Source organism: Myotis daubentonii, chromosome 10 (genome assembly GCF_963259705.1).
Source record: "Myotis daubentonii chromosome 10, mMyoDau2.1, whole genome shotgun sequence".
Taxonomy (NCBI): domain Eukaryota; kingdom Metazoa; phylum Chordata; class Mammalia; order Chiroptera; family Vespertilionidae; genus Myotis; species Myotis daubentonii.
This window is the reverse complement of record NC_081849.1, coordinates 74,481,776-74,623,413: the sequence shown is the minus strand read 5'-3', so window position 1 is coordinate 74,623,413 and position 141,638 is coordinate 74,481,776. Positions and strand designations below refer to the sequence as shown.

The 141,638-nt window shown below is 43.3% G+C and overlaps 2 protein-coding genes and 1 non-coding gene across 36 annotated transcripts in view; 2 read left to right on the top strand and 1 right to left on the bottom strand.

Moving 5' to 3' along the window:
* NRCAM (neuronal cell adhesion molecule) overlaps positions 1-4,622 on the top strand; it is a 246,870-nt gene extending 242,248 nt beyond the window's left edge. For all 34 annotated transcript variants that reach the window (XM_059712821.1, XM_059655684.1, XM_059655682.1 and 31 more), the window contains one exon: positions 2,130-4,622. In XM_059712821.1, coding sequence (XP_059568804.1) covers positions 2,130-2,367 — 238 coding nt within the window. In that variant the 3' untranslated portion in view covers positions 2,368-4,622. The remainder of the gene's footprint in view (positions 1-2,129) is intronic.
* Positions 4,623-20,272: 15,650 nt separating this feature from the next.
* LOC132211597 (small nucleolar RNA SNORA3/SNORA45 family) lies at positions 20,273-20,404 on the bottom strand. Its single transcript, XR_009447505.1, has one exon. It is a non-coding gene; the product is annotated as a small nucleolar RNA SNORA3/SNORA45 family (small nucleolar RNA).
* A 7,552-nt stretch (positions 20,405-27,956) lies between these two features.
* Positions 27,957-134,152, top strand: LAMB4 (laminin subunit beta 4). The gene is made up of 35 exons (XM_059655716.1): positions 27,957-28,075; positions 39,840-39,903; positions 49,185-49,342; positions 52,852-52,987; positions 55,629-55,702; positions 56,788-56,976; positions 57,789-57,852; positions 58,035-58,249; positions 59,533-59,653; positions 62,121-62,309; positions 66,719-66,898; positions 70,794-70,903; positions 73,268-73,347; positions 73,922-74,072; positions 84,095-84,226; positions 88,640-88,825; positions 90,244-90,359; positions 90,905-91,025; positions 93,082-93,259; positions 94,578-94,721; positions 96,355-96,586; positions 97,245-97,402; positions 99,069-99,293; positions 100,340-100,560; positions 102,739-102,835; positions 106,717-107,092; positions 109,430-109,590; positions 112,037-112,242; positions 112,836-112,997; positions 115,864-116,008; positions 119,762-119,969; positions 122,090-122,228; positions 125,082-125,255; positions 126,527-126,680; positions 133,285-134,152. Exons 2-35 carry the CDS (start codon positions 39,870-39,872, stop codon positions 133,416-133,418), a joined length of 5,370 nt encoding a protein of 1,789 aa, XP_059511699.1. The 5' UTR covers positions 27,957-28,075; positions 39,840-39,869; the 3' UTR covers positions 133,419-134,152.
* Positions 134,153-141,638: the final 7,486 nt, after the last annotated feature.

The window sequence follows — 141,638 nt, the reverse complement described above, 5'->3', positions numbered from 1 at the left end:
GCTATCCACCTGGATAAGTCAACTCTTTTAAGTCTTTGATCAAGTGTCACTTCTTAATGAGGCCTTCCCTGGATATCCTAATCCTATTTACATGTCAGCCTTTAACACCCTCCCCTGGCACCTCCCATCCTCCCTGCTCAGCTCTCCGTTTTCCATGGCACTAATTACCTTCTGATATACTCTACAACTACTCTTTTAAATATGTTGATTGTTTATGTCTGTGTTTTCCCTACTAGAAGTAGCTCCGTGAGGTCAGGGCTTCAGTCTATTTTGTTTGCATCCCCACTGACTAGAACGTTATCTGTCCTACAATAGGCACTCAATAAACATTTATTAGCTAATGAATGGCGGCATGGATGATCAAAGAAATGCCATAGACTAGAATTCCCTGTATATTTCTTGGAACACTAGTTCCACAGAGCAGAATAAGATGAAGAGTAAGAATCCAGGTGACAGAATTCTGCTCCTTATTGAACTCTTCAGGGAAATTGTCTCATCAAGTCATGAGCAATACTTCACAGGAAATATTCAGGCAAAGCCTATAAGTTAATGACCAAAGATGTGCACGTTACTCTTGCAGCAGGTTGGAGAATGGATGATATGTCCCCTGAAGTGCCCCAAACACAGGCCACCGCAAGGTTCTGTGATACTTCCCCAGTTGTTTATTAGTAGTGGTGATAATATGGTTTATTCAGTTTATGACAGAAACTTGTGTTTTATTTGAAACAGGTAGTTTTCAATAGCACATGTGAACGTCTTATAAAGCTACTACTTTTTCCAATCTTAAGGTTTTATTCTTGGAGAAAAATTGAAAACACTAGTTAGGAACTATTGGCAAAAGAGCCAGAATATTTGTGCATCTTAAAATATTTGTATCTCAGCTAGAAGTGAAAGTCACTCTCAAAAACAGACGGAGCAATAAAGTCCCTGTACAAATTGGTGGGTGAGATACATCTAAGGCAACCTCTCTTTTTACATTAAGCCTTTTTATTTTTTACTAATTTTGTTTATGTTTTTTTAATCTGCCTGTATTTTTGTTCTTTGAAAGAAAGAAAAATGTTGTCGTTGCCTTTCTTTCTTTTTTTTTTTTTAAGCCAAATGTTACCAGTTAAAGAATAGGTCAGTGTGCATATGTAGTTACCTGACCATATGAGTGGATGTTCTAAAACATAATGATTACTCTTCCCCTTCCAGAGGTTCAACAGAGGAATAAAGGGTAAATGGGTCTTATAAAGATTTATTAAATTCCCCTCCCTAGATTCCCATCTGACTTGGATAGGCTGCGTGCCACACTTGGGAGGAGAGGAGAGGGGTAAAGAGGATACAAGAAATGCTTGCTTTTGCATTTTTGGAATCACTCACGCTCTAGAATATATTGACATGCCATTAGTAGCACTCACATAGTTCTCTTAAGTTAAATTGCATCTCTTTCAAAAATAATAAATCTTTGCCCATTAACTAAAATTCTTACAGAAAGAAATACTATATACTATCAGTATAAGAATTTTGCTTTTCTTCTTAGGCTATTTTCATTTGTTTCTTCTGCATCCTTTTAATGGAATTTGTAGGTCTCTTGAAAGGTAAGGTTGAAGTTTACAAGTCTGGCCTGCACTCAATAACAAAATTATTTGAAATGCAGGATTTTGCTGTTGCTTCTTGCTCAGAAAAAAAAAAAAATCCGTATTTCACACTTAACCAAAATCATTCTCCATTCATATCCAAGGAATCAGAGATACTACACTGTTTAACATACTAACTTCTCTACTTGCCATAATCTTTACCCCCTTCAGAATTCAAAATAGTGATGATTTTTATCTTTCTTCCGTTCTTCCTTTTTTAATGCTTGTGATTATTTCTGAACTGTTTCTAAATCAGGAGCCTGAATCTGACATTGATATTGACATGTACAATAAGAAGCCGTCCACCTACTGAAGATTTCATGATTAAGCCATTTCTGTGCCTGATTTTCATTCCAGCCACACCCCAGTCATTGGAGTCAGCCTGACGATTAGATTTGGGTAGAGAAGCTTGGGACTCCATCTGCTTTGTCATAATCGGCATGCTTGATCTTTCAGAACAAAGCATTTTATCAAAATACCAGTCTTGACGAAAATTTCTTTTTCTTCCAGTGATGCAGAGGACCACAAGCCTTTGAAAAAAGGCAGCCGAACACCTTCAGACAGGACCGTGAAGAAAGAAGACAGTGATGATAGCCTTGTTGACTATGGAGAGGGAGTGAATGGCCAGTTCAATGAGGATGGCTCCTTCATTGGACAATACAGTGGTAAGAAAGAGAAAGAGCCAGCCGAAGGAAACGAAAGCTCAGAGGCACCTTCTCCGGTCAACGCCATGAATTCCTTTGTTTAATTTGTAAGCTCTTTGCCAGTATCCCATTCCTCTTAGCAGGTTTATCTTAAGCACTTGTCAGTCAGCCTTCTCATACTGTGAACATAGAGGCAGGAAGGACACATGCTACTGTATGTTAGCATTATGAGAACAGTTAGAGCAAGAACATAACTCAGTCAAATGATACGTGAATGTGAACTGCAGTGCAAAGGGCATACATACTTTTTCATCCAAAATAGGCATTCTTGATTTTCTCAGAACTGAGAAAAAGAATACACAGATCATGTTGTTCCCTCTTCAGGATACAGTTCAATATGATGCATGGAAACTGCTGCACAGTTAAAGGACAGACCTGTGTGTGCTGTGAAAACCTGGTTTGATACTTTGTTTATACTGTTCTCAGCTGAACCCCCTAAATATGAATTCCGTTTTCATTGTCAAGAGTGTTACTGTAGTATTCTCTAGAACTTCAATGTCTTTGTGGACATTGTTGTGAAATTGGTGACTCCGTGTCTAGCTGTTAGTCTTTTCGGGAGACTGTTAGGAACAGGATGTACAGTGTATACTTGCTAAATGAGTTAATCACGACCGTCGCATTTGCTGATGCTTACTGAGACTCTGTTACCTGCTCTTTGCTCTTGTTACCTCGTAGCCTTCTTAATCTTCCGGGTACTACAGCAGTACAGTGTTCTACTTTTTACATCATCTCTACGTTCAGTTGTTTTTAGGCATAAACAAGGTGTATTGCAATGCATTTTGGCATTAGTGCCAGACAAAAAGAATCTCAGACGAATCACTCCCGTTCATTTTCAAAACGTATTCCAGAAAGCACAGGGCAAGACACATGCAGTGCCTTCAGACAAGCATTCCATAACACATGGCCTTCTGCGTCGAAGGTACAGTTGACTCAGAGTCCTAGATTACTGTCATGGTCTAAAAGTAACTTTTAAACAGCAGAGATCATGAAAACTTGCAATGCTGGAAAAAAAGGAAATGTGAAAAATAAAATTAGTAAGACACCTTATTTTAAGGAGCATTTCCCCATCACATTAAAAAGAGAAACGTTATCACCAACTGTATACATGATGATTTGGGGGGGAGAAGGGGTCTTTTATAGTTTCGACTAAAACAAGTCCCATTCAGTGAGAAAGATGTCAACTTGGTGTAAATTTTTAAAAACCACAAGTTATTCCAAAACTAAAAGCATACAACAGCATGCCACCAGGAATATATTCTTCTTTAAGTCTTCACCTATGTGGCAACTTTTGAAACTCTCTGCATTAAAAGACCTGTATGCAAACTGCTGTGGACACATTTCAGAATCTACAAAACCGGGGAAGTGCTCTGGGTAAGGCCCAGAGTCAAACGGATTACTATCTGCAGCTTCAAAGCACCCATATATATGCTACCGTATTTATGAACAATACCTATCAAATGGTTTGCCTCCACATAGGAAATTCTATAACAACCTATGGTTGAAGGAATGCTCAGTTTCATTTGCCAATAAATTGGTTTCTCATAACTTGCATCAAGTTTAATTTTAAGTAAAGCTTTTTATATGTAGATATTTTGTTGAATTTGTACATACACTTAAAATGTAGATGCTATATGCTTATAGGTGCCACATACAAATAAACATGCAAACAGTGTTTATGTTGTACTGTATAAGAAGTTAGCTAATTAATACAGTGCAAGGGATCGGAAAGCATTTCGGTACCTTTGGGTTTTTAGTTTCCTCTTTTGCTGTGAAGCTGACCTAGTGAACTATCCTACACATGGACAGCAAGTTTCTAGATGAACTCCTCCGAGCTTTGCCTGTGGGGCTCAGTAACCTAGTCACGTGGCATCTTTGATACGTGTGGGTAAAGCACAGTTTGAAGCAATCCCAGGTGAAGATGGCCCTAAATGCTTGTGTGTCTCCTCCTCTGCTTTTCACAGACCAGCCTTTCTAATGGAACCAGGCTTGCCTCGGTATCAGAGAGCACAAAGATAAAAGTTACTTTAAATTTGCTAGTGTTTGGGGGGAAACAGTGAGAATACAGGTTTTACTCTTCCCTAACGGTAGATGCTAAATTTATCTGTGCATGAAGGGGTCACTTCTGTAATAGTGCAACAGGTTTTGTATTAAAAGTTAAATGTGGTTTTAAAAGTCCCTCTCTTTTGTAATATTATCATGTTCCTAGTGGAGTATGAGTGTCCGATGGTATATGTAACGGTACAGGCAGGTACGGCTGGTTTTCCATCAAAAAGTAACTATTAAACAGTTTTGATCTCTTTGTGATTTTTTAACTTTTTCAAACATATATTTCCTAATGTTTTAAAAATAAGGAAAATTTTTATTTTTACTTTTTAAAGTGCACTATATGCAGAGAAAATCAAACACAAAACTGGACACATTATAACACAGAGGTAATAACATAGGGCTTATCAAAAAAATGTCGATGAAAAGCGGGAGTAGCTATTTCCAGCCTTTGAGACGCAGTCTGAGAAATCAGGGGCTGCTTCCTTTCCTGGAGTCTGCCCCCCACAGGCCTGGTTCCAGGCCTCGCCAGCCTGGCTTCCGCTGGCCGAGATCGCCACTCTCCAGCCACAGACACCTGCAATGCCTCACCCTTTCCTTCTCAATGAGACAGCTTGGGCATTTACAGATGTTACAGGTATGTCATCCACTTGCTTCTCCTCGGCCCTACTCCTTCCATCATCTCAAACCTGTCTAGCTCTGTGAACCGCCAACCTCCCGTTTGTCCCGCTGTTCCACCACCTGCCCTTATTCACCTGTGCCCTGGTCCCAGCTTTCCACCCACAAGACCTCCTGCTGGCACAGAGCTCCCCCTAACAGTTATTTGGATACCAGCATGGTACAGTAGTCACCCGCTTATCCACGCAGGATATGTCCAGGAACCCCAGTGGGTGCTTAAAACCTCGGATAGTACCAAACCTTATACATACTATGTTTTTTCATATACATACATATCTATGATAAAATTTAATTTATCATTAGGCACAGTAAGAAATGAATAACAATAACTAATGGTAAAATAAAACAATTATAGCAGTGATGGCGAACCTATGACACGCGTGTCAGAGGTGACATGCGAACTCATTTTTTTGGTTGATTTCTCTTTGTTAAGTGGCATTTAAATATATAAAATAAATATCAAAAATGTAAGTCTTTGTTTCACTATGGTTGCAAATATCAAAAAATTTCTGTATGTGACACGGCATCAGAATTAAGTTAGGGTTTTTCAAAATGCTGACACGCCGAGCTCAAAAGGTTCGCCATGACTGAATTACAGCAATAAACTATAATGAAAGTTATGTGCATGGCTTTGGGACCATTATGAAGTAAAATAATAACTAGAATACAAACACTGTGACACCAGACCGTCGATCTGATGACCACGACACCATTAAGTGACGAATGGGCGGGAGCATCTACAGCGTAGAGACGAGGGACAGAGGGATGATTCACACCTCATGCTGGACGGAGCAGGTTGACGCCTGGTGGTTTGCTGTTTAAAACTCATGACTTGTTTATTTCTGGAATTCTCCAATTAATAGTTTTGGACAACCATTGACCGTGGGTAACTGAAACAGCAAAAAGCAAAATTGCAGATAAGGGGGACTGTTGAATGTCAGGCGACGGTAAAATCCTCTACAAACCTTAGGATTTCTGGCACAGAGAGCATTCCCTTCAGAACAGAAGGTCGGGCCCTGCACTACACACTGTGGGCCCGACTCACAGTCGCCATTCTGAGGACGCTCATCAGGCACAGCTCTGCTTAGCCCAGGGGCTGGCAACCCGGAAGCCTGACCACAGAAAGCGTGGGTCCACTGACACCTCCTGGTTCAGGTGGTCTATAATGGGCCTGGCTTACTGTTAATGGCGGGTTTTAGAAATGGCCTGTGGAGGCAAGAGGCATACAAAGAACTGAATTCTCACCCACCCAAACTCGGCAAATCTCTCCCTCTCACAGATATTTCTACACGTGACCACCAGGGGGCTCCCGTGCTTCACTCAGTGCAAAAGAAACTGGGAAAGGGAAGGGTCTGGAGAAACTGTGCAAACTGCCTTTGATCATCAGACTGGTCTGACAGCAGAAAGTGATTGCCTGCTGCCACCCGGGGAAATGCGTTTGTCACTTCCCCTGATGGGTTCACAGCTCCCAGGGAGTAGCCGCTGTGAGCCTTGTTAATCCTCATGCTGACAGTGGTCAGGTGGCTGGGCTGGTCAGCAGGAGAGGGACGAGGAGAGTGCCTCCTGGCTCTCCCTAGGCACTCCTCACTGCTGCAAGTGGTGTGTGTGTGGTGGGGGGGGGGGGAGCGTGTCCTTAATATGTCCCCCCTTTCCCTAGAGCATGCCATTTTGACTGCCACCAGTGCTTTGATGTTGTGTGATTGATTGGCCAGCACAAAAAACACAGTTTGCACACACACCGCTTTTATTTCTACACTTTTTTTTAAAGCAGGAGAGGGTGAGAATACTACCACAGTGTTTACATTGAGAAAACAAATAGTTCCCAGGTTGAGATAGAAAGAGACCAGAACATACATTCCAACTCTGCCATCACCTAACTGTGTAACCATGTGTAAATGAAACCCCCCTTATCTCCCATCTCTAAGCCTCCATTTCTTCAGAAAACAGATGATTTCTAATACCCCTTTCTGCTTAAATCCCATGGTTCTAAACCGTACCCCCCCCCCCCAAACACACACACACACACACAAAAAAAAAAAACAACAACAAAAAACCCAAACTTATTTAGAGCGCCTATGACAGGTATTTGCTAAGTGGGGAGGACACAAGATGAGCTAAACCAGATGTGGTTTCTGCTCCCATGGTGCCTGGAGTCTGTTGTGAGAAGACAGACATTAATCAAATAACCACCTAAACGAATTTGTAAATGCAAACTGAGCTAAGCCCTATGAAGGGAAGGCACGCTGTTCTGTGAGAGCACAATGGAGGAGGCTGGCCTGTGCAGAGTGATCAGGAGCTCCCTGAGGAAGTGCGAGCTGAGAGCTGGGGGACAAGTGGGAGAAGAGAAGGAGAGACGAAGGCCCGTGTGCTGGGGGCAGACTCTGGGGCCAGGCCATGCTGGAACCTGAGGACCACAGGACAGGTTTTTCTACTTATTCAAGGAGCAGTGGAAAGTGGGGAGTAATTATAGCCGTTGAAGGGAGGAGTTCTACGATCAGATCTGTGTTTGGGGAGGAGGCAGGATTCCTGGGATTCAGTGTGGAGAACGGGTTGGAGGGGAGCCAGAAGACTGACAGGAGGGCACCAAGAAGCTTCGCAGCAATGTAGTCAAGAGATGGTACAGTTAGGATCTGGGTGGTAACGAGAGAGGAGGAGAGAAGTGGTAGATTCTAAAGATATTCAGGAAGCAAATTGATGGGAGTAAGAGATAGGCTATGGGGAGTTGAGGGTAAGGGAGGCTCTTAGATTTCTGATTTGTGTAACCAGATATGAGGTTCACTGAGGTAGGAACATCAGAAAAGAACCAGAATCGGGGTAAGTTATGAGTTCAAGTTATTAAGTGAGGAGTTTGAAAAGCCTCTGAGACAGCCAAGTAGAAATGACTAGTAGGAATTGGATATATGGGCTTAATGCTCAAAAGAAACATGTAAGCTGATGAGTGGTTATTGAAGCCATGAAGCACTGATGCAGTTTCCTAGAGAAAAAAAAATTATAGACAGGGCTGAGGCTTACACCCTATTAAGAAAAGCGTGTGTATAGATGGAACTCTAAAGGAGATGAATAAACGAGCCAGAGAAGTTGAAAAGAAATGACTTGTGTTGTCTTGGAAGCAAATGAAAGAGACCATTTCAAGAACAGAGAATGGTTTACAGTGTCACATGACGCTGAAAAATCAAGCAAAATAGGATTGGAAAATACTTTCTAGATTTGAAGACATGGAGGCCATCTGATACCTCAGTAAAAGCTGTTGGGTAGACTGTGGTCACATACTGCAGTGAGTTGAGGAGTGAGTAGAAGATGAGGAAATGGAGACGATGAGATTTGCCATTACCACATGGACAACCCATCTGTCCCTGGCTCAGTTCTTTGACATCTCTACCTCCATATTATAACCTAAACATCCCACTCTCCACCGACAATCTCTCCAACTTATGTCCCCTCCACTTTCTCTCAATCCTTTACCTTATTTCTTTTTTCCAGCATGGATTTTATGATTCATTATTTTTTTGTTTTATTTTTCAATTACAGTTTACATTCATATAGTTCATTATTTTTGAAACGCTCTTGCTTTACCCCAAAGTCTTTTGCCCTCTGTCTTTTCTAAATACCTGGGGAGGTATTGTGTTACTAGGGATGCTGTCTACTGTCTGCTTCTACTGCCTGCCCCTAGGAGCTGAAAGAGAGAACCGAGGTCAGCATCATTATAAAGTCATAAATATTTTCAAATGGTTCAACTCTTCACACTGCACAGTAGACCAACTAATTTTTCTCAGGTTAACTTACATTCTAACACTCAGTAATGACTTTTCTACTCTCCTCAAACATTCAACCCTGCCCCTTCTCCCAGCCAGCCTCACACATCACCCTCAAACAAAATGATTTTACATCATAATGAGCTAAAACAAGAAAAAGAAAGGCAGAGGTGGGAATTCCCTCACCTTCTACCAGCAAACAAAAATGCCTGCCTCAATATGCTTCCATCTTCGACTGCAACCAGAACCAAGGGTCAGCTTCCTGCTGCCATAAAAGCCAAACTCGTGAGGCAGGTGCTGGTGAAAAGGAAGGTGGTTTATTCAAGTGCCAGTCACCTAAAAAAGATGGGGGGCTCTTGTCCACATCTCTACATCTCAGTGCAGGAGAGGTTTTTATAAGGCGAGGGATGGAAAGCAGAACAAAGAGATCAAGGAGAGGGGGTTGGAAAATTCTGTACATGCAGGTCAGCATAGTCCAGTCTGATAACTGGGCAAGTGATGGTCTGGCGGGCATCATCCTGGTCTTCGTCGTCCTGGTTCTACATCATCCTTGTTCTACAGTTGAAGGTCAACCAATCTCCCAGAACTGAAATGACTGAAAGTCGGCATCTGCATCTTCTGAAGTTAATTTCTAGGATTCTTATGCAAACATGCTGTTTATTTACAAGCTGCATATTAGCCAGAGTCAGCATTTACAGAGACAGTATAAAGAGAATGGTGGGGTGGTTCCAGTTCTCCAGGATTACACTATCTCTTGTGAAAATGGAGGAGCTGTCCTTCCTCCTGTCATGGATCAGTCCTTCTTGGGTCTGAAAAACTTTCTCCCCCTGGGTGGATTCTCACCCATCAGTCACCCCTTCTTCTGTTCAACTGGGTTTTCTATTGACATTTAAACACACTTGAAGTTTCTCGATTCTAAAACAAAAAGACCCCTTTGAAACCTTTGATTCCCCACGAATACACTCCCTTCAGTCATCATGTTCTCTCCTCTACTTCGTGGTCAAAAATGTTGAAAAGTTGAAATAATAACCAGGAAAAATAAATGAGAATAAGCATAGAAGCTACTGTTTGCCAGACAGTGCATTCTTTGTTTCTTCTAAGGGCCTTAAAATGTCTCAAGTTTCACGTCACTTGTCCTATAGACACTGTCTTTCTTCAGCTGTAACCATGCAGCCATTATCTCAGTGAATGACTCAACCTTCTTTTTAAAAAGCCAGAGGTTCTCAGCCAGCACATTGAAATCACCTGGAGATCTTTAACGTCCTAATGCTTGCCCACGCACCCGTCAATTGTAATTGTCTGACACATGGCTTGGCATCGGCTCCCCAGAGGATTCTAATGTGCAGCCAAGACTGGAACCAATGTAAAGCTCTTGTGTGTGCACTTAAAGTAGCTAATAAACAAAATTTTTAATACATTTCTTTACACATATTAATCTCAAATTCTCTTGTATTGCCTCCTTAAAAAAAACCAAAAAACTAGGGGAAATAAATAGAGCATACATTGTTGGTGGGGGTATCAAATGGTATAGCACTTTGTAAAACAGTTTGGCAGTTTCTTAAAATGTTAAACATAAATTTACCATATGAGTCTGAAATTCCACTCCTAGGTATATATCCAAAAGATATGAAAAAATGTCTACATAAAGGCTTGTATGCAAATGTGCAAATGTTCATAGAAGCATTCATCATCATGGCCAAAAATATTATTCAAATATCCATGAACTGATGAATAAATTAACAAAATGTGGTCTATTCATACAACTAAATGGTAAATCCATGCAATTAAATGGAATACTATTTGGTAATGTTTTAAAGTACTAACACATGCTACAACATAGATGACCTTCAGTAACATTAAGCTAAATTAAAGGAGCCATACACAAATACCCTATTTCATGATTCCATCTACTTGAAATATCCGGAAAACCAAACCTATAAAGACTGAAAGTATCTTGTTGGTTGTCTGAGACTGGGAATGGGAACAAGGATTAACTGTAAATTAGTAGTTTGGTTGTTACCAGAGTGATAGAAATGTTCTAAAACTGGATTGTGGTGATGATTGCACATCTGGGTAAATTTACTAAAAATCATTGAATTGTATACCTACAACAAGTGATGTGATGTGTAAGTTATACCCCAATAAAGCTGTTAAGATCAACCATCCCTGGGCTTCTATGTGTCTGAGAAGTGCTCAAGGTTGTGTATAGATGAGGCTTATGAGTGCGGCAACATATAGGCCACTCCATGTCCCTGTCCTCTTGTTTCCTCAAGGACACGTCACAAGACCAGTGGTTCTCAAAGTATGGGCCCAAAACAGCAGCATCCACCCAATGTGTTAGAAATGCACGTTATCGGTTCATCCCACATCTCCTGAATCAGAAGCTCTGGGAATGGACCAGCATCTGTGTTTTACCTAGTGCTCCGGGCGATTCCAATGATGCTAATGGGTGAGAAACACTGCACACAATCTACATGCCAGGCTCTCTCCTCTCCCACCTGCGGGAATAGGAGTGATTTATCTGTTGAGGTTAAAAGAATAAACGAGGCTCTTTTCATAAGAGCAAAGAATTGAAATAACCCAAATGTCCATCAATAGGTAATGGATGAACAAACTGGTATATCACACCAGTATTTATACCAATGAAATACTAATCTGCATTTTTTTTAAATAAAGGAATAAACTACTGATAACGGTAAATCATTCTGCTGAGTGAAAGAAGCCAAACACAAAACTGTTATTTTTATGGGACAGGCAAAACTTAATTCATGACAGAAAGCACCAGCAGTTGCCCAGGGCCGAGGGAACTTTGGGGGCTGATGGAAATGGTCTATATTTTGATTATGGTGCTGTTTATAGGGTTGTATTCGTTGGTCAGAACTCAAAACTACATTCTTAAAATGGGTATGTTTTATTGTACATAGTTCTATCTCAATAAATTTGGTTTTAAAAGGAAGGAAAAAAAAGAAACTGGGTCTAAGTGACTCTCTCCGATCCTTCTCTCTGGTTTTCCAACCCAAAGAGGGGGCCCGGGCAGGGGACGTGGGGCAGGAGGCCCTTGGCTCTGCTCCTGTTTGCATGTGGTAAATGCAAGTAGTCTGGACCCAGACCTGCCTCCTGGAGAAAGATCTGCCAAAAGCCAGCTCTCCCCTGCCTCCCCCAGTGCTGGGTTCCATGGGGAGGCTCTCCGTGGGCATCTGAGTATGCATATCAGCTCTAATCCACACCCACAGCTCCCTGGGGAGGGCCTCCAGGTCTGGGAGACAGCCCCTTCCTAATTTATGTCTCCGTGCGACAAGGTGGCGATCCTGGGGCTTTTCTGAAGCCCTAGCTCGTTGCTGTCTCCAGCTTGGCGCTTCATGCCACTCCTTCTCTGTTCTTTATTTTTCTTTCTAGGTTTTTCCCTGTCTTCCTTCCTCCTTGCTGGTGCCTCTCTCAGTTTTGCTCTCCTGGGCCTAAACAGCCTCATATTTCCTAGCTTTCAATTCTCCATCCAAAGGAGGTCTAATTGTCATTTCAGAAGTAACCTATTCAAATATAAATATTCAGTTTCATACTCTGTAACTCTTCCCTTCCCTGATGCACCCAACTTAGTAAATGATACCACATTGGCTCAGGGTTCCAGTGACCCTAGGAGTCACTGTTTTTCCTCCCCCACCCCAACAAAGCCAACAGCCACTTCTCTATGTTTTTTCCAAAATGTATTGGATACATCCAGATAAAGATCTCCCATCTCCCAACTATCTCCTCTGGCCCACCTGCAAGCCAACACCACACAATAGAGCAGGGCTGGCAAACTTTTTCTTTAAAGGACCAGATAGCAAATAATTGAGGCTTTGCAGGCCATATGGTCTCTGTAGCAAGTACTCGGCTCAGCTGCTATAGAGCGTAAGCAGCCTCAGACTTAAGACTTATGGCATGTAAGATACCTAGACAAATGGGTGTGGCTGTTCCAATAAAACTTTATAGTAATAGCTGTGTTTTGTGCTGGTCTCAGCCTATCGATAGTGATGCTATCAGCTAGAAATGCCCGGGGCAAGAGTTCCATCCATTTCAGGAACTCTTGCCTGAAACTTACGGAGTGCCTCTTTAAGACAATCGTTAGGACGCTCAATGAGGCCAGCCAGCTGGGAACGTTTACCTGGGTGGAAGTTCCAAAGACTATGAAGTTGGAGAGTCTGCTGTTGAGTCTCCTCAGAGGTGAAGTGTTGCCCTGGTCAGAGTCAATGTCTGTCTACCCAAAGGGAACAAGAATCAATGCAGTAAGGAAAGAGATGGCCTGTTCTGAAGAGGAATTCCAGGAGGAGTCCCGTGTAAGTATCCATGATCCTGGGGCTCTATCTGGAAGACCAGCAGAGGGGACAGCTGGCCGATGAAATGGAAGAAATCCCTCTGCGGGAGAGAGTGTGGTGGGCCTTCCCGGGAGTGTGTCCCCTTCTGGATAGCCTCTGTCCTTTGGTTTGGGAGCAGAGAGTGCACTCGTCTACCAGAACCTTGGCTGCCAAAGAGGGATTCCCCTGGCGTGAGCCCAAGCTGTTCAGGGGTGAATTCCCTGGTGGCGAGAGGTTGCAGGGCCCATTTTTCAAGTTGGTGAAAAGGGTTTGTACTCTGAGGCGTCTGTACTTGGCTGCGTGTGGAGGGCTAAGCGAGGGAGTCCGCGATAGTGTTGAAAACAGCGTCTGGTGTGGAGCAGTTCGTGTGGACAGAAACATAAGCAGCAACGATAGAACTGGGGACCCTGCTCATGTCTTCCCTGACTGGCTGCCCCAGGTGGGTGTGCCTTGTATGAGGAAATTGTCCTCAGCCGTTGGCGAGAGCAAACCTCAAGGCCTAGCAATGGCCCAGGAGCTTGAAAATGTAGCTGCCTGAGAAAGTGTCCCTGAGGGCTAGGTGAACAGCTCTGCCACTAGCAAGGCGTCTGAGGCGGTGGGATGCCCGCCACCAGCGCTGCACCGCACACAGTGGTGGTCAGCCATCAGTGAGGAACCTGACTCCCTGTTCTATGCATACAGTGGTGGTCAGCCATCGATGAGGAACCTGACTCCCTGTTCTATGCATACAGTGGTGGTGCGGCCATCAGTGAGGAACCTGACTCCCTGTTCTATGCATACAGTGGTGGTGCGGCCATCAGTGAGGAACCTGACTCCCTGTTCTATGCATACAGTGGTGGTTCGGCCATCAGTGAGGAACCTGACTCCCTGTTCTATGCATACAGTGGTGGTGCGGCCATCAGTGAGGAACCTGACTCCCTGTTCTATGCATACAGTGGTGGTTCGGCCATCAGTGAGGAACCTGACTCCCTGTTCTATGCATACAGTGGTGGTGCGGCCATCGGTGAGGAACCTGACTCCCTGTTCTATCTTGGGCTGCTGCCCCGCCCCCGCGCCCTTGCCAGGGGCTTCCCAAGTGGCCAGAGGGGAGGGAGCAGGGAGCATTGCTGCATCCTTGCAGGCTCTCAGCGAGGGGCTGAGTTTGGGGGAAGCCACATTCTCCTGTAATTTGAAAGACCTTTGACATCAGAGTTACCCTCTCCTGAAGGTACCATTTCTACTTCACCATTTCTATTTCTCTATCCCAGCGCCTATAGGAACTTGGGTACAGAGTGGTACTGGGTGGGGGCTGATTATGGCCTCTATTTCTAAAAGAGCCTAACAGGATGCCAAAGCTGGCATTTAAGAGGAGAGTTTCAGGATGCTGCTGGGGCTGGGGGCAGAAGCTTAGTCCAAACCCACATAGGAAGTCAGACAGACTCATGTTTGGTCCAGAACTCCAGGAGGCACAGTCAGGTGTGGCCACGGACTCAACTCGGACTGTGGAGCCAGCGGGACAAAGGTAAGGCTCGTTGGGCTGCCTGTTGGGCAGTTTCTAAAGCCCACTCTCGGGCTTTATCCCAATGGGAGCTGGCAGACCTGCTTGTGGCTGCAGAAATAGGGCGCAGAATCAGTGAGAGGTGAGGAATGTGTTCCGGAAGGACATGAGAAGACCCTGGGATGTGATTGACAGTTGACTGTTGGGGGAATTTCCCGGCCCTGAGAAGATGCCCAGAAACTTGATGGTGGAGGCGGCGCCTTGAATCTTGTGGAGGGCAGTTGCCCAGCCGTGCTGGTGTGGGTGGTCTGTGAGGGTGAGCGCATCTGCCTGTACGGCCCCCTCAGAGGAACCCCTGCACGTAGGTCGTCAGTATAATGCAAGATGGCACTTTCCAGTTGGCGGCAGAGTTTATGTGCAATTGCAGGACTGTTTCAGTACCTCGTTGGGAGCCTCTAAATGAATATATACTGAGCCCCTTCCAGAGTGAAAGCAAGTGGGCCTGGGATTCCTCCATGATAAGCACAGACTAGAACATACGAGCTAATTCAAAAATTGGAAGGACGCTCCTCAGCCATTGTATGTCCTCAGTCAGTTGTGTATATAATTTAGGAATTAGAACCTTCATCACGGGAACCTGAGCACTGAGGTGTCAGTAAGCAGTGGCGGGTCTCCATCGATGGGTGGCTGGTTCAAGGACCAGCCAAACGGGATGTTGAAAGGGGAGGTTGTGGGCTCAATGACCCCATCTCAGGTTTGCTGTTAATGACGGGGCATGAGCCTTCAGTGCCCTGCTTCAATGAGTGTTTACCGTCCTGACCTCAGGAGGGAGACTCACCGCGGGTGTCCATTTGGTGAGTCTCACCAGGAAGACCAAGAAAATTGGGCTTGTAACACGGGGCACGGGCACGCCACCATGTCTCCATGTCTACAATAAAGAAGGAACCAGCGGGGCCACCAGATGAAGCTCTTTGGTGTGAATGGTCCCAATAGTTACATCCAAATGGGTTTGTAACCTTTGATGGTTTCACCAGCAATGCCCTGTAGGTAGAAGGGCTTCCTGTTTGGAAATCTAGAGGGATGGCCTGGAATCACAGTGCCTGAGCCCTGGGTCCAATAGGGCCGCAAAGAACTGTGCATGTTTATTTTCCCAGTGGACCACCAGCGTGGCGCAGGGTGATGGTCCCTGGAGGTGGGACAAGACCTGGGAGCTGCCAGCACCCTAAGGTGGGGACTTTGGTGGCTGCCAGTCCTGGAGGCGTGGGAAGGGGGTAGTGGGAGTAGCGGGGACTGGTTGGGCCTGAGGGTTACAGGGCAGCTGTGTGGTCAGAGGCTGGATGACAGAAGGATGCTGGTAGCTGGGACAATGCTGGTTTCAGGGCCTGGAGCTTAGAGTCTGTCGGCCCAGAGATTAAGTGGCCAAGAACCCTGAGTGGTTGTAACTCCCAGGAGAGGTTTGCCTGTGCATGCCAACTGGGGCAAAATTGGGTGGGGGTCTTATTGGGGAGGGAGTGGGTAGCCCTTTCCATTGAGGGAATTTTGGAGAGGATGAGACTGAAGCATCTGGGCATCTGGGAGGGACTCCCTCCCTGTCCCGCAGTCGTGTCAGCACCCTCCAGTGCCCTTCGGATGGTTTGTATCCCAATAAAGTGTGGCAGCTCTGTCTTGTAATTAAGGGGAGCTCCTATAAAAGGGATTCTCTGGATTCAGGGTCAAATGGAGTCTCTTCAGGGGTGGAAGTAAAGATGGAGTCTCTCTCTCTCCCTCCCTCCTTCCCTTCCACTCTCTCTAAAAACCAATGGGGAAAGTATCCTCGGGTAAGGATTAACAATGACAGAGAGAGAGAGAGAGAGAGAGAGAGAGAGAGAGAGAGAGAGAGAGAGAGATGCCAGAGAGCTTGCTCACCTGCGCCCCCCACCCACATGTGAGGACAGAGAAGGTGGCCATCTCCCAACCAGGAAGCAGGATCTCACCAGGAGCCGTAGGCTGGGGCCTGGATCCGGGCCTCTGGCCTCCTGGGGAGAATGTGTCTCTGTTGGTTAAGCTGCCCATTCTCTGGCCTTTCATTGTGGCAGCCTGAGCTGACTAAGGCATATCCTTTGCAAATTACTTTACATTCATTCACATTCTGTCCCCCAAATGCAAACAATCTTTGTGGTGTTTTTCTACTTCATATGTGTTTTCAGCATCTAATTCTCTGTAGTTAGCAAGAATTTGTGGTGTTACAATGAGGAGAGAGAAGAAAATAACTAAGCTGTCTTTAATGCTTACCAAATGCCAGGTACTATCCGAAGTATCGTATTGACACCATTCCCATTTCACAGTCTCGTCATTCCTGTGAGGCGGCGCCCCCTTTTTCTTCCAAATATCACACAGCCGTAGAACTCTGGCATGTGAACTCAACTGTGTCTGACTCCAAAACATGAGCTCTTTCCTCTGTGAAATTATTTACCCTTACACCTTAACTACACAAAATAAAACTCTGATGTTCAAATGGGGGGGAGTGGGCCTAGAGATAGAGGTATATCTTACAGTGAAAGATTAACATGCAAAAATGAAATCAAAGCCTGCCGTACAGTGTAAAGGTCAGTACGTTCTCAGTCCAAAAGCTGTCAGAGGAAAACACACAGCTATCTGCCCAGGACGCACGTTCATGCAAGAACAGAGGCCCACATCTTACTCTTCAGATTTTAGCCTGCAGAGCACAGCTTCGGGGCGCCAGTTTTCAAGACTCATCCTGCTCTGCTGGTTAAGAGGCTGCCAGATGCTCTGGAGGGCAGAACCCACACTTGCAAGTGCCTCATAAAGTCCCTGAGACATTGTTGGGACTCGTCTGAGGTTGTCAGGGGTGTGTGCTGATGGCTATTTTCCATAGAGATGGGAAGGACACCGTGAGAATATGAAAGTCACACCTAACTGCTTACCAGCTCTACTCCGGGTAGCAGGCTCATGGGCAGACACTGACGTTGGGATCTCAGCTCTCTACTCAGCCCACCTCAGTCCCACCTCTGACACAAGTAACCAAAGGGAGGAGGTGGAGGGCAAGTTTGGAGGTCTGGACCTGCTGCTTTGCGCATAGTTACTCCAAGTAATAATGGGTCATTCCATCTGTGGGTGCACGGGCAGTGTTTCAGGGGAGCCAGCGGAGTATAACAATAGTCCCGGTACTCAAAGCACCTTCAGATCAATTAGAGAAAAAGGTGCCCTCGTGTCCAACAACTAGGGATCTAGGGCCAGGCGCTGGGATAGTATGTCGTTACAAAGACAGATGTGGTTGTGGGCTGAGGTAAGGTGTCCCGGGGAGGACCTTGAGAGATGAATGGAACTGGGAAAGGATAAGGACGGCAGGAGGTGTGGTGCTCTGAGATGTCCATGTCCTCATCTCTGTAACCTGTGAATTTGTAAAATGGTAAAAATGGGACCAAATTGAGGATACCGAGATGGGGACATTTCCCTGGGTTATCTAAAGGTGCCCAATGTAATCACAGGGTCCTTATAAGAGGGAGGCAGGAGAATCGGCGAGAGGAGAGGAGATAGGACAACAGAAGCAAGAGATGGGAGTGGAGCAAGGAGGGGACAATGGAATGCAGGCAACCCTTTCCAAGCCGACAAAGGCAAGGAAATGGATTTTCCCCTCAGAGCCTCCCAAGAAGAAACCAGACCTGCTGACACCTTGACTTTAGCTAATGAGACTGATTTTGAACTTTGACCCCCATAACAGTGAGATAATAAGCTTGTGGTAATTTGTTACAACGGCAATAGGAGACTAATGGGGGGGAGGGGTGATTCAATTTGGAAAAGCAGCAAGATGAACAGCCAAAAAGGCAGTGACTCTGCGTGACAGTGAACCCCCAGTCCCAATACTGGAGAAGGATGAAAAGTGTGAGGCCATGACCTGTTAGTTTGCTAGGGCTGCCATACCAAAGCACTACAGATTGAACAGCTGCAACAACAGGAATGCACTGTCGTTCAGTCCGGGAGGCTACAAGTCCGATTTCAAGTTGGCAGGGCCGTGCCTCCTCTGAAGGCAGTGGAGAAGCAAGCCCCCAGTCCAGGATAAGTAGGTAAATGGAAAACTGAGAAAGGTACTCCCAGAGGTTGTGCCGACCCCTTAGCCCTGCCCAGATTGGGAGGTTAGTTAAAGCTGGCCAGCCCTCCAAAGACGTTAAGCCTGTGCTCTCATCCCCGCATTCCACCTTCGCAGAGCTCAGTCACCATGTGGGCCGAGGCAAGCTGGTTTTCCTACCTCTACCTCCACGGTGTCCTTGATCATTTCCTTTCAAGGGCACTAAAAGAATAGTGATTTATGTCATTTTATTTTTAAAAATAGGTTGCCTCGAGTTGTTGTTTTAACCCCCCAAAATAAAAATAAAATTGATAGTCAGTTACTAAATACTTATTCAGCGTGCTCTGATACTCAAATGCCCTTGTTATCCAGTAGAGGATAAGAGACTCATTCATTAAATAAAAACTGAGAGCGGGTTGTGTGCCAGGCACTGTATTAGGCACTGGGAACCCAGCAAAGATGAACTAGTCATAATCCATGCCCTCAAGGGATTTCCAGACTAGGTATGAAGGCATAAGAAGAGTCAACACTCACCACATAGATGGCAGATGCTACAGTGGACACACCTACAGGGGGTTTCATGTGTCCCCTGGGGGACCCAGCCTGGATGGAGCATTAGGAAGTGTCTTGGAGCAGATACTGGGACATTAGTGGCATTAAGCAGATTAAGGGAGTCTTAGTCCATTCAGACTGTCATAACAAAGTACCACAGACTGGGTGGCTTATAAACAACAGCACTTTATTTCTCACAATTCTGCAAGCTGGGAGTCCAAGAGCAGGGTGCCAGCATGGCTGGGTTCTGGTGAAAACGCTCCTTCCCGCTTCAGACTGGAGGGATCTCTGTGGGGGCTTTTATGAGGGCACTAATCCCATTCATGAAGGTCCCACCCTCTTGACCTGAGCACCTCCCAAAGGCCCCACCTCCTAATGCCATCATCTTTGGAGCTAGGATTTCAACGTATGAACTTGGAGATAACCCAGAAATTCAGATCACAGCGATGGGTTAACAGACTTCTCCCGAGAAGGGCCAGATGGTGACTGTTCTTGGCCTTGCAGGTGGCCTGTTCTCTTTCCCAGGTTCTCAGCTGTCATTGTAGTGTAGTCCTGGCAACTGTAGACGATATGCAAATGATCAATGTGGATATTTCAACTAAACATTATTCGTAAACACTGAAATGTACATTTTATATCATTGTCAGGTGTCACAAAATATTATTTTTTTAAAAAAATATTTTTTATATGTTTTAACTTTAAAAGCCAGTCTTAGCTGGTCGGCCATTACTAAAGCAGGTGGTGGAACAGACTGGGCCGGTGTCTTGGACATTGCTGAGCCCTGAGCTAGATGGGGAAGTGAGGAAAGCCAGAGTGAAGAGGAAACAGCTCGGGAGAGAGGCACATAGGCAAATTCAGGAACTACAAGCAGTTGTTAAAGATTAATTTTTTTTTTAAGTTGAAATCATGAGTCTTATGCAAATATAAGCAAACATGTGCCAAAGATTTAATTTTTTAAATAGGGTTATAACATATGATGGCAGGTACCAACTCCCTAATGGGTATAAGGAAAGATGCCATACAACCCATTCCATCTAGGAGCTGGGGAGGGTACGTATCTGACCTGGGCATTAGAGGGGCGGGGTGCACTCACTACCCTCAGCAGTGAATCAAGACCAGCAGCTTCTCTCTGAGAACTCTGCACCAGGAAGACAGCTGTCAGGCTGTATCTCTAGTCTCGGGCAAAGATTTTACTTAACTTATTAATGAATGAGAGAACCAGTAGAACATAACTCCTCTGAAGGAAATGTTTTAAGACACACACATATAAGCTATCAGAAATGCTGGGGTCAGTTGGTGGATGTCTGTAAGGCAATGGCCAATTGTGTCTCCACAGGACACAGCGTGCACTTCTGTGGACAAGAGTCATTTGCATTATCATCAGTGTTCTAAGACTTAGAGTGCGACATAGCTGAAAGAGCGAGATAACCAGGAAGATGCACTGCACAGGAAGCCAGTCTGTTTTTTCTCTCATTTCAAAGACTTTCACAGTTTTCCTGGCACAGTTCAGCTGATTGGAGGGGAGGGCTCTGGGAGGATTGTTGTATGGTAGGTATCAAAACCTGGCCTAATTTATTATTTCTGCTTCTTCCTTATGAAATCAGCTTATTTCAGGAAAATTAGAGGAACTACTAATGTCTGTGTAACCATGGGCAAGTTACTTAACTTCTCTGTGCCTTCGTTTCCTCAGCTGCAAGATGAGAATTAACTTGGCACCTACCTCACAAGGTGGATGTGGGAATTAAATGAGGGAGTATGCTCCGTTTGCTACAGAATACTTCCATTTCTCTGGACTCACTGACACCTCAAAGTGTGCTAGCGTGACAGTGCCACAAAAGTGCCACAGCAAAGAATGAAACACCAGAAACGTGGCCAGGCATCATGGGCTGTTAGAGTGGCAAAGAGGCAGGATGCTGTGGAGCCACGGGTGGTTTGAGCTGAATCATTTCACTGTAGGTTTTGGTTTCCTCAACTTGAGGGCAAAGAGAACTATAATTATCCATGACTCTTTGTTAACAGTTTTTACTTAGAAATGACACAGCTTGCCCAGCCGGTGTGGCTCAGTGGTTGAGCGCTGACCTCTAAACCAGGAGGTCATGGTTCGATTCCTGGTCAGGGCACATGCCTGGGTTGTGGGCTTGATCCCCAGTGTGGGGTGTGCCAGGAAGCCTCAGGCCCCAGTCCCTCTGGCTGTATGAATTGTTCCATCCTCCTCTGTAAGGAAAGGTACTAGGAAAGTTGGTTATAAAAGAAACTGAGGGGTAAATCGACCAGCGTTCTCTCCAGGTGCCAGTGGGCTCTGCCTGGGGTCACTCTGAGGTAACACAGGGCAGCTGACCCAGCCTGCAGGGAGGGCTTTGCAGGCAGGCCCACGCCCACCAGCCCTTGCAGCTTTGACAGCAGGTGTCAGCTCAGCGAGCACTGATCTTAGGTCACTCAGGTTCCCCGAATCTTATTAACGGCTGGTTGGCTGTGCTTAGTGACCCTCCGTGCACCCCGTCAGGACTTGCCAGCCCCCTGGTGCCCAGTGAAGACTGCTTAGCCCTCGTGAAATCTCCTGGAGTCCGGACAAGCCTCGGTGGGTGCTGCTTCCTCAGCCCGGCCGTTAGGTGGACCCCCGAGGGGGACGGGCCCGGGGTCACAGCTGGACAAGGGTCACCAAGGAACTCTGGTTGAGATAAGGCTGCCATCTCTTGTTTTCTTTTCCAAAAAGAAAATAGCTTGATTGCTTTTCCAGAACAATAATAAATGCTCATTTCTTCCCAGGCTGCCTACGTAGGGGTATGAAACATTCACTTCTCCCATATTTGAGTTCAACTAAATGCATGGAAGTGTGCACTTAAAACAAGTGGATTTTAAACTAATAATAATAATAGAAAGGAAGAAAAAGTGGACTTTGTGGTATGTAAATTACACCTAAAGGAATTTGCCAGTTTTGTGACTAAGAAGTGGAGCTGGGACTCCATACTGCTGACCTGGGGCCGGGGCCTGCCCTTCCTCTCTTCCTCAGATGAGGGAGCAAGCAAGAACAAGAGTGAGTTAAAGGAGAGATCGGGAAAGATGTCCACAGAAAGACTGTCTGTAGGCTTTCAGGTGATTTTTATTTTCTTCATGTAAATGAGCATTTATTATCGTTCAGGAAAAGCAATAAAGCTCTTTTCTTCTTGGAAAAGAAAACAAGTGATGCCAAGACCTCTGTTAAGAAGAGCTCGCCCTAGCTGGTTTGGCTCAGTGGACAGAGCGTCGGCCTGCGGACTGAAGGGTCCCGGGTCCGATTCCGGTCAAGAGCACGTACTCTCTAGCCCTGGTCCTGGTGTGTGCGGGAGGCAACCAATCGATGTGTCTCCCTCACACCAATGCTTCTCCCTTTCTGTCTCTCCTCCTCCCTTCCACTCTCTCTGCAAATCAATGGGAAAATATTCTACGGTGTGTTAGATTTCATCAAATAGTTGAATCGACACCCCTTCCCCTGGGAACTGAGCTTTAGGCCACTTCACAATGGACATTCCCTTTCGCTTAGAGTCTAAGCCAGTGATGGCGAACCTATGACACGCGTGTCAGAGGTGACACGCAAACTCATTTTTTTGGTTGATTTTTCTTTGTTAAATGGCATTTAAATATATAAAATAAATATCAAAAATATGTCTTTGTTTTACTATGGTTGCAAATATCAAAAAATTTCTATATGTGACACGGCACCAGAGTTAAGTTAGGGTTTTTCAAAATGCTGACACGCCGAGCTCAAAAGGTTCGCCATCACTGGTCTAAGCCTAAGACCATTATCTCTCCCTTGCGGACCTTTCCAGGGTCTGGACCTACACAGAGAATTCTCTGCCCAGAAAAAGCCCGCCTGGAGTCCTTTAAAAACCTCTGACTCCCCATCTTTGGGGGCTGGCGCCATTTGGGGGCTCAGCCCATCTGGTATCCAGATGACCTAATAAATTTATAATCCCTTACCACTTTGGCCTCCTGCGCTCCTCCTTTGGTGATCCTACCAGGGTGAGGATTAACAACAAAAAAGAGCTATACTGAGGGACTGCTTCAAATTAACTGGCAGACTAACTTTTTGATTTAATGGACAAATTATTGTTCTTAAAAAATACCTCCTCTCTGACAACACTCTAACCATAAACTTAATCCTAAGAGGTAAATAATTAAGCCATTCTGAGATGAAGGCATATATCCTAAGAATATGCCATCAATTAACAGGAAAATAGCCATAGTCACCTATACATGGTTATTTGAAGGCAAATTTCTGAAATTTGAACAGTGTTGTCACTTTAATTATAATTTTTATTCTAAAATTGGAGATACAGATATCAGGAAGAAACCCCTCAAGATATAATAAAAACCACTCAAAAAATACAGCAAGCCTTTTAAATGTATATATTTAAATAATGTCTTTTATGAAATTCCAATGTTTGAGATAACTTTAAATACATGCAGATATTTAGTGTGTAGGGTTTTATATTTTGCATCATAATTTAAAAGGCTTCAGGGGACATAGTATTCGATTAATAAAGCAGATCACAAACCGATCAAATAACAAACTGGAAAGTCCATTAAGTACCTCCATTTTGCTTAAGCTCCCCATTGGAATTGCTACCTAAAAACCAAATGCTACTCTTTGGTCTCCTGCCACCTGGTGCTGTATGGAAGCTGTTGGTTTGTAAAAAGAAATGAAACAAGTGAGTTCAGCTGATACTGACTGCAGCGTCCTCTCTGCTCAGCCCTGAAATGGGAAAGAGATGATGCCAGTCCTCTAGGAGTTTGCTGTCCAGTGCGCCTGCAGGGAACAAAATTAAAACCAACCGTGGCATCAATTTAAGATATAGCAATAAATAAAAACATGCAATTATATAACAAGTAAGAACCTTTGGAAAAAAACACGTCAGAAAGAGCTGAAAAGTCTATAAAATTAGTGTTTGGGGAACATTTGTTGAATCTATTCCCTAATCTGATACATACCTAGGTTGTGGGTTCAATTCCCAGCTAGGGCATGTAGGGGAGGCAACTGATCAGTCAGTCTCTCTCTCTCTCTCTCTCTCTCTCTCTCTCTCTCTCTCTCTCTCATCAATAAAAACATATCTTTGTGTGAGGATTAAAAAAGAGAGAGAGAGCCTGGCCAGCGTGGCTCAGTGGTTGAGCGTCCACCTATGAACCAAGAGATCACGGTTTGATTCCCAGTCAGGGCACATGCCTGGGTTTCTGGCTTGATCCTCAGTGTGGGGTGTGCAGGAGGCAGCCTATCAATTATTCTCTCCATCACTGATGTTTCTATCTCTCTCTCTTTCCCTCTCCGAAATCAATAAAAATATTTAAAAAAAAAAAAAAAGAGAGAGAGAATGGTGTATTCAGGGACTGAATATGTAGAGCATAGCTCTCTTGGAGAGAGTGTGGAAGAGATGTTGCAGCCAGATTATAAACAGGTTTTGTTATGCACACTAAGAAAATCAGGGCCTGTAAGTGAAAGGGAGCCAATGAGGGTTTGTAAGCAAAACAATTTCACAAGTGTGTTCCCTGGTGACAATGAGGAGAATAGCTCAGAAGAAACCAGGACAAGATTTAGGAGGCAGCTAGAGTCTTCCTTAGCACAGACAATAGAGTTGTGAAGGCCTGAGGCAGGGGGCGGGGACTACTAGAAGAGGTCCATGGGGGGTGGGTGTGGGAAAGTGGGTATATGTTATCTTTTCCACAATAAAGATTTTTAAAAAGTAAAAAAAAAGAAAAGAAATGATGGCAGCCCCAACAGACATGTTGATGTAAGGCTACAGAACACAGAGCAAGTGGAGTGAAAAGGCTGACTTAGGGTTCAGAAGCTGGGGGATTGCCTTCATAGCAGCATTTGATGATATCATCTTGGGAAAGCTAAGTTAAGAGTCAATCTGAAAATGTAATGACTTAAAACGTTCTGCTTTAAGTAATTGGGATAATACAACTTTTTGGTCATCAAGACCGGGCCACAAAATACTAAATTTGGTTTTTCTAAGCAAAATAAAACAGTTCAGTCAATACTTTTTAGCTTCTTTCTCCAACCTCCTCCCTTCCTCCACGCCAGCCCACCCCCTAATGTTCCTGAAAGGATCCTAAGCGTAAACAAGCCAGTGAAAGGCGAGACCTTCTGACGAACAAACAATCTTGAGTAGAAGCGGTGAGAATCAGGTGCTGTTTCCAACAGAAGGGAACAAAGAAGGAAGCACCAGGAGGACTGAGGCTTTTCCTCTCTCCGTTGGGTGACGCTCGGAGACCCCGGCTGAGCCCTGCAGCTTCTTTCTGAAAGGACACCATGGTCCTTTCGGTGGGGTACTCTCCGTGTGCCCCCTGCTGCTGGTGGAGGTGGCTTCCTGGGGTGCCGTTGGAATAAGAATTTCTGGAAGCCCCACGGGAGGGTGAGGTATCCTGGAAAGTTTAATTTCTGTGGAATTAAACCCATGAATTTCCAAGGTCACCTCCCCCTCCGCCCAGTCCAGGAAAAAGTCCCATTTTTGTCTTCAGCGCAGCTAGACACAAAGCCACTGCCCAGAGTCTCCACTCCATATTCGCACAGCTCAGCCCAGCATCTGGGTAGCTTAGCTTGTGTTCCCAGCGGCAGCCCATGTGTGTGGGGTCTGCATGGCCAAAGGCCATGTGGCTTCTAGGTCCGCATGGCTATGGAGGGAACACCTGAGTTCAAGGAGGGAGCAAAGCAAGAGAGGGGAGAGAGAGAGAGAGAGAGAGAGAGAGAGAGAGAGAGAGAGAGAGAGAGAGAGAGAGAATGAATATGCCTTTGTCTGGGGATTTTGTGTTTCCAAGTTTTCACAGGCTCGCATGGGCTCCAGGCCTCCGGCAATTATCTTTGTTCCCAGGTTAGACTGACAGGCAAGCGCCTTCTCTACGTCACCCCACCTTTACTGCATGTGTCCGTCTTCCCCTTTGTTGGGCCTCTACCCCCAGTGGTGTGCAGGAATTGCAGTGGTTCCCTGGGGAGTGAAAAGCTTCAGCTTCCTGGTGAAGCTGCCCAGATGACTATGCTTATAATGTCTGGCCTTCCCTTTGCTTTCTTCCTAACATTAATATTAAGAACTGGCTAATTACAATGTGACACAAGTTCCAGCAAGCCACGGTCAAAGGAAAGTCACTAATACCGCACCAAGCACCAGCCTATGCTGGGAAGAACACAGGGACTTCGGGGGAAGCAGCCGAAGAAATAGTCAAGGCCACTTCCCCCTTTGTCACTGAACCCCATCAATGGTTTAGGGAGGCCAGGCTCAGAGATTTTGATTGTGTGCCTCAGGGGAATGAGAGGGAAAGAGAGAGATTAAGAATAGCTGAGGTCCCTGACTTGAGCAAACGAGTGGGTAAAGATGTCATGAACTGAGATGGTATGGAAATGAGGGAGATGGACAGGTTGGAACGACTGTGAACAGTGTATGCTTGAGGTGCTGGTGAGTCATCCGGATAGAGATTCAATCAGCAGTTGAAACATGAAATCAAAGTTCAGGAAGCAGGTGGGGTTAGAGTTGGAGAAAGAAGTGGTTTAAGTTATTAAATAACCCAAATGAGTTGCCTGAGGAATACACACAGAAAGAGAAGGAGATGTTCAGGTGACAGCTGAGGAAACACCAATGCTCACGGGGAAGGTAGAAAAAGAGAGTACTTTCTGCTTCATCTCCTTGGTATCTGAAAATATAAACAGCTTTGTTTGGTGACTTTCTGATATATTCGAATCCAATTAAATAATGGAGAAATAAAACCTATCACCCCAATCTAGTAAGTACCTAATAGTATCGTTTCCAGAACTTCACATTGTAGCTTGCACTACCAAAGTATCCAGGTAATGGTGAAAATGGAGAGACGTTTTCCAAGACTGAGTGAATCCTGAAAGACTGGCCTTTTCCATCCTGAGGATGAGCCCATGTTGTGCTGCAGCAACAATTATAGGCAAGGACTGCAGCCTCTTTGGCCCAGCCACGATCTGGCCTCTGGAACTTCTCATTTCTTTCTTTTTTCGTCTTTTCTGTTTGGTATGAGCCATTTCTCCTTTCTTGACAGATGCCAATATAAATCAATGAAACAAGTTAGTAAATGTTGTCTTAATGTTGTCTCTGTAGAGATGTTTACCGCTCACATTCTAGAAGCCAACATATGCCATGGACTGTCTCGCTCTTCCTCTGTAAGTTTCATCAGACACAAGATGCCTTTCTGAAGGTAAAGCTGGATGATCAAGCAAAAGACTCTACAAGTTAGTGAATCGTGAAAATGCCTGCATTTATCACTCTTTTCCAGGTTGAGAGTGTGCTTTATAAAAATATTATTGCAAGTAGGAAGGAAAATGTGTTTGAATAGGCCCATAATTTTCACCCACGTGAACTTAGAGCATCTCCCCAAACAATTCATTCCTTGAGAGGGCGTTGCACCTCTGTGGCTTTTGTGAGCACAATGTAAGCTTTGATTCTCTGCGAGTCTTCCTCCTGAATTTCACACTGTAGAAGCAACAAATCACTTAAATCTTGGTTATATATTTGGCAGGAATGTTGCAATTTGGGGCTGTGGTCCCTGATTGCAACCCCCCGTAGTCATTTTCAGAAGTTTGGCACATAAATACCGTTTGCTGTAAAATCGAGCTCTCTTTACGTGTGTGTGTGTGTGTGTGTGTGTGTGTGTGTGTGTGTGTGTAAGTCAGTCAGTCAAAACCTAAGGCAAGCGACTTTACAAATCACCTTTTTTGGCAAGTTTTGGAATACCTCTCTCTTTTTTCCCTACCCTCAGATGCCTCAGGGAAAACATTTTCTACTTAAATTGACTCTCACTTTCAGGTGTGCCTTCACATGCCCTGCCTGCTGCCTGCGCCTCCCAACAGACTCTCAAATCCTGGTAAGTCTCACCTTCGATCTCACTGGCAAGTTGGCATTTTTTGGATTAAGTGAAGGTATCAGCAAGCTCAGAATTTGTATGTGGGGAAGCAGCATAGAATATAATGTATCAGAGCATAGAGTATAATCATTGTTTTTACAGAAGGATCAATAATCAGACATGCATATATCATACAATACCCAATGGGAAGAGTGGAAGCTTAGTGCACAGTGGGACGCAGCCAATGACCTGAAGTTCTCTGTTCCTTGAAGGAAGCACGAAATGAAATGTTGAGCTGCACCATTTAAAATTGTGTATTAGGTAAATGCTTATTTCACTATGGTGATACAGCTTGTGACAAGTTAGAAAAAAATTCAAATTCTATAGAACTGTACGTGTCTTCAAAATGTTTCTGTTAATATCCTAGGTGTGTGTAAATACTGTGTTAAAAAAAAACACACACGTACTTTCTGCTGCAATTGAAAGGAAATAAGCTTTATAGCTTCCAGTTCTGCATTCCTCTCTGTGATGCAATTTAGGCAACACAGCTGAAATATCTAATGATTCCTGATGCAAAGTGGAAAAAGATATTACACAAATAAGGAAAAGTTAAACACAACTTCGTTGACTGGGCACAGCCTGCAAGTGAGGGCAGATGAAGTAATGTTAGTGAACAGTCAGTAAATTAAAATCAATTAGCAACGCCAGAAAGTTAGATATTTTATTGTCTATTGCCACCCTTCATACATTCTGAGACCTTTATTGCAACACAATATATTTTAAGACCTGCGGCCTCCAGCACCATTCATTAAACCAAGGGTCCTCAAACTACGACCCGCGGGCCACATGCAAATACAAATATTGTATTCGTTCCCGTTTTGTTTTTTTACTTCAAAATAAGATATGTGCAGTGTGCATAGGAATTTGTTCATAGTTTTTTTTTAAAACTATAGTCCTGCCCTCCAATGGTCTGAGGGACAGTGAACTGGCCCCCTGTTTAAAAAGTTTGAGGACCCCTGCATTAAACAATGACCAAAGTACATCCACATGCTTCTCATCCAAAGAGAAGGTAATAGTATATTTATTCATCCCAATTACTTTCACAGGTGTCACTTAAATTCACCATACATTTAGCAAGAAAACATTTCACGCAGCCCCTGTGAGGCTTTGCAAATGTCAGCTCTGATAAACCAGCCTGAAACGCAGCACCAACTAAACGGGCAGCTCGAGGAAGGATGGTGTGGAGGGGATTACCACGGCACCTCGCCTGTGCGTTATGTGCCGCTGTGGGCTCCATAATGCCTGTGTAGGTGACTTCAGATAATAGAACTCCTAAAAGTTGCCAGACTTACCATAAGACTCATGTAGTTTGGGGCTCAGCTCACCTGAAATGGGAAACAGAAAACAGGGAGTGAGACCAGAGCTGAGCAATTTATAGAAACAAAGGGTGGGATACCAGGCCCTGGCTCAGGGCGCGGAAGCCACCTGCAGTTTCTCAGACTCAGCACGGTTGATATTTGGGGCGGGATAATCTGTGTCACAGGTCTGGGGTTGTCCTATGCATTGGAAGATATTGATTTCGGGGCATCCCTAGCCCCTGCCCACTAGGTGTCAACAGTATCCCTCTCCCCTGTTGTGACAGCCAGACGTGTCTGCAGGTGTTGCCAAATGTTCTCTGCAAGGCAAACCAACCCATTGAAAACCAGTGCACAACACTTTGCTGAGAAGCAGAAAAGCTGATCTGGGCCTTGGATTTGCAGCGTAATTGCAGGGATCAGCCATAATCCACATTCGCTGAGAAGGAAATCAAGGGTTTATTTGCAGTGGGACGTAGAGAAGTAAGAAAAGCGGGCATGAGTTAAATCGCCTTACCACATTTTACTGGATCATTTCAGGAAGAATACTTTTAGCAGCCTGAATTAACCAGAATTAACCCACCTCTTCAGCTGCTGTGCCTCAGGCTTTCAGAGATAGCTGGATTAAAGGATTTTAAATCCCAATGTTCTGTGGGGCCACTCGCATTCTTTGGGGGGAGGAAGAAAGCTAGGGACCCCAGCGCTTCCCACCTTCTTCTAAATGGGCCCTGCAGAAGTCCCTGGTGTGAACGCTTTGGACCACAGGCCAGTGCGTCTGACTTGGAAGCTGTGATTCCTTCACAGGATGTGGTTCAGGATCTTTGCAGAAAGCCTAGTTCTAAGTGGAGACAATACTGGGAATGAAGCCCACCATAGAATGTCTTCCAGCTATGATATAAAAAATTAGGACTATTGATGGGTGATTATCTCTATAACCCTCTTTGCCTCCCAAGCAATTTCTATTACAATATTTAAATTTTCAGATTTAAAGACAGCCCAGTTTCACACTGGGGCTCTGGAAAGCAAACATATATATACACACACACACACACACACACACACACACACACACACACACACACACACACTAGGGGCCCGGTGCACGAAATTCGTGCACTGGGTGTGTGTGTGGGGGAGTGTCCCTCAGCCTAGCCTGCCCCCTCTCACATACTGGGAGCCCTCAGGCGTTGACCCCCATCACCCTCCAATCGCAGGATCGGCCCCTTGCCCAGGCCTAATGCCTCTGGCTGAGGCGTCTGGCCTGGGCAGCGGGGACCCGCAGCTGCAGCGGCCCCACGATCGTGGGCTTCGCTTTAGGCCCAGGCAAGGGACCCCTAGCTCCTGGGACTGCCAGCTTCGACCGTGCCCAGCTCCCATCGCTGGCTCCACCCCTACTTCCTGCTATCACTGGCCAGGGTGGAAAAGGCGCCTGATTCTCCGATCATGGCTGGGGGGGCAGGGCAAAGGCGGCCCCAGGGCCGCCTTTGCCCTGCCCCCCAGCTCTTAGCTCCCCCCTGGGTTTCCGATCACTGTCAGTGGCAGGGGGCTTCTTCCTGCTTTCCCTTTCGCCTCCCTGCATTGTGCCTACATATGCAAATTAACCGCCATCTTGTTGGCAGTTAACTGCCAATCTTAGTTGGCACTTAACTGCCAATCTTAGTTGGCAGTTAACTGCCAATCTTAGTTGGCAGTTAATTTGCATATAGCCCTGATTAGCCAATGAAAAGGGTAGCTCGTATGCCAATTACCATTTTTCTCTTTTATTAGTGTTGATATATATATATATATATGTGTGTGTGTGTGTATATATATATATATATATATATATATATATATATATATATATATATACTAGAGGCCCGGTGCACAAAAATTTGTGCACTCGGGGAGGGGGGGGGCGGTCCTTCAGCCCGGCCTGTGCCCTCTCCCAGTCTGGGACCCCTCGGGAGATAACGACCTGCTGGCTTAGACCTGCTGCCGGGTGGCAGAGGGCAGGCCCAATCCCTAGGTGCAGCCCCTGGTCGGGCTCAGAGCAGGGCCATTTGGGGAGTTGGGGCACCGCCCCATGTCATGCACAGAGCAGAGAGGATCAGGAGGTTGCGATGCCACCCTCAGTCACGCTCAGGGTAGGGCCGATTGGGGGGTTGGGGCACCGCCCCCTGTCACACTCAAGGCAGGGTCGATGGGGAGGTTGCGGCGCAACCCCCTGTCACGCACAGAGCAGGGCCAATCAGGGGGTTGGGGCGCTGGCCCCTGTCACTCACAGAGCAGAGCCCATCAGAGGGGTTGGGGCGCCGCCACTCTCACACTCAGGGCATGGCCGAAGGGGAGGTTATGGCTCTACCCCGTCACACACAGAGCAGGACCCATTGGGGGGGCGGGGGGGGAGGGGGTTGGGGCACCACACCCTGTCACACACAGAGCAGGGCCGATCAGGGGGTTGGGGCACTGCACCCTGTCACACACAGAGCCGCAGAGCGATCAGGGGGTTGGGGAGCTCCCCCCTATCAGGCACAGAGCAGGTCTGATCAGGGGGTTGGGGCGCCTTCCCCTGTCCCGAACAGAGCAGGGCGGATAGGGAGGTTGTGGCCCCGCCCCCTGTCACACACAGAGCCGCAGGGCGATCAGGGGGTTCAGGGGGTTTGGGCACTGCCCCCTGTCACACTGATGCCGGTGCCGGGAGGCCTCGCGGCTCCGCTGATCCCCTTGCACTGGGTGTGTGTGGGGGGGGGGGAGTGTCCCTCAGCCCAGCCTGCCCCCTCTCACATACTGGGAGCCCTCAGGCGTTGACCCCCATCACCCTCCAATAGCAGGATCGGCCCCTTGCCCAGGCCTGATGCCTCTGGCCTAGGCGTCTGGCCTGGGCAGCGGGGACCCGCAGCTGCAGCGGCCCCACGATCGTGGGCTTCGCTTTAGGCCCAGGCAAGGGACCCCTAGCTCCTGGGACTGCCAGCTTCGACCGTGCCCAGCTCCCATCACTGGCTCCACCCCTACTTCCTGCTATCACTGGCCAGGGCGGAAAAGGCACCTGATTCTCTGATCATGGCTGGGGGGCAGGGCAAAGGCGGCCCCAGGGCGGCCTTTGCCCTGCCCCCCAGCTCTTAGCTCCCCCCTGGGTTTCCGATCACTGTCAGTGGCAGGGGGCTTCTTCCTGCTTTCCCTTTGGCCTCCCTGCATTGTGCCTACATATGCAAATTAACCGCCATCTTGTTGGCAGTTAACTGCCATCTCAGTTGGCAGTTAATTTGCATATAGCCCTGATTAGCCAATGAAAAGGGTAGCTCGTATGCCAATTACCATTTTTCTCTTTTATTAGTGTTGATATATATATATATATATATATATATATATATATATATGAATGAATGAAATAGGGAAAATGTTAAGGACTAAAAACCAGAGAGTAGGCCATGGGGGAAGAGGCAGGTAAAAGGTCAGCACCAGGGAACAACCAGGACTGGCAATTGATGCAGGGATCGCAAAATCAAGGTTACAACAACCCTAGCAGGAAAGGGAGCCTCCAGGGCATAGCTGAGACTTTCAAGTGGGGGTGGATGAAGTGAGGTTAGTGGAATAGCCAGTAAATAAAAGTCAGGCTAGAATGCTATGCTGCAATTAGTGTCAAGGTTAGACACTGGTGTATTTTAACACACACACACACACACAAATGCAAACTACAATTAATTCAAGTCAAATGTTTTTTTAAATATTTTTCTAAGTACTTATTTAAAAATATATTTATTGTTAAGAGTATTATGGATATCCCCCTTTTTCTCCCATTGCCCCCTCCATCTGGTTCCCACCCCACCCCAGGCCTTCACCACCCTATTGTTTATGTCCGTAGGTAATGCATATATGCATTTTTTTTTTTGTTAATCTCTTCCCACCCACCCTTCCCCTTTCCTTCTGAGATTTTTCAGTCTGTTCCATGTTTCCATGCCTCTGGTTCTATTTAATTCATCAGTTCATTTTATTCATTAGATTCCTTGTTCATTTATTTTGGTTTTTATATTCAATTGTCGATAGATATTTGTTATTGCCAATTTTTGTTCATATTTCTCCTCCTCCTCCTCCTCCTCCTCCTCCTCCTCCTCCTTCTTCTTCTTCTTCTTCTTCTTCTTTTTCAAGAATACCCTTCAACATTTCATGTAATACTAGTTTGGTGGTAATGAACTCCTTTAGCTTTTTGTTTGTTTGTTTGTTTGTTTTGTTTTGTTTTGTTAATACTCACCCAAGGTTATTTTTCCATTGATTTTTAGGGCAAGTGGAAGAGAGAGGGAAAGACAGAGAGAAACATAGATGTGAGAGAAACACATTGATTGGTTGCCGCCCACATAAGCCTGACCAGGGCCTGGGCCAGGGAGGAGCCTGCAATCAAGGCATGTGCCCTTAACTTGAATTGAACCCAGGGCCCTTTGCTCTGCAGTCCAATGCTCTACCCACTGAGCCAAACCAGCTAGGGCTCCCTTTAGCTTTTTCTTGTCTGTGAAGCTCTTTATCTGACCTTCAATTTTAAAAATAGCTTTGCTGGGTAGAGTAATCTTGGATGTAGGTCCTTGCTATTCATCACTTTGAATATTTCTTGCCACTCCCTCTGGCCTGCAAAGTTTCTGTTGAGAAATTGGCTGAGTGTTGTATGGGCTCTTCCTTAGAGGTAACTAACTGCTTCTCTCTTGCTGCTTTTAAGATTCTCTCTCTTTGTCTTTAACCCTTGGCATTTTCATTATGGTGCGCCTTGGTGTGGCCTCTTTGAATTCCTTTGTTTGGGACTCTCTATACTTCCTGGACTTGTAAACTATTTCTTTCACCAGGTAGGGGAAGTTTTCTGTCATTATTTCTTCAAATAGGTTTTCCATATCTTGCTCTCTCTCTTCTCCTCTGGTACCCATATAATGTGAAAGTAGGTTGGAAGAAGAGGAGGATCAAATCAGCAATTTAGAAAACAAGGTAGAAAAAAAAAACAACAACAATCAGAGCAGCAAAGAGAAAAAATAATTTTAAAAAATGAGGATAGTTTAAGGAAAATTTTGGATAACATGAAGTGTAATAACATCTGCATCATAGGGGTACCAGAAGGAGAAGAGAGAGAGCAAGGAATAGAGAACTTATTTGAAGAACTAGTGAGTAAAATCATCCTTAACCTGGTGAAAGATACAGAAGGTAAACGACACACAAGTCCATGAAGCACAGAGTCCCAAACAAGATGGACCCAAAGAGGCCCACGTCAAGACACATCATAATTAAAATATCCAAGGTTTTTTTTTTTTTTTTATCAAAAATAGACCCAGAGACATAGAAGCAGGAACAGATTGTTGAACCTCAGAGGGAAGGCAGGGCAGGGTGGGTGGGAAGAGGTCAACCAGTGAACCTGTATGCATATATGCATAACATGTGGACACAGTCAATGGGGTGGTGAGGGCTTGGGGGGTGGGGGGGTGATGGGAGCAGGCTGGAAGAGGTTAATAAGGGGGGAAAGGTGGACCTATGTAATGCTTCAACAATAAAGATATTTTTAAAAATTAAAATAAAAAATAAACATATTAAATGCCCAAGGTTAAAGACAAAGTGAGAATCTTAAAAGCAAGAGAAAGTCAGTTAGTTACTTACAAGAGAGCTTCCATAAGACTGTCACCTGACTTTTCAACAGAAACATTTCAGGCCAGAAGGGATTAGCATGAAATATTTAAAGTGATGAAAAGCAATGACCTATGACCAAGGCTATTTTACCCACCAAGGCTCTCATTTAAAATTGGAAGAGAAATAAAGAACTTTCCAGACAAGAAAAAATGATAGTTTGTTATCACCAAATCAGTATTATAAGAAATGTTAAAGGGCTTGGAAAAAGTGGAGGAGGAGGAGGAGGAGGAGGAAAAAGAAGGGGAGGAAAAGGAATAAAAAATGACCCTCAAGTTTCTGGCCTGAGCACATTGATCCATGGTAATGACAGTGGATTCCCAAACTTTGTTACAGATGGAATCACGTGCAATCTTTAGAACATATTGATGCCAGGACCTCACGTCCAGGTATTCTGATTTATTTATTTTTTTTTTAATTAAATCTTTATTGTTCAGATTATTACATTTGTTCCTTTTTTTTCCCCCCCCCATAACTCCCCTCCTCCCAGTTCCCGCCCCACCCTCCGCCCTCACTCCCCACCCACTGTCCTCATCCATAGGTGCACGATTTTTGTCCAGTCACTTCCCACATCTCCCACACCCCTTTCCCCCCCCAAGAATAGTCAGTCCATTCCCTTTCTATGTCCCTGATTCTATTATAATCAACAGTTCATTCTGTTCATCAGATTATTTATTCACTTGATTCTTAGATTCACTTGTTGATAGATGCATATTTGTTGTTCATAATTTGTATCTTTACCTTTTTCTTCCTCTTCCTCTTCTTAAAGGATTCCTTTCAGCATTTCATATAATCCTGGTTTGGTGGTGATGAACTCCTTTAGCTTTTCCTTATCTGTGAAGCTCTTTATCTGACCTTCAATTCTGAATGATAGCTTTGCTGGATAAAGTAATCTTGGTTGTAGGTTCTTGGTATTCATCACTTTGAATATTTCTTGCCACTCCCTTCTGGCCTGCAAAGTTTCTGTTGAGAAATCAGCTGACAGTCGTATGGGTATTCCCTTGTAGGTAACTGAGTTTCTTTCTCTTGCTGTTTTTAAGATTCTCTCTTTATCTTTTGCTCTTGGCATTTTAATTATGATGTGTCTTGGTGTGGTCCTCTTTGGATTCCTTTTGTTTGGGGTTCTCCGAGCTTCTTGGACCTGTAAGTCCATTTCTTTCACCAGGTGGGGGAAGTTTTCTGTCATTATTTCTTCAAATAGGTTTTCAATATCTTGGTCTCTCTCATCTTCTGGCACCCCTATAATTCTGATGTTGGTACGCTTGAAGCTGTCCCAGAGGCTCCTTACACTATCCTCGCATTTTTGGATTCTTTTTTCATTTTGCTTTTCCAGTTGGATGTTTTTTGCTTCCTCGCATTTCAAATCATTGACTTGATTCTTGCGCTCCTCTGGTCTGCTGTCGGGCGTCTGTATAATATTCGTTATTTCAGTCTGTGTGTGCTTAATTTCTAGTTGGTTCCCCAATATAAGATCGAGGGTCTTATTAGTTTTCGTGTAGATCTCATTAAGTTTATTGGCAGCTTCTAAACAGTTCTTGAGAGACCTTAAAAGTGTGGTTCTGAACTCTATTTCTTCCATTGACAATTTTGTCCTGTTTCTTTGTCTCCGCATTTTGTTATGCTTCCTTGGTGCACCCCCTAGTGGTCTTTGTTCGCAGTCTTATAGATAAATCTTGATTGTTGTAGCTAATTCCAGGGAGGGTTTGACCTCCAGGCCAAGTGGCTATGAGAATCAGCTGTGTCAGCAGTGAGAGAACTTCTGTCCTCTAGGGAGGTGCTAATCTAGCCTTTGCCTGAGGCTATCCGGCAAATGCCTCTGTGCAGGGCTTGGGCGGGGTGGGTCGCACAGGATCAACAGGGTGGGCCGGAGAGAGCAGTTATGGCGGCTCTCAGTCCTGTCCCAAGGGGCTCTGCCTCTCTGAGTCCCAGCACCCGCTGCAAAGCTGGGAGAGAAAGCTGCACTCGCTCTGACCAAAGCCAGACAGTCCCGCTTCTCCCGTTTGAGTCTGGGTCCCTAAAGACTCGCCCGGATCTGGTGCTCAGAGTCTGCGACTCCCTCCCGATTGAAAACAACAACCTCGCCCTCCGCCGCCAGCCCGCTCCGCGCACTCCGCACCTCAGAATTTGACTTCAGCACTGCGCCTCCTCTGAGTGTCCGTGTGCGTTTCTCTTTCCTCCTAGTTGTAGGACTTCCACTCAGCCAGCGTTCCTGTGGTTCTGGGTGATGTCCCTTCCGTTTTTTGGTTTCACTTTTGAAGTAGTTGTTCAAAGCAGCAAACTCCGGCGTTAACCTATGCCGCCATCTTGGTTCTCCCTCCAGGTATTCTGATTTAATTGGTATGAATGTACCTGGGCAGCAGGGTGTTTAAATCTCCCCGGGTGATTCTAATGTGCAGCAAAGTTTGGGAACCACTGGGTTATGCTCTTCCCTTAGAATGGAATCCAGGAGAAGAGCAGGCATATTGGGCAAGTTAATGAGGCTTAGGTGTTTGTGAGCCATCGGTGGTTCTCAACCCTGGCTACACATTAGAATCCTCTGGGGAGCATCTTAAACACATTGACACTTGGGTCCCACCCCCAGCGATACTGATTGAATTGATCTGGGATGGGCCTGAGCATTGGTAGTTGAGAAATCTCCCCAGCTACATAGCATAAAATATTATTCAACTCTTACAAGGAAGGCATGAAGCATGCAGGCAGGACTTCTGAATCCAGAACAACATCAGGATTTGAGATTTCATGCTACCAAACGTGTAGCTGGGCAATTGACCAAAGCCACATGCTCTGACTGAGGAAAAGGAAAAGGCAACAAGAATATGCCACCTAGAAAAAGGGCTCAGGGTCAGGTGTCCCACACAGAGCGGACTTCCTAAGGCTCCATTCTGGACTCCCTATAGGTCTTCACTAGGTTTTGTATGCGGTTATTATACCAAAATCGCAGATTTTTAGAACAGATAGAGCTCTCTTTCAGCTGGAGATGCTTCCGGAGGGCTGCTTCTCACTCGGTCATTGTCCTATGACATTGGACATCTAGAATGCCCCCCAGGCTGTGTAAACTTGGATCACCGAGTGGGAAATTCATCTAAAATCGGGCATTTCAAAATACTGTCTAAAGGACTTCATAAGGAGTCAGGCATTTGAGTTTAGGAGGGTGGCATTCAAGGCAAAGGGCATGAGAGGAGGGTGCAACAAGCCAGAAAGTGGTGTCCTCATGCTAGAGTTCAGGGAATGTGAGGTTAGAGGGATAAAGATGTGGGATTAATAAGATAAACAATTTATTAGGACAGGCCTTGAAGGCTAGAATGTCAAAAATAATTCTCACATGTAAATACATGAAAAATATTTTTATACTCACTACCATTCATATAAATACATTAAAATAATAATGATAAGGTACAATTTTTGCTTTTTAAATTGATAAATATTTAAAAATTCATAATACTCAATATTGGTAAGGGCTCAGGTCAACAGCTGTTCCCATAGGCTGTTGATGAGAATCTAAAATGGGACAAACTTTCTGGACAAACAAACTGAATGGCAATTTGAACATCCAAAGCTGTGCACACCACACACACACACACACACACACACACGTATGTACACATGTATATATGCATATGTGTGTGTACTCTTTATGTATGCATATATATATCTGTATACACACATGCTGTTTGATTCATTATTTCCACTCCATTTAATATATGCTGGGGAATAATTACGGATATAAACAAAGACTTAGCAAAAATATTTATAACAGGAAAATATTGGAAGCAAGGTACACATCAACCAATAGGGGATTTGTTAAAGAAATTTTGATTCAGAGGAATACTATTCAGTCATTTAAAACCAACGCAGAAGAACATTTTACCTTCTCTCCTTCCAACCCACTGAGAGGCACGTACACTTTCATCCGTGTCAGGGCTCCCACAACAGTGACTTGGGGAGCCCTCTGTCCAGAGGGGCCTGGCTGAATCCACAAAGGGGTCACCAGTTTGGTTGGTGGAAGCCCCCAGGTGACTCTGATGCCCCGCTCGGCTGAAATTGCTTATGGGAAAATATATTGCTGGTACAAAAAGATGTGTAGGTTATATTGATTGAAAGACGCATATGATGTGATATCATTTTGAGAAAACAATTATATGCAAGGAAAAAAGTATGGAAGAACATGTAGCAAGATATTAACCACTTTTCTCTAGGTGGTAGGGCTATGGATAATAATTCTTTCATTTTGACTGTCTGAACTTCCTGTTTTCAATAATGAATGCATATTAATCGCATAATTTTTTTAAATAATAAGATGGGCAAAGGAAATTATATTTGTTCCATATTATTTCCCACAAATGATTGCATTTTGTGATTTCAAAATAGAAAACAAATATTTGTAAAAGTTGTATGTATTCTTTTTTGTTGTTGTTAATCCTCACCTGAGGATATTTTTCCATTGATTTTTAGAGAGTAGAAGGAAGGGGGAGAGATAGAGAGAGAGAAACATTGATGTGAGAGAGACGTATCAATTGGCTGCCTCCCACATGCCCTGATCAGGGCCAGGTATCGCCCTTGACCAGAATTGAACCCAGGACCCTTCGGTCTGCAGACCAACACTCTATCCACTGAGCCAAACTGTCTAGGGCTATATACTCTTATTTTTTAACATCTTGGGCACTATAGGTATTTTGTGTCCCTAAAGGATAAGAACAATCAGACAATTTTTCAAATCATTTATAATTGATGCAATTAATTGATTTTATCAGTGACTGATTTAACCTCCTTTTTTTTTTTTTTTTTTAACCCAGCAGAATTGGATTTAATCATTTCCTGACAAAAGAATGCAATTTCAACTGACCTTTCTTTTGCACCTTGGTGAGTATTGCCAAAAATCAGTGTTCAACTTGCATTAAATTGTTCTAAAATATTTAATGGAAATAGTTTTTAAACATATTCACCTTTTTTCTATACTGCTATATATTTGCATAGTTCTGTTGTATAATTGTCAAGCAACTAAAAAATTTCTCTCAAATATGTTTAGTATCCACACATAGTTATTTCTATCACTCTTTCATGGAAGATTAGCCTCAGCAGATAAAGTAAGATATTATTAAACAAAGCAAAATACTTTCAGATTCATAATTTGCAACTACAATGCATTTCAATTTTTAAAAATAGCTCTGCTTTGAATGTAGCACTTGTCCCAGTGATGTGGTCTCATGAAGAGCTTATAGGCAAAATCCCCTCTTCTGAATAAGCAACAGCTCTGAGCTAAAAGGCCAAATTTTCTATGTCTGTGCTATTTTTAATACGCTGAGAATAATTTACATTAGTCATAGAAAAGATGTTTCCAACAATTTCTCTCTTTGATCCGGTCTTTTCTGTCTAGAACAGACCTGCTTTTGGTTCCTGAGTACTAACTAACTTGCTTAGAATCTTTTCTTGAAAGATTCATAGTGAATCTCTTCATGGCAGCAAAGTTTAAGAATCTTGTCTTTTGATTGGGTTGTTTATCTTCCTTTTGTTAAGTTGTATGAATTCCCTGTAAATGTTGGAGATTAAACCCTTATCAGTGATAACATTGGCAAATATGTTCTCCCATGCAGTGGGCTTTCTTGTTGTTTGGTTGATGGTTTCTTTTGCTGTGCAGAAGCTTTTTATTTTGATGTAGTCCCATTTGTTTATTTTCTCATTAGTTTCCATTGCCCTAGGACAGCGGTTCTCAACCTGTGGGTCGCGACCCCTTTGGGTGTCGAACGACCCTTTCACAGGGGTCCCCTAAGACCATCAGAAAACACGTATATAATTACATATTGTTTTGTGATTAATCACTATGCTTTAATTATGTTCAATTTGTAATAATGAAATTGGGGGTCACCACAACATGAGGGACTGTATTAAAGGGTCGCGGCATTAGGAAGGTTGAGAACCACTGCCCTAGGAGCTGTATCGGTGAAGAAATTGCTTTGGTGTATGTCTGAGATTTTGCTGCCTGTGGATTCCTCTAGTATTTTTAAGTCCTTTATTCATTTTGAGTTGATTTTTGTGTATGGTGTGAGTTGGTGGTCTAGTTTCATTTTTTTTGCATGTATGTGTCCAATTTTCCCAACACCATTTATTGAAGAGACTGTCTTGACTCCATTGTATGTTCATGCCTCCTTTGTCAAATATTAATTGAGCATGGTGGTTTGGGTCGATTTCTGGGTTTTCTATTCTATTCCATTGGTCTATATGTCTGTTCTTGTGCCAGTACCAGACTGTTTTGAGAACGGTGACTTTGTAATACATCTTGATATCTGGTATTGAGATTCCACTTACTTTGTTCTTCTTTCTCAGGATTGCTGCAGCTATTCGGGGTCCTTTTTTATTCCAGATGAATTTTTGAAAAGTTTGTCCTAGGTCTGTGAAATATGCCATTGGTATTTTAATGGGGAGTTCATTGAATCTACAGATTGCTTTGGGTAGTATGGACATTTTAATGATGTTGATTCTATCAATCCATGAACACAGTATGTTCTTCCATCTGTTTATGTCTTCCTCTATCTCTTTTTTCAGTGTCCTGTAGTTTTCCGCACATAGGTCTTTTAGCTCCTTAGTTAAGTTTATTCCTAGGTATCTTAATTTTTTTGGTGCAATGGTAAATATATAGTAAATAGTTACTTTTCGAAAGAAGACATAAGGAAGGCCAAGAGACATATGAAAACATGCTCAAAGTCACTAATTATCCGAGAGATGCAAATCAAAACGACAATGAGGTACCATCTCACACCTGTCAGAATGGCTATCATCAACAAATCAACAAACGACAAGTGCTGGCGAGGATGCGGAGAAAAAGGAACCCTCGTGCTGGTGGGAATGCAGACTGGTGCAGCCACTGTGGAAAACAGTATGGAGTTTCCTCAAAAAAACTAAAAATGGAACTCCCATTTGACCCAGTGATCTGACTTCTAGGAATATATCCCAAGAAACCAGAAACACCAATCAGAAAGGATAATAAAGCAGCATAATTCACCATAGCTAAGATTTGGAAACAGCCTAAGTGCCCATCAGCAGATGAGTGGATTAAAACACTGTGGTACATCTACACAATGGAATACTACGCTGCAGTAAAAAAGAAGGAATTCTTACCATTTGCAATAGCATGGATATACCTGGAGAGCATTATGCTAAACGAAATAAGCCAGTCAGAGAAAGATAAGTATCACATGATCTCACTCATTTATGGAATATAATGAACAACATAAACTGATGAACAAAAACAGATTCAGAGACAGAGAAGCATCAATCAGACTGTCAAACCTCAGAGGGAAAGTAGGAGAGGGTAGGGGTAAGGGGGAGAGATCAACCAAAGGACTTGTATGCATGAATATAAGCCTACCCAATGGACACAGACAACAGGGGAGTGAGGGCATGAGTGGGGGTGGGGGTGGGGGGGTAATGGGAGGATAAGAACTCATATGTGAGATCTTAATCCAGTGGTTCTCAACCTTCTGGCCCTTTAAATACAGTTCCTCATGTTGTGACCCAACCATAAAATTATTTTCATTGCTATTTCATAACTGTAATGTTGTTACTGTTATGAATCGTAATGTAAATATCTGATATGCAGGATGGTCTTAGGTGACCCCTGTGAAAGGGTCGTTTGACCGCCAAAGGGGTCGCGACCCACAGGTTGAGAACCGCTACCTTAATCAATAAATTTTAAAAAAATAAGAATTTTTTAAAAAGAATCTTGTCTTTTAATTTTGCAATTTTTAAACCCCAAGGCAATTTCCCAATTAGATTTCCTGATTATGGAGGAAAGACTAGCTCTAGAAGGGAAATGCTAGTTTGTTCTCTGTTGAAAATTCCCTGCCTCAGAAAGGTGAGTCACAAGCCAGTGGGAAGGAACAAGGTATGTTCGGCTGCACCCCCAGGACTCTAAAGCTCAGACCTGGCCTCAGGTAGTCAGAGAAGAGTTGTCTCATCTACAGCTGGCTTCGATGTTCTCTTTGGGATGAAACCACCATTCAAAATGAGAAGCAACCACTGAAGATGACTGTGCCTTCTCCCCAGCCTCGATAGTGTGTGACTTACACCTCGCTCAGAGTCCTCCACAAGGAGCTCCCCCTCTCTGGAGGAAAAGTCTTCAAAACTAAATTAGCATAATGCTCTCCAGTTCCATCCATGCTGTGGCAAATGGTAAGAGTTCCTTCTTTTTTACAGCAGCGTAGTATTCCATTGTGTAGATGTACCACAGTTTTCTAATCCATTCATCTCTTGATGGGCACTTAGGCTGTTTTCAAATCTTAGCTATGGTGAATTGTGCTGCTGTGGACATAGGGATGCATATATCCATAGTCAGAGAAGGATAAATACCACATGATCTCACTCATTTGTGGAATATAATGAGCAACATAAACTGATGAACAAGGACTGATCCAGAGACGGAGAGGCATTGATTGGACTGCGGGCCTTGGAGGGAAGGTAGGGGAGGATGGGGTAGGGGGAGAGATCAATCAAAGGACTTATATGCAAGCATATAGGCCTAACCAATGGACACGGACAACGGGGGGGGGGGGGGGGGGGGGAGGGGCATGAACGGGGGGAGGGGATAACGTGGGGATAAGGACACATATGTAATATCTTAATCAATAAAAAATGTATTTAAAAAAAAACTAAATTAGCAGGAAAGTCTGAGCTGCAATACATCCTGGATTTCTAAATCCAAGGTTCCCTGATCTAACCCAAATGTCTAGGTTTGCCTGTGGTCAAACCATAAACCAGGGTAACCCCACATCATCAGCTGGGGCACTTTCTGGTTTGACCCCAAGCATTCATATAAACACCGAGCCTATCTGAACACTTTGTCTTGCATTCTGACTAAGGGAAACAAGAAGAAAAGCATCCTAAAACATGCACTGGCCCCAGGTTTGGGGAACGGGATGCAAAGTGCAAACCTCATCTAACGTGCATTCTTTGGACTTTTCCTTACCCGTATAAAGAATGCGGGTGAGTGCACCAATGTGTGTTTACAGCCTCTAAAACTCTGAAGTGCACTCCAAGGAACGTGAAAAATCTTACGCGTTCCCGAAAATTATAGCAATATACAAAATTACTGAGAGATTATATAATAATGGTTATTTCTGCAAAGTGATCCTTTGTTTTACAGAAAATTTGCTGTGCATTTTCTTTAAATGACCAGCTCTACATTCATTCTTAGTAAGTTTCTATCTTTAAGTTGTGTGTCATTTTTTGAGGAAAATGTTGATTTTCTAAAGACATAAACATCTTTATTCTTCGTCCTTGTTGAATTAGTTCCAGTGTAATAATTACCAATGTAATAATCTGGCAGCTGGAATCTCTAGCCCAGGAAGGATATTGCTCAGTTTATCTCCAGGCATGAAGCCTTCACTACTTATGTTTCAGGCCACTTTTTGCCAAGTATTTAGACCATAAGTTCATATTTTCACTAAGCATATTACATGAATAATGGTTAACTAAGTCCCAGGGTACGCTTATTTCAGAAAAGTACACATCTGAATAAGACAAGTTTGGCCAAGTTAGGTTATAAAAGCAGCTTAAATCTCTAAGGCAACGATTCCAATAAAAGACTTCAGGATGGAACTTGTCTAAAGAATAAAACCCTGAAGGGAAGTCTTAGTTAATCCACATGTAGCATTAGCAGAGATTTTATGCCTGACCTTGTTTCAAAAAGCCTCTATCTATTGGAATCCCAAATTCTAATTAGTTATTTGTCCTGGATGCCAATTCTAGGAATAAATGGAGATCTCCACTTGGATTATTGGGTGAATAAAAGGTAAATTCATGTTAACCACTCTAAGATCATTTATCATACAATGAAATAAAAACTGCATGATGGACTGTTTCTTCACGCATCTATCTCAAAGAAAGAGAGAGAAATGTTGGGCCTTTGTTTTGGAAGAATAATCTTTGCCATGAGATTGAAGATAGAAAATATCCTATTCAAACTGACATTTGGTAGCCTGTGGGGAAGTAGATATGATGTATCATATTCTTAAGTGTGGAACTATGACCTATGTATGTTTACAGATTGATAATAATAATAATAATAATAATAATAATAATAACAAATAACCAGATTAAAAGAATGCTTCGTGTGGGAAATGTATGCATAAGAGAAATAACATTATTTTTCAGAAGTCTGTATTTTTGGAGGAAAAGTTGAAGGAAAGAAACCCATTAGATATAAAACAAGTAAATAAAAAATTATTTATTTTTACAATTGAGAAAACTGAGAAGAAACCAGCTTAGTTTATAGTACGGTAATTTTTTTTTTTTTCATTTTAGGCCAATCCTCTCACTCCTGTCTATTGAAATCAGGTCTTGGCATAAAAGGTCTCAGGGGAAAAGTACATAAGAGCAGCTGGGACAGGGGTTTACTTGATTCACCATCCAGAGGCCAGTGGGGTAATTTTGAGGAAAGAGAGAACTGTTTGGACTTTTTACTTTTCATTTTGAGATCATTGCCGGTTCTCATGCAGTTGTAAGAAATAATACAGAGATATCCCACATACCTTTCACCCAATTCCCCGTCTTGCATAACTGTCGTACAATATCCCAACCAGAAAATTGACATTGATATATAGTCCATTGACCTTATTCAAATTTCACCAGTTTTACATACACTCGTGTGTGTGTGTGTGTGTGTGTGTGTGTGTGTGTGTGTGTTTATCACATGTGTAGGTTCCTGTATTCACCACCAGAATTAAGATACCAAACAATTCCATCCTCTTAAGGATCCCTAGTATTACCCCTTTATCTCCACCCCCACATCCCTCCCTGCCTCCCCAAACTCCTGACAATCTACTCTCCATCTCTACAATTTTGTCCTTTAAGACATTGAATTATGCAGTATAGAACCACTTGAGGTTGGCCTTTTTCACTCAATGTAACTCCTTTGATATTCGCCCACTCTGTTGCATATTTCAGTGATTTTCACTCCTTTTTATTGCTAAGTACTATTCCATGGTATGGATATACCACAGTTTGCTTAACCATCCACCTATTGAAGTAAATCTGGGTTGTTTCCAGTTTTTTTTACTATTATAAGCAAAGATGCCATGGATATTTGTATGTAGTTTTTTGTGTAAACATAAATGTTCATTTCTCTGGGAGTGCAACTGCTGGACTGTATGATAAGCACATGCTTAACTTTATAAGAAACCTCCATACTTCCCCCCAACTGGCTGTGCCTTTTTACATTCCCACTAGCAGTGTATGAGTCAGCCAGTTTTTCCACATTCTCTCCAGCATCTAGTGTTACTGCTACTTTTTTTATTTTACCCACTCTGATAGGTATGTAGTGCTATCTTATTGTGGCTTTGATTTGCATTTCCCTAATGGCTAATGAGGTTGAACATCTTTTAGGGCGTATTTGCCATCTGTTTATCTTCTTCAGTGAAATGTCTACTTGTGCCACTTGCCATTTTCTAGTTGGTTGGTTTCCTAATGTTGAATTTGGAGAGCACTTTACATATTCTAGGTCAACACCTTTGTCAGATTTGTGATTTGCAATTATATTCTCCCAATCTTCAGCTTGCCTTTTTACTTCACAAAGTTTCAATTTTGATGAGGTCCAATCTACCAATTTTTCTCTACATGGATCATGATTTTGTTGTCAATTCTAATAATTGTTTGCTTAGCCATAAGTCCCAAAGATTTTCTCTTACATGCCATAGAAGTATTTTTTTAAAATATATTTTATTGGTTTGTTACAGAGAGAAAGGGAGGATAGAGAGTTAGAAATATCGATGAGAGAGAAACGTCGATCAGCTGCCTCCTGCACACCCCCCATTGGGGATGCGCCTGCAACCAAGGTACATGCCCTTGACCGGAATCGAACCCGGGAATCTTCAGTCCCCAGGCCGACGCTCTATCCAGTGAGCCGAACTGGCTAGGGCCATAGAAGTTTTTTAGCTTTATAGATTTACTAGAGGCTCGGTGGATGGGATTTGTGCACTGGCAGAGGGCGTGGCCTGCGGGAATCAGCCCGCTGTGGGAGCAGCCACTCATCCCGGTCAGCCCAGTGGCTGTGGACCCACCCTCCGAGCGGCTGCTCCCACTGTGGGAGCACACTGACCACCAGGGGCAGCTCTTGCATTGAGCGTCTGACCCCTAGTGGTCAGTGCACATCATAGTGACTGGTCAACTGGTCATTCTGGTTTTACTGCCATCCAGTCACTGGGCTTTTATTATATAGGATATTTTACACTTAAATCCATGATCCATTTCGTGTTAATATTTGTATAAGTCATGAGGTTTGGGTTACAGTTTATTTTTTGCCTATGAGTGCCCAATATTCATCACTATCTGTTGAAAAGGTTATCCTTCCTTCATTAATTACCTTTGCACCTCAAAAATCAGGTCAGCCTTTTTGTGTGAATCTATTTCTGGATTATCTGTTCTGTTGATCTATGGGCCTATTCCTCCACCAATATTACTCTCTTGTTTACTGTAGCTTTAATATCAAGTAATTCTGGGTCCTGTGTCTTCCATCTATTTTATTCCTTCAAAATTATCATGTCTATAATTTGAACTGTCGTCAGGAGAAAACTAGTGCCTGGGTTTGGGCCTTGAGACTCAAAACAGAATTTTAACCCTTTCATTAAATTTAAAAAGATACTATACTGTCTTGTTCAAATATACTTTCAAAAGAAAAAATAGAACTATGTCTATAAATAGCTATCAATAAAATATTAGTCAACTCACATTGGATTTGCATTTAACTTTATATATGTGTGTTAACCTTAGAACTTAGTCCCAGGAAGATTCTACTTTGTTTTCTTCAATCTTCCCAACAATAAACTAATCTATTCATATGTATGTGTTACAAAAGTGTAACTTGAACATAATAGAGCAAACCCGGGGCGAGAACCATGCAGGCAGGAAAGAGTTAGGATTACCCTACCCACCCTTCATTTGCATGGAGAGATTTAACAGTTATTTTAACTCGAAATTTAACATTTTGAAACAAATAGAACTTTAAAAATAGTTTGTAAACTGAGAATTAAGAATCTTATCTCAGAGGCTGTGCATGAAAAGTAGAGACTTGAGGTGACAATTGAGATAGAGTTGCTCTTGCAAACATCTTATATCTCTTGTGACCAAATGCCTTCCAGACAGATCTGTTGGACAGCAGGTCTGAAGGCCTGCGTGGGTTATGCAGACTGAAACCCCAAGGGACATCAATTGTTCCGGGGCTCATCTGAGCCCAACAATCCATATTATTAAAAGGATCAATTGGCCCTGGCCGGTTTGGCTCAGTGGATAGAGTGTCAGCCTTTGGACTGAAGGGTCCTGGGTTCGATTCTGGTTAGGGCACATGCCCAGGTTGCGGGCTTGATCCCCAGTGGGAGGCATGTAGGAGGCAGCCAATCAATGATCCTCTCTCATCATTGATGTTTCTATCTCTCTCTCTCCCTTCCTCTCTAAAATATATATATATATATATATATATATATATATATATATATATATATATATATATATATATATATATATATATATATATATTAAAAGATCTGTTGAACTTACACACATTTTAGGAGAAAATTCTTTTCCAAGAATTTTAAACTCTCTGGTTGATTTGGTACAGGTTGAAACAGCAGGTGTAAGAGGCAGAATTAGGATTCTCGCTCCTCGTGTCTGTTTTTGCCCCACAATGACACATGGAGAATTCTCAGTCCAGAGAAGCTGTCTCAGATTGGCTTCTTAGAAGGAGAGCCTGAGAGGGGGATTTGTGTGAACGTGGTTTACTGAGGGATGCTCAGAGGAGTAAGGGAGAGGGAAGTGCAGTCGGATATGGTCCCAGCTGCAGGCAGGCTCCAGCCTCCTCCCAGCGAGAGGTTCTGAGCATAATTTGCACAGTGAAGTGCAATGGAGCCAGCCTTCAAAGTCAGCATTTATCATTCATTGGCTGCGGGAATGGCCCAGGTGGGGACATGAATGCAGGTGGTATAACCCCACAGGCTAAGAGATTTCCACCGGCCTGAGGGCCCCAACAGCATCCAGGACAAGGGTCTTAATGGTCAACGGAACTGGTACTAAAAATAGGTTAACTTTTCCAACTTAGCCAGTTGCTTCTTTAACTCTTCTGCTACCCTTTCTAAGTAGCTGTTTCTGTTGTGTTCAAGGGTGGCTCAGTTATGCAAAAGCTGAAGATAAATGCAACAGGGGTGCCTGTCATCCCCCCACCGGCAATCTCCTAGTGGGACGCAGCACCCAGCTCACGGCTTCGTCTACCTGTGGGCTGGATGGAGCCCAGAAATACTGCATCCTCAGCTACCTGGAGGTGGGTTGGTTCTTTGTTTATTTGTTGGGCCGCTATTTAATCAATGATGTAGAGTCTTCCAGGTGCCTCTGGGGCTGCTCAGACAACAGTGTAAGAGACACCATTCCTTTCAGAACATCAGAGACACAGGAGACACAACTCAAAGCCAGGAAACCTTGATAGATTAGAAAATAGGGAAGATCTGCTTCATCTATTTCTTGTAACCTGTAGCATTAGACAGAAACGTCTTTTCAGTTCAGTCTTTGAAGGGAATTACTATGCAACGTGGCTGCCTTAGTGACCCCGGGAGTAAAGCATAATTGATTGACGCAGTGAAGCTTGAGGACCCCTCAGGGCCTCAAGGCCATTCTGCTAACATGAGCTCTCATGTGGGCCCTAGGGATAGCGGGGCGCAGCTTGGAATTCCCTGTGCAGCCTCACAAGCCTCTTGGAAACTGCCTTGCCTATAGTACCCCTCTGTGAATATATCTGGGGCCTTTTTTTTCCCTCTTAGAGACCAGTTTATTAAAAGGACAAGTTGCCTTGCAGTTCTTTTCCTCCCTGTGTTCTGGGAGCAGTGCAAGCATCCAAGGTCATCTACGCCTCGTACCTGCTGAAAAGCCCGCGGCGGTCACGTCAGGCCTTCAGTGAGAGGACGTTCAGGAAGGAAGTTGGACCCAGGCCGAATGTCGATGGCCCAGGCTTTTCCGCGCATTGTTCTTTAAGGCATCTCCCGGAGGCCTCTGGGAAATGCTTTGTATTCTAATTGGTTTCTAGTAAAAGAGGATGATTATAAATAAGTGGAGACACTACCTGAGGGCTTAGCGCTGTTCTAAGTTTGGGAAGTGCTTGTGTCAGAAAGCAAATTCTCTACATGTGCGAGGAAATGACCCTGGAGACGTGCTGCTCAACTCTATTCCAGGTGGGACGGATGACTCTTTAAGTAACTTTATGAGTCCAGGGCCTGTGGGCAAAGAAGTGGTTCTCAGCTCTAATATTAGAAACTTTCCGACCCAGACGCCAGCCATCTTGTTCTTCTGCCACTGGCATTTACTTACTATGGCCGTAGCCAACTCATGATATACTCAGACAATAACCAGAAAGTCATATTCCTACATCTTCATTTCACTCAACCCAAAACAGAGAAATAAAAAAAAAAAAATCAAACTTCAGAGGCTTTTTTTTTTTTTGGCCTAGAGCAGTGGTCGGCACACTGCGGCTCGCGGGCCACGTGCGGCTCTTTGGCCCCCTGAGTGTGGCTCTTCCACAAAATACCTCGTGCAGGCGCACGTGTACAGTGCAACTGAAACTTCGTGGCCCGTGCGCAGAAGTCGGTATTTTGTGGAAGAGCCACACACAAGGGGCCAAAGAGCCGCAGGTGGCTCGCGAGCCGCAGTTTGCCAACCACTGGCCTAGAGAATCGCAGAAATCTTAAAAACCTTAGAGCTAGAAAGAAATCTCTGGATATCTCTAGGCTGACAAAGTGTCACAGGCGGGGCTGTTCTCCCGTCTGTCATCTGGCAAGTTGCTGCCAAGCAGAGCATCCTCTCCAAAACCTGCACGTCACCCTGGGCCCACAGTGCTACCCAAGCGGGACCCCCGCTCCGTCACCACAACGAAACATCCCCTGCAGCCAGTCTCAGCAAAGACTAGGCTCCTGAAATGTTTACAGGAAGAGTAGCCCGCAAGCCCTGAGTATAAACATCTCGCCCAGGAATCTGTGTAGTACTACTGGAAATACTTTGAAGCCTTGACATCTTTCAGTGGAATCACAGGACTTCTGCTGCTCTTTTAGCCTCCCCATAAGCAGAATTGATCTAGTTTCCATTGCCCTACGATTTCCCAAGTGCATTTTTGGTTTTCTCCAAGTAGAAGGTTTATGATGGCCAGTGATTCTAAAAAGGTGATATGGATCTCCTGAAAGACTGGTTTATTTTTAGAGACTACAGATGTAACAGTCAGTAAAATCATTATACATTAGCCCTGGCCAGTAGCTCTGTTGGTTAGAGCATCGTCCGATATGCTCCGGTTGTGAGTTTGATCCCAGACGGGGCACATGCAGGAATCAACCAATGGGTGCATGAATGGGTGGAGAGGAAGGTTGATATTTCTCTCTTTCTCTCTCTCTCTCTCTCTCTCTCTCTCTCTCTCTCTCTCTCTCTCCCTCTCCCTCTCTCCCCCCCTTCCTCTCTCTAAAATCAATTTTTTAAAAAGATATTTTTAAAAATCATCATGCATTCATTCAATTTTATTGAACATCTGCTATGTTCCAGACACTATAGTAGGTAAGGAGAATACAGCCATAACCAAAACAAAGTCCTTGCCCTCATTCATCTTAAAGTCTAATGATGGCAACAGACAGTATTCCAATGACTATACAATATAGTCTCAAATAGTGATAAGCGCTTAGAGAATATTGCAGAGCAGGATAAGGATAGACACTAGCGGAGGCCATAGGGTGGGAGGAGGTGGAATTCTAGAAGTCAAGGAAAATCTCTCTGACCTGAGAACAGCTTGTGTTAAGATGTGAGTATTCTAAGGCAGGAGAGTTCTTGGAAAGCTCAAGGAAAAGCAAGAAGTGTGCACAGCTACGGCTGAGTGCATCAGGGAAGACAAGCATGGAGGCGGCCCTGGTGAGGTCATGTAGGCCCTTGTAAGCCATGTCAGGACATAAGCTCAATGTTCACTAGCGCATTCGCTGTTGTAGGCAATTTCCACCACAGGGGATTGTGATAACCAGCTCCTGCTCCCTGAAAGCTTTGCAAAAATGCTCTTCCAGGGCTCCACATATCAGCCAGGAACCACTGTGCAGGTCATTGGCATCGTTCAGAAATCCCTGGAGATTTCCTTAGGAGTTTTAAGTGAGTATAGCTACAAGCAGACATGAAGTTAAGCAAACTCCAAGGCCAATCTTGGCGGTATAGCCTTTGAAAATATATCTCAAGCAAAACTAGTTCCAGTTCCCAAAAAGACCTTCTAGTGAGTCTGTGAGACAAGAGGTGGGGCTCTCTGATGTGAGTTTATAAAAATCTTTTACAAAAATCCACAAGTGTAATACAAAGATTTTGGCATTGGAAGCTTTTCTACCAAAAACTGTGTCTGAGAGAGAGAGAGGGTGATGATTGCAGATAGCCTAGTGGTCCACTGCTTTATTAGTTTCATAGCAAATATTCTTATTTTTTTTACTAAAGGAAATAATTCCACTGAAAGAGTATATTCTAATTACTTCTCTGTAGTTTAAAATAATCTCCAGGTCATCTGCCTCTTGTATGAGAAGAAAATTAGTTCCACATGTTTGCATTTTTGCTCCAACTATGTAAATTTATAAAAATTCTTTCATATTTTAAATTCATTTGTTATTGTGTTTAAGCACCTATTGATGGAAAAATTGATGTCTTGTTATTTCCTCTGCTGTTTATTTTTAGCCAGATTGAATGACAAATATAGTAAGTACAGCTTGTTTTTAAGTTTAGGTCAACAATAAGTAATTACAATTCTTTATTTTAAATTTTAATGGTGACATTTTCCAGGGGGAACAAAAATGCTTCATTTGTGACTCCAGATTTCCATACGATCCGCACACCCATCCCAACAGCCACACCATTGAGAATGTGATTACAAGTTTTGAACCAAATAGAGAAAAGAAATGGTGGCAATCTGAAAACGGTATGAATAAGAGCCTGTCCAATTTTTTCTTCGTATTTTTAATAAGGTGTCTTTCTGTATGATTTTAACAGTGTCAGGCAAGGAGTTTTTTTGGAATGGAACCGTATCCATCAGAATGTAGAGCCCTGTATAAAAACAAATTCCCTTTTCATTTTAAGAAAGATTATTTTTTTTCTAGAGAAATAGAAGTGTATTTTAAGCACATAGCTCAGAATGTTTCACTCTTTCCATGTATGAGAAGAAAATATCTCTGCATTCTTTTGTTCTTTGTAAAAAAAATAATGAGGAAATTTGCCGGGAGCCGGTCCATGCTTGCTGTTTCAAGGGACCTGGCATATATGGCATACTGTTCTTAATATGTTTGCTCACCTTCTTGGCGCTGTGTTTTAACCAAGGTCACCTCTCCGAGAAAGGTTGAATCCCCAGGTAGGGATTTTCCCCTGAAGTTAGGGAGGGAATAAAACCCCTCAACTAAGTGCCAGGCGGGTAATTAATCCCTTTAACTATGAACAATCATGCTTAAACTACATAATCTTTTCTCCCTGGAATGGAGATAAGAAACGCCCTAACCTTTGTAATAGAGATTGATAGGATTGAATCAACTGGTATAAATACAGTTGTAACAAGACAGAAACACTCAGAACTCATGAGACAGAATTCAGAAGACAACAAGAGACAGAACTCAGAACACAGAATCAAGAACACAGGGGCTTGGAAGACTACAGAAATTGGCAAGAGAACCAGACTGAACCTGGCTGGAGAACCTACAGAACCTGGCAATAGAACCAGGCAAGAGAACCCAACCATGCTGATCAACTGAACGCTGTCCCTGTGTCATTACGTTTTATACAAGACTGGAGATCCTAGGCAGAACCTCTCTGGAGATCCTGAACAGAACTTGGCTGGAGATCCTGGCTACAGAACCTGGCTGGAGACCCTGACAAGCGAACCCGGCTATGATGATCAACTGAACGCTGCCTCTGTGACATTCCTTCTTCGCCGACTCCGTCCACACCTTTGGGGACCCCTGGACCCGCTGGGGTTGGACCCCCGGCAGAAATTTATGAGGTGTTGGCAAATAAAGGCTAATATAAAACACACTAAGTGGAATTAATAATGCCAGGAGAAGTCTCAGAGTTCATGCCATGTGCTTCTCCTTCTTCAACACATGAAGGAAGAGAGAAAAATGACACTTTGCTTCTTCCCGCAAGCCAAAGGTTTTAATATAAAAATTGAATTGAAAGGATAGTTGGCTACTGACTGACGTTCTCTCCCTTCTGGATTTATGCCCTTCTCTGGTCACGATCAACTGTGATATTGAACCTCACACTGGCCCTGACTAGTCTAAGTTTGAACCTGACTGAGGATTCCTCATGTCCCGTCCCCCCCCACCCCCACCCCCCCAGCTTTGGGCCTTATGTGCTTAAATCAATGTAGACTGGCTCACTCATGATGGCTCCTCTTCAACACGGTGCCAGTTTTGCTTTATAACTGTCTAGACTCCCATGCCAGCGTTTGTCCCACATCTCCTCTCAGAAGGAATCCCCTCTGTCACGGCTGATTACATAGAACCAGGGTTCTCACCCAAGCATTTTAGAGAGGGAAAGGAGATCTCCTTCCTGGAAAGGGTGAGGAGCCCATGACAGAGCCTGGGATGTGGCTGCCCGCTCAGCAGCAAACCCTGCCCCAGCCGCCCACCGGAAGGTAAGCTGCCCGCCGTTCACGGCAGCCCCGCCGCTGTGCTGTGGAGCTGTGCTGTCCAGTATCGGGGCCCTGGCCACATTGCTCCTGAGCACGTAACACGTGGCTAATTCAAACTGAGATGTGCTAGACGTAGAAAACCATCCCAGATTTCTAACACTCAGTTTGGGGTGAAAATGTGTGACAAAACATTGCTAATTTTTGAAATATTGATGGCATGTTCAAATGAGAATATTTTTTATTTATTGGGTCAAATATATTAAAAATAATTGCACCTGCTGGAACGTGGCTGCCAGAAAAATCTAAATGACACCAGCGACTCATATTTCTGTTGGACGGCGCACTTTAGCGAGATCAGAGCTTCCATCGGGTCCAGACTAGGGCCAGTCCTCCGTGTCCATGAGGAGGTGACGGCAGCGAATAGCCTCCATGCGAAGTCCTGGCCAGGACAGCTCCGTCTTCTCCGCCACAGAGGAGCCCGCAGATCCTCACCCCAAAGGAAGGCTCTAAGCTGTGTTTTATGCTGACTGACAGTAAAACTGGCGCAAATGATTGTTAGCAGCTGTTGGAAGGACAGGGAGTGTCGATTGTACCATGCCCTGGCTTGCTAGCTCACACGGTGTGTAGTCAAGATGTGAGCCCCGTTGTTCCACCTATGGGAACTGTCCCGGAACTCCTTTGGTGGCATGTGATACTGCCACACGGTGGCCATGGGCATGGATGTGGGCACGGTCTGGGTAAATCCCATATTGCTCTCCCATAGACCTTCTCCTGGGCATGGAATGCCATGGAAACCACTCCAACAGACTAGGAAAGAGTGTTGATCACCAATCATGGGCTTTCAAAGGGTTTATTACAGACAAGCCACAGTGAGGGGCTAACATGATAAACAGGGGTCTCTCAGAATCACTGATTTTCTCCTTTCTGCATTTTTCTTTAGGTCTCGATCATGTCAGCATCAGGTTGGACCTAGAGGCATTGTTTCAGTTCAGCCACCTTATCCTGACCTTTAAGGTACAGATGTGTAGGCCTGCTGCCCCTTTTATCTACTTACCAAACGCTGGGCTGACCTGAAAGTTTGCTTCCCCACTTCCTTGCAGAGAACGAAAAAGTTGTGTATACCTGGACTCCAGCTTTGTCATTGGGGTTTTTGTTCTTGAATTGAATCCGAATGCCACTGCTCATTAATTAGTAACTTACATGGCCAACGACAACAAAAAAAGTCTTAGAAGATATAGCACGAAGAAAAATGTCAAGCTCAAGGGGATAGAGACCACAGAACAAGAAAGGCACTTTCAGGCAAAAAGGGCAAGAACTGGAAATTACTTAAGGAAATATGGAAAGATTGTGATCAAAAAAGGAAAAAAAATTAAAGGGTCTTTGTTAAGGCTGCTGAGGTACCAGAGAAAATCCTGTGCTATAGTCATTCTCTAATCATGCATCAAAATTCAAATTTTGATGGCAGGCCTGGTGCTAAGTTGTTGTTATAAAAAAATGAATATAAAATAAAAATTTGTTTTAAAAAAAACATTAGCCTTTGACCCCAAAGAGCTCACAATCTAGTCATGGATACAAATTTATATATTTATATATAAAGCACATATATAAATTTAAAATCATAATACGGGGTGATAAGTGCATAGACATATTAGAATGGTGGGGTAGTTCATTGACAACACTAAATCTGCCCTGGGGAGCCCAGATAAGCTTCATGGTAGATTTTCAAGGATATAAGGGTTTGCCAGAGGAAAAGCATCCTAGCCACCACCTCCCCCCAAAAAAGAAGAAAAAAACCCATGCAAAATGCTGTATAAAATATCCATTACATTAGCTTTTTAAAAATTAATATGCCATCTTTCTCCAATTAATAAATCACATGGCCATAAACATTTTTAAATGGAATTAGATCTTACGGCAAAATATGTGCTCATAAATACTTGCCCACTTTTGGAAAGAGATTTGGTATGTTCACTGTATAGATATTTTAAGGGATACAAATAAAGTTTGAAAACAGAATTAAAAAATATAAATGTTTACTGTGAAGCGATAATTAAATCTCCCATTGTGAAGTATTACAAGTTTAACTCGTTTTTCCATAGACTTTTCGGCCTGCTGCAATGTTAGTTGAACGTTCCACAGACTATGGACACACCTGGAAAGTGTTTAAATATTTTGCAAAAGACTGTGCTACTTCCTTTCCCAGCATCACATCTGGCCAGGCCCAGGGCGTGGGAGACCTTGTTTGTGACTCTAAATATTCGGATATTGAACCCTCCACTGGCGGTGAGGTAGCATTTCCTTTCTTGGATTCCTTTGCTGTACAATAACCCTGTTGTGGTTGTTGTGAATGTGGTTGATTTAGATGAAAGCAGTGCTGGCTGAAAAATAACTTGAGCTGTTGGGTTTTAAGAATAACAGTTTAAATTGAAATGAATCCCGAATTCATCTCACATTCAGATAGATAATAAATACCTTCTAAGAAACAGTCCTGCACTGTGTCCAGCTGAAGGTGAGCGGGGACCAGCATCCAGGCTGGGCACCAGGGCCTGGGGGGTTCAGAGGGAGGAGCATCTGTTTCGAACCCTTGCAAGGGAGCGTGTAGGCGAGTGCAGCCCTGGACTAGTTGTCTCATCTCATCTTAATCTACAAACCACCACTCAGGTGGAATCTGCCAGGAATCTCCCCTGAACAACGCTGGTAACTGGCAGGGGGTCCGGGTGGGAGTGGGGTTGGCAGGTATTATGTATCAGCTGTCCTAGAAAGAATTGGTGGTCGGCAGTAGCTCCAGAATTCCCTGCCAAATCCAAATTGGTCATGACTTGCTGACCTGTGACCCCATCACTCCACCCCACCCAGAACAGGAGCCCTTCTTGCAAATGGTGTCACAAAGGCTCCACCGAGAACTGTTTGTAACTTTCATTTTCCTTCCTGGCACTTCTATACATTCATATGAAAACCCAATGACAGCCCGTATCCTGGGCTAGTTGGGAGGCAATGGCTCGGCCTGCGGGGAAGATCAGGATCTCTTATATAAGAGCATACCCTTTAACAATCAAGTTCCTGGGTGAAATACTTACATTTGCCTACATTTGTTTTACAGGTTGTTTTTAAAGCTTTGGATCCCAGCTTTGAAATAGAAAACCCCTACAGCCCCCACATCCAGGGTATGAATTGCTTTATATTTTTTCACATCCATTACTTTTCTAAAAATCTCATGTTAGAAGCGTCCTTGTCATTACATTTCTAGAGGACATTAAGGGGAAGTCAGTCAAGAAGGGCGCCTTGAACCGATACAACCTAAAGGCGCTTTGGTTCGTTGCTTTTATGATGATTTTCCTTTCTCTAGACCTTGTTACACTAACAAACCTGAGGATAAACTTCACCAAGCTCCACACCCTTGGGGATACTTTGCTTGGAAGGAGGCACAATGACTCCCTGGATAAGTACTACTATGCTCTCTACGAGATGGTGGTCCGCGGCAGCTGCTTCTGCAATGGCCACGCTAGCGAATGCGGCCCGATGCAGACGGTGCCGGGGGATGTGTCCAGCCCTCCGGGAATGGTGAGTCACGCAGCCAGGAGACCAGCTGGCTCCCCTACCCTTCTGTCCTGTCCCGGTGCTCCACGTAGATCGGACTTTCCACCTGGGGATCCACACGGTGCCAGCCTTGTGTCGGGGCAGGTCTGGTTCAGCCTGGCCTGGCAAAGCCTTGTGGATTCTGCCGCTCACGGGCATTGTTGAACTCATGACCAGCATGTCTAACTATGACTTTAAGGCAGCCCGTCTTGCTCTCTCTTGGCTATTTGTTTTTTTAGGGAATGGAGATTTGGTGAGGAGGACCCCTAAGTTCACATGCGTTCCCTCACACAAACTTATGGATGGTCTACTGCAGCCAGTGCCGTGGTGTTTGAATAATAGCTGTTATTGTAAGGATGGTCACCCAAGTAGCAACCTTACACTGTGATGACTGTGTCCTCCTAGTGCCAATCTCTCCCCTTCTTGGGACTAGTCTGAGGGAGTGATGTAGTAGAAGAATTGTATTGTCATGCAGAGTCCTGGGGTGAATCTACTAAATAATTTAAACTATTCATGACCAGACCAGGCATCAGACAAGGCTTGAGGCTGAGGCTATTGTACCTTCTTACTCAGCTCTCTCCATGTTTCAGTGGCAATAGAACTTCTCCCTTTGAACTTGGTCATTTAGGGCATTTTATGGAGAATCACACACCTTTCTCCAGTTTCTTTCTGTTTTCTAATTTGCTCTTTCCCTTATGCTTCTAAACCACCCTGGACACACATGCACGTGTACACACACACACACACACACACACACACACACACACTCCACACATCATCCTACCCCTCATCTTGCGGAGGGCTGCAATGTGCTGCCCTGACACTAGCATTCAGAAATACCAAAAAATTTATTGTAAATGTTGACTAAACATCTTAAATTTTTTAATTGTAAAAGCTATTGCATCTAAATAAAAAAAGATAGTATAGGTTGGTATTGTAACTACCATATGGGAAACTGAACTTCAAAGAGGCCCATGGTCTGGTATTTCATTTTCCATTTAAAGAACTGCAGTATTGCCTGGCCAGTGTGGCTCAGTGGTTAAGCATCGACCTATGAACCTGGAGGTCATGGTTTGATTCCCAGTCAGGGCACATGGCTGTGTTATAGGCTCGATCCACAGTGTGGGGCAGGCAGGAGGCAGCTGATTAATGATTCTCTCTTCCTCTCTGAAATCAATAAAAGTATATTTTAAAAAAATAATAATAAAGAACTGCAGCATCCTCAAAGATGAGCCCTCCTTTAACACTGCTTGCTTGTCACAATGCAGGTCCAGGGCCGGTGTGTCTGCCAGCACAATACAGGTGGCACGAACTGCGAGCGGTGCCAGGACTTCTTCCAGGATGCGCCCTGGAGGCCAGCCGCGGGCCCCCAGGACAGCACTTGCAGAGGTGAGTGGGGAAGGGTCCTCAGCACAGACTGAGGACATTTTTTTGTTCGTTTGGACTGCGGCAATGAAGGTGGTGAACCGGGGCTCCCAGCTCCAACTGCGCGATCTGCTGATGTCTCCCGTTATCTCACCTGGAAAAATCACCACCGTATCAAACCTTCACACCAAAAATTAACATGAATTTGAAAAATGAAACAATGTGATTGTTGGGTGAGCCCTTTCCAGGGGAGGGACCGAGCCCTGTAATAATATCAGTGGGGATGGTACCAACCCAGGAATTGGGTGAGGACTAGATTCAGTACTAAGATCCCTACTATTGTCCTGAATCACCAGACATTCCATGAATGTGACCTTAATCTCAGATGTCAGATAATAGGAGAAATGAGGTCTAGGTTGAGTTTGACTGGTTATTATACACTAGGGGCGCGGTGCACGAAATTCGTGCACTGGGGGGGGGGGAGTGTCCCTCAGCCCAGCCTGCCCCCTCTCACATACTGGGAGCCCTCAGGCGTTGACCCCCATCACCCTCCAATCGCAGGATCGGCCCCATGCCCAGGTCTGACGCCTCTGACAGAGGTGTCAGGCCTGGGCAGGAGACCCTCATTTCCCCCCATCACTGGTTCTGCCCCCAGCCCCCTCCGATTGCTGGCTCTGCCCCTTGCCCAGGCCTGATGCCTCGGCCAGAGGCGTAGACCCCCATCACCCTCTGATCACCTGATCGGCCCCTTGCCCAGGCCTGACGCCTCCGCCAGAGGTGTCAGGCTTGGACAGGGGACCCCCATCTCTCCCCAATCACTGGCTCTGGCCCCCGCCTAGGCCTGAGGCCTCTGGCCCAGGAATCATGCCTGGGCAGGGGACCCCCATCTCCCTCTGATCGCTTGCTCCACCCCCCGCCCAAGCCTGACGCCTCTGACCCAGGCTTCAGGCCTGGGCAAGGGGACCATCATATCCCCCCAATCCCCGGCTCCGCCCCCCGCCCAGGCCTGATGCCTCAGCCAGAGGAGTTGACCCTCATCACCCTCCGATCACCAATCACCGATCGGCCCCTTGACCAGGCCTGAGGCCTCTAGCAGAGGTGTCAGGCCTGGGCAGGGGACCCCCAGCTCCCCACGGTTGCAGGCTCCGCCCCTGCCCAGGCCTAACGCCTCTGGCTGAGGCGTCTGGCTCGGGCAGCGGGGACCCGCAGCTGCAGCGGCCCCGCGATCGTGGGCTCTGCTTTAGGCCCAGGCAAGGGACCCCTAGCTCCCGGGACTGCCAGCTTCGATCATGTCCAGCTCCCATCGCTGACTCCACCCCTACTTCCTGCTATCACTGGCCAGGGCGGCAAAGGTGCCTGATTCTCCGATCATGGCTGGGGGGCAGGGCAAAGGCGGCCCCAGGGCCGCCTTTGCCCTGCCCCCCCCGCTCTTAGCTCCCCCCTGGGATTCCAATCACTGTCAGCGGCAGGGGGCTTCTTCCTGCTTTCCCTTTCGCCTCCCTGCATTGTGCCTACATATGCAAAATAACCACCATCTTGTTGGCAGTTAACTTCCAATCATAGTTGGCAGTTAATTTGCACATAGCCCTGATTAGCCAATGAAAAGGGTATCGTCGTACGCCAATTACCATTTTTCTCTTTTATTACTGTAGATTTTATAAAATGTTTAGGCTAATAAAGTGCAGGTTTTTTTGTGATGTACTTGCTGCCTCTAAATTTTGATAAACTTCCAAACGAACTTGTTATTGCTTCTGTTCCCAATTTGGGGGAAATAAGATTGAGCGGGGAAGAGGTCACGAAGAGAGCTCGCGGAAAAGCCCTATCCATGCGTCACATATACATGGCCCAGCACATGTTTATGCCATTTATGGGGGGAAAACAAACACAAACCTCACAGACACTGCCATGAAGACAGACAAACTCCCCCAAGCAGACTGCCTTTCCCCGTCGCCTGGCTCTGACCCTGGTGGGTGGAAGGCCCCCGGCCACCCTCCCAGCGCTCGGCCCCCGGAGACGGAGAGGTGGTGAGGCTCGGTTTTAACATCTCCCCTGAGAAGCCCGGGGCCTACAGAACACGCGATGTAAAAAATTCAGACTTAGAACTTACAAAGTAAAAGTATTCTTTACCAAACAGCAATAAAAATATTGCACTTTCGGGCTTCTGGATCACCCAAAGGATTTACTTTTGTTTACTTGATTTAAAACAACAACAACAACACACACACACACACACACACACACACACACACACACACACACACACACCTAAATATTAAACATTTTGGAGACACATTTCAGAGAGAGTACATGGGCAGAATAAGAGTCCTGGAAAGACCTTTGAAAGCACTTAGTTTAACTGTTTGTATACGTGTGTCCATAAAAGAAGGTGGAGGCTGAAGAAAGAGAGGGGGATGCAGGGTTCGTGTGTGGGATGCCAGCCAGGCTGCTCCCCAGACCCGGAGAGCCTCGCAGTGACTCTCTCCTTCCCCAGCTTGTAGGTGTAACAGCCACTCGGACCGCTGTCACTTCGACATGAGCGTGTACCTGGCGAGCGGCGGGGTCAGCGGGGGCGTGTGCGAGGACTGCCAGCACCACACCGAGGGCCAGCACTGCCATCGCTGCCGGCCCCTTTTCTACAGGGACCCCCTCAAGGCCGTCTCGGACCCGTACGCGTGCCTGCGTGAGTCCCCAGCCTCTGACCGCACCCTCCCACTGGTTTGAGCAAATGCTGATGGAGCAGGCCTCATTTGGCTTAGCAGCACCTCCAAACGGCCCTCTTAGGGGCAGTGCGAGTTTGCAAAACCACTTTAACGCTAAAAGCGTTTCTTTCTCTTCGCAAATTGGGCCAGATAACTCGGGTCCCTCGTGGTAGTCTTGCAGCAGTGGCTTATACTAGAGAATCAGGAAACTTCTGGATTCAACCAGAAGGCGGCAGATGGTTTCAGAGGATGCCTAGACACCTGGACTTTCCCGTCGGTCAGCCCCAGCCAGGAGCTGGCTGCTGACATTAGCTACATTTGACTGCTGTAGGCCATTCAACTATGTTGTTAAGATGCATAAGCTAACTATTATTACCTTTTTTAAAAATATATTTTATTGATTTTTTTTTACAGAGAGGAAGGAAGAGGAATAGAGAGCTAGAAACATCGATGAGAGAGAAACATCGATCAGCTGCCTCCTGCACACCCCCCACCGGGGATGTGCCCACAACCAAAGTACATGCCCTTGACCGGAATCGAACCTGGGACCCTTCAGTCCGCAGGCCGACGCTCTATCCGCTGAGCCAAACCGGTTACGGCCCTTGCTTCTTTTTTTAACCTTAACATTTTTTCCCTTTTATTTCTAATCTCAACTTTTAAAAATATTTCAAGCATATACAAAATAACAGAATAATATAGTAAACACCCTTATAACCACCAGCAGCTTTGTCAAAACAGAATGCCTTACCCTATCATCTTCAAGACTTTAATAGAACAGGACAGGTACTATGATGTCCTAGGTGCACATCTGTCCCACTATGTTTGGTAGCTATCACCATACTATTTTCACGTATGTTTTATCTACAAACAATATATATATTGGCATATTTTCAAACTTTAGATAAATGGTATTATGTTGTGTGTATCCTTGAGTATTTTATTAAACACTATATGTTTAAGATTTTTCCTTATCAGGTGGCCCTAGTTTTCCAATTTTAATTCCTTCCTTCCTATAAATGCAACAAAATCTATTTGTCCATTTTTCTCCTGATGCCACAATAACCATATACGTGGCCTTGTGCACATGCACAAAGACTGTCCTTAAGAGTCATGCCCAGGAGTAGAGTTACTTGGACATAATAAGAACTCTTTCAAATTAATTAGATAATGCTGATTGTCCCCTAAGAGGGTATGCCAATTAACAGCCCAACCAACAGTGTATGAGAGTGCATGTCGCTCTACATTCTGGCCAACACTTGGTTTGATCACACCTGAATGTTTGCTACTCAAATAGCATCTCACCAGTACTTTAACTTACATTTCCTTGCAGGAATGAGACTAGAGTGACGCAAACAAAGCACCTAGGCCCCCAAATTTAAGGAAGCACCGTTCTCAGAGTCATGTAAGCATAGGGTTGCCACTTGCACTAACCTGACAGTGAGTGCCTCCTTAAATGTTGTGCCCTGGGCACCTTGCTTTCCTCTCTCTAATACCAGCACTGCTCTCAATTATTGCATAGATAAATACTCCAACCTGATTTCAAACACACAGTGCCAGTTACAGATAACTCTACTGTAAACTAACAAGTTAGCCCACTATTATTTCATGGATGCTGGTGGAGGACATGAAACTCCTGGGTCAAAGACAAAGGACTTTATTACTCACAGCACAGCAAGCAACAAGATGCTTGTGTTGGTCTGAGTTCCCAAGTCCCCAAGCCCCAACTCCCATGGGACAACTCAAAGGATACCAGATGGTTCCTGTACACCTAATGGGTTTACCTCATAGCCAAGGAACACTGGAAGAGGATTCATTGCTTTTATAGCAGTGGAAGCAAGCTCGTTCTTTGTCTGGGAGGAAAGGTTTCCTCGTTCCTCAAGGTAGCTGGCTGCAAACACAATCTTGAGCTATGGCCTGGATAAAGAGCAGTTGGGCCTTGCGTTGTTGGCGCACTCAGCAAAAATGTTCAGGTGCCCAGTACCCAGAAATCCTGCTTCTTAGGCTAGCTCATCAATAGGATGTTGTATTGGATGGGGGACTTGCTATGAAACTACAATTTCAAACTATATTAATCACAATACCTAAAATGAAGTCTTACACAGAAGTAATTCAGTAGCTACCTGAATACATACAATATTCTAGATTTCAAACTTTAAACCATCTCAATGTATAAAAAGTAGACATGATGTTTTTTTCTCAGATTACTTAGTAGGTACCTAACTGCGTGAAATTTTACCTTACATGGCCTGTTTAAAATTGATACAAAGAACTGGATTCTCAGGAAAAACATTTTTTTTTAATCTCTGTCCTAAGTATCCTACATTTTTTTAAACCAGAATCTGTAATTACACACACACACACACACACACACACACACACACACACACCCCTACACTTTAAAAGAAAATGAAATTGCTCTCCTAGGTACAATCAGTAAAATATAATGATTTGAAACAGGTAATCCAAGAGTATGGAAAGAGATTGGGAATAACTAAACCAAGTGTTTTGAACACATTGAACAAAGTCTTGTTCCTTCAGAACCACTATCAACTAGATGGTGCTTTTGAAGGAAACTGAGGGAAGAAAACGAGTCCCCCTGGTATGAAATTAAAAAGCCGTGCTTTGTAAATAAGTTGTTTCTCAAGGAAAGGAAGATAAGGAGCTTGTAAAAACTACCATCATGAGACTCCCAGCTTCTCCCACTTTACCTAAACACATGTTTATGTGTGTGCGTGTGTGTCTATACAAATGACGTGTTTTAAGACTGACTAGCAGCAATCTCATATAAATTTTCTCTAAGTTGTTTTTGTTTGACTCTAAATATTTATATAATCTGACTCCACGCATAAGAGTTGACTAATTTTAAGTCTTCCATGAGTAAAACACAGTCAAATGTGATACAGGAAAACACACACACACACACACACACACACACACACACACACACACACAAAGATTTGGTAGACTCAGCCACTGATAATAAAAGTTTGTTAGAATTAAGTTGTGTAACACCAAGAGGTTTTATGGAAATTCTATGTTAAGGGCCCTGACATAGGGTTATTTCAAAGTAAAGTTACTACCCTCTCACCCACATCCCCCAAAGGTTGCTTCTGCACATAATTAAATTATACTCTGGAACTCAGCGCTGACCCCTTGGAGAGTCTCCCAAATAAAGCTGAGCCTCTTCCTTTTGGCTACTTATAAAATGAATCCAGTTTGTTCCTTCCTTTCTAGAAGCAACTGACTTTAATTACAAAAGAATTGTGGTTTTTTCCAAACTAAACAGAACCCAATGTAAGATTTCCATAGTAAGATTTTCTCACCAGTCACAATCCAATAGCAAACAATTGAAATCCAAAGATTCTGTCAGACAACCAACTGATTGCTTCAATGACGCCAAGCAAGGGGTTTGACTAGATTTTATCACTGTGACCTAAATGGTAGTTATGTAAACATAGCCTTAGACCTGAGGGTGTTATTTTTGTTAATCTAAAGCAAACATGTATAAGTGTGAATAGAATTGGTCCTTAGAATCAGGATATTTATTTTAAAAAAATTTTTTTTGCATTCCTTAAAAGTGGAATTCCTTGAAAACCCAGCACCACAAAGATACAAGAGACCATGGTGGTCATCTGATGTCTCCAACTTGCCCTCTAAACCAAACACCTCTGCCTGGGCCTCTCTGCTGATGAAGGGGTCACTGCTCTCTTGGGCAGTCCTAACCATTAGTTCTTTCTTATCCTCAGTTAGGCTCTCCCTTTTGTAACTTCCACCCTCTGGAATCATTCACACTATCAGCATCCTTTATCCTGTGACATTCCTTCCTTCAGTTCAAAACTGTCTGGGGAAAAAAACAGGGAAGGGGAAGTTGTACATTAGTTGCTCCTTCGCTACAGGTGACTGTTTATCTCATTTTCCAGAATCTCTTCCAGGTTTTGCCCCAGTAGCAGGCATCCCAAAAGAAAACAGGATATGAACATTTCTTGCTCTTGCCCCTTTGTTTCTTGTAGGTGCTCCTCCCAGGAGCAATTCAGTGGGACAGTATTGTACAACCACCACCTCTGCTCCAAAACATTTTAAGACCCCCAAAGTAATCAATCTTTTTTTAATGTTCAGTTCTCACAATAGCCATCTTCCTCTGGTCCTCTTACGTTAGAATCACTTAAAAGTCTTTTTTTTTTTTAATGTATGGAATTTTTCAACATTTTCCAAGACCAGAGATCTAAGAGATATTTCTGAGCAGCCCTTATCCACTTGTCTAATTATTTAAACATATGTAATGACTTTAAAAAAAAGTAAAATAGTTATATCATGAGTAAAATGCTATGCTTACGTTTCAGGCTTCCCACAATTTGCCGTTAACTAAGAGAATGCATGTCTGTGTCCCCAGCTTGTGAATGTGACCCAGATGGGACCATATCGGGTGGCATTTGTGAGAGCCACTCTGACCCTGCCTTGGGATCTGTGGCTGGCCAGTGCCTGTGCAAGGAGAATGTGGAAGGAGCCAAGTGCGACCAGTGCAAGCCCAACCACTACGGACTGAGCGCCACTGACCCGCTGGGCTGTCAGCGTAAGTCAACAGCGGCTGGGCAAACAGCCTGGATGTTTTAAAGCCTGGGGCTGCCTGTCAGCTTTAAAATCGGGTCATTGTGCCCTAACCGGTTTGGCTCAGTGGCTAGAGCGTCGGCCTGCGGACTCAAGGGTCCCAGGTTCGATTCCGGTCAAGGGCATGCACCTTGGTTGCGGGCACATCCCCAGTAGGGGGTGTGCTGGAGGCAGCTGATCAATGTTTCTCTCTCATCGATGTTTCTAACTCTCTATCCCTCTCCCTTCCTCTCTATAAAAAATCAATAAAATATAAAATCTGGTCATTGCATTGTGGTGGTTGCCAGAGGGAAGAGGGTAGGGGATGAAGGGGGTCCTAATAAATGGTGATGGGAAATTTGACTTTGGGTGGTGGGCACACGGGGCAATATTCAGATCCTGTAACAGAACGCCACACCTGAAACCTGTATGATTATATGTCACCTCAAGACATTTAAATTTTTAAAAAAGAAATTAAAATTTGATCATTGTAAATACCTAAGAGTCCTGCCAGGCTTTCAGGGTCTTTTTGTTTTGTTTTATTTTTTGTTTGCTTGTTTTTGGCTACCATAGTTATTTTATGCCTTTTCCCTTTCTCTTAAGTTTACTGGGGCGACACTGGTTAACAAAATTATACAGGTTTCAGGTGCACAATTCTACAGCACATCATCTGTGTGCTGTATTGTGTGTTCACTACCCCAAATCAGGTCTTGATTCATCATCATTTATCCCCCCATATCCTCCTCCACCTTCTCCAAACCCCTTTCCCCCCAGAAATCACCACATTGTGTCCATAGCCTCTCAGACTTTAAAAGTGACACAACAACTCCCATGAATTTTATTCAGTTCTTGGTGGTTTGCCGAGTTTGTCATAAGGGACCAGCAGGGGGTGCTCACATTTTTTCTGCTGGAGCAAACAGTGGAAAATGCCAGGAATTTAATGCCAAGTTGTGAAACCTTTAGAAAAACAGCCTCCACTAGTACTCTCCTACACAGATTTGTTAAATCACATTATGGGTTTCTGTAAAGACTGATGACTTCTTGAGCAATTTTCATATGATGGTTTCTTTTGATTTTTAAAAAAATATATTTTATTGACTTTTTACAGAGAGGAAGGGAGAGGAATAGAGAGTTAGAAACATCGATGAGAGAGAAACATCGATCAGCTGCCTCCTGCACACCTCCTACTGGGGATGTGCCTGCAACCAAGGTACATGCCCTTGACCAGAATCGAACCTGGGACCTTTCAATCCGCAGGCCAACGCTCTATCCACTGAGCCAAAACAGTTAGGGCTCTTTTGATTTTTTAAAATTACTTTTCCCTTTTCTTCTCACGTCGCTCCTAGCATTTTTATGTTCTCTGACAAAGAAAAGAAAAAAATTAAAAAGCCAGGAGAGGAGCTACAGGGAAATAGAAAGAACCTCAGAGTTTTCTGGGGCCAAATGAAGAGACCCTTGGCTTTAGGATCACACACACTTACAGCTGCCTGGGGTCTCAAACAGCCGTAGCATCTTCAGGGAATCCAGGTAAATAAGGTCCCATCTGTCACAGCATCACACTCCACATTTTTCCCACATAAAGAACTGTATATTATTTGTATATTTTGAGAGCAGCTTGCTGAATCTTGGTGTGATAAAATTTTCTTCTTGAGTTTAATAGCAAAGTTCAATTTCAGGAGAATGAATTACATGTCAAACCAATTTCCCATCACACTTTGCAGAACTCCAGACCTTTCCCCTAGCTCACTGACTGACTTTGTGCCCTCAGAGAATAGGCCAAATAGTGGTTTTTGTTTTGTTTTTTTCTTTTGTAACAGCTTTAGTGGGGGTTTAATTCACATACCATGCAATTCACCTTTTAAAGTGTACAGTTCAATGACTTAGTATACTCAGAGTTGTGTAACCATCACTACAATCAATTTCAGAATGTTTTCATTATCGCGGAATGAAACCCCATACCCTTCTTCTGGCTATACACCCAAAAGATTGAAAGCACGGTCTGGAAGAGATATTTGCACTCATATTCATAGCAGCATGTTCACAGTGACCAAAAGGAGGATGCAACTCAATGTGCATCCATGAATGCGTAGATAAACAAAATGTGGTGTGTACTACGATGGAATATTATTCAACCTTAGAAAGGAAGGAAATTGGCGCATGCTACAACATGAATGAACCTTGAAAACATCATGCTAAATGAAATCAGCCAGATAAAAAAGGACAAATAATTTACATGAAGTACCTAGACTAGTCAAATCTATACAAACAGAATATAGAATGATGATTGCCAAGTGCTGGCGGGGGGAGGGAGAAATAGGGGGAGATGGTGTTTAATGGGTAGAGAGCTTCAGTGTTGCAAGGTGAAGAGTTCTGGAGATTGGTTGCACAGCAATGTGAGTGTACTAACCCTACTGAACTGTAAAATGGTAAAGATGGTCAATTGTATGTTAAATGTATTCTCGCACACAAAAAAAGATAAGAAAACCCACATTCTTTATCTACTGGCAAAGATGGTAATTTTTTAAAAATATATTTTTATTGATTTCAGAGAGGAAGGGAGAAGGAGGGAGAGAGAGTTAGACACATTAATGATGAGAGAGAATCATTGATTGGCTGCCTTCTGCACACCCCCTACTGGGGATCAAGCCTGCAACCTGCAACCTGGGCATGTGCCCTTGATCAGAATCGAACCCAGGACCCTTCAGTCCATAGGCTGATGCTCTATCCATTGAGTCAAACCGACTAGCAGTGATGGCGAACCTTTTGAGCTCGGCGTGTCAGCATTTTGAAAAACCCTAACTTAACTCTGGTGCCATGTCACATATAGAAATTTTTTGATATTTGTAACCATAGTAAAACAAAGACTTACGTTTTTGATATTTATTTTATATATTTAAATGCCATTTAACAAAGAAAAATTAACCAAAAAATGAGTTTGCGTGTCATCTCTGACACGCGTGTCATAGGTTCGCCATCACTGGACTAGTGCAAGATGGTAAATTTATGTTAAATGTATTCTGCTACAAAAAAAAAAAATACAAACAACTCATACTCTTTATCTACTACCACCCTATTATCCCATTCCCCCAGCCCTCAGTAACACTAATCAACTTTCTGATTCTACTTATTTGTGAACATTCCATAAACTGGATTCCTATCATTTGTAGTCTTTTATGACTGGCTTCTTTCGTTTAGCAGGGTTTATAAAGCTCATCCATGTTATAGCATGAATCAGTACTTCACTTCTTTTTATTGCTGGATAATATTCCATTGTATGAATATATCACACTTCATTTATCCATTCATCAGTTGATGAACCTTGGGTTTTCCCATGAACACTGGTTTTTCCTGCATGGGAAAGATACATATCTTGTTCTGGTAGCATAATTTCTTAGTCTTCATAACATAAGCAGGACTCAGAAATGTCTATGTGCGGAAGAGAAAGAGGAGAGGAGAATGAAATGTAACAAGGCAGTAAGAGAGGGAGGAAAGAGATAGGGAAACAATAGGTGCATCTGCCAGAGCGGGAGCCGTCGGTAATTACTGTGACACTCAGACACCCTTGCGCCGAATCCACGACCCAGCCAGCATCACTCAGGGTAACAGTGCCAGGCACTCAGCTTGCATGACTTCCTCCACTTTCTTGTCTCCTCCTAACGGCCATCCAGTAGGTCTGCACGAGGGCTCTGGGAGTGTCTGGCACTGGATCTCCTGTGCAGGGTTGTGTGCCGACAGTAATCATGCAGCCAGGCAGACAATGCACTTGGCAGGCCTGGCTGCTCTGTGCTCTTGTGGCCACGTGTTTTGCTCAGTGTGGGCTACTAAGGACATTTACAAACGTGGGGAAATAGAAGTGAATGACTGTGTACCTGTGCTTTCAGCCTGCAACTGCAACCCTTTGGGGAGTCTGCCGCTCTCGACCTGTGATGTGGACACAGGCCAGTGCCTGTGCCGGCCCTTTGCCACCGGCCCACGCTGTGAGGAGTGCGCTGTACGTATTTGCCTACGATTTTCCTTGTAGGTTGGGATGCAGATTTCTATGCCATTGCCTGGAGAGACTTGGTCTTGTTCATTGCTTTCCTTATCCTATTGTATTTCTGTATTTACACTACAGAAATCAGCAAACACTAGGAATCGGCCCCCACCCCCCGCAGAGAGCTGGTTGTTAAACATTCACCAGCACGCCAACATTTACCAGATAGAACTGAACAGGCCCAGCCACCATGTCAATATTTTGTTGTTTTCATTTTTGTTTGTTTCATTTTTATTGTGTTTTGCTTTATTGAGCTTCACAGATGTTCCTGGCTTTTAAAATTTTATTTTTAATTATGCTTGCCATTAGTTTCAGGTATACACAAAATAGTGATTGGACATTTATATCCTTTACAAAATGATCACGATTAGTACAGCAGAAGGAATATAGCTCATGTCGATAGCTTTATCCTTTGTTCACCTAAAAGTGCCAAGCAGTAGACTATACAAGCATTTATCTGCCCCCTCCTTCAGGCTCACCAGACCATTGGGCCTCCTCTTCTGTCTTCTGTCCCCAGGCACTTTACCACCCCTGCCACTCCTTGCCTAAAAATACTTTGGATGAGCTCATTAGAAAAACCAGACCAGAAAAAAAAAACAACTTGGATTTAACTGTATTGTAGATTCCTGTGGGAAATAAACTCTTGGTTTTGTTTTTTGTTTTTTTTTACAGACTCCTCTAAACATATGAGCATGTATGTCTAAAATTAGTCAAATAAGACATTTTTACTCCATAAGCAACGTGTTATGCAATTAGGGAGTTCAAACCCCACTCGTTTCTTTGTTCTCTGATCTTGGCAGCCCATCCTGACATTTTAGAGAAAGAAAAAACAAAAACTTAACCTAGTAAAGGAACAGTGACCTTGACGTGTCTGAAGAAATGTAGCTGATAAATATGAAACATATGCCTATTAGGACATAGTTTTGTGCTAACATGTTAAGTAATTTTACTGAAAACATATGAGGATGGAGCAGAGGAGGTGGGGAAAGAAGGCATGGAAGTAGGGATGCAGAAGGCACTGTACCTGAGCCAGGGCACGTCATCTCCAAGCTTTACTCAGCCACGTGAGCCACGCCAAGCGCGGTGACCACGTGTGGACAGCACGAAGAAGCATGCAGAGTTGTCTACCAGGGTCCATGAAGACACCACGTCTGATCCTTCCCATAAACCTTAGACTCAGGCTGACGTTTTTGATGGGCAGGTTAACGGCCAGTTTGCAATTAACCCGATTGTATTTGCAGAAGGAAAATAACGGAGCAGTGGGCACTTGTCCACTGTGACTGAGCCCATGCATCTGCCAGGTGCCCCCATCCACATCTGTCCCGTGGTGCCCTGGACCTGTGCGGCGGCGGCCACAGGACAGCATACCCTGCCCGTAGGGAGTTTCACAACCACATCCTGAGTGAAGCAGTCCCTTTCACATTGTTTGCGCCTAAACGGAAATTTGGTCTGGGGAAACTTATCAAAAGTCCTTTGCTGCATTTTGTAACAAATAATAACTTTGAATGTTTAAAATAAATATTTTTGAGTAAAATTGGCCATAAAATTTTACCAAGATTAAAAAAAAAAAGTGTGGGTATTAATAAACCCACTTCAAACAATAGTTCCATGCCTAGTAAGAGCTTAATTTTATCTGAGCATGTTAAATGGAGATTTGAGGGGGAAGTATTTTTCTGAGCATTCTATAGTAAATCTTACCAGATTTAAGAAATAGTTGTTGGTTTTTCACCAGTTGTTTGTACTGACTAAAGGTCAGGATGTTGCAATGATGAAAAGTCTTAAATAACAGAGCTGACTCTCTCAGGGAGAGAGGTTATGCCAAAACTACTTTATTTATAAACAAGTGATTCTACTAAACGATGATATTCATATAAGAGTTCAAAATCGGTTTGATTGATTCTTTTATCCCAAAACGTTTTAGCATTGTGTAAGTGAAAACCCCTATGGGTTTGCAGTAAGGGCATCTGTTGGTTTTATAAAAGCAGCTGCAATCAGGCTAGTTGAAGGACTTCTCTTGACTGGCCTTAACCCAGCTTGAGGCTAAATTGGTTCTGTCGGAGGAACTCTGTGGTTTCCATTGCATTTCCACTTGACCCAATACACAGACATCTCGCCTGTCCCCTGCATTTCAAGTCCTTGGAATGGGAGCTCTGTGTCCTTGAAGGTCATTACCAAGTGCACAGGCAAAAAGGGCTCCCGTGTGATTGTTCAGGCTGTGTGGCCGTTTGACAGGCATCAATTGAACTGTAGTGCATTCAATATTATAGGCCAAAGCAGCAAATCTCTTCACACCGGAATCAACTGAGCACTTTCTCTTTGTAGGTCGGATACTGGGGACTGGGAAGTCATCTCCATGGGTGTTCTCCCTGTGACTGTGATATTGGAGGCGCTTATTCTAATGTGTAAGTCGGGAAAATGAATGACAACACTTTGTGACAATATTCCTCACTCAAAAAAAAAATCACATGAAAGCACATTTTTTCTGATATGCTCATCGTCAAAGGTGAAGGAGTTTATTTCATGACAAGCAAAGGGCATTGAAAAGCGATGATCTCGAGACATGAACCAGAACCCAGTTGACTTATTTTACTTGAAATATTTTTAAGGCTGAGATGACAGTTCTACTGCCCAGGTCTCCCATGAGAAGATGGGCTAGATGCCTGCAAACATGTGATCTGACCGGCCTAAAACACTAACTTTTTACCGCCCTGTAAAGAAACCCTAAGGTCTCCTTTTCCTGGTTTTAGAGCAGAATCAGCCACTGAGGAAAGAAGTGGCTACTTGGTTTCATGGATCTGGATTGACTGTTCAAGACCAGACTTGTAGAGCCCATGGCCTCTCCTCCCCTCCCTTGGAAAGTGGATTGATCAATTCAAAGAATGGATCCAAACGTGGGGTACAGTTTGCTCGGCACCCCCATGCCTTCATTTTCTGTGTCCCCTCCACGTTTTTTCAGATGGATTTGTTTTTCCCCAGGTGCTCTCCCAAGGATGGGCAGTGTGAATGTCGCCCGCATGTCACTGGCCGCAGCTGCACTGAACCCGCCCCCGGCTACTTCTTTGCTTCTTTGAATTACTATCTGTATGAGGCCGAGGAAGCCATGCCTCTCCAAGGACTGGCGCCTTTGGTGCGTATTACATTTCCTTTCAGTACAGGCTTCATTTGGTGGAATGTCAGTAAATACATACAGCACGCCCTTGAGATCATGGGTAAGGTTCCTGGGAAAGCGTGGTTTTGCCCACAAACGCAGATCAGAGTAGAATTTATTCTATCGTGGAACTGCAGATTAGAGAGACTCTTGAAGGCAGAGTCTGTATTTCATGGATCTGTCTACCCCAGTTCTAGCCTAGAGCCTGGGACATAAGGGCAAAGTGGATTAAGTTGTAATAAAACAGACTTGACTTTTGTTCTTTCATCAGATAGAATGTGTTTATTGAGCATGTACTTGTCTATCTCCCCCACGACACTGTGTGGATCCCATTCACCATTGTGGCACCAGAGCCTGTCACATGGGAGGAACTTGATAGATCTCTGCTGATGAATGAATGAATGAATGAATGAATGAATGAATGAATGAATGAATAAAGTACATGAAAGCAGTGTAAACGTGCTCTCGCCTCCTGAAGCTGCCCTGGGATTAGCCGATATCATTGAAGTCAGCAATGGTCACAGGAGTGTGTGATCGCAAGTGTCACTTTATCTTCTACAAGTCGCATTCCTGTGGGATATGTCAACATAAGACACATCCAAACCTGTAAGAATTTTTATCAGTTTATTTGAGTCAAACTGATGATAGTTGCCGGGAAGCAAAATCTCAATGGATTGAGGAAATGCTCCAGGAAATGGCAGTTTTACCACTTATTTTATACATTACAATCAAAGGAGAAGACATAAGGGGGTGACATGAAGTTCATTGGTGATAGATTAGTGCCGGGAGCCGGTCCATCCTTGCTGTTTCAAGGGACCTGGCATATATGGCATACGGTTCTTAATATGTTTGCTCACCTTCTTGGCGCTGTGTTTTAACCAAGGTCACCTCTCCGAGAAAGGTTGAATCCCCAGGTAGGGATTTTCCCCTGAAGTTAGGGAGGGAATAAAACCCCTCAACTAAGTGCCAGGCGGGTAATTAATCCCTTTAACTACGAACAATCATGCTTAAACTACATAATCTTTTCTCCCTGGAATGGAGATAAGAAACGCCCTAACCTTTGTAATAGAGATTGATAGGATTGAATCAACTGGTATAAATACAGTTGTAACAAGACAGAAACACTCAGAACTCAGAACACAGAACTCAGGAGACAGAATTCAGAAGACAGAACCTACACGGAGCCTAGAGACAGAAGAACTTCGCTGGCGAGAGCATGCCAGAGGATCCTGGACAGGGACTGGCCTCGGAGCCTGGAGGCAGAGCCTGGTGAGAGAGCATGGTAGGGGATCCTGGACTGAACCTGACTACAGAAATTGGCAAGAGAACCTGACTAGAACCTGGCTACTGAACCTGGCTAGAGGAACCTGGCTATGATGATCACCCGAAGGCTGCCTCCGTGTCATTCCTTCTTCGCCGACTCCTTCCACACCTTTGGGGACCCCTGGACCCGTTGGGGCTGGACCCCGGCATCTGGCGCCCGAACAGGGACCCCTAGGTAAGCGCCGCGCACTCGGGACGGATCGGACTCCACCGTAGGAAGAAGGTGGATAGTCTTCGCTGACTCCGTCCACACCTTTGGGAACCCCTGGAACAGGATTCCCCTAGGTAAGCCCCCCTCCCCCATTGAGAACCCCCACACTCGGGATGGATCAGACTCCACCGTAGGAAGAGGGTGGATAGTCTTCGCCGACTCCATCCACACCTTTGGGAACCCCTGGAACAGGATTCCCCTAGGTAAGCCCCCCCCATTGAGAACCCCCACACTCGGGACGGATAGGACTCCACCAGGGTGCTACAGACCCCCCTATAGAGGATAAGTAGGGTAAGAAGGTGGATAGTACAGAACTTAGATTGAGAAGATGTGCCATACTGAGTCCAAAGAAAGAAGACTCTGTATTGATCTTTAGATCAAGAAGATGTGCCATACTGAGTCTAAAGAAAAAAGACTCCGTATTGATCTTTTAACACATATGCTTGCTAGCAGAGGAATTAAGGTTACTCCCAGTCAGACAGAACATTTTATACAAGAAATACGTCCATGCTTTTCTGAGGAAGGAAAGGTGCCGGAAAGGTAAATGTAGAGGCATGGGAGAAGGTAGGCCCAAGGAGCCTTATCCTTAACCCCACTGCAGCCTTTCCACCCCGGGAAAGTGCAGGATTGGCAAGCTCTCCCTGGGGTGATAGATCAGGACTCAGGTAATAGCAGAAAGCGCCAATCCTACTCTTAAAATGGATACAAGAGAGCGTTTCAGGTTTTTCTTTTTAATGCTTGCTTTTAAAAAATAAAAAAGGGGGAATTTGCCGGGAGCCGGTCCATCCTTGCTGTTTCAAGGGACCTGGCATATATGGCATACGGTTCTTAATATGTTTGCTCACCTTCTTGGCGCTGTGTTTTAACCAAGGTCACCTCTCCGAGAAAGGTTGAATCCCCAGGTAGGGATTTTCCCCTGAAGTTAGGGAGGGAATAAAACCCCTCAACTAAGTGCCAGGCGGGTAATTAATCCCTTTAACTACGAACAATCATGCTTAAACTACATAATCTTTTCTCCCTGGAATGGAGATAAGAAACGCCCTAACCTTTGTAATAGAGATTGATAGGATTGAATCAACTGGTATAAATACAGTTGTAACAAGACAGAAACACTCAGAACTCAGAACACAGAACTCAGGAGACAGAATTCAGAAGACAGAACCTACACGGAGCCTAGAGACAGAAGAACTTCGCTGGCGAGAGCATGCCAGAGGATCCTGGACAGGGACTGGCCTCGGAGCCTGGAGGCAGAGCCTGGTGAGAGAGCATGGTAGGGGATCCTGGACTGAACCTGACTACAGAAATTGGCAAGAGAACCTGACTAGAACCTGGCTACTGAACCTGGCTAGAGGAACCTGGCTATGATGATCACCCGAAGGCTGCCTCCGTGTCATTCCTTCTTCGCCGACTCCTTCCACACCTTTGGGGACCCCTGGACCCGTTGGGGCTGGACCCCGGCAGATTAGGGAGGTGGGAGCAAGCAAAGTGGGAGAAATCTGTGGGATTGGATAAAAAGTAAAACAAATAGACACATACTTCTTTCCCATAGGTGGGTATAGCATAGTTAACAGTTAACAATTAACACGATAACATTAACTATGAGGGCTTCCCGTGGTTGTGCTCTCTGGTGAGAGACTGTACCCTGAGGGGTTTGGAAAAAGAGGATTCCTCAGACATTCCAAAGGTGTGTTGTCGTAGATGCAAAAAGACTACAGACAGGCTCAGTGAAGGTACAGATTGACCTTTGTCAGGGAAGATGCCAGCCTAGGACATGACTACCTGCCATGACCTGCTTTTAGTTAGAAAGTTTAAATTCAGACCATCCTATGTGTTATTTGAGTTTGTAAGGCCGCCAGGCAGGCCTCCCCTGAACTTGTCAGGTTTACTATGTGGCCCCTTTTTCATCCACAGATATTTTCCCTAAAAATACTTTTCTTCAAGTCTTGTTAGAAGCACAGGTTCACACATGTAAAACGATGAGAGAAAATACAAATTAGACGCCCATGCCATTCTTCAGCATGTGACTCCAGCCATATAAGAGATTATGACAAATGGAAATGTAATGTGAGGTGAAAGGTAAGGTCTTGAAGGAGAGAAATAATGCGAAAGTTCATTTTGAAGACAGGATTTGGACAGGAAGCTGGAAACTCATTCCAGCTTCCAGGGACTAGGTCATTTCCTGATGTCCCTTCCTTATCTGGACACTGATAGAAATTCAAAGACATAAAAATTCATAAGAGATAAGAAAGGCTACTAAGAGTCATGGAATTTTCTCTTCTAGCGACTGGAATTAGGGCAGCTACCGGAGGCTTTTATTGTCCCCACAGACTTACACCTGAGGTGGGTGAAATGGAAATGAAATAATTCAATGTCTGCATTCTTCCTGATGGTTTTTAACATTACATCTTTATAATGGTGATGAAAAAAGACTTTTGGAAAGGAATGTTGGTATTTATTTTTAGGCTATACCAAATAATAGAGAAATCTCTATAATAATAAAAGTGTAATATGCTAATTAGACAGGACAGCAGAACGACTTTCCGGACATCATTCTGTATGTCCTTCCAGATGAAGCTGCGGCAGCGGGGATCAAGGCAGAGGTGGTTAGGGGCGATCAGACAGTCAGGCAAGCAGTTAGAGGCAATGAGGCAGACAGGCAAGTGGTTTAGGGACAATCAGGCAGACAGGCAGAGGCAGTTAGGGGCAATCAAGCAGGCAGGTGAGCAGTTACGGGTGATCAGGCAGGCAGGCAGAGTGGTTAGGGGCAATCAGGCAGACAGGCAGGCGAGCGGTTAGGAGCCAGCGGTTAGGAGCCAGTGGTCCCGGATTGCGAGAGGGTTGTCCAGCAGTCAGACATCCCCTGAGGGGTCCCAGATTGCGAGAAGGTGCAGGCCAGGCTGAGGGCCTCTAGTGTATATATATATATATATATATATATATATATATATATATATATATATATATATAGTTGCCTTGGCCCTGGCTCCTGACACAGAGTGCCTACATCCTTTGGAATTCCTGAGTGGTAAGAGCACTTAGGAACATCTTTTGTTCTAATATTTGGTCTTTGACCTGACTCCTGCTGCAGAGCACCTAAATCCTTTGGAACTTCCTGAGTGATAAGAGGAGATAGGTTGTCCTTTGTTCTAGTGAGGCAACTCTTGATGGGCTCCTGGATTGCTTCGGAAGGGGGCTGTCACCAGAAAGACCAAGCCATTTCATTAAAAGCTTGAAACTTCCAGCCCCACCCCCATCCTCCAGGAAGGGGAGAGGGCTGGATATTGGGTTAATACCTGTATAATTATGCCTCCATAAAAATCCCAGAAGTACTGGACTCAGAGAGCTTCCACATTGGGGAGCACATTCACGTGCCGGGAGCATAGTGCACCCCAACTCCAAGGGGACAGACGCTCCTCTGTCTGGCACCCTTCCAATCCTCACCCTATATATCTCTTCATCTGACTGTTTATCTGTATATTTTATCATATCCTTTATTATATAATAAAGCAGCAATCGTAGTATTTCCCTGAGTTATGTGAGCTATGCTAGCAAGTTGTTAAACCCCAGGAGGGGGTCACAGGTAACAGCCTCTACTGCCGATTGGCATCTGAAGCGGGGAGGCAGTCACATGGGACTGACCTCATGCTAATGTTATCAGTGGAAATGGAGTTCTTGGGGTGCCTCAGGGAAAAGAATTTCCTGAGACCCCCACAGGAGAATGGGGTCTCATGGAAAGCTTTATTGATGATGTGAAATTAAGGGGGTTCCCCTCCAAGATCCCATCTCTGTCTGTCCCGCCATGGAATCTTGTCTTCAGCGGGGCTAGAATTAAGGCCACTGTCCAGAGTTTCTGTTCCATATGAAAGTACAGTACAGTACAGCATCTGGCTGGCTTACCCGTGTTCCCAGCTGCAGTCCATTGCGTGTGGGGTCCACACAGCCATGGGCCATGTGGCTGCTTAAGACCCTAAGAGAAGTGAGCATACAGAGCGAGTACAGGTCATGGAGCAAGTGAGAGCAAGAAGAGGGATGGGATTTTAACTTTCCAAGATGTTGAGCATTTGCAGTGGCTTCACCCCCGCCCCCGAGCCAATGATCTTTTTCCCAGGCCATACTGACAGGCAAGCGCCTTCCCTATGTCACCCCCACTTCACCGCACATGCACCCAAATCTTTTGTTTGATCCCTTCCCCAGTGATCTGCAGGGAATGGACTGGTGGTTCCCTGGGGAGCATGAAGCTGTAGCTTCCTGGTGAAGCTGCCCAGGTGATCATGCTTATAACGTCTGACCTCCCCTTTGCTCTCTTCCTACTATTAATATTAACAAACTAGTTAATTATGATGATAACACTAACTCCAGGTAGATAGTGTCAGAACTGAATTAAATTGTAGGACAACCAGCTGGTGTCAGAGACTTGGGTATGGGAATAACCCCACACCTCTGGTGGTGTGAGTGTGGTAATAGTGTGAGAGTAGAGAAAAAACACAAGAGGGTTGGATTATATATATATAATATATTATATATATATATATATATATATATATATATATATATATATATGGCTAAGCGATCATCCAACAAGCCGGTAGGTATGACATGCACTGACCACCAGGGGGCAAACGCTCAGCGCAAGAGCTGTGGTGACTTGGCAGCGGTGGTTCTCCGGTGATGCATGCCAGAACTAGAGAAGAGGGAGCCCTATTCCTCACGGGGCTGTGTGATTCCACCTTTGGCCATGGGTTATGTTGTTGCTGGGGCATGTTGCCCCGAATCTGGTTTACTGCTGAGCTGCAGTGACCACAGATGCCCTTAGAGCTTCAGCGCTGCCCCAGATGCGATTGGCAGGGAGGGACCACAGGAGGTTGGCTCCAGGGCATATCCGGCCCATCTCACCCAGCCCCACCCCGCTAATTAATTTCCTTCTAATTAATTTCCTTTCAATGTGAACGAATCTGTGCACCAGGCCACTAGTACAACTATAAATACGATATTTCCCATTTTTTAGGTAAGAAGACACAAAACAAATATGATTATCTGAAATAGATGGACTGTTACTTAACATTTATTCAGTATGCACCATATGGTGGGTGCTGACAAGCAGTTAAATAGGATGATATCACATATACTAATATAGCTCCAAACTGTGAATATAATGACTAAGATGAATCCTTACTCTTCTCTTCACGGCTTAAAGAAAAAGATGGAGAATACAGAATGGGTTTAAAGGGCGAGGAAAATTGCTTAAAGAATGGGAAAGTAATAAATATGACAGAGGAAAGGAAATTAAATGTTAAGTGTTTAAAGGTTAATAACATGAGTAATTTTCCTCACCACTAAGAAAATGATTTTTAATTATAGTGTAAAGGATTTAAGTTAGCTACCATTTAATTACTTGTGCATTCATTTAACAAAGTTTATATGTGCTGTTATATAAATAAAACTTCCACTGATTTAATGCTCTGTGCTTTACACTTTATATACATTATCTTATTCAACTTTCCAAATATCCTACATATTATCATCTGTAATTTCCAGATGAGGGGAAACATTAGAGTGGTTAAGTAACTTGCCCAAAGTCACACAGCTGGTGGACAGTGGGTCCTGGATTAAAAGCCAAGTGTATCTGCTTTCTAAATTTGCTCTGAATCCATCAATATATTGCCCATCCACATACATTATGCTGAGTTTCAAGCTAAGGGTGGCATTGGAAGGGATTAGTTGGAGACCCTGCCCTCCTGGAGTTTTTAACTATAGCAACTATATTTACATAGCTAGCTCAGGATTGGGGCAGTGCCATAGGAAAGGGAGAATCAATAAGTGCACTAGGATTTTGGAGCCTGAGTGACCCTTTATGAACAAGCTTAACACACAGGTAGAATAATCTGGCCTGAGACTTGCAAACAATAAGGGTTTCAATTAGCAGACTAGATGAGAAGACAGTGCAGCCAGGTAATGGCTCAGAGGAAAAACAATGCAGTCGTATTCAGTACAGGTCGAACAGGAAGTTTATATAGGGAAGAAGTATTGAAAAGGAACGTTAGGCTAAATTTATTCTCTGGGTAATGAGAACTCCTTGAAGCTTTCTGAGCAAGGGAATGGTGTGATGAAGACTATCCTCGGTGTCTTATAAATGCAGTCTCACCCAAGAGAAGTCTGGGATGGAGGGAGAGCCGTCTGCACCAGTCCAGACGGGAATAAAGGTCTAAGTTGAGAGGTAACAGAGCAAAGACAAAGGATGGAGATAGAGATATGAAAGGGCATGAATTCCAGATCACATCTATGAGCAATTGTCAGGATACTCAAATTGGAGAACTTGGGATGACAATTAACTCTCTTCAAAAGCTTATATACGGCATGCCTCAGAGTGTGTGGGTTTGGTTCCAGACAATAGCAATAAAGCAAGTCATAATATTTTTGTTGGCAGAGGGTCTTGCCTTCGACTGTAAAAACAAACAAAACAAACAAACAAAAGCAACATCTGAAAAGCACAAAGTGAAGCACATTAGCACAATAAAACAAGGTATGCCTATATATAGGGTGTCTCCAAAAAAGTAGACACACACTTTGAATAATCATAAAGGCAGTGTTTATGAAAACACATGTCATTGAGCTATCAGCTGTTAAAGTGTGTATACATTTTTGGGACACTCCCCCCAAAAATATTTGTCTTAGCCACTTGGGCTGCTATAACAAAAACCACAGCACAGTGGCTTGTAAGCAACAGACATTGATTTCTCACAGCTCTGGAGGCTGGAAGTCCCAGATCAAGGCACCAGCAGGGTCCGTGTCCTGTGAGAGCCCTCTGCCTGGTTCACAGACACCTGTCTTCTGCTGACGCCTCACAGGCAGAAGGGGCAGAAGGGCCCCCAGGGGCCGCTTGTATAAGAGCACTAATCCCACTCGTGAGGGCTCCACCTTCATGACCTAATCACCTCCCGAAGGCCCACTTTCAGATACATCACATTGAGGGTTAGGTTCCAGCATATGCATTCTCAGGGGAGGACACACACATTCTGTCTGTGCCAACATCCTTGCTGCTCAAACTGTGATCCGTAGAGCGTCGATACTGTCATCACCTGGGAGTCGGTTGGACTCGGAGAATCTCAAGCCCCACCCCAGACCCACTGCATGAGGTCTGCGGCTTAACGAGATCCCAGGCGGTTCCTGTGCAGCTTGGGAAGCACTGGTTTGTTTTCTAGAAACTGCCTGTGGTCACCGCAGTTAATACGGATTGCATTTGCCATGTATGGAATGTGCTATAGTATGTAGATAGTTAATTCCATGATGTGCTTTCTGTATAGAATTGGTTCAACAGTGTATAATTTTGTGTAATGAGAGGAACACAATTGGTAAGGAAAAGAAAAAATAGATGAGGACCAATTTACATAATCTCGGTGTGTCTTGTCCAAAGGGTTCTCCTCACAGAAAAGTGGAGGAGCAGCCAGTCAGGCACAGTGAGACTCTGAACAGCAAACACTAGAATAAGAGGGTCTTAAAGTGGCCACCGCTGACCTCAGAGCTGCCTGCCCATCATGAGCCGCCTGTGAAATTAAAAACCTGGTTTATGCCCAGCCAGTGTGGCTCAGTGGTTGAGCATCCACCCATGAACCAGGAGGTCAGGGTTCGATTCCCAGTCAGGGCACATGCCCGGTTGCAGGCTCGATCCCCGGTAAGGGGCACGCAGGAGGCAGTTGATCCATGATTCTCATCGTTGATAATTCTCTCTTCCTCTCTCCAAAACCAATAAAAATATATTTTTTAAAAATCTTGTTTATGAAACCAGCAATGAGACATCAAGCAAATACCAATGTCCAGGGTACAGTGAAATTTTGGAAATGAGCAACTGGAGATTGTAACTGGGCTGGCAGCTGAATGACTAAGGAGAAGATATAAAAGAGGAGCCCACAAAACCAGGATTTTAAGGAAACTGGAGTTGCATGAATGCAATTCCTCTGCTTCGGTCTGGCTGGTGCAGTTTAGCTATCCTGGTATAACCCCGCCGTGGGAACTTACAAGGCCAAATCCCACAAACTGTAAGAACTAAGAGGAATTGGTCTGGAGTGTGTCAAAAGTTACAATAGCTAATTAATCTTTGAGCTTTGTACCATGCCTATTGTTGATTTTCTACAGCTTTCTTCTTGAGATTTTATGTTAAAACATAGCATTTTTGTACTTTTTCTTAAGCACCATGAGACCAGTAGATAAGAATAAATATTTTCCCAGTTCAGAATTTCACTAGTATAGGAGCCCTTAAAAAGAAAACCCAATAATCTTTGGACCACCCAAAACTCTCTGTTTTCACAGAAAAACAAAAAAATTATAAACTGCCTCCAATGACTGCTTCCTGAGGCTATTAAATGAGGATCATAATTACCTTTTAAATTATGGTATAATTTGAAATTCTTCAACTATGGTATAATTGGGTCTTTTGTTGCTTACTTAAGCTGTCATTTCTTTTCTTTTTAAGATATTAGCAACAGCTTTGCCTACATGTGATGTGTATTTGCAGCAACAAGAAAGCTATTTCATAATTGACAAAGGAAATATAATACTGAAGAGAAATCAGGAACAGAGCATCCATGCTGACCAGCAGAGCGAGGTAAGCCATTTCTTCACGGCCATTTCTGTGGTGCCTTCAACCACTAACCCAGATGCACCCAGAGCTGTGCCTGGTCCGTGTGAGTACCCAGTCAGTGTGAGCTCTATTATCCACAAGAATAGAGTGGGGGGAAGGAAGAGAAAAGCCCCAAGTAGTTAGAGCCCCTGTGCAAAAACTTCGATCGCTTTATTTCTTTTCACAACAAAAATTCCTGGAAAGCTGGATTCTGAAGAGTTAGAGACTCGGGTACTGTGAATTCACAATTTCTTGTCATTTTAGTACGAAAAAGGTACAGTTCTGAGAAATGGCTCTCCTCCTAATTTGAGAAATGAAACATGCTGATGTCCCTGGGGTGATGGTGCATGGCTTGGCCCTCGATTCCAAGGCGGTTGTAATCCGTCAGTGCTGGTGTGAGGGCCAGGACGATGCCACCTCCCCGGGGCCCTGCTCCAATGGCTTCAGAGACTGGAGGGGGCCTGGCGACCTCACAGCCAGCCAACCACTATCCACTCAAAGGTGGGACTGCTTCAGGCCCATGTCCTTCGTTCAGTCGCTACACCGGGATCTTTACTGAGAGTCCCCTGTGCATGTGCGTGAATGGGCATGTTGCAGAAGCAAAGGAAAACGGACGTTGGCTGTCTTGTTTACAAACCTAGCGCCTGAAATGGTTCATTTCATATAAGAGACCTTCTTATGTGAATGAAGTGGTTGAATGAATGGCGACAGAAATATGTAGCCATGGAACCTAAGATTGTTGTTGGGAAATGAGCCATGTGCACAAATGACTGACGTGTGCCAGGCAGGCCAAGTACACAAAGGAGGTGCGCATACGTGACGTGGACTTCATTTTAGGGAGAACTGGCTCCTGCTGACAGGGTCCACGAAGGCTGGGTAGTGGTGTTCCTCCCTGTGCGTGCCTACGTGCCAGTGGTGGCGGCCTGGCTCTCTCCTGCTTCCGTGGCCCTGCCACATGCCCAGGAAGCCTTCTCTGGCTTCTCAATCTGAAGTCCTCCTGAATGAGAAGGGCGGGGAAGCCGTCACTGCCCCCTCCCCGGGCTCCCTGTGACACAGACCAGTCAGCCTCAAGTTTTACTGTGTGCAACTATGACCCTGGGAGTTCGTTTCGAATGCATGTTGTAGGGCAGTGATGGCGAACCTATGACACGCGTGTCAGAGGTGACACGCAACCTCATTTTTTTGGTTGATTTTTCTTTGTTAAATGGCATTTAAATATATAAAATAAATATCAAAAATATAAGTCTTTGTTTTACTATGGTTGCAAATATCAAAAAATTTCTGTATGTGACAAGGCACCAGAGTTAAGTTAGGGTTTTTCAAAATGCTGACATGCCGAGCTCAAAAGGTTCGCCATCACTGTTCTGGGGCCTTCCCCTTGAGATGCTGAGTCTGAGGATGGTCAAGAAATCTGCCTGTTTGCCAAGCACCCCAAGGTGATTCCGATTTTGCAGACCCAATTTAATAGACTCCTGATTTAATAGACAAAACTTCTCATCCAGTACTTGTCATATGTGAAAAGTAACACCCTCATTTTAAAATTCTTTTAACCCAAGGTTTGCTTTCAGTTGAATTAATAGGTTATTTTTTGTCATTAATTCATTGTTATTTTTAACAAATTTTAGCAAATAGGCCATATGTTGGAAGAAACACTATAGTAATTTCATCGACATAAATAAATATTACATATCTACAACTGTAGTCTACGTACATATTTAAACCGGAGTTACTACTCGCAGACAATGTTCCCCGAATAATTAGCATGTGATCACACTGCATCATACATGCTAACGGGTTCTCTTGTCACATGGTGTGACTTTCTGCAGAAGTTTGAACACATGCTGGCCTATGTTCCGACCTGCGCTAAGCCCCGCCCCTCCGTGTGCATTTGTTTGTTCCCAGTGACTGGTGAATGCATGCATTTACTAGACCTATTCAGTATACATTTAAAATTACAGTAATGCATATAGAAAATTTTACTGCAAACTTAAACTTTTCATACATACTTAATTTTAATTACGCAAAACGTGTCTACATAAGTAAAAACAGATAAACTAATTTGTTAATTTTTTAACATACACATTCGGAAAACCCACTTTATTATATAACTAGAGGTCCAGTGCACAACATTTGTGCACTGAGGGAGGGTGGTCCCTCAGCCTTGCCTGCGCCCTCTCACAGTCCAGGACCCCTCGGGGGATGTCCGACTGCTGGTTTAGGCCCGGGCCTGAACTGGCAGTCAGACATCCCTCTTGCAATCTGGGACTACTAGCTCCTAACCACTGCCTGCCTGCCTGCCTGATTGCCCCTAACTCCTATGTCTGCCTGCTTGATCACCCCTAACCACTTGCCTGCCTGCCTGATCACCCCTAACTGCTCACCTGCCTGCCTCATCACCCCTAACCACTCTGCCTGCTTTCCTGATTGCCCCTAACTGCTCACCTACCTGCCTGTCTGATCATCCCTAACCACTCGCCTGCCTGACTGATCGCCCCTAACCGCAGCTTCGTCCAGAAGGATGTCCGGAATGACATCCGGAAGGTTGTTCACCTGTCCGGTCTAATTAGCATATTACACTTTTATTATTATAAATTCCTCCATATCTCTCAATGCCAGAAATATTACTCCTGCCAGTGCCTTCCCTTCCCCTTGGGCTGCCCCAGCTCTCCGGAGATGGCAGTGTTAGCAGTTGCTCTGCTACTGCACCCCAGGGATCATCAGTTGTGTTACTCACGGGGGTTCTCACTGCCGGATGAACAGTCCATGAGCCACCTCCAGAACGGCATCTGGGTCAGTCCACTTTTAGGGAAACTGGTACCAACCGTCTCAGGTCAGAAGCCATGGAAACAGAGCCTAACACTGGATTCTGGTACACATGATTTATTTAAAAAGTGTTTTTAAGAAAAGCTCTTTAAAAAAAAATTGATTTCAGAGAGAGAAAGATCCATTGCTCCACTTCATTTATGTATTCATTGGTAGATTCCTGTGCCCTGACCGAGGATCAACCCCGTAACCTTGGTCTATTGGGACGACGTTCTAACCAACTGAGCTCCCTGGCCAGGGCTCCAGGAAAACTCTTTGAGAGAGCGAAGAAAACAAGATAGAGAAGGGGAAAGGGTAAGATGTGGTCTCAGGTGAAACAAGCCTTGATCCACAGGGCGCTCAGAAGTGAACACTGCAGACAACGCTGTCCCGCTCCTCGAGACAACCAGGCCAACAGCCTTGGCTGCGAGCTGTCTTGGGGGGTGTAGGAGGGCAATTCTCCAGAGAAGAGGAGGCAACACACACACAGCAAGTGGGTGATGGTGCACCAGCCGGGTAAGGGGATCCCAGAGAGGTACCTACAGCGTCTACTGCAATTGTGAGAGTGTTTCTGCAATGTCTGAAAATGTTACATGTGGATGAGTTTACATACACCCCTGTCTACTGAAACCTAGAGGTATAGTTTCTCATTCCCATGTCTGTCTCCAATGCAAGATTCTAAACTGCTTTGTGACAGGGACTCTGTCCTACTCATCTTAGCATTCCTAATTCAGAAGCTGACATTGAATTGTTTCTAAGCAAATGTGTGTCAAATGAAGAGAAGTTTGAAGTAGATCACAGAGCAACTTGAACTCCAGGCTAAGTAATTTGGGCGTGATTCTGTTGGCAGTTAGAGTTTGAAATGCTTGTTGGCAGTGGTGTGTAATATGTATTGGACTTGGGAGAAAATGGAGAGAACAGCCAAGAGACGGTTGCAGCAATACAGGCAAAAGCAACAAGAGGGAGGATTCCTGTGGAGGCTGTGAGTATGGAGAGGCAGATGCAAAAGCCATTAAAGGAAAATTATCTACAGGATCCAGATGGCCCCAGGCTGACATCTAGGACAGAGCCTTTTGGGGATGTTAATCAATCAAGTGAGTTAGTTTTGTGCTTATCTGCCTCCAAGCAGATAGAAGACCATTTCTCATGTTTGCATGGAAGAAATAGCTAAATAATAAGCACATGTGAGTTTTCTCATTGTCATCAGACATTTAGGCAAAATCCATGAGCTAGGCATGGGAATCTTTTCTTTCTTTCCGTTTTTTGGCCGCGATCCTACAGTTGTATCTGAGAAAGCCCAAGGTCATCCATGTGGAATGTGCTGAACTCATTAGCACATGGAGTACTTAAAATTAAGGTGGTTTCCAATGACGCTGCTTTCAAATCAATCATTCTGTACGTAACATATGTCCCAAAGCTGCAGAGTGAGCACGCTATTCTCAGCCGTACTCTGGCCTGGATCCTGGGTGGAATAATTTATCCGTGACTCAGATGGATCATATATGGAAATATGTGGGTTTCTTTCCTTTTATTTCTCCAAACTCTTCCAGGCCTTGACTATCGGCAAAGCTTATGTACACTTCTCTCTGATTTTAGGGCTCAGTGACTTTTGGCCGGGTGCCTGCCGTTCACGTTGTTTTCCGAGAGCCCGTTCCCGGGATGCCCGTTACGTGGACGGGGCCTGGATTTGCCAGGGTTCTCCCTGGGGCTGGCTTAAGATTTGCTGTCAACAACATTCCCTCTCCCATGGACTTCACCGTGGCCATTCGCTATGAAACTCAGGTATCCTTTAAGTCCAACGGCTTCGAATGGTGAAAAATTGGAATACATTCTTGCACTAAATGTTTCCATCCCAGTCTTGCTAGATATGTTTATCATCAAAGTATTTGCAGAAGAAGGAGAACATCTGGAGAGCATTATACACCAAAGGGTTTCCTAAAGATACTAAAGCAACATAGTGAGCCACATGCACACATGCTTTATTCCAGGGAGAGAAGCTAAAGTTGGAGTTATATATTTAAGGCCCTCGATCTAAGGAAGTGGTGATGGAATGTTTGTATAAGAATAATAAATAACTAAAATAACATAAACCCTGCCTCTCCTGGGACTTTTTTTCTAAAAACTTAATAAACTAACATACGTGCAGAGATTCAGACTCCAGGGTTGCAGCAGAAGCATTTATTTGCATTTGGATTTCCCCTGAAAGAAGAGAAAAGCTGAAAGCAGGCTGCTCTCTTGTCTCCCATTGACTTACTACACTTCCTGGCCTTTTAAGAAGTATCTAAACAGAATAGGGAACAAATTAGGAAAATACTTGATTTAAAGCAATAGTTTCTAACCTTTTCTTTATATAAACTTTTCTTTGATAATCTGAAACCCCACAGACCATCTCCCCTGAAAAATATTTTCTATGGCAGGGGCAGCGGGGGGGAGGGGAAGCAACGATGGTTCCAAAGTCACTCTAGGGACCACACTCTGGAAGCGCTCACTGTGTGCTTATGGCCAGAGCTGCTGATCCGTTTTGAAAATCTTGATATGACGTAATTCTCTGTTTCCCACTTACACTCAAAAGCCAAGGGACTTCAATGAACTTTGACCTAGTGAGTATGACAAGAAAGTTTCAAATATATCTATATATAAATTTTTCCATTGAGAAGACACATCTCTAACAGCTTTAAAATGCTTTTCCAAATTGTAAGGCTTTCAGAGGATAGCTAATTGGCATATAAACAAATATAAATACATGTAGTAATATAATAAATACATCTAGTAATAAAATAACTAAATCATATAATTTATATACTAATATTTACATAATAATGTGAAAAAAAATGCATCTCCTTTTGTGGAGAATTCCACACTGTTATTTTTGTTCTGTGATTTATGAGCATGATGAGTTAACTGCTCTTGGAAGGCAGGGGTTAAAGGGAAGACGTGTTGGGAATACAGGGTTCTCTGAGGTTCATGAACTATGTCACTATGGCCAGAAACAATATTCCTCTACCTAGGTCACAATTCAGACACCAGCGAGGTGGGCCTGAGAGTGAACCTCTAAGGCTTTTTTGAACTAGAAAATTCTATTTGCCAAAAGGGCCCTGGGTTACAAATTCTATTCCATGCAGTCTTCATCAGGTATATGTGCATGCAGAACAGGCTCCCACATCCTCACCATGACATGCTTTTATGTCCTGCCCATCTAGTCCGCAGCTGACTGGGCTGTCCAGGTTGTGGTTAACCCCCCTGGAGGGAGCGAGCACTGCACACGCAAGATCCCACCGCAGAAGCCTCCGTCTTTCGCCTTACCCGCGACCTCCAGGTATGCTCTGGGCCTGTCCTCAAACACTGCAGGTTTCCTAGCATTTTGTTCATCTATCGGTGACATGTATTCAGGAACTAGTGGGAGAAGAGGTGTAATAACCCTTTCCCATTCTCTCAATGGCTTTGAGATGTGAGAAAGTGAAATGCTACAAGAATAAGAGTAAAATATTCAGTTGAGTTCTCTCAGCTGAGAGTCTGTGAGGTAAAAAGCTACTAAGTTTGCCTCATCAGAGATTTGTGGCAAAATAAACCAGAGGCCCTGTTGGTATTAGCATGGCAGGTAGGATGGAGGTCATTTGTATTATCTTTTCCCCACCGCAGTCATGACAACCCATGGCCAATAGTTTCTAAGGCTCTGCTCTCTGGCACAACCTGTGGAAGAGCCACGGAGACTCTGCATTTACTGTCCACCTGGACCTCACCGCCACGCCACAGTGAAACCCACATCACGGCATAGGTGGAATGCTACCAAATACCGGGGTCACTTCCGTTACATAACTGTACTTTTGTCATTGAATTGTTGCTTTATTTCTCCTAATACAGAGTCGTGCTGCTTCCCACACCCATCTGTTTAGAACCAGATGTACAATATTCTATAGACGTCTATTTTTCCCAGGCCTTGGAAGGAGGGTCCCACGCTCATTCACACATCCTCGTTGACTCTGTAAGTATCACAGAGCTTGGTGGGTGCTGCCTTCCAAACTGAGCTCCATTAAAATCCCACGTTTAGACTCTCTGGTGAAATGTTTCTTGAGACGTGTGGATGTATTTGTTTCCTTCCAAAAATCACCTATTCTCTCTAAAAGTCACCTAATAACAATTGCAAATCTTACAGAACAGGAAGTGCCTGTAATGGTTTGAAGTGCATCTTGCTCATATTCTATCATTTACTCATATAGAGTCAACACCCTATAAGGTCAGTACTATGATTATTCTCATCTATAGGCGACAGGGCTAGTTCAGGGTCACATAGGTAGTAGTGAGGAGTCTGGAGTCAGAGTCAGACTGTCTGATTCCAGAGCCTCTGCCCTGAGCCAGGACAGCATTACTGAATTTCGGGGGAAATCCCACCACGTTAAAATTAGCATCTTGCAAGCTCCCATGTATACATAGTCTGCTTTTATGTTGTCATCAGAGTGCTCATACCAGTATGGATGTGGACATTTTTCACTTCGCATTATATCATAAGCATTTTTTACTATGTTTATGTAGTTTTATTTCTAGGAACAATGCATAGTATTTCTTTGAGTGACTGTTTTTAAATTGTATTTTTCAATTACAGTTTAATATTTTTTTGTATTAATTTCAGGTGTACAGCGTAGAGGTTAGATAATCATACACTTTACAAAGTGCTCTCTGCACATACTTACTATAATAGTATGGACTCTATTCCCTATGCTGTGCTTTAGATCCCTGTGACTATTCAGTAACTACCAATGTGTACTTCTTAATTCCTTCACCTTTTTCACCCAGACCGCCAACACCCCTCCCACCCAGCAGCTATCAGTCTGTTCTCTGTGTCTATGAGTCTGTTTCTATTTTGTTTGTTGTTGTTTTTTGTTTTGTTTATTTTGAGTGACTCCTTTCAGCATCTTTCCCCCACAGAGTAGGACCACAGATGATCCTTCTAAACCTCCACGCTGTGCACTGCAGACCCAGGCTTGTCACTGGGCAGAGTTTGGCATTGAGTGAATTTATGTAATTTACTTATCTAGTCCCCTACTTGTGGAATAGTTTCTTCTATTTTTCAGTATGTATAGTTGGTACATATTTTTCAGTGTTTTAAAATATAGTCCTATTTATCTAAGGTTTTATGGCTCTTGAAATAACTTATCAAATTAATTTCTGGAGCTATACTTCAACTAATTTTCAGGATTACCAGTGAAAGTACCAGTTTCATCCATCTTCAGCAAAATTGTATAGAATTGTTGGGGGATTTTTAAAAGTAATTTTGTGTATAAAAATCCAATTGCTTTGTTTAAATTGTATTTTTAAATATTTGTAAGAATCTTCTAATATCTTGATTTAATTGGCAAAATGCAACCTAAAAATTATATTAGAACACAGCCATGCCCTTGTTTTTAAGTATTATCTATGGCTGCTTTCAAGCTACAAAGTTAGAGCTGAGTACTCATTACAGAGACCTTAGGGCTGTGGTTCTCAACCTTCCTAATGCCGCGACCCTTTAATATAGTTCCTCATGTTGTGGTGACCCCCGATTTCATTGTTACAAATTGAACATAATTAAAGCATAGTGATTAATCACAAAAACAATATGTAATTATATATGTGTTTTCCGATGGTCTTAGGCGAACCCTGTGAAAGGGTCGCTCAACCCCCAGGGTCGCGACCCACACGTTGAGAACTGCTGCCTTAGGGCCTCAAAGCCAAAAATATTTACTACCTGGCCTTTTATAGGAAGAAGTTTGTTGATCCCTGATTTAATTAGATGTATCCATATTTTGTGAAATGTGTCTTCAGTTTTTTGCCATTGAACATTTTAAATGTATATCTTCAAACTTTGTTATTTCATCATCTACTATAAAATTCAATATGAATCAGGTATATCTTGGATTTTATTCAACAAGCTCATCTATTATGGCATCAAAAAAACAATTGTTTTAAGATTATTTTACCAATGGTAGATTGTAAGATTTAGCAAAAAAGGAAAGGAAAGAAGGAAGGAGTGAACATGTCTTCTTTTCTTGATATTTTAAAAGCTTGGTCTTCTTCCCCAAATCGACGCATTGGAGGATTTCTACAGCAAGCAGGATGTAGATGGACATCAGCTGCACTCCTGTGTTGAAATTGCCTCAGAACCAGGAGCTCAGGAGCTCCCCGGTGTATGTGAAAGGCTTACAGCGAGCATGTCCGCCAGGCTACACAATGGGGCAGTGGGTGCGTATCCCTGAGTAGGCTCTCCTGAAGCACTGCTACTTGTAAAAAATGCTTTTTGGAACATGACTGAATCAACTTAATTTATTTTAGCATCTATTCCAAACAACCAATCTTGCCCGATGATTAGATGCACAGAGCAATCTACTGATGTGTTGGAATCAGAATGTGCAGTACAGGAGCTGTATAGAAAGAGGAGCCTTGCAGTAGTAGCATTAAGATGCTAGATTGCAGGAACAATCGTCCTAAAAGTATATTTCTTTAGAAGCCTGGGATTTTAGGACTGAATGAACTCTAAACAACTTCTTTCATCCCCAAACCGTCACTGAATAAATGAGACCATTAGGGTCTAAAAACATTACTTTCCCATTGCACTAAGTTTAGAGCAGGTTTCTCACCCTCACTAGTTTCCAAATTTTGGCCTTGTTGTGGGGCGGGGGTGAGGTCTGTCCTGTGCATTGTAAGATGTTTAGCAACATCCCTGTCGTCGACGTACCTGATACCAGTAGCACCCTTACCCTGGTTGTGACATCCAAAAATGTCTGCAAACTGTGACATATGTCCCTTGGGGGCAAAATTCCCCCCCCCCCCCAGTTGAGAACTACTGCTATAGAGCGACAGCTATAGTGATACCCTGGTCTTCCTAAGTTCCAGGCATTTGCTTTTTTAAAAATATGTTTTTCTTGATTTCAGAGAGAGGAAGGCAAAGGGAGAGAGGGATAGAAACATCAATGATGAGTGAGAATCATTGATTGGCTATCTCCTGCACACCCCCTACTGGGGATCAAGCCCGTAACCCAGGCATGTGCCTTGACTGGGAGTTGAACCGTGACCTCCTGGTTCATAGGTTGATGCTCAACCACTGACCCACACTGGCCAGGCCCAGGCAAATGCCTTTTCTTTCATACTGAAGGGCTACCCATAATCTCACAAGAAGTATGGAATAAGAAAATTCAAAGGTATAGTCCAGCACTAACATAAATCATCGGGAATTGAAGTAATAATAATATCAATAATAATAACTAAATTGGAACAATTAATGACTAAAACATTTTAAGACTTTCATTAACTTGAGTAATGTTTATTGTTGTTATATTTAAGTAATGTTTATTGAGCATTTATTAGATGCCAAACACTGTTCTAAGTACTTCATAAACCTTTAATCCGTATAATCCTTTAATCCGTATAATCCTACATTATCCCCCTTTCACAGAGAAGGAATTAAGGTACATGAAAGAGAGGAAAACCAAAGCCACTAGGAGCATGAGGTGCTTCTCGGTCACTTCCTTCACCTCTAACAGCCTTCTTTCGTTGCCTGCAGCCTGCCAGTGTCACCCCCAGGGCTCAGTCGGGACCGGCTGCAGCCCACTTGGAGGCCAGTGCCCGTGTAAGCCTCACGTGGCCGGGCGCCGCTGTGACAGGTGCTCACCAGGAAGCTACGGTCTGGGGCATCACGGCTGTCAGTGTAGGTAACAGAAAACAGAGACGCTCTTGTTCACAACCTTGGAGTTTCGAAGGGAGGAAAATTGATGTGTGGAGTCTAAAAGGGGAGCAGAGTGGGAATTGACTACATTACTCAGCTGTCTATGTAGATAAAATGTACTGTAATTTTTTTCTACCGTCCTTTCTATCTATCCATTCACTGGGCACTGAGTGTGCAGAGCTCCGTAAGGAAGTGTGAGTGATGAGAAAACCACGGTTCATGCTTCTGGGAGTTTGCAGTCTGTGTCAAATAGAGGGTAGTCCGGGTAGGCTGTGGGACACCATGAAGGGAGTTGGCTGTGCAAACCCAGCTGTGTGATTTGGTCCGTAAGCCAGTGGCTGGAAAGGCTAAAACAATGATGAGATTGGGAAGTTGAGAAAGGGGCCAACACTGCGACCAGGATATGACGCTTCCTGATGCTGGGGTTGCAAAGATCTGAACTCATTTTATAATCTGCCCATTAGTAAGGACTTGGATGGGGCTTCACCCACAGGAGTAAATTCAGTTATCCTACATGTCAACATATGTAGTTCTTTATTCTACGATGTAAACTATTAGTGAAATACTGTTCCCCACAGAAACCTGCCTTAGGAACGAACCATGAAAACCACCAGGTACATGAATTCTCCTTTCAGGTAGGGAAACATCTTGTCAGTCACGATTCAGAGAGATGGCACACCTTCCTGGTCATTGCCTGTCCAGCAAACTGCCCATAAAACAGCTTGGGTCCATCGCCACCTTTTTTAAATTTTTTTAAATTGATTTTAGAGAGGAAGGGAGAGGGATAGAAAGATAGAAACATCAATGATAAGAGAGAATCATTGATCGGCTGCCTCCTGCATGCCCGCTACTGGGGATGGAGCTCAAAACCCAGGCATGTGCCCTGATGGGAAATCAAAACTTGACCTCCTGGTTCATAGGTCGACACTCAACCATTGAGCCATGCCAGCTGGATCATCACTGCTCTTTTTTCCCTTTTCTTAAAAAAAAAAAATGAATTGCTTGAGATACACAAAGGGATATATATTTTTTCCATGTAGCACCCTGTAAAACAAACAGGCATCACAATTTTTTATAGGAAAGATGAGCTCAAGTAATTCAACAATTTAGCAGAAAAGGGTTGAGCCTTTACTATCTTGTCCAGGACAAAGAAAAACCTGACGGTTTTGAGAGGTGTGTCTTATATTTTTTATGGTCTTAAAGTTTGACTCACAAGATATATGGAAGTTCAAGTCATTAAAAGCACATTACTTGGCTGGGGCTTTTTTCTGGTTCAGGGAGCACTGCCTCCCCACCCCCACCCCCACCCCTACCCTTTTAGAAAAAAAGAAAAAAAAAGCACATTACTTGTTCAGTTCCTCTGCATAAACAACATTTATCAAACCCAGTTGTTCACAGCTTACCGTTTGCTGAGTGAATTGGTGAATTGTTATTTAACCAGCAGTCACCTGGTGCTCGCTCTATGCCAGGCTCTGCTCTGGGCACTTTAGAGACTCCCTCTCTTCACCTTGATTGGGGTGAGCTGGTAAGTTAGGGACTGCAAAACCAGGCCTGTACCTCTTTCACCAGCACACCATTGCCCCCCACCCCACCGTGTTCTCTTTGCTTTATCTAGTGTGTCACTGCCACCCTCAAGGCTCAACGAGCGCTGTGTGTGACCAAATAACCGGACAGTGCCCCTGCCAGGAAGCGGTGGCTGGCCGCAGCTGTGACGGGTGCCTGCAGGGCTATTTTGGATTTCCCAACTGCCACCCCTGCCTCTGTAATTCGTTCTCTGAGCTTTGTGATCCAGAAACAGGATCATGCTTCAATTGTGGGGGGTTTACAACTGGAAGAAACTGTGAAAGGTATGGAATTCATATGTACTTTTATTTTATTTTTTTAAATATATTTTTATTGATTTCAGAGAGGAAGGGACAGGGAGAGAGAGATAGAAACATCAGTGATGACAGAATCATTGATCGGCTGCCTCCTACACACCCCACACTGGGGATCAAGCCTGCAACCTGGGCATGTGCCCTGATCAGGTATCGAACCATGACCTCCTGGTTCTTAGGTCAACGCTCAACCTCTGAGCCATGCTGGCTGGGCTGGACTTTTATTTAAAAAATTTTTTTTGTTCCGATCTCACAACACTCCCCAAAGGGCCACTGAGTAGAAACTAACAGTATTGAAGTGTAGAATGGTTGTTCTGGGTGGGAAGATAATGTCATTCCGTCGTCCTTCAAAATCTTGTTATAAACCAGACAGTGTCTGATTAAATTAATAACAGGCATTTGCCTGGCACCTTGCTTTTTATATTCCTGAAATAAGACATGTAAATTGAGTGCTATTATATGGAGCTTAATGACTATACCATGGGACTTTCAACAGCAAAAAGTCCTCATGCAGAGCATGAAAAATGAGTTTTCGGAGCTGCACGGTCCTAATGCATAGCAAATGCACACTGGCTAACATGTAAGGTTTTCCTGGGAACATTTTGGTGAAAATAAATTGCCTTGACAGATGCATCGATGGTTACTATGGAAATCCTTCTTCAGGACAGCCCTGCCGTCCTTGCCCATGTCCAGATGTTCCCTCGAGCGATCAGTACTTTGCCCATTCCTGTTATCGGAATCCTTGGAACTCAGATGTAATCTGCAATTGTGCTCAAGGCTATGCAGGTAGGCAGGAGGCTTTATGGTGGTTGTTTTGCTTCTATTTCACACGGCTATCTGAAAAGTAATCACGTATTAATAATTTATCTACCTTGACCAAATGAATGTTGCAGGATATAAGTTAATGGTAAGAAGACACAATGTGGTAAATTGCTGCTTTATAAACAAAGAATTTGAATGATTCAAAAACCAATGACTATTTAAAACTCATCCCGCTGAGCTATAAATGTTAATGCTGTTCTGGAAAACTAACTGACCAAAGGAGTTTAAATCAAATTAATTTATTTAAAATAAAATCATCACATGTTAAGATATATATGTGATAAAATAAATATATGTGATATATATTACATATAACATAAGCAATTAAAAAGTAAAAAATAATAATAATAATAACCAATCCAATGCTTTCTTTGTATAATTCTGACCAATCAATTTGACTGGCATTTCACAGATACAAATAATTTTTCCAGAAGTCTGGAAGCACTGGTTTGGGCATGGAATGGAGACTGCCTACGTTAATTCAATATTTGTATCTGTTGCTCAAAAATTTTATTTTGCATATATTAAGCATGAGTGTAAACAAGGAAGAAAACTTACAAAGTCCACTTGATTTAATCACACTTAGAAATATGGTTCTCATATTTTCTTCAGTGATAATTACCATAATGATAATAAATTACATGGATAATATTTTTATTATCCCTATGGTTACACATCTCTTGTTAATTCCTTTTCTCTTATAGTCTCTTCTCCCTGTACATTTTGGCTTGGTTGACCATTTTTGAAAATATGTATATTTTTTATTGATTTCAGAGAGGAAGGGAGAGAGAGAGAAAAACATTAATGATGAGAATTATTGATTGGCTGCCTCCTGCATGCCCCCTACTGGGGATCGAGCGCACAACCCAGGCATGTGCCCTTGACTGGAATCGAATCCGGGACCCTTCAGTCCGCAGGCCAACGTTCTATCCACTGAGCCAAACAGCCAGGACTTGGTTGGCCATTTTTTAAGAACTGAGCCCATGGTTGGGGTCCCAGAGCATTTCTAAATGGGATGAACCAAAATGTGGTTCAGACACCTAAACAAGTGCAGTTGCCTCATGGTTGGAAGGGCAAAGAGTGTCGGAGAGAAGTGATGGTTTCTCCATGCAGTGCTCAGTAAGAACAGCCTCTTGGGCTCATACATTGAGGAAACTGCTGTCAGCCATCTTCACTGCTAGACACATATCTCAGGCAGCTGCTGCTTCACCTCCAGGCCCGGATGGGGTGGGCCCCGGGGAGAAGAAGGGCTGACATGAACTTTGGGCCTGGGGTACACTGTTTTGACCCTGGTTCTATAAGGATCCAGGGGTTGGTGCCCACAACTCTTAGGTTTTAAGAAAGACTAGAATCCATTCTTCACCAAAGACGTTTTAGCCCTGGATAATCATTTTACCCTCCGAATGAATAATTAGCTAAAATGAATGTTTTGTTTTAAATTAGAACACTTTTCCTTATTCATCCTCAATGTGTGACCTCTCATTATCTCTAGAGGCGCCCAATTATTATCTATTTATACCAATCTCCATCCCCCCTCTCCCAACACACACACACACACACACACACACACACACACACACACACACACCCCTCTGTCACCTCATTCCCTTTTTCTCTCTCCATCTTTCAGGTAAGCAGTGTGAAGAATGCTCTGCTGGTTTCTATGGAAATCCCAGAATTTCTGGAGCACCTTGCCGGCCCTGTGCCTGCAACAACAACATTGATGTCACTGATCCAGAGGCCTGCAGCCGGGTAACAGGGGAGTGCCTTAAATGCCTGCACAACACTCAGGGGCCCAACTGCCAGCTTTGCAAACCTGGTCACTTCGGATCAGCCCTCAATCAAACCTGCAAAAGTAAGCCTGCAAGGCTCCTGGGGGGAGGGGCGGGGGGGTGTGGCAGCAGAGTGGCAGCTCTCCCATGCCCGTTTCAGCTAGGCCAGGGGTGTCAGCACCCCCTGGGTGGTGGGCTGGGGCACTGAACTCATCAGCAGAAACGGGTGCAGCTCTCATATACTCACTGGTGTCATTGGTTTGCCTTTTCTTACTATTGCCCTAGTGCAGTGGTTCTCAACCTTGGCTGCACATTAGAATCACCTGGGAATCTTTTTAAAATCCTGATTTCTGGGCCCCATCCTCCGGAAATTCTGTGTCTTTGTTATGGGGTGGGGCCACAACATTAGTAACAAAGAAACAGAATTTCTGGAGGATGAGGCCCAGAAATCAGGATTTTAAAAAGATTCCAGGTGATTCTAATGTGCAGCCAAGGTTGAGAACCACTGCTCTAGTGGATTTTTAGCATTATTCCTCAGAGTATGGTCCAATGTGCACTGAGCCAGAGTCTTCTAGGGATGGGGATGAGGCATTAAAATGCAAATTCCTGAGCTGTACCTCAGACCACGGAATTGACACTCTGGGAGCGAGACCCACAAATATGCATTGTGACAAGCTCATCAAGTGACTTTAATGTATAAATATGAGAACCATTGATGTAGACGAGGACATAGGTTTAATTCTAGGATAAAGAAAGAGGAGAAATAAACTTCTCTTTTTTAGGAGATATCAGTTGGGTGATATTTCAGTTCACCCAATTTAGTAAGCCATTTGGTTTCAGATCTCTCACATAAATGGATCTTTGGTGCTTGTCGTAAGGGAAAAAGTGAGACTTGCAGTCTTTCTCACAGTCTACTATGTGAGCCCTTCGAACATCATAGGCACAACCAGATGAAACTGCTGTTCTGGGGGATCAACAACAGTTGAATGGGTTCAACCTACTTAATTCTTTGATAAATTCTGTACTATTGTAAGGTATTGAGCCCTTTGGAGAAATGATCCATTTCTCCATGTTTGCATGGGTTGTTGACAGCCATTGTTTTCACTGACTTTACCTCCTGTTATCTCAGGATGCTCCTGTCATCCTTCTGGCGTGAATACCTCTGAGTGTCCCCCTAGTCGGGGAGCTTGCATTTGTGACCCAGACTCTGGCACATGCCCCTGTCTGCCCCACGTCACAGGGCGGACCTGTGACCATTGCGCTGATGGATACTGGAACCTCATCCCTGGCAGGGGATGCCAACCATGTGACTGTGACCCCCAGACCTCTCATGGCAGCCACTGTGACCAGGCAAGATACTTTAACGTTACTAAGCTCCTCTTGTCTATTTCCTGCCCCTTTTCTAGAATGGGCCATTTCTTCAGGGGTGCTGTTTCCTTTTGTTGGAGAATGGTACTAGAAACCAAGGTCTGGGCACCAGATGACCATGTCTGTTTTATGGGCTCCCCTCCACTCCTCACACCCGCAACCGCCAAACGTGGAACAAATTGGTAGATCGCCACATGATGGCTTGGCTTCCTAACTCGTGAGGAACTCCTAATGTTCGTGACATCACTCTCTGGCATGCTTCTTAGGCCTTTTGGGGAGCCTATTTGTAGCAGCTCAACCAGGAGTGCAGTTCAGTCATGGAGATTGCGGGGAGCCTGAGACCTGGAAATCAGATGGCGCCGGTTTAACCCGAGAGCCCCTGACAGCAAGAAGATTTGGGGTTGTCTGACCCAAAGGGAATGCCTAGGCCCTAGGGGAAGGCTGCTCTTCACAGTGAGAAAACTTTCACTGGAGCACAGAGGACACATATGCATGTTTAGATCCTCAGCTGTTTAAACACTGTGATAAATGTCTCTCTCTCAGCCAGTAGGCGGTCCCCAGGGCATTCTTGCAGAGAGATCCAAACGTGCCGTCCAGTATTTTCATCAACAGTTTAAGACGGAGCTCGAGAAACAGGCTTATCGGATTTGTGGATATTGCAAAGTTGGAAGCTAATGTGATAAAGACAGAACAAGAGACAAGATATCCTAACAGGCTGCCTTATTGTCTGGAAACCAGATGAGATATTAAGAGGATACAAGTCAAGTTTTGCAATTGTGTTTTTAAAATTTGCATAACTATTGGGTGGGAGTAATACCTTGGCACCAGCTCATGCGAAAAAAACATTTGAGGATTTTCACTGTGTGCTTCAAGTGAGCCAGCTGTGTGGATGGGCTATTAAGGAGGCGATGCCCATTCAGGCTGGAGTCGGAGGGGGGACGGGGGAGGGAGCCATACCCAGGTTCAGGGCAGTCATTGTCCCACTGTCCTCTCTACGAGCCAAACGGCTCCATGAGCACAGTTGTCATTTCTGAGTGCCACATTGTAAACATTATATTAGCAAACTATTATGTGTCCAAAAGAAGACAACCAGGATAGTGGAGTAGAACCATGCTACCCTCTGGCAAAGGCTTGAAGGAATTAGGGGTGCTCAGCCTGAAGAAGAGCAGCAAACACAAGTTGCGAATGACTATCTATAGTTGGGAAGAGGGCTGTGAGGAAAGAGGGAGCCTGCCAGTTTTGTGCAACCCATTAGACCTCAGAACAATGGGGGCACGCTACCAGGGGCAGATTATACACCCGTGTAATAACGCATTGCCCAACGATCAGGGACAACCAGCAATATGACAGCCTTCATGAGCAACAGGAGCCCCTTACCTCTCTACATTTGAACAGAAGCTAGTGGTTACTCCAAAGATGGGTGGCAACGTAGTCGATGCCGTCACTTTTGTCATCATGCTGCGTATTCACGGGAAGATACTGGGAGAGGTTTTGTTTAAGCAGGTTTGGACAAGTATAACCGAGGGCCACTCTACTAGTGATGTGCTTCTATGTTTTTCTCTTGTTAATGTTGCAACCTCCTCGGTTTTCAAAAAAGCTGCTCAAGAATCCAGTGGGGATGGTACAAAAAAATTCAACCCTCTTCCCAAACTGCAATTAAATAACTATTATTAAATGATCAAATTTCAAGTGCAAAAAAAAAAAATGTTTGTTGAGCAAAACACTGGCCCAATTGGGAGAAACTCCATCGGACATTCCATCATGGAAACATTATTTGCCAAATTAATTGATGAATGTTAGTCCAGGCCTTTAGCCTCTCTGTGTTTTGGGGAAACTCCCATAACTGTAGGGGAAAAGAATGTGGCCCGTTTCCCATTATGTGTTTTGTTTTCATTTACATCTGTGTATGTTTCCCAGTTTGGGGCCACCTGTCCTTGAACAGCTGGAAGCAGGCGGTATATTCAAGCGCCCTGAGCCAAAAACACATTGACTCCTGATCCTTGGGATTGTCGGGGGTGGTGGCTAGCCGTGGGAATCATCCCTCCTCTGACTTTGCACAGCTGTATGTTCTAAATCACTGGAGGGAAAACTGTTTTGTATTAAATGCATTTTTTTTAGATCAGAAAGCTTGTCAATTCCTCACCCATGAATGTCTCACAGGTCACAGGCCAGTGTCCGTGTAAATTAGGCTACAGTGGGACACGCTGCAGTGAGTGCCAGGAAAATTATTACAGTGATCCACTCGGGCGATGCATTCGTAAGTATTGCTATTTCTAAACACATGAGTATGCTATGAACCAACTGACATCCCAACTCCTTTATTTTCTAGAAAACTCCAAAAGTTTAATTCCAGTTTTGAAAATAATATTTTTTGTAGCCCTATAAAAAAAGATTTTCTTCTTCTGTACTAAAACTTTAGGCTGTATGAAATATTAGCCTAGATTTAAACTTGTAGCCTATCTTAACATTCCTCAAAGTCATTAAAATGGAACAGGCCTGTGAGATCATAACTTGTAGCCAGTTTTCTGCTAGTTGGAAGCATGTTGACAAAAGCAGCCACTCTGGAGTGAATTACAGGCTGGGAGACGGCTCAGAGGCCAGCAGGGGCTTCCTCAACGTGGCTCTCATACTCTGGGTCTACCACATGGTCACTTACTCATTGACTCTACAACACACCTAGAGTGCCTACTAAGAGCTCTAGGAAGTGAACATGGAAGACAAGGCCCTGACCTCATGGAGCTTGTGTTCTAGTGCCTCTCCTGCCCTGCCTCAGCACCCGCAGGACTTAGAGATGTGCGTCCAATAGAATTGCCTGCAGAGATGGGAGTGGTCTACGTCTGCACTGCTCGGTGCAGGAGCCACTAGCCATGCGTAGCTGCTGCGCATTTGCGATGTGGCCAGTGAGAAAAATAATGGTTTATTTTATTGAATTTGTTGAAATCTCTCAATAGCCCCATGTGGTTAGTAGCTACCATATTGGACAGGACAGATTTAATGTCTGGATTAGGTCCTAGATCAGTGATGGTGAACCTTTTGAGCTCATCATGTCAGCATTTTGAAAAACCCTAACTTAACTCTGGTGCTGTGCCACATATAGAAATTTTTTGATATTTGCAACCATAGTAAAACAAAGATTTATATTTTTGATATTTCTTTTATATATTTAAATGCCATTTAACAAAGAAAAATCAACCAAAAAAATGAGTTTGCGTGTCACCTCTGACACGTGTGTCATAGGTTCGCCATCACTATCCTAGGAGAAAGGATTTTTTGTATCTCTATTTAAAGTCAGCTTCCAAAAAGAAGTCAATTCAAAGAAATAACAGATGTGATGGGCTTATCGTCATGTCACCTCTACTTATATTGTAACTGTTTCCTCCTTTCCATTCTTTCATAAATATGCTTTTGCAAAAAAAAAAAAAAAAAAGGCCTGCATTTTCTTGTCCCACTCAAATATATATTCTGAATGGTTGTCTCCAGTCCCACGCAGTTTCAGTGGAATTACTATTTTTAAAACCAGGGAGAAATTTTGGTTCTTGGAAAATCTGTCTTCCAGAGTGCCTTTCCTTGTGTCCCTTTAATATTTCAATAATCTCATTTTATAAAAATGCTTTCATCTCTTATAGAGGAAACGTTGCAAGTGGTCAACTAAAGCCACTGACCCCACTAAAGCTCCTGGAGAAGAATGGTTAGCGAGGGGGAACCTTGGCTTCCAGCTGGGGAGGTGACTTAGTGCCACCCCCAGGCCTCTGGACCAAAGCAAACCTGCCAGACAGATGTCTAATTGAGGGGCCTAATACGTTCATCAGTTTTTATCTGTAATTGGCGTTCCTTTATTCAAGCTGGCAAATGCATTTTTAAATCGCTTGTTCCTTGCAGTTAGTCCAATTTCAGAGGCTAGTGATTCCCTGGCCTTTTGGAAATTGAAGTAACTTCAGTAGCTCTCTCATCCTCCATCCTTAGGCTTAATAAAAAACATCTAGTTAACCAAAGTGCATGTAGCATAGGGTGTGTGTTTTATTTATTAAGACAAATTAAATTTATTTTTCTTCCTTTTTAAAAAATATATTTTTTATTGATTTCAGAGAGGGATTTATATATGTAATGAGAGAGAATCATTAATAGGCTGCCTCCTGCATGCCCCACACTGGGGATCGAACCCACAATCCAGGCATGTGCCTAGACATGTGCCCTGATGGGGAATCGAACCGTGACCTCCTGGTTCATAGGTCAGCATTCAACCACTGAGCCATGTTGGCTGGTCTAATTTTCTCCCTTTTTAAAAAAAACCATTTTTAGAGAAATTTTAGGTTCACAGCAAAATTGAAAGGAAAGTACAGAGATTTCCCATATACTTTCTGCCCCCACAGATGCATAGCCTACCCCATAGTCAACATCCCCAAGAGAGTGGGTATTATAATTAATGAACCTACATTGAACATTATAATCACCACAGTCCATAATTTACATATGCCCACTCCTGGCATTGTCCATTCTGTGCATGTAGACATGTATAATGGCATGTATCCATCACTATGGTGTCATGCAGAGTATTTCACTATCCTAAAATTCCCCCGTGCTCTGCCTATTCTGCCTACCCCCATCCCTAGCAACCATAAATCTTATTGTCTCAATAGTTTTGCCTTTTCTAGAATGTCCTACAGTTGGAATGATACAGTAATTAGTCTTTTCAAATTGGCTTATTTCACTTAGCATTTAAGTTTCCTCCACATCTTTTCATGACTTGAAGCTCTTTAGTGTTTAACACTGAATAGTATTTTTATTGGGTAATTGTACCACAGTTTATTTATCCGTTCACCTACTGAAGGACATCTTGGTTACCTTCGAGTTTGGGCAATTGTGAATAAAGTTGCTATAAGCATTTGTTTACAGGTTTCTGTGTGGACATAAGTTTTCAGCCCCTTTGAGTAAATACTAAGGAGTGATCCTCCACCCTTTTTTTGAGAATGGGAAGTTCTCCTTATAAAATGGAAGACAGCATAAGTAAGCACACCCAGACTGGATTACACTGAGAAAAGGTGTGTTATGGGAATTCTTAGAGTCTTTGACTTGCCTGAGTCACCCTTGTGGACACTAGCAGTAGTCACTAGTACGCTGTCAACCATTAGACCCATGTTCCTCATTGAAATAGGTAAAGAACTCACACACACTCACACTCACAGTAATAAAAAAATAAAAAATAAATAAATAAAAAAAAACACACCTAATTTTCCTATATAATAAAAGCCCAGCAACCAAAATGGCAGAACGATCAGAGATCAGAACTACCAGCCCCTTGCCCAGGCTGGCCCCACCCCCCAGTGGGGACACCCACCCCGATTGGGGGTATGGCCAGCCTGCAACCTGTCCATGGCTCTTCACCCAGGCTGGCCCCGCCCCCCAGAGGGGACCCCCACCCCGATCCGGGGGCCCCATCAGGGCAGGCCAGCCAGCCAGCCCCCACTTGTGCACCAGGCCTCTATCCTATGTAATAAAAGGGTAATATATAAATTGACCCTAACAGTGGAAGGACCAGAATGACCACTGGACTAGTCACTATGAGGTGCACTGACCACCTCTCGGCCCCTTTCCCTGGCCGGCAGGCTCCAATCGCCTGATGGCGAATGGGGAACCGGGGTTGGGTGGCAGGGAATGTGGGTGGTGTCAGGCCAAGGCCCCCACCCCGCCTGTCACCCCACACACAGAGGGCGACCTGTGGTGGGGGCAGGGTCGGAGAGTGGGTGGTAACAGCTGACCTCTCGGTCCCTTTCCTGGCCGTCAGGCACCGATTACCCAATGGTGAACGGGGAACCAGGGGTGTGTGGCGGTGGGGGGAGGGGGGGGCGGCTGCAGGCAGACAGGGAAGATGGCCCTGATCGCAGGCCAGGCCTAGAGACTATACCCATGCATGGATTTCATGCACCGGGCCTCTAGTTTCTATATAAAAACCATAAACTGATTCATTGGTGGAATGAAAAGAAGAATGCTGTATTTTAATGACCATTGCACCGATCTCTGAAATTTTAAATGTTCACCTTAGAAACGGGAGTTGGGGAGATTCTCAAGGTCTTTATTCTTGAGCTAGTTATAAGCAAAAGACCAGGTGATGACATCTCTGCTCCTTCTCTCTCTCTTTAGCATGTGACTGCAACAGGGAAGGTACCCAGAAGCCCATCTGTGACCGGGACACTGGCATGTGTCACTGCCGGGAAGGTGTCAGCGGCCAACGGTGTGATCACTGCGCACGGGGTCACGGCCAGGAATTCCCTGCTTGTCTGCGGTGTCACTCATGCTTTGATCAGTGGGACCACGCCATTTCTTTCCTCTCCAGCGCAGTGCAAGGGTTAATTAGGCTGGCTGCTAACATGCAGGATAAAAGAGAGACCCTGCCTGTCTGTGAGGCTGACTTCAAAGGCCTTGGAGAGAACATGTCTGAAATAGAAAGGATTTTAAAACATCCTGTTTTCTCATCTGGGGAATTCTTAAAAGTCAAGGATTATCATGACTCTGTTCGGTAAGATTTGTGCTCAAGCAATAGATAGTGAAGTTCCTGATTTATCTTAACTTCTACTTTAACAGCCTTCAGTTTAAAAATGTACTTAAACGTGTGTTGACACGAGAGAAATAGGATAGTAAATCCAGTTAATAGTCAGACTGGTGATTATGTTTGTCTGTCTCTTCTTTAAAAATAATTTTTATTTTTAAATTACAGTTGGCATATAATATTAATTTAGTTTCAGGTGTATAACACAGTGATTAGACACTCATATAACTTATTAAGTGATCTAGTACCCATTTGACACCATACATAGTAATTACAATATGATTGACTATCTTACCTATACTGTACTTTACATCCCCATGATTCTGTAACTACCAATTTGTACTTCTTAATCTCTTCACCTTTTTCACACATACCCCAACCCTATTCTACGTGGCAACCATCAAAATGTCCTCTGTATACTAGTAAGTCTGTTTCCGATCTGCATGTTTATTTATTTTGTTTTTCAGATTCCACATATAAGTGAAATCGAATGATATTTTTCTTTCTCCGTATCATGTATTTCACTCAGCACAACACCCTTTAGGTTCATCCATGTTGTTGCAGATGGCAAAATTTCATTTTTTTGTGGCTGAGACATATTTCATTGTATATATGTACCACTTTTTCTTTATCCATTCATCTAATGGATACTTAGGTTGCTTCCATGTATTGGCTATTGTAAATAATGCTGCAATGAACATATGAATGCATATGTCTTTTCAATTTAGTGTTTTGGATTTCTTCAGATAAATAACCAGAAGTGGAATTGCTGGGTCACTGGCTGTCTCTTGTTATAGCCTTTGTTTTAAAGTCTATTTTGTCTGGTATAAATATTGCTACCCCAACTTTTTTTCATTTTCATTTTCATTCAATATCCTTTTCCATCCCTTTTTTTTCAGTCTGTGTTTGTATTTCAATCTAAAGTGAGTCTCTTGTAGACAACATATGTAAGGGTCTTGTTTTGTTATCCATTCAGCCATGGTATTCTTTTGATTGGAACATTTAATCCATTTACACTTAAAGTAGTTATTGTCATTTTATCATTCATATTTTTTATCTTTTCTTTTTCTTCTTCTTAAAGAAGACCCTTTATTATTTTTTACCAGAGACCTCGTGCATGAATTTGTGCATGGGTGGAGTCCAGCCAGCCCGCCCTGATCGGGGCCAATCGGGCCAGGCTGGCTAGGGGGAGGGACCCTGGGTAGTTGGCAGGCCAGTCCTGCCCCTGGTTGAACTCCTGGTCGACGGGACAATTTGCATATTACCCTTTTATTCTGTAGGACTAGAGGCCCAATGCATGAAATTCGTGCAAGAGTAGGCCTTTGCAGCCATGGCTGCCTTGATCTCTCCCTTGCAGCCACGGCTGCAGCCCTGGCTTCATCCCAGAAGGACATCAGGAAGGACATCCGGTCTGATTAGCATATTACGCTTTTATTATTATAGATAATACTGTTTGGTGGTGACTAATTCCTTTAGCTTTCTTTTTGTCTTGGAAGCTCTTTTTATGTCCTTCAATTCTAAATTATAGCTTTGCTGGGAAAAGTAATGTTGGTTGGAGGTCCTTACTTTTCATTACTTCGAGTATTTCATGCCAGTCCCTTTTCGCCTCCAAAATTTCTGTTGAAAAATCAGCTCACAGTCGTATGGGAGCCCTCTTGCAGGTAACGGACCGCTTTTCTCTCGCTGCTTTGTCTTTAACCTTCTGCGTTAATTATGGTGTGTCTTGGCGTGGGCCTCTTTGGGTTCATCTTAGTTTGCAGCATCAGAGAAGAAGGTGATGGCAAATGAAAACATACAAGGTACACTCACCAACAAGGAACCTCCTCGTCACCTGTGATCATTAAAAGTTAAGACCATGTACAGAGGTAGCACTAAAAGGAACCCTGCTGGAAGCAGATTTATTCTAAATGAAGAACTGATCTTCCCCCTAGGCTGGGCAGGGGTTGTGTGTTGAGAGCTGAATGTAGATTGGCTCTCTTAGACTGATTTAAATGAACCATGTCTGAATACATGTTTTTGAAAACCCAAAGCAAAAGGGAGACAGAGAGAGTATAAACAGTTGATACTGAAAGATTCAAAAACCTTTTTATTCTACTGGACCTTGGGTGCTGATCATTTTTTAAGTGAATGATGAAATATTCCAGTTAACAAGAAAGAGATAAGTCATAAACTGAATTAGAAACTGCCAAATGAAAAATAGGGGGTGGGGAAACACATTCTAATTTTGAGGTAATTGCCCTAATAATGAGGGCAATCGATCAAATGTAATACAAGCTTCACTATGTTTACTCTCATTTTCCCCTGTAGGAAACAAATCATGCAGCTAGGTGAGCAACTGAAAACAGTATATGAATTTCAAGATCTGGAGGAAACAATATTGAAAATGAGGAATGAATCAGACCTCTTACTTGAAAATCTCCAGGAAGAAATTGATTTGTACTCCAGTGCCCGTAATGCAAGCATCATGGGTAAGAGAGAAAATGCACTTCAACTGTCTGTTTCTAGACAAATGTTTATAAAATCCATAGTACATTCCATTAGTGAGTCACCCTGTGCTTACTGCCATAGCACCCCAGCACTTCAGAACATGAAAACACACCCATTGAAGACATTATTTGTATATGAATATTTCAACTTTTTAAACATTGCAGGATAGTATTTGCTCAACATAACGAATGTTTGATACTAAACAAATACCAAAGAAACCTTCTAGAGCCAAACCATGCAAGTGGTGTTGTGAAATCAGCAACTTAGAAATGCTAACATGCATAAGGAAATAAGAAAGATATGTTTCTACAGTATGTCATCCTGAGTATAAGCCACTCCACGTCCAGCAACCAAAAATGCAAAGGAATATGAAGCAAAAAGGACTTTCTCGTAAGGATTTTGCGGGGGTGTGGAGTCATGTAACATACTAGAAGCCCACAATTCACATGGCACAGTTCTCAAAAATGAATGGGCGCTGTGTCGAAGCCAGGATCAACTTGGAGGAGAAATGGAACTCTGAAGCAAACCTTGGATTAGCTCTTCTCCTGATCTCTGATGAGATCTCTGTTATACTTGGAAATGGACAACTTGATACTACCAGGGGAGGCAGCACTGAACTTGTTCACACCTAATTGGGAGGTAAAGCGAAAATATGCATGAAACTCACCTCAAAGGCCATAACACTGTCTGCTTTTCTCTGCCCTAAGTGTATGCTCCTGTTTTTCATCGGATCTTGACTTTAAAGAGAAAAAATACATGACAATTATGACCCTAAAGGAAGACTTGATTTAGTGAAATAACCATCGATGATACTCAATAAATCCTATGTCAAGAAAAAGGAATTTGCTCTGATTCCTAACGTGGAAGAAGGTGCCCACTGAAACAAGCCAGGAAGAAGAATGGAAAACTGCCCTCAGGCGAATTCTCTCAAACTTGCAGCCCAATAGCAGTTCCTGAGGTTTTTCTCAGTGCCTGACACTGTGCTGGGGAGGTGAACACTCCAAGTCCTTGTCCTTAAGTTATTCCCATCTAGTGGGAAGACGGGCATATAAACAATTGCAAACCAAAGGACTAAATGAGGGCATCTTCAATTGCTTATAGGACAGAGCAGTGAAAATGAAATTCCTTCTGAGTTTATTGGAAAAGGCTTCAGGGAGTAGGTGACAATTGAATTGGGCTTCACAGACTGAAGATAAATTTGCCAGAAAAAGGAAGAAAATCATTCCAAATAATAGGAACATGGTTTTGTTTTCTGTTAAAAGAAAATCACGTATGTTAAGAATATGTGAGTGTAACAACCAGGAAGGTTTAAAAGATAAGGCATGGTTGGTGCCGGGATTCTGGTTATGTAGGGTGCAAAGAGTAGGACTGTGGGCCTCTATTTCCTAAAATATGGAGTTGTAGTTTATAGCCCTAATTTACCATCATTTACATTAAAAAATACCATATTATTTTTATGGATTTGCATTTTAATAAAGAGAAGTGCTTAAGGACATTGGCTCCATAGTCAACCGCCTGGCTTCAAATCCTGGCTTCGCCTCTTACTAGCAGTGAAACCTCAAGCAAATAGATTACTTCATCAGAGCCTCATTTCCTCACTTAGAAGGCGAGGGTGGTCACAGCAATAAACGCCTCACAGTGCTTTGAGAAGGTTAAGGAAGAGCATGGATAGGAAGTGCAGGCCTATAGAAAGCACTCTACAAATGCGAGCTATTGTCGTCAGCCTCAACATCAGAGGTGAGCAAAAGACAGCCTGCCAGCAAACCCTACCCACAGCCTGTCTTTGTGAATAAAGTTTCATTAGAAGACAACCTCCCCTATTTATTTACTATTGTCTGCTGCTGCTTTCACACAACAATGGCAGGGTTGAGTCATTGTGACAGAAGCACTATGGCCGGGAAACCTACTAATACACTTATCCCCTGACTCTTCACAGAACAAGTTTGTCCACTCCCACTCTATTTAATTAGGTGAATTTAGTTGGATTATCTCATTAGGGTTCATAGTTAATGCATAATTAATACATTTGTGGAACACTTCACAAAGTATTTTCATAACTCACTCAATCCTCACAAATTACTACTATCACCAATTTACAGATAAGGAAACTCAATCTAAGAGATTTAACAATTTGATCAAGGACCTAGCCAGACAGTAAAAGGTGAGCCAACACTCAAACCCATGTCTGCAGATTTGAATCTTAATGTTCTACATCTATCATACCTTTCTATATGTATATATATACATAAAATACTACATCTAATCCTTCCTCATAGAAGTGTACACTCAAGGAAGAGAATGTTGACTTTTTGTACTGTCTTTAAGACTAAGATAGTGGCCAAATTGTGAAATAAGTATCTTAATAGTCAATGTATAACTTCATTTGTTTTCAAAACATTTATCTTACTTCGATTTATGTTGATGTAGATTTCTCAGAGAACATCAAGAAGTATTATCACAGATCATCATCTGCTGAAAAAAGAATTAGTGAAACTACTTCCATCACAAATAACTCTGAGAAAACCAGGATTGACTTACTTACCATCTTAGATACATTAACCTCAAAAGAAAACTTGTCATTGGAAAAATTAAAACAGATTAAGATACCAGATATCCAAATACTGAAGGAAAAGGTAAATATTCATACAGTGAGTAAAAATGTTTGTGGCTTCTACTTGTTCTCTTCAATTATATTTTCCTGTCTTGCATCTTATTTATTTTTTATTTCTTTTGTAAATATATAAATATATATTACATATATAAATGCTCTGTTAACAATGTATAAATAATATGAATATATTTATTTTTATTTCTTAAGTCAAAGTTTAAGAACAATCAAAGAGTAAAAATTGTGCCTTCAGTTTATTATTTTACATTATTTATTTCCCAGAGGGTACAGATTTCTCCTCCTGCCTCATTATAAGTAAAAGGTAATTTTTATTTATTAAAAGGAAGTTAACAGGGAAATGCTAGACATTTGACAATTTTCCCCAAAAGCTGTAAGTATAAAAGTGGCACGGATTGGCACAATGCTGATAACAAATAATTTAGATACTGATTCAGTTCCCTAGGAAACATGTAATGGGTCACTTCCATACACTAAGCATGAACAGCTACTGAAGAAACATGTACGAGTAGAGCAGTGCCTTGCCTCCATGAACCTGGATGGCATTCAAAATAAATCTGTCTGCGGCTGGCTTTTTCACAGAAGCCATTTCTCCGTCAGGTGTGTGGAGAACGAGGGGACACACCATGTGTGCTCTCGTCATGTGGTGGCCCAAGCTGTCATGACTCCCTGACCCTCTCGAGGAACGCCCTTCAGAAAGCTCAAGAAGCGGAGTCCATGATTCAGAATTTGAGCAGCCAGGCTCCAGGTCTGAAAAATCAGGTAAATGATGTCTTCAGTTGCTTTATTGGTAAAGCTGTAGCCACAAAGAAAGGGCACTATTTGGAATTTTAAAAACTGCCATTTAGCTTATAAGCAGATGGATGATTCTAGATATTAGGTATTCTTATGCCTGGAAATATAGGGTAAAACTATAGATGTCTGTATAAATGTAGATTTAGAAGTAGATGTGAATATTGACCTATTTTCCATTTCTATAATATTCCTATTGCTATGTGTTTGTAGGACATAGACTTGTGTAGATATATTTCTTTTATAGCAAACACTACATAGAAATGTGAAGATGCCTAGCTTTGAAGCTTTGAAAACTATAGATCTCCCAAAGTAAAGAATAATTTTTTATCAATTCAAGGGTATATATGAAATTCTACCAAATATAGACAGTTTAATGTTAGAATTTAAGTTAATGTTAGGAAATATTTTAACAGGAATATACCCTTATGCCTTGAATTCCTTCTCTAATAATTTTAAAATATTTCATTTTCTGGTCACATTGATGAGTATACTTTTTAATTACCTACTTTTCTTTAGCGTTTTGTGAATACATTATATTCTTTTTAAAAGGGCGAACACAATTTCAGGTATTCTGTGAATAATGCATTGTATTCATCTTGAGAACAAGATGATGAAGTGCCCCCTAGCTTCGCTCCTTTTTTGACAATCTACGTAGAGCCTTTGATGAAAAAAAAAAAAGTTCTTAAAGTGCTGAGATGTTTTAACCAATGTAAGTTAAATATGATATCAGTCAGCACTCTTGTTTGCAAGTAACAGAAACCAATTCCTAAACAAAAAGGAAATGTACGTGGAGACATCTCAAATGGAGAGGAGGCTAGAGGGTCAAGCTTGGGAAAGGGTTGAGAACCACCGATGATACATGTGTGAGCGCCTACACACCAGTACATGTGCACACACACACACACACACACACACACGAGCAACAGTTTCCTCCAGGAGCTCACCTCCATGATTCTGAGGCCCAGCTGGTCCTGTGTCCTTGCTCCACACACCCCAGAATCCAAGAATGGAGCGAGCCTCTGAGTAGCCACGCTGGAGAAAACCCCTTGCACATAGGAAATGTTGAGACATTTTATTTGCATAGTCATAATTCTGTATTGCTACATAGTTTTTCACTTACGTTAGTCTTCATTACTCTAATAAATATTCATGAGGACTACTCTGTGCCAGACATTTATCTAGATGTTGGAAATACAGCAGTGAACATCACAAATGCAAATCCTGATCTTGCATCCTGGTGTTTAAAACAATCCTTAATTGTTTAATAGAATTTTAAAGTATTATATTGACCCTTCTTAAAAAAACAAACAAACAGAAACTGCACACAATTTAAACAAGCCCCATTAAACTATACTTTTAAAAGACTGCCCCTGAGGTAGGTGTTAGCAGAATCTGGCTTAATCAGCACATTAGAGAGCTGGAACGGGGTGGGGGTTGTCACGCTGATAAAATGGTGAGCTATTTTCCCCTTGCTTAGAAGGGGAAGCGTGCCAGAGAGATTGTGAGAGAATTCTCAGGAGTCAATTGTGACAGAGGATGGATTGCAGAGAGATGTTTTAAGAGTGAAGTAATTTAGCAATCTCTTTCTTTCTGAATATGGCATCGACTAATCTCCGCCGAGATTTCGTCTGTATAATTTGGCACTTTTCTATCCAGAGTATTTATTTCTGTAATTCTTACTTTACTGTTATACATTCTTACTTGCCGCTACCCACTTTTTTATATTGAGATATAATTGACGTAATATTGTACTCGCTTTAGATGTACAACATAATGACTTGATATTACTAAATGATTCGCACAATAAATTTAGTTAGTATCACCACGCAATTACATTTTTTCCTTATGAGAACTTTTTGAGATCTACTCTCTTAGCAATTGCTATCTACTTTAAAGTTTAAAAAATTCTAGAGAATCAAGGAACAACTCAAAAAATTAAGATACGTATTTTTAACCAGGTAAATGTTTTTTGTTCCATCATTTGCCAAGGATATAATTGAATCCTTTTTCACAAAATATGTATGGCTCAATTAAGCTGGCTTCATTGTGGGGCAATAATGGGAGAACCCCCCCCCCCCCCCCCCCGCCCCAATCTGTTTGGTCCTAATTAGCCCGACTTCTGTCACAACCTATTCAACACAGCTCAGCTGGTGGGTGATATTGTCCTTTGGCTTCATGTTTTTATTTTTCCTCAAATTTGCTGGAGTCCCAAGAAAAAGCCCATGACCTTTCTCAAATCACACATTTAAGGATTTACGTTTCTAGGCTGCAAGCCTTTTAGTCCTATCGTTCCTCTGTCAAATGTACCAAGTGTTTGGGATTTATCTTCGCGGCCTGCATTGAGTTCAAGCTCATTTCTTAATACAGGGGATGCTTTCTTTTAAGCTTTCAAAGAACAGTGCATTATTTGAATTTGAGGAAGGCTTAGAAGAATAACTATTTTAACTTACATAAAAGAAAACACTCTCTCAACTTATGAGACATAATGGCCCCTTTAAGTAAGTAGTCCTAAGTAATCTCTATGAAATTTGTTGATATTATGGAATGCTAAAGTCTCATTAAAGTAAAACTTGTGTCAGGAAAAGTCATTAGTATTAGGTCAATATTGTTTTCAAATGATGATTTTGAATACTAATAACGTTGTAGGAGATAAATTTCCATTATTAAGAAAACACGGAATGAAAACAATATCTTTAAGAGTCTTTTCAAATGTTTTAAAATTGTTTAATTATCTACACTTCTTTTTCATTTTTGGTGACAGTTTTATTTGGTCCAGCTAAGCAATTAAACATCACAGAATGTACCTAATCATTGTGTGTTTTTCTTATTCCAGATAAAAAATATAAGTAAACTGGCAGAAGTCTCCAAAAACAATTCCTTACAGTTAAGTGAGAAACTGTGGAATGTGAAAAACCAAAGTAAATCTGAAGAAGAAAACATGAATCTTTTAATCAAAAAACTGAAAAAGTTTCTGTTAGGTAATTTTTTTAAAATATTAGGACTTGTTTTTGTTTTTTTTAATGTATACTCAAACATCACAACCAATTTTAAATGATATTAATTGGGAATGGCATGCCTACATCAGACACATAATACACCCTTTGATTTAAAATTTCTTAATGAAAATAATCCCAAAATATTAACTCAGTACCAAAAAAATTGACTCTCTTTATGAAATTAATTAGTACTAAATACTAGAATTTAGTAAAAAAAAAAAAATTTCCAAAAATAAACAATGTTTAAAGTTATTTTACTTTCTTTAAAAAGGAAAGTCCTACATAAAGTTTATATCAGATTCCCTGATGTTAGGATTTTATCATCTTCTCTGCTAACAGTGTACATAAGATCAAGGTATGATAAATTTTGGTTAGTATCAAATATCATAGTTAGGTAGCATCTAAAAATATTGGTTATTAACTATTATTGTCTATTTCCCAAGTCTCTTATTGGCTCTCTATGATTGACCCAAAGGAACTATTTAATTCATTATTGTTATGAATTATTATTATAGTTATTATTGGTTAAAGATAAAAATTTTAAAATACAGCTGGATGCCTGGTTTGTGGACTCCATCCCCAGTGGGGGGTGTGCAAGAGGCAGTTTATCAACGATTCTCTCTCATCATTGATGTTTCTACCTCTTTCTCCCGCTCCCTTCCTCTCTGAAATTAATTCTAAAAAAGGAGTTATATACTTATATGCATAGCCATGGGCAATAGGACAGTGAAGACCTGGGGAGGGTGGGATTTGGGGAGGACTGGGAGGAAGGAGGTAAATGGGAGAAATGGGAGACATCTGTAATACTATCAACAATACAAAATATATATTAAAAAATAATAAAGGAAGAAAAGGAAAGAAAAAATTTTAAATAGGTTAGTAAAGCAGTCCAAAAAAATTATTTAAAAAAAAATACAGCTGGAAATTGACATGGAACCTCATTCTCAAATGATGCAGTTTGGGCACAACACTGTGGAATTAATTTCAAGAGGCTTTATGTTTCATAGTTCCCTTCCAGATTCAATAATTTAATACTCTACACATGAATTAATTGACATTTGGGATATGTTATAATCTGGGCAATCACTTTATTAATCTGTTTAATATTTATAAAAACCCCTATGGCCAACCAAGTATATTTTCCAACCTCATGTTTCTAGACATTATATTAGCAGCTTTTAATCCTGATTTTCAAGATAAGAAAAAATTAGGCAGTAAAAATAATTAATAAAAATGATCAAAATAATCAGTAAAAAAGAATGGGGGTGGAATTAGTCTACTGGACATTTTGTTTGTTCAAAAGCAAATTTTCAACGCGTTAGGAACTCAACTGAGATGGAGGAACACGTTAGCTCTCTCTACAGATATCAGTTTATTTGGCACAAATTGAAACCGCCAGACCAATTGTGTGAAAATGGTGGCATACAGTCCCAAGCCCCAGCAATGGTTCAGAAAGTAGGTTCTTGCTTTTCACTTAGTTCAATGGGTCATAGAGCTTATTCCTATATTAGTCATATTTCTTATTGCTGCTGAAAAAAATACTTTAACCTGAAAAAATGAAAAAACTGTTTCCAGATTGTTACAACAAATATTAGACTAGACAAAGAGAAAAATCCTATTCTATAAAAGAAAATTCTCTTTTCTGAGTCACAGGAAGTGGTGCCTTTCGCCCACCTGTTACTTCTCTTTTCCTTGCTAGAAAGCCCACATAAAATCATTAGACTGTGTGGTGGCCCACTATTCAGTTCTTCTTTGACCATTTTATTTTCCTTCTGATCTGAATTCCTTCTGAACTAAGTTATGTGTCATTTCTCCTAAAAGTCCCATCTAAAAATTTGAGCTTATGATCTCATAATAAATATCAATAAATGTTTGATGACTGAAATTGTGGTTAAATTAAAACACTCTTTATTATAACATTTTCACGATGAGAATTACTATTTTTAAAGAGCCAACTCCCTGATTCCATTTAAAATATGGTTTTAGTTTATTCATAAACATGCTTATCACATTTTTTTTCCCAGAAACATTACAGGGAGTAAAATATTTCTTTTATATTAAACAAAATAGCTAAAGCAAAAGTGATTGCAAAAAGGATATATACTCCTGTCACGTCATTCAAATTCGAAAATCCCCTATGGCTCCCACTGCTTCCCGAACGAAGCCCAAGTTACTTCAGGGACTTCTGCGGTCTACTCCCCATATCTGACTTCCATTCCTCCAATTTTATTTGTTTATTTTTTAAATATATTTTATTGATTTTTTACAGAGAGGAAGGGAGAGAGATAGAGAGTTAGAAACATCGATGACAGAGAAACATCGATCAGCTGCCTCCTGCACACCCCCTACTGGGGATGTGCCCGCAACCAAAGTACATGCCCTTGACCAGAATCGAACCTGGGACCTTTCAGTCTGCAGGCCGACGCTCTATCCACTGAGCTAAACCGGTTAGGGCCCATTCCTCCAATTTTAGACACCCCACTCTCCCCCACTACCCCTCCCCCCCAGCTCCAAGAAGGAGCTGTGAACCTGTTTCTTTTATTCTGTGGTTCCCTCAGCTTGGAATGCCTTCTACCCCTCCCCTCACCCTGCGCCCTCACAACCCTCATCTCTGTTGTCCTCCAAAGCCGGGTTTAAAGGTCTTTTTGAAATTCTTCCTGAAGTCTTTCTCCTCCCCTGGATCCCACATCATTTTGTCTTATATTCATCTCTTCTGTTCTGTATGATCAGTATTTATATAGGATGACTTCTGTTTCCCCGCCTGATGCGAAACCCCTTGAGCAGTGGTTCTCAACCTGTGGGTCGCAACCCCTTTGGGGGTCGAACGACCCTTTGACAGGGGTCGCCTAAATACATCCTGCATATCAGATATTTACATTATGATTCAGAACAGTAGCAACATTACAGTTATGAAGTAGCAACGAAAATAATTTTATGGGTGGGGGTCACCACAACATGAGGAAATGTATTAAAGGGTCGCGGCATTCGGAAGGTTGAGAACCACTGCCCCTAAGGATCAGATCTGTTTCTAATTCATCTCTAACTACCCCTGTTGTGCCTCACTGAGGAGCCGGACAGTGACAAAGAGTTATCACTCCACACACTAACAGTCCACCTTCCACTTCAGTTCTCACAGAGGGCAATTTTATTTTCCTGAAGAGCAGAGCATAGGTGTTCTTAAATGTTTCCTTATTATATGTTATTCACATGGTACTTTCTACATTGTCACAGTCCCTTCTCAAGACAGGCCTTTAAGGAGTAGCATCAGTTATAATTACCCAATTATACAAATGAGCAAAAATTCTGAGCCTTTTTAATGTCATGAAGGATTAGAATCAAGTTTTATTGGGTCCAAACGCAAGGCTTCTCCATTCTCATTCATTGTGTTTGAATCGTGATGACAGGTATCTAAGCACTTTAACTGCTTTTGTTTCCGTGCTCATAGTAACCTATTTTTTGTGAGGACATTTTGTAGAACATAGGCAATATCCCAAATTGGTAGTTTTTCACTTTTCCAACAGCATTAGTGTAGCATGTATTCAGCCCTACAGCAGCAGCGTTTCTTTCAGGGCAAAGGGAAAATGAAGCATGAGGAAGAACCTATGGGGCATAGACAATCTAATCCCTGAGTTCTGGGGACACACAATCAAATGCAAGGAGTTCATTGTAGCTATCCTTAAAAGATAGTGTTTGATAAAGAGACATAATGACCTAAAACCCACCTTTTTATTTCAGAGGAAAATGTGCCTCCAGAGGACATAGAAAAGGTTGCGAATCGTGTACTTGACATCCACCTGCCAATAACATCACAAAATATAACCCATGCACTTGACAACATACAGAAACTTATGCGACTCTGTGAGGACTACAGGACAGATGAGGACAAGCTAAATAAAGCAGCAGATAGAGCCCAAAAGATTTTGGTGAAGGCAAAAGCGGCTGAGTAAGTACAGTTTTAATATTCTCATCTTGCCCTGGCCGGGTGGCTCAGTTGGTTGGAGCACTGTCCTGTACAACAAAAAGGTTGAGGGTTCATTTCCCAGTCAGGGGTTCGATCCCTGGTTGGAATGCATACGGTCAGGGTGCATACGGGAGGCAACCAATCAATGTTCCTCTCTCTCTCTCTCTCTCTCTCTCTCTCTCTCTCTCTCTCTCTCTCTCTCTTCTCTCTCTCTCTCTCTCTCTCTCTCTCTCTCTCTCTCTCTCTCTCTTCCTCTCTCTTCTTCTTCTCTCTCTCAAATCAATTACATTTCCTCAGGTGAGGATTAAAAAAAGCCTGTTAGAGCAAAAATGCTAGAATATGCCAGTATTTTAAAAGGTGGTAGGATCACTGGTAAATTTTTCCCTTCCTGATTTTTTTCTTCTTCCTTCTTCTCCTTCTCTCTCTTCCTCCTCCTCCTCCTTCTTTTTCACATTGTACTTTCTAACTTTACTATAATGAGCAGTATATTGAAATCTAAAGAAAAAAGAACTACAAAAAAAATGTATGGTGTGTGTGTGTGTGTGTGTGTATGGTGTGTGTGTATGGTGTGTGTGTGTGTATGGTGTGTGTGTGTGTATGGTGTGTGTGTGTGTATGGTGTGTGTGTATGGTGTGTGTGTGTGTGTATGGTGTGTGTGTGTGTGCGTGCGCGTGTGTATGGTGTGTGTGTGTGTGTATGGTGTGTGTGTGTGCGTGTGTATGGTGTGTGTGTGTGTATGGTGTGTGTGTGTGTGTGCGTGTGTATGGTGTGTGTGTGTATGGTGTGTGTGTGTGTGCGTGTGTATGGTGTGTGTGTGTGTGTGTATGGTGTGTGTGTGGGGGGGGGGTGTTATGAGGAAGGAAGGCTCCTGAACTCCCACTGTAACAATAGGGGGAAAGTATAGACAGGAAGGCCTCATCCTGTATGATTCCAACTACGGGACATTCTGGAAAAGGCAGAGCTATAGGGACAGTAAAAAAGATCAGTCGTTGCCAGGGGCTGAGGGGAGGGATGAATAGGCAGAGCACGGGGGAACGTTAGGACAGTGAAAACACTCCGTATGGCACTATAGTGATGGATACATGTCCTGATCCATTTGTCCAAATACATAGAATGTACCCCAGGAGTGAACCCTACTGTGAACTATGAGCTCTGGGTGATTATGATGTGTCAGCGCAGGTTCATCAGTTGTAACAAATGTGCCCTCTGGTGAGCCAGGTTGATAGCAGGAGGAGGGATATGCATGTGTGTTTGGGGGGAGTGGGGTGTGGTAACAGGAAATCTCTGTACCTTCCTCTCAATTTTGCTGCAAACCTACAACTGCTCTTAAAAGAAAAGTCTTTCTTTTTTTTTTTTTTAAAGGAGAGGATGGGTTGGATGGGGAAGGGGATGTTTTGCAATTGAGCTGTTTTTTCCCCGGGCACAATCATTTCTAATTACGCCTCTGCAACATTTGTCTGATACTTCACTCACTTGGTACATTCTTCCTAAGGTGTTTGTGAGTCCGTAGATCTAAGTAGCTGGTGAATGTTCACTTGAGGTGAGCTCATTTCCGTAACATCGCCTATCACTTGGAATGCTTGTGATTTTAACCCCTGGCTGGGGCCCTGGGCGGCTGGAATGTCAGTGAAGCTTAAATAAACCAGAATAAACAGCCCGAAAATGCAGGCCTGTAGTTCTCTCTTTGCTCTCTGCGGAGCCTCTTGACTCACCCCCACTCCAACAAAGATTTAGAAACTGTTGCTTAAGTTTGAGAAATGACAGAACTGGAATTGGCAGAGAATAGTTTTTTGTTCGATAGTTTTTTGTTCAAAACTTGGCAGTTATAGCCCCAAACCTCTCAGTTTGTGACAAATTAAGAAGAAATACGAGCTTATATTTGATGTTCGTATCTGGTGGAATCTGTTTCTGCACATGCATATATGTGTGTTTTTATTGGCATTCCATATGCCTGTTTCTCAAAATGAAGACTCCAGCACTTTGCCTTACTTAAGAGTTTACTTTATAAATTTACTTTATAAATAATTCAGTAAATTTTTTGGTTGAGCTGAATGAATTCTCCAAGTGAAATATATGAATAATTGTATAATATTTTACATTAGAAAAGCAGCAAGGGTTCTACAGACTTCTGACCAAATGTTGAATAAGTGGCAACAAGTTGAAATCACTCAAGGACGGGAAAATTCTAACATCGCACAGCTGACTGCCGAGATAACAAAAATAAAAAAGAGTGCACTGCAGGTATTTCTCTATTTTCCTTGAAACTAACCTGAAATAGATTTTGAGTGTGGAAACAGCCCAGGTTTTACAAATGCCAATGTCACGCCTGACTTGCCTGTCTGATGGGATTGTAAAGGATAAAATAAGACTATGGTAACATTATGCATTTACTGTTCTACAGACTTCTCCCAGCATCACTTCATTTCGTTGTTGACCAATCCTGGGGGATAAAACAGGTGCTACCACCAGCTTATAAATGAGAAAATTAAAACTCAGGGAAGTTAAGTGACTTGCCTAAGGCCACACAGGTAATTAAAATAGATTTGAGGTCAGAGTTTATCCCTTCTGGTACCAGGGAGAGTAAGAGACTCTTTATTGTTTTTGTTGTTATTTTTAATCTTCACCGAAGGATATGTTTGTTTTTTATTTATTTTCGAGAGAGAAAAAAAAGGGGGGGCAAGGGGTAGTGAACCATTGATGTGAGAGGAAAACATTGCTGGTTGCCTCCCGTACGTGCACCAACCAGGCATTGAACCCACAACCTTTAGGTGTAGGGGACAATGCTCCCACCAACTGAGTCAGCAGCCAGGGCATAGACTCTTTAAAGCTCACAACCCAAAGAAATAAAGTGAATTTGTTGCCAGCTGTTTGTAACTAAATGTGCATAAAATCTCATCGGAGTATCCTAAGACTGACAGAATATCTTACTCAAAAGAAAGGGTTCCATCCAGAGTTCAGAGAGAGCAAGACCATGGTTTAGCACATGTGATGGATCCAGGAAAGGAAGCCTGGCAACTAGAGGACAGGGCAGGACCTAGACCCAGGCTGTGTGAAGTCTCTTTCTCCCAGCTCCATTCTAGCACATCCCCTTCCCACAAGTCTCTGTTCTTCAGCTGTGTTTGCTTGCTCTAAATACATGCATCCTGAAGAGAGGAGCAGAAAGCAACAGAACAAGGAGTCGCACACCAGGAAGTCAAAGGGTTGCAGATGAAGAGGTCGCATACACAGGGAAACAAAAGAATTAAGAATGCCTCCGGGTTTTCCTCCTTCTAGGAATATTCTCTACAACAGGAGTTGACAAAATATAGTTCCTGGGCCAAATAGGCACACCAACTGCCTCTGTCTCCAAAGTCACAGTGTTTTATTGGCATCCAGCCACATGTTGTCTATGGCTATTTTTGTGCTACAGTGGCTCAGAGTTGAATAGTTGCAAAAGAGACTGTGTGGATTAGGAAGTGTAAAATACTCACTATCTGGCCCTTTATTAAAAACGAGTTGCAGATACCTGCTCCAGGAAAACTCTGACATATGCTCAAAGGCACAGGAAGGGACTTCTAGCTCTAAAAATCTGGTGGACCAGTACTCCAATGAGAAAGAGAACACAATACAGACACTTGCCTCTTGCTCTGGGTAGAGGAGGAAAGTCCTCACTAAGAATTGCTAACCACAAGCTGGATCTTCTAGGAGTTTGGGGCAAGGATTCACACTACCTGGGTGGCCCCAACAACCAAAGCTAAAAGTGTCATTAAAAGTGGTCCTGGATTGGTAGTTCCCTCAGATGCCTGACAGAGACAAACAGAAAAATCCCCCCTCTGCCCCTCCCCCCTTGCAAAGAAATGCACCTTAAAACCAAACCTCAAAGAATTCCGTGGATATGTTTCCCCAAAATATATTGCCTCAAACAAGATAGCAAACAACAGGATCAAAATGCAACAGACTGTGGCTCTTACCATTATTGGATAGGAATGTTTACTATGTTTAACAAAATAAAAAAAAAAAAAGGTATAACCAAAGAATAAGAGACAAGAGATAACACATGACCAGTTAGATTTGAGAAATATTTAAATAGGACTTCTTGATATGACAAGTATAGTCATTGAAATAAGAAACAAATATAACATGTTCAGTATTTTTTGTAAGGGGGTAGGGAATTAGAAGCCACATGCATCAAGTGAAAAGTAAAAATAGAATAAAATAATGATATATTTGCATAAAGTTAAAAATATGGAACACTGCATATTGTTATAAATACTGCATAGGCATACAGTTAAAGGCATCAAGAAGAACAAGGAGCCAAAACCGGTTTGGCTCAGTGGATAGAGCGTCGGCTTGCGGACTGAAAGGTCCCAGGTTCGATTCCAGTCAGGGGCATGTACCTGGGTTGTGGGCACATCCCCAGTGGGAGATGTGCAGGAGGCAGCTGATCGATGTTTCTAACTCTCTATCTCTCTCCCTTCCTCTCTGTAAAAAATCAATAAAATATTTTTTTAAAAAAAAGAAGAACAAGGAATGATAAATATTAGATTCTGGTTAGTGGTTGCCTTTAGGCGGGGAGGTGATATGATGGGGAGCGGTGCACTGGGACCTTGGCTCACTGGCCATGCTTTTTTTAAAATATATTTTTACTGATTTCAGAGAGGAAGGGAGAAGGAGAGAGAGAGAGAGAAACATCAATGATGAGAGAGAATCATTGATCGGCTGCCTCCTGCACGCCCCCCTACTGGGGATCGAGCCTACAAGCCAGGCATGTGCCCTTGACTGGAATCAAACCTGGGACCCTTCAGTCCGCGGGCCGACGCTCTATCCACTGAGCCAAGCCAGCGAGGGCATCACTGGCCGTGCTTTATTCTCACACTGGCTGGTGGGTGCATGGATATGTTTCATATTTTCTTTTAGACTCTCATAGGTCTGAAATATTTTATCATAACGTTTTTCTTTTGTAAATTGAACTGAAAATTCAAAGGAATGCTTTTCTTTCCCTTCACACCTGGCTTATTTTCTGAAGGGTAATTACATCATTTCTTTTTTGTTTGTTTGTTTGCTTCTTGTTACATAAAGAAACTCCCTTTTTTCTGTTCTTTAAACCAACAGCAGACGGAAAATAAAGCCCAGGAGACTGAGAGTGAACTGGACTTAGCAAAGCAGCAGTCAGCCCTGGAGGATGGACTTTCCCGGCTGCGGGTCAAGTTGCAAAGGAATCAAGAGCAAGCCATCCACGTGGGAGCTCAGGCTGAGTCGGCCCAGCGCCAGGCTGGGGGCCTCCAGGAGGTCATTAGTCCCACCCCTGCCACCAAGAGCACACGGTGCTTCTCTGAAGGCTGATCCTTCATCCCCAGATTTTTGGGCCATTCATCAGCATTTCCTGTAGTGCTGGTCCATGCTCAGTGGTGTAGGTTTGTAGGGATCCCAATGGGCGTGACGGTGGTGGAGGGCTGTCTTTGGAGAAGCAGAAGTCCTCTGGCCAAATCCCCTTGGAGGGTTTACTCCCCACCCGCTCGTCCCAGGATTCTTAATGATCTAGTCACATTTGTCCTGAACTTCCAAACTCTCGCAGTTTATGCCACTATATTGTACGTGTTTGCCCTTTAATTAAGTCACATAACATATAAGGGAAACAAGAAGTGAAAGTCACCTGCCGGAGAATAGATGAAGTTACAAAAATCAGAGTGAGTTAATGAAACAGTTGTGGAAAGTGGCCCACTAATTTAGGGTGCTGAAAGAACCTATCAACTCATTTTCTTAGCAGGATATCTTCGCTTGGTAGCATTAATATAGTAGCTTGAACAAAAGAAGAATGTTAAGGTGTTTTTACAATTGGTCTTTTATCTTGCTTTCAAGCCCCAATGCTCTGGGTAAAGTTTCCACTGACGGGAGCTGAGAACATTTTCTATGGAACAGAGGTTGAGAAATGCTTCTCGCCCCCTCCCCATCCCCCTTCCATATTCCGTTCCTGGGTCCGGCCTTTATTCATCTATTTAACATCCTAAATTGTCAACCACATAGGCTGACCCCAAAGATTTCCATTCTAGTTCTGAGGGAGATCTTCATACTAACACTTCTGCTTCCCTGCCTGCCTCCCTTTCCACCTCATTTCTGTCCCATCTTTTCGCCAACCAAACGATGTGTCCTTGCTGTGTCCATCTTCCCTGCTGGCTCTGCCCTGCATGGGGCACTGCAGCTGTTTGACATAACTGAGGAGTGTGCAAGGGCAGGACTGGGTCATTCTGTCCTGTGTGTCTCCCACCTTAATGTAGGTCAGGACAAACAATTGGTCCTTCATAAACATTTGCCTTCACATGGAGCAATGATTCATATTTTGTAACAAAGTTTTATTCTTAATTAACTAAAGCTGATATTTTTTTTTCAACCTGAAAAAAAATGCAATGAAAAGCCATGTTGGAAATATCAGAGTAATTCAAGTATATTGACTGGGTTATGGTTTCCTCTTATTCCTTTTATGAGCAGTATCAGGCAAATGCCATGTATGTGTACATGCTTTATCAATATTTTCTGATGATGGGAGTGTTGCTCTGTTACAGGACTTTGTTGAGCTGAAAAATCAATACGCTGTTCTTCAACATAAGACCAGCGCAACAGGACTGACAAAGGAAACCTTAGGAAAAGTGAAACAGCTAAAAGATGCAGCAGCAAAATTGGCTGGAGATACAGAGGACAAGATAAGAAGAATAGCAGGTATCTCTGCTTTTCTCCAGCTTTACTGAGCTATAATTGACAAATAGACTTGTATATATTTAAACTGTACAGTGTGCCGATTTGTTCGATGTTACATGGTGAAATTATTACCACAGTTAAGTTAATTAACAGATCTATCTCCTCACATGGTTACCTTTTCCTTTTTGGTGCCTTTGAGAATGCTTAAGGTCTACTCACGTGCACAATACACTGTTATTAACTACTAGTGGCCCGGTGCATGAAATTCATGCACATTAAAAAAGGATTAATTAGAGGAAATATTTTTAAAGTGCTATTTGCCCTTTCTCTATAATAGAAGTGTCAGAGATGAAAGAAAATTAGTAAAACGTATATCAAAATCTTCCTCCTGTCAGAGTCTAGGGCACGCCACGGGACCCAGAGTCAAGTCCCCGCCCAGGCGCGTGAGACCCAGACCCAGCCGGCCCCACCCCCATTGGGCAAGATCCAGACCCGGCCAGCCCCACCCTTGTCAAGCCCCGCTGGGTGGGGGGCACAGCCTCAGGCCCCCTGGCCTGGCGCCAGGCGGGGGGTGCAGCCTCAGGTCCCCCATCAAGCCCTATCAGGCAGGGGGCGCAGCCTCAGATCCCCTGTCAAGCCCTGCCAGGCAGGGGGCGCAGCCTCAGATCCCCTGTCAAGCCCCGCTGTGCAGGAGGGCACAGTCTGAGATTCCCCGTCAAGCCCCGCTGGGTGGGGGGCACAACCTCCGGTCTGCCGTCAAGCCCCGCTGGGTGGGGGGCACAACCTCAGGTCCGCCGTCAAGCCCTGCTGGGCAGGGGGCGCAGCCTCAGGTCCCCTGGTGCCGGGGTGGGGGGCACGGCCTGAGGTCCCCCTGCCTGGGGCAGGGGGAGCACCTTGAGGTCCCCCATCAAGCCCTGCCAGGCAGGGGGCACAGCCTGAGGTCCCCTGTCAAGCCCCTCCAGGCAGGGAGTGCAGCCTCAAGTCCCCTGCCCCAGCGCAGCACCACGCAGCCTCAGGTCCCTGTTGATTGCTTATTAAGGCTCATTACAGGACTCAGCCTCTGCTGTGGGTGCAGCCACCTTGTGTTACAGAATCCCTGCTTCCGCTGTGGGCGCAGACATCTTGACCGTTACAGTGTGATGGTCAATTTGCATATTCCCTCTTTATTAGATAAGATAATCAGCAGCATAAGCACAGTAGATCCTCAGAACTTACTCATCTTCTAACTGAAAATTTGTACCCTTTGACAAATATCTCCCCATTCCACCCTTTCCCAACCCCTGGCAGCCATCATTCCATTCCACTCTGTTTCTATGAGTTCAACTCTTTTTTTAAAAATTCTACACATGGATGGAATGAGTAAGATCATACAGTATTTGTCTTTTTCTGTCTGGCTCAGCTGTCGCCAACCTTTCGGACCTCAGGGACCACCAGTGGTCCACGGACCATCGGTTGGCGATCACTGGTCTGGCTTATTTCACTTAGCATAATGTCTCCAGGTTCATTATGTTGTAGCGAATTACTAGTATATATATACTAGAGGCCCAATGCACAAGATTCATGCAAGAGTAGGCCTTCCTTCCCCCGGCTGCCAGCACCGGCTTCCCTCTGGCACCCAGGACCCAGGTTTCCCTCCAGCCGCCAGCGGTCACCTGGGACCCAGGCTTCCCTTTCAGACCCGGCTTCGTCCGGAAGGACATCTGGTCTAATTAGCATATTGTGCTTTTTATATTCATAATTTTCTTAGTCCATCCATCCACAGACAGACACTCAGGTTGTTTCCATACCTTATCTATTGTGAATAATGCTGCAGTGAGCCTGAGAATGCATATACCTCTTTAAGATACAGATTCCGTTTCTTTTGAATCTACACCCAGAAGTGAGATTGCTGGATCATATGGTAGTTCTATCTAGTCTTTTCCCCACGCCATCAATTTGACATACTCCATCATGAGGTAGAATTTTTACCAATTTCAATGTATCATGGACACAATTTAACCACATATGAGTCCTCTGAGGAGAAAGAAGTGGGAGTTGGGTTTGTGCTTTGGGAACTTGCAAAGCCAGTCCTGGTTTGGGGAGAAAGGATAAATAGACAGGAATTAAGGGAAACAAACAAGGGCCTGGAGCTTCTGGGTGACGGCAGCAGGGAGAAGCCAGCAGCGTCCTGTGCCTGAAGGAGCGGGGGAGCAGATGGATGAATGCTGTGAAGTAGGCCTGTGGATGCTGGAACAGAAGGGAAGAGGCCAGGGTTTTACTTAAAAGCGTACTTCCCTGGCCGCTGTAGCCCATTGGTTACAGCGTTGGCCCATGCACCAAAGGGTCACAGGTTTCCCAGTCAAAGGCTCATACCTGGGTTGCTAGTTTGATCCCTGGACCCGGTCAGGTCGGGGCAAGTGTGCGAGACAGCCAATCTCTCTCTCTCTCTCTCTCTCTCTCTCTCTCTCTCTACCTCTCTCTACCTCTCTCTACCTCTCTCTACCTCTCCCTCTCCCTCTCTCTACCTCTCCCTCTCCCTCTCTCTCTCTTTCTCTACCTCTCCCTCTCTACCTCTCTCTCTCTCTCTCTCAATCCTCTCCTTCCTTCCCTCTCCCTCCCTTCCTCTCTTCCATTGTCTCTAAAAATCAATGGGGGATATATATTCTAGGGTGAGGATCAACAGCAACCACAAAAGGGTATTAATTAGCATTCACTCTGTGTTAATCAGAACAAACTGAGATTTAACTTTGGTCACCTTGAAATACCCTTTTCTTAACCCAGTGGTTCTCAACTGGGGTGATTATATCCCCTCCTCTGGAGACAAAAATGTCTAAAGACATTTCTGCTTGTCACAATTAAGGGGGTACAACTAGCATCTAGGGCAAACTACGGCCCGCAGGCCGGATCCGGCCCATTTGAAATGAATAAAACTAAAAAAAAAAAAAAAAGACTGTACCCTTTTATGTAATGATGTTTACTTTGAATTTATATTAGTTCACACAAACACTCCATCCATGCTTTTGTTCCGGCCCTCCGGTCCAGTTTAAGAACCCATTGTGGCCCTCGAGTCAAAAAGTTTGCCCACCCCTGATCTAGGGGATGGAGGCCAGGGATGTTGCTAAACATCCTATAATGCACGGGATACCACCCCCAAACCCCAACAAACAATTCTTCTGCCCAAAATATCAATGGTACTGAGATTGAAAAACCCTGTCTGAACCTATGCTGCTCATTTTCTCCCCTTGTGCAAATCACTCTTTTGGAATAAGGTGTGATCTAGACTCTAGGGCACCAGGTCACCTAGCAAGGCCAGTAGGTAGCAACCCAGAAGGAATCATATTCTGGACAAGGATTTTGGTCAAAATGGAGATCTTGATGCACACAAAGTGTACACACCTAGAAGGCAAACAATCAGAAAGTTCATTAGGATTTTTGCTTTCCACAACTAATACTCATGATGTTTCTGGGCAATCATCATGTCCTTGACTACCTCTAAGAAATATCAAATGATGAGTGGTTTACTTTTACTTTTGTTTGTATGTATTATCTCTGAAAGTTTTAAAACAACAATATTCATTTGTAATATAAGTAACTCTCAACGTTTTAAAATAACCCCAAATCCTCACTTAAAAAATGCATATCATCACTATGACATGGAAAAAAAAGAAAATGCGACATTAGTGTGGGCCAAAGCAAAGAAAAACACATACCAACGGTTGACATTAGTTATCTCTGGGAGGGGGGTGAGTGAAAAGGAAAACACACTCTTTACATTGATATAATTGTTTTTAAAGTAGTGAGCTTCTGGACACTTTTTTCCATGTTCAGTATTTTCCTAATAATTTTTAAAAAGAGATACTCGGAAAGATTTAAAAAGACAGACATAATGTTTTTTACTTCATACTCTGTCACACAGGCAATACCATGAATATCAGTTTCTCTTATCCTTGATTCTTCCAAAAGAACAGAATCATGGAGAGCATATTTTCTGTCTTATATTTGATGTCAGGATCCAAATGGTTTCCACTTATCCCTGGAGACGAAAGCCTTCACACAGTTCTTGCATTTGGTGGGGAGAGAAGTTTAAGCTGGGAGACTTCTCCTCAGAGAGGTCTAACACAACACATTCCACTTTGCCAATTTTCATGGTAAGACTGCTTTCACAGCTCAACAAGATAGGAAAGACAGACATGGGTTTGGCCACCTTCCTGACTCCGCCACTGGAGAAGGCGCTGAGCCACAAGGGAAGAGATGCCTGTGGGATCCCAAAAAGCAGCCCTTACTTATCTTGGCAGGTAACTCTCTTACGTTGAGAGAGTCGAAAATGGGCACCAGTCTGCAGCCAGGGTCCCTCCATAGGACTTTGTCAGTCAGGGTCCCAGAAAGAAGTAGGAAGCATGGATGTAATTCTGGATCATGTATTTATAAACAGAGTTGTCTCAGTTATCTATCCAAGCAGCTGCAAGTGGCTGATGTGTCAGCTGGCAGGTCTGCCAGGGGCCAACCTTGGCTAAGAGGCTGGACTTCTCTCTATGGGGTCTTTCATCCCAGGTTGCTTTGCAGCAGGGTTGTTTGAAGGTTCCATGAGAATAAGTACAGAAGCTGTGAGTCTCTTGAGGTCCTGCAACATCATTTCTTCCACTCTCTATTGGTCAAAATAACTTGCAAAGCCGACCTGGTTTGGGGGGAAAGGATAAATAGACTCTTACTTCTTGATGGGAGAAACTACAAAGAATGTGCAAGAATTTGGGGGGGAAAGCAAGGGCTTGGAGGTTCTGGGTGACGGCAGCAGTGAGAAGCCATCAGCGTCCCGAGCCTGAAGGAACAGGGGAGCAGGACGTGAATGCTGTGAAGTAGGCCCGTGGGCTCTGGAACAGACGGGAAGAGGCCACCCTTGGGAGCTGGAGCTGAGCTGTGAGAACTGACAGAACCTGCTGCTCACCAGGGAGGAGTGTGCTCGCTCTCCCCACCCTCCCTCCCACCACCTCTCAGATCCCACAGTGGCCAAGTGTGACTGACAGCCAGAGGTCAGCAAGCCAGGTGATGTCATCCATGGGGCCAGCTTTCCAGGACACAGAGCAGGGTGGAGACTGGGTCTGGTGGGGCAAATAGAAAGGAGCCAGCACAGTCTTGTTAACGTATGTAGTAGAAACATGGGGGGCTTGTCTTGTTTTTAATAATACACTTTCAAAGCCGAATCCCCTTTTCAATCCCAAATGACCTGTATTTGAAAGTTTCCAGTGACAGAATGTTGACCGCCTTTCATAGTAGCTCTTCAGTCTTTGAGCAGCTGTGACTACTAGGAAGTTCTTTATATCCAGACAAAATCTTTAGGGAGCTTTCACCTGCTGGTTGCATTCTATTTCCTCAGGCTGACCAAAGAAAAAGAAAACAAACAAACAAACAAAAGCCCACATACTTACTCTGCTTTTCTGGCCCTCAAATACTTAAAAACAGCTATGGCACAGGTCTGCTTTCCTTGATGTGAAAATTGCCAGTGAACTCCATTTTTGTTCACAGGACAGTTTCAGCTTTTTTCATAATCCGGTTCCCTAGGATGTCGGCTACAGGCCAGTTTGAAAGTTCCCCCAAACCAACTGAATGGCCAGGTGTGACCTGACCAAGTGAAGTAGAACATTTACCCTCCTTCTTTGAGAAGTTCCACTTCAACCCAAAGCCAGTGTCTTTTCTAAAGGCCACCGCATTGTCAACCATCGCTCCTTATACCTCTTGCATCCACTATTCTATGGACTCCTTCTTACGGTTTAATATAATTCCCAGATATTTGTTGGTTGAAGAGTGGATGGATGGATGGATGGATGGATGGACAGATGGGAGTGAAGCCAAGAAAGGCATCATGTTGCTTTTACTCTTCAAGGACTTCAATGTTAGAAGGAGAATATGAGGTGAAAATGTCAGTTCTTTTTACTGAAAGACTGGGAAACCCTAAAGTGAAAGATACATGTTAAAAAGAATAGTTAATATAGAAAGAACAGCCCAGTCGGTGTGGCTCAGTGGTTGAGCATCAACCTATGAACCAGGAGGTCACAGTTCAATTCCCAGTCGGGGCACATGCCCGGGATTCAGCTCCATCCCCAGTGGGGGGCATGCAGGAGGCAGCCGATCAATGATTCTCTCTCATCATTGATGTTTCTCTCTCCCTTCCTCTCTGAAATCAATAAAAATATATTTGGAAGGAAGGAAGGAAGGAAGGAAGGAAGGAAGGAAGGAAGGAAGGAAGGAAGGAAGGAAGGAAGGAAGGAAAGAAAAGAAAAGAAAAGAAAAAAGGAAAGGAAAGAAAAGGAAAGAAAGAAAGAATCTCTGGAAATATAGCACTTCACCAGATCCAATCAATGCTTATCTTCTGTCTCTTCATTTCTAGTCAACTTGAACTAGGTACAGATTCACATTGATAAATGCCTTTAGGTAGAAAATACTTTTAGACAAATGTATCAGTTTGTCTACTCTGACTTACATGAAAACCTTGAGAAGTCTGGTGAAAATAAGTGTTTTATCTAATGAATCAAAACACCAAACTAAATATATCTTTATGCGATACATAAATCCCACAGGTTTGGTATCACTTGGGCACCCAGGAGGAATTTATCAAATGGAAATATATAATTCATTTCATTTTCTTTTTTAGATTTAGAAAAGAAGATTCAAGATTTGAATCTTAGTAGACAAAAAAAAGCTGATCAACTGAAACAGTTGGAGGATCAAGTCATTGCCATTAAAAATGAAATTGTTGAGCAAGAAAATAAATATTTAAGCTGCTAGCGTTAGGCAGAGCTGAAGTGCAAAAGCCAGTGCCTTTGTTTCTGGTTCCTGAGGAGCAACCTGAGGAGCTGTGCTGAACCTGGGAAGCACAAATGAGCAGCCCCTTCGCCTTCCTCCCGCTGGAGCCCTCCCCCTCGGCAGCTCTGCTCAGTGCTGGGGAGTGACACCGGCCCAGGAAACGCCTCTTCTCTTCGCGTAGCACAGGAGGGAGAAGTAAAGACGTTGTCTCTGGTTTCAGAAACCTTTCCTCTTGCCTTTCCTATCTTAAAAATAATTAGTTACATATGACAAGTACAAATCAAAATAAGATTCTATTTACTAATACTAATACTAACTATTCAAGTGTCCAGGCAAGGGGTGGTAGAGAATGGGGAATTACTAACCAACGGGCATAAAGTTTCAGTTAAGCAAGATGAATAAGTTTCCAGAGATCTGCTGTATATTATATGTGTAGTTAACAATAATGTTTGTCCATTTAGGAATGTATTGAAAGTGTGGATCTCCTATTAAATGCTCTTACCATGCTACAATAAAATAAAAATAAATTTAAACAAATTAAATTAAAATCAATTATATCTCGAATACTAGAATGGAATGAATATGGGTGGTATATACTAGTGTTTCTGTATTTTATTTGGATTTGCTTTATCTGTAAAACCATTACGCTATTCTGAATAAAGTGCATGTAACTCAAAATGTAACTTGTTTTTACACCCCCTTTCCTACATATTTATTCTCTCAGCCAAAGGATTTTCTTTTCCCCAAATGGCACTTGAACGGTACTCAAAGACTACTTTTCATAATTTGTCTGCAAGCATTTCTGCTGACAATCTGCCGGCTTTGAAGATGGAAGGATGGAAGGGGCCCCAAGAAGCCGGAAAAAAGAAGAAAACGGATTCTCTTCCACTGCTTCCGGAAAGGAACATAGCCACGCAACGCCTTGATACCTTGATTTTAGCCAGGGAGACCTGTACTAGACTTCTAACCTACAGAACAGTAAGATGAAGTTGTGTTGTTTTAAGCCACTGTATTTGTCATAATTGGTTACAGCTGTAAAAGGAACCTAATCTACCCTCCATTTGTTTTTTTCCCCTTCAATTGGGTGAGAATATGGTGAGCCAGCTGTAACCACGTAGATGATGAGAATACTGGTGAAACAAGATAGAAGAAATCTAGGTCCCTGATTGACAGTACAATGAGGTGAGGACGTGAGCTGGGACAGTTTATTAAGGGGACTGTTTTCAAAGATGTGGACAGCGTGGAGGAAAGTCATAGAGGACAGTGCAGCATCCCAGAGCCAGCACTCGGCAGGGGGTCATCACCACCCTTAGATAAGGACAACTGCATTCTGTGTGGTTGAGTGTCCCAACTAACGAGTTTTTTGAGATACCAGCTGTCTCTTGGTGGATTTTTTGCATTGAGTTGATAGAGTAATTTGAGTTAACGAGCTCCTTAACAAGCTCGGTCTCCGAACGAATTAAAATCGTAAGTCAAGGCCCCACTGTAAACCTGGTTCCTTGGTTTAGCAAATAGGAAGCACTCCCGAGAAATTGGACAGGGAAGGAGAGTGACATCAGGGTGTTTATATCCCCAGATCCTCTGCAGGGCTGTCTCCACGGGCTGCATCCCTTGACCAGAGATCACGGTTCCTCTTAGGTGGCCCTCCTACACAGAATGCAGTAAGTCAAGGCCCCACTGTATATTCCCACTAGAGGCTCAGTGCAGGAATTCGTGCATCAGTGGGATTGGGCAAAACCGGCTCTCTGACATCCCCCAAGGCGTCCTGGATTGTGAGAGGGCGCAAGCCAGGCCAAGGGACTCCACCAGTGCAGGATCCGGCCGGGGAGAGACACGGGAGGTTGGTCAGCTGGGGAGGGACCACAGAAGAGCCCCAGGGCAGGTCGCTCAGTCCCAATCGGCTGGATCCCAGCAGCAAGCTAACCTACTGGTCGGAGCGTCTGCCCCCTGGTGGTCCGTGTACATCATAGCGAGTGGTTGAGTGGCTTTTAGCATATCATTAGCATATTTTTTGATTAGTTGAATGGCCTACTGGACACTTAGCTTATTAGGCTTTTATTATATAGGATGTAGGTCAGCCTCCTGGGGCACAGAAGAAGGGCAAGTTGATCGGGAGAGGCACAATGACCTTGTGGGTTAAAGCTGTCTGTGCCTGACTCCCCTGGACTACCTGGTCCAGGCAGTCCTTGGACCATCACCAAATTACAATTTTTTCAAACATGACATGAAACCAGATCACCATATGGTTTCATCCCCTCTAAAAATGTATTTGAGAACAAGTCAAATATTTGCCTCAATATTTAGAGGGAAAATGTCAGAAAGGACTAGAATATGTGCACGGACAAAAATCTTTCCCCCCATCTCTCCCACGCTCAGTCACTACCATACTCTATAGCAGCTGCTGAAAATCCTCTCCTCTCTCTGCCAACTCCACCCCACTAACAACTCCCCCAAAGCAAGGAGTTGTTCTCACACAACTCCTCATTCTCTTGGGCTCCCTCTTTCTTTTTCCCTCAGATCTATCCTCTCCCCTTTGTCCTTGGTCACTCTCGCTTTTCCCTGCCATGTGTGTTTGTTTACAAGACTTGATACTTTCCAAGTCAGGCAGCCCTGCATTGGGGTGAGCCACTCCCACATGGAGGCCCAGGCCTCACAGATGGGCAGCAGCTATACTTCCAGGCAGAGCTCACCCAGCCACCCTGAAGGGAAGCCTTTCCCTCTCATCCAAGTAGGCGTTGTCTAGGAACAAGCAATTGCATTAAGTGGCTAAGCCTACAACATTAAAGGACACATTTGAAAACATTTTATGTGTGTAAAGGCATGTGTTTATATGCACTTAAGATGTATGCAAAATTTATATAAATGCAACTATAATGTGTAGGCTTCGCAGTAATCCTTAGCCATTAAACAAATTAGTTTAATTAAGCCCTCCTGCATACAAACCCGGGAACATGCACACCCACTCTTCCTCCCTCACACCCCATGCTCCTGCCTCACCAAAACCAAGCTTGAATCGAACTTTTTTTTTTTCATTCACTTTATGCTTCTAACTAAAAATTCTTTCCCGGCCCTGATTCTGGTGCTTCAGACAAGTGAAGAATCTAAAAACTTTGGTCAAAGAGTCCTCACAGGCTTTTTCCGCTATAAGCTTTAAGGTCGTTAGCACCAAGCTGCCTGCCCTCAGGCCTGTTTCTTCCAGCCGAAGCAGAACGTTTCTAACCACCTGCTCAGCACTTAGCTTTTCTGTGGGGGCATCACTTGAACCTACACCTGACCTTCAGCTGCACTCATTACAGCTAAAGACTGGCCACTCCTTCTAGAAGGCTTCTGCTGCTCTCCCACCCTGCCTCGGACTCAGCCTGCCAACTGAGTGAGCTGTTAGACAAAGCAAGCTTCCCACAATTTATATCACACATTTTAATCAGAACATACAGGGTTTTTTAATAGAAATGTAGTGTTTTCTTCATGTTCATATAAATTGTGTCCTTTTAAACAGCCAAGTCATAGATTCATAGGTTGTGGGCTCAGTCCCCAGTAGGGGGCATGCAGGAGGCAGCTGATTGATGTTTCTCTGTCTCTTCCTTATCTCTCTAAAAAATCAATAAAGACATATTTTTAAAATATACTGTATATATAACATATATTTTTTTATAATTGGAGCCCACTTTCCCCCATTATACCATAGAAATAGGCCCTATCTTTTTAGACAACTGTTTAGTATTCCATTACAGGGGTCTAGCTTATTTACTTACCTAATCCCCTATTGATGATTACTAAAGTTATTTCCAGTTTTCCTCTTGTTATGAACAATAGTGTAAACATCTTTATATGCATTATTTGGCATGTTTTTCCAGAGTTAAAGTTATATCTATTGTAAACTTTAATACATTTCAGATTGCTCTTTAGAAAGGCACAATTGTACCTTCCCAGTGATCACTGAGGCTCGTGCCTTCATGAACCTCATTCCGTTTGAGGTCACAAGGCTTGGGGGACATTTACTGACCATTATATCATTACCACCTTGCAGCTTCTCACATGATTGTGAAAGTGCAGTTTACTTCTTGGTAATCCTCATGTATATTACAGTACCAAGCAGTCCCTGGCAAGTTGGTTAACATTGTATATATCAGTATCTCATGTATCTAAATCACAGAAAACCCTTTTTATATTTCCCATGAGATAAATTAAACAAGCTATCTGCTTTTTTAAAGTACGGGTGTGTATTGGGGATGACTCATTCCAGCTAAAGAAGTACCTGTGAATGTTTTCTCTCCAGAGATCACAATGAGCATAGTTCCCGGCATTTGCTGAAAGAACGCATTCAGCAAATATCTGATGGGCTCTGTGTTCAGTGCTAGGGAAATTAGGATGCTCTCAAGGTACTTACAACTTAGCACATTTGAAAAATATATTAATATTCATTGCACACCTACAATTTTTTAATACATTTTATTGACTTTTTACAGAGAGGAAGGGAGAGGGATAGAGAGGGATAGAAACATCGATGACAGAGGAACATCAATCAGCTGCCTCCTGCACACCTCCTACTGGGGATGTGCTCGCAACCAAGGTACATGCCCTTGACCGGAATCAAACCTGGGACCTTTCAGTCTGCAGGCCGACACTCTATCCACTGAGCCAAACCAGTTAGGGCATACACCTACGATTTTTAAATGATTTTATTAATTTGTGTGTGTGTGTGTGTGTGAGAGAGAGAGAGAGAGAGAGAGAGAGAGAGAGAGAGAATAACAAATATTTATACTTCAAAATGACTTTTGGTTGGAATTTTTATTTTTAGTTATACCAGTTGTAGACAAATACATTCTCCTTATTTAAACAAAGTTTAAACATTACAGATAAGGCAAGAGTCCCCTTTAACCCCCATCCCAAACAAAATTCCTGTACTTTCCTTTAAAGTACCCACTCTATTATCCACTTGCCATGCCTCCTCCTAAAACTTTATCATTGTTATTCATGTATTTATACATTTATGTTTATATAGAAACAGAACATTATAATGTTCTTCCTTTATCCTAAACCAGTGGTTCTCAACCTGTGGGTTGCGACCCCTTTGGGGGTCGAACGACCCTTTCACAGGGGTCGCCTAAGGCCATCGGAAAACACATATATAATTACATATTGTTTTTGTGAGTAATCACTATGCTTTAATTATGTTTAATTTGTAATAATGACATTGGGGGTCACCACAACATGAGGAACTGTATTAAAGGGCCGCGGCATTAGGAAGGTTGAGAACCACTGTCCTAGACTTTAACCCTGTTGATCTTTAACAATAGTATATACATTTAAGATAACCCTGGCCTTCTCTAAATGTTGGATATAAACCATTTGACCACAGTAGGGCTCAGTACATAGTAAATGCTCAAGAAACGTTAAAGAAGGAGCGAGAGATGTTGCTGCTAAAGCTTAAGGTGCTCATTGGGTAGATAGGTGGAGTTCCCAAGGTCAAAGGTCAACCAGAGAGTGGTGATTACCACCACTTGGGATATCCGAATAGATGGCTGAATTGTCAGCTCCATATTCCATGATTTCTAAATAGGGTCACCAAGAAATCATTTAATCATAGAGGTTAATAGCAGCATTTCATTAACTATCTTGAAAAGAGCAAACATCCTACAGAATCTCTGTCTGGCAAACATATTGTCTGGCCATATGTAAAACAGCACGTAATCCTGGAGTGAACCCAGTGCTGACTTGTTTCTGGTGTGATAACACTGCACCGGCTCTGGGTGGGCTGGCGTTCATAAACCTGATTAGCAACCTTGGCAGCAGCAAGTGCAGCTGCTGTGGTCAAAGAAATTATCTCTTTCCAGTAGAGCAGTCTTATGCTTTTAGAGCAGCGGTTCTCAACCTTGGCTGCACATTAGAATCACCTGGGAATCTTTTTAAAAATCCTGATTTCTGGGCCTCACCCTCCGGAAATTCTGTTTCTTTGTTATGGGGTGGGGCCACAACATTAGTAACAAAGGAACAGAATTTCCGGAGGATGAGGCCCAGAAATCAGGATTTTCAAAAGATTCCAGGTGATTCTAATGTGCAGCCAAGGTTGAGAACCACTGTTCTAGATCTAGAAGGCCAAGGGCATTATGGTTGGGGTAGATGAGGCAGAACTGCTGATATTTGAGAGGAGATGGCTTTTACCAGCATTTCCATCACTTCCGATCAAAGAACCCATCCTCCCATGGTAAAAATACTGGATTGAGAATTAGGATCCACTCTCAGTACAAGCCATAAATAGTAGTGGGTGCTTAGCTTGCTAATTAAAGCCAGTTTCCTGGATCACCCTAGGTAATAATTAACAAGCCAGAACTATGGTTTGCAGCAAGAGAGTAGATAAGACTATCACTTCAAGCCTCTGGTACAAAGATATTGCCTAGCTTCAAAATATAGGTTGAGTAAGGAATACGTTTTTATTCAATAAAGATATCCCAAGGACCTACTATGTGCTAGGAACTCATGTGGAGCTGTGTCAAGGACTGGACTTGAACTTTCAAATGGGGAGAGACAGAATCTGGATAAAAAAGCAGGGTAAAGAAGGATTTTTAAAATTTAAAATATTGGAATGCAGGAAGTTCTTCTTCCTCCTCTGGCTATTACTGGATTTCAGCATCCGTACAAAGCTGAGGAAAGTAACACCATCAGCCAAAATAAAACTTTCAAAATAATAAGAGATGAACTGAGTTTAATTAAGAAAAGTTTTTCTAAAACTTAACTATCAACCACTGAGTGTAGCTGCCTACTCAATTTGACATTGGTAATTTTCAATAAACATTTTAAAAGAAAAAGCAGTCTTAACACACCTCAAACTTTAGATGCTGATGTATTTTGTCCAAACATTTAGCTTAGATTAAAAAAAAAAGAACTTTTTAAATATTTCTATAGTAAATTGTAATAATTTCCTAAACTTCTAATTATACAAATTTTTAAAGTTTGACTATAACTATTATAGGTGACAACAACTGGCCAGAGAAACAAACAAAAACTCTTATTTTTAAAGGCCTTAAATTTTATTATCTGTGAACTGAAAAGTATTTGTACTTTTTAAAATTCTTATGCTCTTCCTTCTTTAGTTAAAGCACTCATAAAGGAAGGTAAAGATATACCAGAAAAATGAAACTTTGGTTCATGACTAGTATTCAAGTCTTAAGGTGTTTAATTGACTATATTTAAGTTAATCCTGCTATGAATATGATAAAATGTTTAAAGAGCTTTCTTAAAACTTTCTTGTCTTACTTCAAACATTAATCTCTTTCCTATTCATTTTTGAAGTGCCAGGTTAGCAACCAAATACCAAAATTCATAAAGTATAAATAGTGAATTGAAAAAACGTGTCCCACTTAGGGTATTAAACATAGATCAGAAAATTTTTTAAAAGTGGTTTGGAATTCATGGGCATAGATGGGTAGAAAGAGTCATTCTATTTATAGTACCATCCATAGTACTATCTTGAATCAACAGTACCATCTTGCCACCTTTGAATCTAAGTACCATCTTGCCATCGTTTGGGAAGGTGAAATGCAATAGGTATGCAATCTTGCAAAAGGCCTTGAAAGATCATGGTTGAGACCTTCTAACACCTATTTTGGTGACTATCTTAAAACACTACAATACAGTGATATGTCTTTGAGATGTTTAAGAATAGACAGATGACCAATTTTTAAGACAGTGCTGATAAAGACCTGCCTGAATCAGTCAGAATAAACTAGATTATATTGCAGTTTCAAACAAACAAAAATCCCTCCCAAATCGCAGGCAAGAACAACAAAGATTTATAACTTCCTCATGCTACACATCCAGACAAATTAATTAAGGGAATGTATTCTTGCTTCAGGCATAGCTGGATCAAGATACTCCAAGGTGGTCCTTCAGGATCTGCCCTCTGGCTTCCCTCAGTTCTGTTTTCCTCTGTGCTGGCCCCCATCTCAGGGAGCGACCCCCAGCTTCAGGAAAGAAAGGTTTTATTCCCTCTCATGAAAATCCCAGAAATTCCCATAAAAGTTCCAGAGTCACCTAACTGAAACAGTTGAGTTGCATACCCATCCCTGAACCAATTGCTGGGAAAAAGGAGATGGAAATGCATTGATTAGCCTGGAGCCCATGGAGGGATCAGCCCCATCTGAATTATGTGGGTTGACAATGTGAAAGGATGAGTCCCCTCAAAAAAATCTAGGTGCTGCCCTA

Coding starts and splice junctions, on each gene's coding strand:
- LAMB4 (XM_059655716.1), top strand. CDS start 39,870: ATGCAATTTCAACTGACCTTTCTTTTGCACCTTG. Junction 49,343..52,851: donor GCATCCTCAGCTACCTGGAG/GTGGGTTGGTTC, acceptor GACATTTTCCAG/GGGGAACAAAAATGCTTCAT. Junction 88,826..90,243: donor CCATTCGCTATGAAACTCAG/GTATCCTTTAAG, acceptor CTGCCCATCTAG/TCCGCAGCTGACTGGGCTGT.